At 44.0% G+C, this 144,179-nt stretch overlaps 1 protein-coding gene and 3 long non-coding RNA genes across 6 annotated transcripts; 3 read left to right on the top strand and 1 right to left on the bottom strand.

Annotated features, from left to right (window-relative positions):
* The first annotated feature begins 27,783 nt into the window (after window positions 1-27,783).
* On the top strand, window positions 27,784-53,214 carry LOC136384261 (uncharacterized). 2 transcript variants are annotated; one of them, XR_010747559.1, is made up of 4 exons: window positions 27,784-27,895; window positions 27,990-28,196; window positions 46,056-46,099; window positions 52,991-53,214. It is a non-coding gene; the product is annotated as an uncharacterized lncRNA (long non-coding RNA). The 2 variants fall into 2 exon arrangements; XR_010747558.1 differs by having other exon boundaries at window positions 27,793-28,196.
* Window positions 48,063-52,715, bottom strand: LOC136384260 (uncharacterized). The gene is made up of 3 exons (XR_010747557.1): window positions 51,504-52,715; window positions 49,592-49,638; window positions 48,063-48,477 (listed from the first exon to the last, which is right to left on the bottom strand). It is a non-coding gene; the product is annotated as an uncharacterized lncRNA (long non-coding RNA).
* A 3,372-nt stretch (window positions 53,215-56,586) lies between the features above and the next one.
* Window positions 56,587-133,276, top strand: ZNRF2 (zinc and ring finger 2). Of its 2 annotated transcripts, none has more exons than XM_066354252.1 (5): window positions 56,587-57,780; window positions 99,913-100,008; window positions 123,696-123,801; window positions 127,449-127,524; window positions 133,139-133,276. In XM_066354252.1, exons 1-4 carry the CDS (start codon window positions 57,318-57,320, stop codon window positions 127,504-127,506), a joined length of 723 nt encoding a protein of 240 aa, XP_066210349.1. In that variant the 5' UTR covers window positions 56,587-57,317; the 3' UTR covers window positions 127,507-127,524; window positions 133,139-133,276. The 2 variants fall into 2 exon arrangements, with proteins under 2 accessions (XP_066210349.1, XP_066210348.1); XM_066354251.1 differs by having other exon boundaries at window positions 56,588-57,780; window positions 127,449-127,528.
* A 76-nt stretch (window positions 133,277-133,352) lies between these two features.
* LOC136384148 (uncharacterized) lies at window positions 133,353-137,037 on the top strand. Its single transcript, XR_010747535.1, has 2 exons — window positions 133,353-135,195; window positions 135,258-137,037. It is a non-coding gene; the product is annotated as an uncharacterized lncRNA (long non-coding RNA).
* The last annotated feature ends 7,142 nt before the right edge of the window (window positions 137,038-144,179 follow it).

Genomic DNA, 144,179 nt, shown 5'->3' with positions numbered 1-144,179 from the left:
CTTTTCTGGGAATTGGCAAGCACTCCAAAACCACACTAAGGCTGCTCCTTCCCAACAGGCTCATGCTGAAGACAGACTGCTCAAGGGCAGGACGGGACTCAGAGCCCCGTGACTTACTCATAGGAGCACATTCCTCAAGGTCAAAACAAATAGCACACGCCACGGTCAGCAGTCCTGCCACACACGAGTCCTGCTCTACCGTCCGTGGCCACTTTTGCTCTGTGCAACACCAGAGAAGGAGTCTTCTCTCTAGGGGCTGGTCCTGCCTAGAACCAAGTGGGGGGACTGTCTTGGTCTGCTTGGAGAGACATAAAATACCCTAGCCTGGGTGGCTTCACCGCCAGGAGGTGTATTTCCCACAGTTCTAAGGGCTACAAAGCACAAAATCAAGGGGGCAGTTGGTTTGGTTTTGGTGAGGGTTCTCTTCCCGGTTTGCAAATGGCCGCCTTCTTGCTGCGTCTTCACACTGTGGAGGGAGGGAGCTCTCTGGAGTCTCTTGTAAGGACACTAATCACCTTGGATCAGGGCCAAACCTTCTCACCGCCAAGCTGCAGGCTGCCACTAACGTCGGAGATCCCTGCCCTCTTCTGTTCACTTTCAGCTGCCTTGCACCTCCTAATTCACTGTGTCCTCTGTCTCCAAGTGTTAGTGAACTCCAGGTGGACCGAGCTGTCGGAACCAGGGCATGGCCAGCAGAGCAGGGAGAGAAGCAGGGTCCAGCCCAGGAGTCCGAGCTGGCTGCCAGGAGAAAGGAACCACAACGTGGCCAGCAAACACACAGCCTCCGATACACATTCAGTGCAAATCTGGGCTGGGGACTGTGATAGACAACATCTAAAGACCAGGCCATAAGTATCTGATAGTGAAGTCCTGTCCTTACTCGGCCAATTCAAAACAAAGCTTTTCTCTTTCTTTTAAGGAAAAAAAAAAAGAAATCTAAATAACACTCCTCCAGGCTTCAACGCAGCTGCAGAAGTAACCCAGGCACGCAGTGTGAGGTTTTAAGGCCGTGTTTCACTTTGCAGCAGGCTCTGTTTCACTTTGCAGCCCGGTGTGAGAACTTGTGTGTCCTCCAGCTCGCTTCTGTGCGTCAGGCAGACAACTTTGTCATCACACACACACACTCCTCCCTGCCGATGCTCTCCCGCCTTTCCTAGCGCTCTGTTCCACTGACATTGATCTCAAACAAAGACGTGTCTGGTCTTTAACACCCACTTAGCCTGCTGCCATCTGTCTGTTGCAACATTTCTGTCTGTCCTTCGATCTTTGGAAGAAGCTGACGCTGCATCTTATCAGACCTTATGTCTGCCGCCTCACCTGTTATCTTTGTACCCTGACACAGACGGACGTGCTGTGTTCAACTCGCCAACCCAGCCTTCACAGCTGCGGGCACTTTCCCCTCCTTCTCTCCCCAGCATTCTGGTATTTGCATTGCATTAATATGCAAATAAGATGAAATGAAACACTTCCTTATTCAGTTGAGAATTCACAGTTCTCGGGCTGAAGATGGGCTGGTCTATTCTTTAATAGATTTTTTTTTTTTTTTTTAACACCAAGTTTGGCTGCTGGATTGGAAAGCAGGAACATTCCCAGATGTTTGCCTACCTTTTTTTCTCTTTTTCCTCCTTCCATCCTCTTTCTCTCTCTTGCCCTTGATGGGGATTAGGACGTACTAAACCCAACATATGGCACCTTAGTGAACTGGGTATTTTAAGCTGAAAAAGTTTGAGGAAAAACCACCCAAGCCAGAAGGTCACTCTGACACCCTCCTCAACCCTGAGACAGGTTGTTACAGCCTCGTGTGAGAGGGGCCCCCTGTATTCCCGGAGGAAAAGAGCATCCTTATTAGAAAAACCAGAAAGCAATAGGCTTTGCTCAGCTGCCCCCCGCTGACCACACTTACCGCATCTTCGTGACCCACAAATTCCCCCCGCGATGTCCCCAAACGCCGTGTAAACATACTCAAGTCTCACTGTTTCTTTGGATATTCAGTGCCTTGTGAAGGCTACCAGGTCATGTAAAACTCACATTAAATACATGTGTGTGCTTCTCTCCTCTTCATCCGTCTTTGTCAGTTTAATTTTCAGACCCAGCCAGGGACTCTGAGAGGGTGAAGGGAGACGCTTTCCTCCCCTGCACCCTCTTGGTTAACTATGGACTTTGGTGGACAGTGATGAGTCAGTGTTGGTCCGTCATCGTTACGAATCCACTGTCAGGCGTGGGGGAAGCTGTGGGTGTATTTCTTAAGGGGGCACATGAGGAATCTCTAGTTTCTGCTCAACTTTGCTGTGAACCTAAAACTGCTCTTTTAAAAAAAAAAGTCTATCTAATAAAAAAATGTTTTACATAATTCAATATTCATCCACTTTACGACCTTGTCATTCTATTCCTAGGTATGTGCACAGAGAAATGAAAACGTGTGTCCGCCCAGAGACTAGCGCACAGGTGTTCAGAGCAGCTTCATTCACACGGACTGAAAACCAGAAACAATCCCGATGCCCGTCCAAGGGTGAGTGAGTGGACAAACGAAACGGCCTGTTTCCGGGATAAGCATGCACGATGCGTAGTGAAGGGGACAATGATTTCCCAGAGCTTCTCAGCCACGGTAAGAGGGAGGAATCTTGGCATGACCACTCTGCGAATGCTGTTGCTTAAACAGCGTAAATCGGGGTGCTCTGACACTGTTTTGGGCTGTGTTCCCACTCCCAAAGTAACACCATTGGGACAGACCCAAAGGAAGTCACTTCTTTCCGGGGCCCCAAACCATGCCACAGGTCCTCCCTTCCATTTGTTCTTGCGTCCTCTGCCCGAGAGGCTGGTGGAAGGATGGCCTGCGACCCTCGAGGAGGTGGTCACTAGGTCATACCTGGAGAGCGACGTGTTCGTGGGACAGAACTCCGGCCTCACCTGTCTCGTACCATTTCATGGGAGTCTCAACGAACGGGAGCCCATGTTAACAATAACTGCTTATGTCCTCAGCCTGTTTTACTTACTGAGGATTGTGTCATAAACCACTCCAGACCTTAGTGGCTTCAACTACAATGCTTCATTGTTCCTCAGGGTTCTGTGGGATGACTGGGCTAACATGATTCATCCAGTCGGGGACCAAGCTGTGGGATGACTGGGCTAACATGATTCATCCAGTTGGGGACCAAGCACTGAGAGGCCGGGAAGACCCGAATGACTTGTTATCGGCAGACCGGAGGTCCCGTCTACATACATGGCCGCCCGGGCTTCCTCGCAACGGCATGGCGGCCAGGTTCTAAGAAGAAACATTTCAAGAATGCAAAAGCAGAAGTTGCTAGGGCTTTCTAAGGCTTAGTCCTGAAAATAGCTTAGCCCTGCAATCCCATTCTATGTCTTAAAACAGATCTCAGGGCAACCCAAATTCAGAAGGAGAGGACTGTATAAGCTCGTGAATACAAGGAGGCCTTGGGGACGACCCCACTTATGGTCTAGCCCAGAAAATGACCCTGAGCAGAGGGTGAGAATACAAAGGGCAGGAGGAAATTTGGGCGAGGGGGTGATGGGTATGTTTTTATCTTGATTGTGGGGATGGTTTTACAGGTGACACATTTATCAAATTGTACATTTTAAATTTGTGCAATTTATTGTATACCCATCACTCCTCAATAAAGCTATTTTTGAAAAGAAAGCAATCTGCTTACAGAATAGAGAGATATTTTGGTAAATTATAGTATATCCATTAAGCGGAATCCTTTGTAGCCATTACCAGTGATAAGAGTATAAAGTAACACCAGAAAATTCTGATGATGTAAGACAGGGATCCCCAAACTATGGCCTGTAGGCCGCATGTAGCCCCCTGAGGCCATTTATCCGGCCCCTGCCACACTTCCAGAAGGGGCACCTCTTTCATTGGTGGTCAGTGAGAGGACCATAGTTCCCATTGAAATACTGGTCAGTTTGTTAATTTAAATTTACTTGTTCTTTATTTTAAATATTGTATTTGTTCCCGTTTTGTTTTTTTTTACTTTAAAATAAGATATGTGCAGTGTGCATAGGAATTTGTTCATAGTTTTTTTTTTATATAGTCTGGCCCTCCAACGATCTGAGGGACAGTGAACTGACCCCCTGTGTAAAAAGTTTGGGAACCCCTGACGTAGGACCAGCGAAACCAGCCGTATAAAATTCTGGGTGCACAGAAAAGTCTGTGAGTGTCTACAAGTGGACAAGGCTAGAAAAGCACATGCAAATGAAAGTACTCTCGTCAGGAAATACCGTGGGTTTCCCCCTGTGATTTTCTAACTGTTCTGCTACGTTGCTGTTTTTTCTTGGCCGCGCATCTCCGGATCCTTTCATCCCGCCCTCGTTCAGTTCTCGACAACGCCAGGCCTCTCCAGCTCCGGCTCCGCCAATCCTGCGTCTGTCTAAAGCGCTCTGTTCCTGACACGGGGCCACACGTGCGCCAGGCTGTGAGTGGGGGGCAGTCATTGCCACCGTGGAGTGACACGCTTCTGTCCTCGTCATTCCTAACGGCAGGCAGGCTCCCCCTTCCACCAGCAGCTGTCACAAACCTCAACAGGTTCTGTTTCACAATGACTTCCTCATTGGTCGTTCCCTCCCCACTTCCCTTTGCTGCACCTTCTGGTAAAGCGCACTGGCTTTAGCGAGCTCTGCGTCTGAATCCCCGCCAGCTTCCGGCTCCCTGACTCTCTGCCCCGGCTGCTCGCCCCCTCCACTCCCCACTTAGCAGAAGCGACCCAGGCTTCACGTGCCTCGACAGCATCCAGAGGCAGCAAGACAGCGACCGCGGGTGTCAGCTGCCAACTCCCCCTCCCGCCCGCCCCTCTCTCCCCCTCCTTCTTGACATTGTCTTTCCACAAAGAAGCTCCTGGGGGAAACGTGCTATTATTCTTTCTGAGGTGTCAGGCAACCACAAAGGCGATTTCCCAGAGAGATGGGCTCGGCAGGCCAGTGCCCAGAAATGGAAAGAGAAGGGAGGTAGGCCTTCTAACACACCTATTGGCTCCAAGTGCCCGTTCCGCCTGCGCAGGGGTGCTCACTGCTGGCTTCGGGATGTCGGGCGTAGACAGACGGGTGATGGCGGGCTGACACGGAGCCTCATGGGCCAGAATGAAGTGCGGGGAGCGGGCCCACGATGAAGGAGTTCAAGCCCGAGACAGAGTGGTGCCTGCCAAGTCCCTGTCACCTGCCTGCTCAGGGGGCGGCAGAGGGGGTGGGGCGGAGAGCGAGTGGGCCGAGGGGGCAGGGAGGCCACATCTGCATCTAGCATCTGCCATGTCTTCTTTCTGAGAGGCTTTTGGCTCCTGGTGTCTCTTCAACGGCTCCTCAAGAAGGCCAGGCTAAAACTCAGCTCGCTGCAACAGAATGGCCAGTGTTCTGTTAGGTTAAAGTGTTGTTAAAGTGGGATTTTTTTTTCTTAGCAGAAGGCTTTTCTCTTACAGTTCCTTGCTTGCTCTCTGCCTCTCTCACTGTCTTGTTGACTCTCCGCTTTCAGTTTGCACGAAACGTTTGGCAGAAACACATTTTGCATGCAGCACTTGCCACTTAGCAATTGCAGCGCTGGGGTACAGCGTGAGTGAGAGATGTGGGCGGCAGCGAGGGCTCTGCCCCTCTCCTCTTTTCCTCCCTCTCCCTGGTCCCTAGCCGGCAGGAAAATGCACGCAGGGGCGCAGGTGCACACCTACCTCCCCCCACCTGGTTTTGAAGGAAGTAGGATACCAAAAGGTCTTCCTTCTCAGTCTTCCTGATTTGCATAGTAACGCATGGTTCTTATCTCTGTCTGTTTCATGATTATGCTACATACAGTCAGTCCTCTTGGAGAGGTGATTAGTTCCAGGATGCCCAAGAATACCAAAGTCCAAGGATGCCCATGTCCTTATATAAAATGGTGTAGTATTTGCATAGAATCTACACACATCCTCCTGTGTACTTTAAATCATCTCCAGATGACTTATAATAACCCAATAAAATGTAAATACCATATAAATAATTGTCATACTGTATGGTTTAGGGAATACGGACAAGGAAAAAAAAAAACGTCAGATCAGGACAGACACAACCATCGCAGGCCTAGCCGCATGGTACCCGTCAGCATCAACGTAACTTTTTCTCTCAAATATGTTTGACCAGAAGTTGGCTGAATTCCCGGATGTGGAACCCGCTGGTAGGGAGAGCAGATGGTGCACAGTATTTCAAAGCGGCGGGAGGAAAGAAGTTAGCAAGTTGAACCCTCAGTGATGGTAAAGTCGCATTTAGGCCTCCTCCAGAAAGACTTCTTTGCAGGAAGAACCTGGGGGAATGAGGGAGCTGGATTTATGCAGCAAGATTACATTTTTAAGGTTAGGAAATGCTAGTCTATAATATAGAAAAGTAATGGTGCTTGAAATTCCTCAGACATCTTAAGTGTGGGTCATAAAGATTATAGATATTATTTTGCTTTCTATCGGACAGGTAGAACTCACCTCCTCGCCCCCCCCCCCCCGCCTTCCCGACCCTGGCCAGTCCCCACAAGGTGGCGAGGTCCCTGAGGACAGAGTCTGTCATTTTGAAACACCTTTGCAGCCCCATTAGGTCAAATACACAGTAGCAATTCAATAAACATCTGTTTGTTTATTAATAAATAACTGTTTCCTGGAAAGGACAACAATAGCAATATGTTTAAGGGCACTTTTATTAGGACAATTACTTGTTTAATAAATGTATGAATCTTCTGCGTCCCAGTACGACGCTCTATCCACTGCACCACCACCTGGTCAAATGTATGAATCTTATATTCCTCCCATATTTTGGTCACTTCTGGGAAATTCAGCTAGCAAACAGCAGCCAGGAATAGACAGCGGCAGCCAAGAATGGCTTGGTTTCTCAAAGGGATATTATTTTCACAAAATTTGAGAGTTGGTAAGACAATGGCTATTTGCCCAATTTTACAGAGATCTGACTGCCTATTGCTCAATCCGACTTCCTCCAAAGCCCTTAAAAATACAAGTCCAGGTGTGTTTATCCTGCTCTATGAAAGGGCGGAATGGGGTCACCGTGTTGGGTGTCAGTATCACCCAACAGGCTACATGTTAGTATGACGCGTGGAGCATTTTTTAAAATGTCTGTTGCCCAGGTCTCTCCCTGGGCCAATTAAATCAAGATCTCTGGAGTGGAGCCCAGGAATCGTATTTGTAAGGCTCTCCAGAGGGGTCTCAAATGGAGCCAGGGCTGCGCCCGCTAGGAAGCCACAGGGAAAGAGGAACGGAGAAGGAGAGCGAGAGGACGGAGCTCCTTCCTGCTTTCTCCGAGCTCTGAGTCTGCTGCCAGCCAGCAGTGCTGCTTCAGCTGTAATGGACAGTATTCACAAATCCCCTGGGGACCTCGCTGCAGTGCAGGTCCTGATACGGTAGGTCTGGCTGGGGCTTGAAAGCCTGCATTTCTAATGAACCCCAGGATGGTGCAGATACAGCCGGGGAGCAGGCCACTCTCGGAGTGGCAAGGATCTAGAGCTAGGTGTGGCTATCCGGCGCACGCAGCGCAGCAGGTCCAAGGTGTGCCTATCGGGCGCCCGCAGTGCGGCGGGTCCAAGGTGTGGCTATCCGGCGCACGCAGCACAGCCAGTCCAACGTGTGGCTATCCGGCGCACGCAGCACGGCCGGTCCAGGGTGTGGCTATCGGGCGCCGGCAACGCGGCCGGTCCAAGGTGTGCCTATCGGGGGCACGCAGCGCAGCAGGTCCAAGGTGTGGCTCTCCAGCACACGCAGCACAGCTGGTCCAACGTGTGGCTATCGGGCGCACGCAGTGTGGCTGGTCCAAGGTGTGGCTATCGGGCGCACTCAACGCGGCCGGTCCGAGGTTGTGGCTATCGAGCGCACAAAGCACAGCCGGTCCAATGTGTGGCTATCGGGCGCACGCAGTGCGGCTGGTCCAAGGTGTGGCTATTGGGCGCACTCAACACGGCTGGTCCGGGGCGCACACAGCACAGCCGGTCCAACGTGTGGCTATCAGGCGCACGCAGCGCGGCCGGTCCAAGGTGTGGCTATCGGGCGCATGCAGCGCAGCCGGTCCAAGTTGAGATATGCTGTAAGTTTAAAATCAACACTGGATTTCAAAGCTCAGTACAGAAAACAAGAATGTATAAGTATCTCAATAACAGCTTTTATGTTGATTACATGTTGAAATGATATCTGAGATATATTGAGGTAAACAAAGTACATCATACAATTTTTTTCTGTTTCTTGATACCATTTCAAAGGTAGCTACTAGGAAAATTACTGACTTGTACCCCTCTCCTGTGCTCTGTGGCAACTGAACAGTGGGCAGAGAGTTGAAATGGAGCTGGATGTCAATGCTGATGCTGGGGGTGGGGGTGGGGGTGGGGGGTTCTTGCCTGGAACTCAGAGTTGATAGGTATAAAATAAGAGTGGTCATGGCTACCACTTACCAACTGCATAAGAAGAACTATCTCTGTTCCAAGTGCTCTACATGAATTATCTCAGTCATGGGGCGTTTACTATAATTCCCATTGAACAGATGGGGAATTTGAGGCAGAGGTAGTTTAAGCAACTTGCCTATAACTAGCAAGTGTGGTGAGTCTGAGATGGCCCTTCACTGGACCCTCTCTGCCTCTGTGCTCCTCCCACGGGGCAAAGAGACCATGGGGCCAAAAAGATGTGCCTCTTGGATCCCATGTCCCCATCGCAATTCTAGAACATGCTCCAGTTACCCAGAATCTCGGAATTCCCTGCCCATGTGCTCAGAAGCTGATTTCCAAGGCTCACATGGGCCTCTTCCACGGACTCATCCTCCTCAGGATGGGCTGCCCTGGGTAGAGGCTGAAGGTAGCTTTGCTGAGTGTGTGAGGAGGAGGGGGTGTGAATGGAACTTGGGTGCAAAGGTTCCTTTAAGTGCAAGACGGACCAGGACCGCGTGCTGGGGGTTTCCAGTGTACTCTTGCTCTGGGCCCCGCTGGTGTTATGGGCAGGCTTAGTGCCAGGCTCTGATGCCAAGAGCCACATGCTGGAGGGCTGACAGAGCTGAAGGTGGGCTGAGTTCCAAGACTTTGCAGGTCACTCTGGGCTTGGCGACTCTCCCTCACACTCGGTGACCCCAGGGGAAGCATGGCTACTGCAGGAATTAAATGTCTGTGTGTGGGTGTGGTTGGGGGGGGTATTCTGATCTTCAGAAGTCCTCTCTGCCTTGGTGAAAGCCAACTTGGACTTTAAGGGTGACAACTTCCCATCCCTTCATCCCAACTGACCGCTTTAGATTCAAAGTCAAAATGATTCGCCATCCGGAAAGCAGCCCTTCGTCCTGGAAAGCGAAGAAGGAAAGCTTCCCTGTAGAGATCGCAGCGCGGCAGCCTGTTTCGGCGCTTAGCGCCGCGGAGAAGCTGCCGAGCTCTGATACACGGTCCGTTCTGTAGGTGCAGAAAGGTGCGGGAAAGCAAGAACCAGGGCGTACAGCCCCGCGCCACGCCACGACCTTTCTGTCAAGAATGGACCACATACACAATGGTGGTCCCGTAAAATTACAGTGGGGCTGAGGAAGTCCTATCGTCTACTGACGATGTAGCCATCGTGTCATAACCCAACACTACGCTGTTTTTCTCTCAGTTTAGTGTGGCCTAAGTGCACAGTGTGGTGGTCTCTGGTAGTGTACAGTAGTATCCTGGGCCTTCACACTCACTCACCACCTCCTACCCAGAGCAGCTTACAGTCCTGCCAGCTCTACTCATGCTGAGTGCCCTATCCAGGTGTATTTTTTAACCTTTAATTTTATATTTTTACTGTATCTTCTCTATGTTTAGATATGTTTAGATACACGAGTACTTACCATTGTGCTACAATTGCCTACGGCATTCAGGACAGTAGCAAGCTGTCCAGGTTTGTAGCCTGAAAGCAATAGGCTAGACCAGGGGTCCCCAAACTATGGCCCGTGGGCCGCATGCGGCCCACTGAGGCCATTTATCCGGCCCCCGCCGCACTTCCGGAAGGGGCACCTCTTTTATTGGTGGTCAGTGAGAGGAGCATAGTTCCCATTGAAATATTGGTCAGTTTGTTGATTTAAATTTACTTGTTCTTTATTTTAAATATTGTATTTGTTCCTGTTTTGTTTTTTTACTTTAAAATAAGATATGTGCAGTGTGCATAGAATTTGTTCATAGTTTTTTTTATAGTCCGGCCCTCCAACGGTCTGAGGGACAGTGAACTGGCCCCCTGTGTAAAAAGTTTGGGGACCCCTGGGCTAGACCATGTAGCCTAAGTGGGCAGTAGGCTATCCTAACCCAACACCTCACTTCTCAGAACATAGCTTCATCGTGAAGGGACGCATGACTGTATTTGAATTTCTTTTCCTGTAAAATACGGGTGGTAGTAACATATGCCCCCCGAGTCTTGTTTATCCGAATGCCTTCAGAGCATTCTCAAGTCTTACGAAAAGAAGATTCTAGAAAACAGCATTGCCTTACCCTGGCTGGGCCAATGGCAACTCCTCTGACTGTCAGAGCTCCAGCCTTATGAACTCTCTAACCGTCCCTGAGAAGTCTTCTTTCTCTTGTATCGACCCTCTCTCGGGACCCTTTCCTGGCTATCAGATGGCAGCTCCCTGACCCTCTGCAGAAGGCGCCCCTGTGATGGCCGTTCTCCCGGCCACACTGAAATAGCCACCGTATCTAACACCTCTCCTCGGCCTCCTGCAGAGTCTTGGGGGGGGGGGGGTTTGCAGGATTATCTTCTGAGCAGCGTAGGAGATAAGTTGTTGACATTTCTCTTAACTCTCTTAAGTTGTTTGACGACTGCATGTAAAATAAGGTCTTGCCTTTCCTCCACTGGGGAGAGAAAGAAGGAGACACAGCAGCTGAGGAGGAGTACAAACAGCCTTCAGAGGCAGGCCTGGGAGAAGGAGGGAGTCTCTCCCTCCTCCACGGTCAAAACAAGATGCGATGAACTCACTTAGCTGAGCAGGCAGTGGCGGGTGGGCACTGAGAGACCCCCAGAGAGTGAGGGTTTCTAACCGGGGGAATCGATTTCCGGGGTGGATTAGAATCTCCTTCCCTTGAGGTATTTAGAAGCTGGAGCAAGAGCCAAGCAGGACTTAAAGGGCCCACAGGCTTCCATGGAGACAGAAGAATTAGCCTGTGTCTGCTCAGGAGGACAAGAGGAGCAGCTAGCTGACCAGAACCAGCCTTTCCCTCCTTCTACACCTTCTCAAGCAACTCAGACGGACCAGGCCTGCAGTAATAAGTTCCTTGCGTTGTATATATATTTCCAAAATGCGTTACTTCCGTTGGTTCTTACAGTGGCAACATCCACGAGTTAGATGGGAAGCGCATGTGTTGCTACTGTCATGGGACGAGGCCACCGGAGTACCTACCCTCACGGCTGCTTGCGGGCATCAGGGCTGGGACTTGTCCGGTCTCCTGACGCATTGCTCGTTCCCACTGATGTCTGCAACCTCTGAATCGGGCGAAGTATGAGGGAGGGTGGGGGATTCCGCCACAGTGGAGATTACATTTCTGAAAATGTTCGATGTGTTTAAAAATAGAACTAATACGGACTTTCCACCTTCTTTCCTTGTTAAGATTTGGCTGGAGGGTGGGATGGTTTGACTTCTAACTACCCTTATTAGAACTGACACAAACAGCGGAGGCAACTACATTGGGAAAAAAGAAAAAGAAAAGAGAAAGAAGAGCAAGAGAGCTCTCCTTTGCCTCATTTCATGGTCTGTTTAACAGTGATGCTCGACTCCGAAAACCCCGGGGAACTATTGGTGGGCCGTGCCCAACCTCACGAGAGGCAGGTAGACCAGATGATCTGATTACGGCTTCATCGTCCAGTTGGAGTCCTGCATGATTCTTTGCCTTAAAACATTTAGAGTAAAACTGAATTTTTAAACATAATGGAAACCTCTTTATACCTCTAATATGGCGATGAAGTCAAAGAGAGCATCTGAGTTTCAGTGTTCAGGGTTTTTGCTTTTTTCCCAGGAGAGCGAAGGGGGGTGAGTAGACCTAGCATGGAAGTCAGCTGCCAGTTTCGTCTTCCAATCAATTGTAAATGCTCTGCTGGCCCCCAGCGCCCCTGTCTACAGCTCACCTGAGCTCATTCTCGGGCCCGGGCTGGCTTCAGAGAGCCCACACCAAGATGAGCCGTGTCTGTGACAACCAGGAAAATAAAGACTCGATATTCCGTAAGATTTCTAAATGTGGCAAAACAAAGGTGTGTTTAATATTTTTGTAGGGAATGCCAGTCTGGAACTTGAGAAGAAGGGTTATATTTTTCCGTTTTAAAACATATACATGTATATACACACACATGTATTTGTGTGTATGTGTGTGTAAATCCCTTCCCTGTAAAAATAATTAAACCTGTATATGCCTATGTATGAAAGTACCACACACACACACACACACACTGGCTTGAATGTATGAGGGTTCAGGAGAACTGAGTTTTACCAACTCTTGTTTTGTGTTCAACTGAATGATGACGCCTTTAATTTTAACCCTTTGTAACAGATATGGAGTCCCTGACTATAATACCAAACAGTTCCCATTGTTTTAATATGAGGAAAGAAGTATTAGAAAGAGACACAGACCCAAACAGGAGTCAGTTGGGCTAAGCCCATGTCACCAAATAGAGACTTAATACCTAACCTAATTACCGATTTCAGCATCTCCCAGGGATGTAATCGCAATCTCAACCAGTCAATGTGGAATTACTTGGTCAGCACTAGTGCGGTAATCCACCTGATCGGTCCCCTACCGTCCCCTACAGAAAGGTGACCTTGCCTGAAACAATCCACTTTTGGCCAGTGACTCCCTTGTCACACTTCTGCCTGTAAAACTCCTCCATTTGATCAGCTCCTCAGGGCTCGTTTCTGTTTGCGAGATGGGATGCTTCCCGATACATAAATCAGCCAAGAAGATCTTTAAAATGTATTCAGTTGAATTTTGTTTTTAACATACAGAGGAAGGAAGAGTTCGTGACAGTTAGTTGGGGGCTAAGGGTCCCTAGAAGGTGACTTGCCTCTCCCCGCTAACGCAAAGGGGGGGAGGAAGAACTAGAAACTGGAGGGGAGACGGCCCTGCTCCCGTTACCTGCGCTGTGAAGAACCTCCCTCTGGAAGCAGGTTGGTACAGACCCTTTCCAGAGTACATGTATGATATGTATCTTCTTTGACCCAATTTCTCCTCTAGCAATTTATTCTAAGGAGCCAACTGGACAGGTGGGCAGAGATGGAAGTGTTGGGATGCACATTAGTGACAAATTGGAGAATTGGAGACAACATATCTGTCAAGACAAGACATTATTTAATGTCTGTTAATAGGTCATACTACATCCCCACCATAGAATAACGAACTGTCATTCCTATGGTGACATAGGATCCCTACTCTTGCCTGGAAAGATAATGAGAGGTGATACTTAATGTGTTGACCATGTAGCAGGTGCTTTACATATACACTGTCTGCTTTAATGCTCATAACCACTCCTTAAGTTAGGTATTCTAAGACTCATCTTACAGATGAGGAAAATGGCCTGAGGTTACGTGGGCTCAGTTAGTAAGTAGTTGAGCAAGATTTAAACATCACAATCAGATCTCTAAACCTCTCTGTGAAAACGTCCACAGTGTCTTTTTGAATGAAACAAATAAGCAAAGGAAATAAAAGGACTCCATTTATACAAATAAATATATACAGCGAGAGGAAAGCCGCACGGTTGGAGAAGTCAGGCCACGGTTCAGATCGGCAGGCTTTGACATAAGAGGGTCAAGCTCGGATTTCAGCTCCCCGCTTACAAGTTTTACAACCTTGGGCGAGGAATTTGGCGTCTCTAACACTCCGGTTTCCGTGAGTATAAAAGAGAGATAATCTTGCGTATCTGGTGCGTTTGTTGTCAGGCTAAATAACAAATGAGAGCTGCATATGCAGAGACACATCTAGAAGGATGTTCCCCTCTGTCTTGACTGTGGTCATATCACTGGATAGCACTATCTGAGGGCGAGCTTTATCTTTTCTCCTTTTCTGTATTTCTTTCTGTTTGCGTCAAAGGGCTTATATCATCTTATGAATAGGAAATCCAGTAAAGCTCTTTTCACTTTGGAAAACAATAATCAGATGACCAAAAATGAGGTCAAGGAGGAAAAGGGGGAGAAGAGGAAGTCAGAGAAGGCGAGGTGCCACCATCTTTTCTAGAGCTAACTTGCAGCAGCAGGACCTGGAGCTTGAGTCAGAGCATTCTGCCTTGTGGGCAAGTGTAATGTACACCTTCATCAGCTGAAAGAATGTTCTGCAAAGGTCAGGCAGGTCTAATCTTGGAGCAAGACTTTTGCCAGGGCTTCTGTTACCAGTCCTGGCCCATTCCTTCTGTGCCTTTTCCTGCCTTCTCTGGGAGCTCTGCTTTTTCCTCCAGGGAGGAAAGTGACTCATGAGAAGGTATAAGTGATTCATCAAGTTATGGGATTCCTCTCAAAGCCTTTATGCTAAAATAAAAACATTCAGTGAAACTCTTGGCCTGCTAGAGGGAGACTGAATTTGGCTAAACCGCTTAAAGTTAATTTAGATTTGTAGCAAAACGCTTAGAATTAGACCTACGTTTGACCTAGCAATTCTGCTTTTAAGAATGTACTCCAAAGAAATAATCATAAGTATACAAAATGTTTAGCTATGTGAGTATTCATTATTGTAGCTCTTCATAATTGTGAAAATTAAGACCTGCTACACGTCTAACAGTAGGGGGTTGATTGCATAAATGACATCAGTTCCATTTAATGCAACACGTGACCCCTTCTAAAAACAGGTCCCAAAATAAAAGAATCCCAATGTAAAAAAAAAGCAAATGTATATTTATATTACGACTTTTGAAAAATAGGATAACTTAGTATCTGTTCCTGAACTGGATGCGACTATTTTCTTCTCTTTGTTTATTGACTATGTCACTTTTTTTTTTCTTTCTGAAGCTGGAAACGGGGAGAGACAGACAGACTCCCACATGCGCCCCACCGGGATCTACCCGGCACGCCCACCAGGGGCGACGCTCTGCCCACCAGGGGACGATGCTCTGCCCCTCCGGGGCGTCGCTCTGCCGCGACCAGAGCCACTCTAGCTCCTGGGGCAGAGGCCAAGGAGCCATCCCCAGCGCCTGGGCCATCTTTGCTCCAATGGAGCCTTGGCTGCGAGAGGGGAAGAGAGAGACAGAGAGGAAGGGGGGGGGGGTGGAGAAGCAAATGGGCGCTTCTCCTATGTGCCCTGGCCGGGAATCAAACCTGGGACTCCCGCATGCCAGGCCAACGCTCTACCACTGAGCCAACCGGCCAGGGCCTTGACCATGTCACTTTTGAAAGAAGAAACGAATACTGTTATTATAATTTTCATTTTTTTACAGGCTCCGGAACCCAATGTAGACCTGTCCTACATTGTATTGTCCTATACTGCTCACGTCCCCAGGCCACGTGCCAACTGTGGTATTGCACCATTGTGATTCCAGCATCTCATATGACATGTAAAGGTTCTCCACAGATATCTGTTAAACAAAGGAATGAATAAATAAATAAAAGAACAAATGGATGATCGGAGTGGTGGTAACAGCAGGCCCAGAATGGAAGAGAAATTTACAACAAACTTGGTACACAACTGCACGGCCCCCTCCGCAGTGCCTTGTACGCAGTGGGGGAGCTCCGCCAATGTGACATGAACTCATCGATGAGGGTTGGTCCTCTTCTTGCTTCTTTATAATGATGGTGGATGCATACCCTGGCGGCAGGTCACAGGTGAAAACTCTAAGAGTGGCCGCTGCAGTAGGAGACCGTATGAGTTAGGGTCTGGTTTGTCATAAAGAAAAAAAAAAAAAGCAAACAAAGTAAGAATGGCTTTTTAAAAATGACAAGCCCTGGCCGGTTGGCTCAGTGGTAGAGCGTCAGCCTGGCGTGCAGAAGTCCCGGGTTCGATTCCCAGCCAGGGCACACAGGAGAAGCGCCCATCTGCTTCTCCACCCCTCCCCCTCTCCTTCCTCTCTGTCTCTCTCTTCCCCTCCTGCAGCCAAGGCTCCATTGGAGCAAAGATGGCCCGGGCGCTGAGGATGGCTCCATGGCCTCTGCCTCAGGCGCTAGAGTGGCTCTGGTTGCAACAGAGTGACGCCCCAGAGGGGCAGAGCATCGCCCCCTGGTGGGCGTGCCGGGTGGATCCCAGTCGGCGCATGCGGGAGTCTGTCGGACTGCCTCCCCCTTTCCAACTTCAGAAAAATTCAAAAAAAAACCCAAAAAACAAACAAATAAAAATGACGAGTTGCTCTCCTTCTCATGTTTCTCAGAAATGTAAGGGCAGGCAGCCAGAGCTGGAAGGGAGCTCTGTGACGTCAGGGACCCAGGTTTCTTCTATCTTTTTGCTCGGCCACAAGTGGCTTCCATTCCCAAGGTCCCTTCATGGTCTAGAACGGTCCCTGGGGTTCCAGTCGTTGGGTCGGGTCCAGCGAGCAGAGAGGAGCAAGGTGAGAAGGAAGGCGTGGTCGCCCTCCAGAAGTTTCACGTGTGACCTCCACTTACGTCCCATCGGTCAGAACTTTGCTAAGGAAGGCTGACAGATAATGGTTTCTATTTTGGGGGTGCCTTGTTCTCAGCTAATGATTAGGGGTTCTGTTCCTGTGGAAGAAGGAAAGAAATGACACTGGTAAATAACTGGCCACTTCTGCCTCTCAGACGTCCTCAGCTGTCCCGTCACTGGCCAACCTCACCGAGTGGGCAGCGTCTGCTCCGATGATATAGGGAAAGTCACCCAGACAGCGGCTTCCAGTGAACCAGGGGCTTGGCCTGCTGCTGATAAACACGGCCCGGCCTGAGGGAGGGCACACTCTTTTAGTTGTTCCTTAACGGACATTCCCGTTTCCAGCCCAGTCTCTGCTGTGGTCCCAGGGGTGACCTGGGTCGCTAACTCTCTGCCCAGCAGAGCTGGGCCACAAACTGCCTGTCAGCATCTTTCCTGCTCTGCTGATTGTTTACATCCTGCAAGTCCTGGCTGACCGTGGCCTTCAAGTCATCAGAGAAATCAGGATGTGCCTGTGAGGATTCTAATTACATAGACGAGGAAAGAAATATGGGTTGGCTCAGCGGTAGAGCGTCGGCCTGGTGTGCGGGGCACCCGGGTTCGATTCCCGGCCAGGGCACATAGGAGAAGCGCCCATTTGCTTCTCCACCCCCCCCCCCTCCTTCCTCTCTGTCTCTCTCTTTCCCTCCCGCAGCCAAGGCTCCATTGGAGCAAAGATGGCCCTGGCGCTGGGGATGGCTCCTTGGCCTCTGCCCCAGGCGCTAGAGTGGCTCTGGTCGCGGCAGAGCATCGCCCCCTGGTGGGCAGAGCGTCGCCCCTGGTGGGCGTGCCGGGTGGATCCCGGTCAGGCGCATGCGGGAGTCTGTCTGACTGTCTCTCCCCGTTTCCAGCTTCAGAAAAAGAAAAAATAAAAAAGAAATAGAAGAGGGAAAAGGGGCCAGAGTGTGTGAGCCACCCTTGTGAGGCCATGGAGTGCTGTCCTTTCTGACGTCACCATGGGGCTGGCAGGCCGTTAGATGTCAGAGAAGAACGTGTTTGGACACTTTAGAGCCGAGGGAAAGGCATGGCTGTGTGTGTTGATAAGAAGTAAATAGTAATCCTCTGAGCAGCTACAACTTAGGTGCTATGCAATCCTTTGTGGTCAACACCATCCAAGATAGTCCTCAGTGATCCCTGCTTCCTGGTACTCATTCCCTCGTATTGTCCCCACCCGTATTGAATCGGGGCTGACCTGTATGACCGATAGAATACAGTGGAAGTGGTGACATGTGACTTCCGAGGCTAAGTCATAAAAGGCATGGCAACTCCTGCCTGGGGCTCCTGCATTGACTGCTCTGGGGGACGCCAGTCACCATGCGCTGAGGACACTCTAGCGGTCCTTAGGCCCACCTGGAGAGGAACAGAAGCTTCCTGCTCAGAACCAGCACCAACCTAATCAGCCATGTACTGAGCAACCTCAGAAGTGGATCTTCTGGCCCCAGTCTAGCCTTTGGGTAACTGTAGCTCTTGCTGACATCTGACTGAATTTATGAGAAGTCCAAAATCAGAACCACCCAGCTGAGCCACTTCTAAATCCCTGATCCTCAGCAGCCGAGACAGTGCCTGCTTCTTGTTGCTTTAAAACCACAGTGTTTTGGGAGAATTTGTTACATCATAGCAGGTGACTAATACAGCCTTTACATATAATTTGTTCATCACAACACCACTCTGAAATAATTATTATTATCCCCATTTTACTGATGAGGAGACTGAGGCTTAGAAAGGTTAGTTAATATTCCCAGGGCCAGAGCAGCTGGTAGAAGCCAAGCTGGGACTCCAGCTAAGCCCTGCATGCATAAAACCCGTACACTGAACACCTGCTCGCTCAGATGCATGCTGTGTGGGCCCACCTGCGATTTCCAGAATGCCTAAAAGCAGAGGAAAGCCAAATGTCCCTACATGAACTGAGTGGTCTAGGTACAATATGGTTTAGATGCTAGCATCCAGGATTTCACAGGCCCAAGAGCTAGCTGTCCATCTATGCTCTAAAGTCCATAGCCAGTTTAAAAAGAAAAATAAGATAAAATCCGCAGCCAATTTTAAACTGAACGGTATGATGTGTTGTGAAAATCAGTCAGTTTAGGCCAAGGACTGCCTGCCCAGGAAACCCCCGTTTAGTTTCTTCGGCTGCGGAAGAGGTCTCAAGCTCCCAGCAGAAGTTTGACTAGCCTCAGAACAATTGACTGATTTATTGGGGTCGACCACCGGACGTAGTTGGGAGGTTGCTGACTCTTAAAGTCGTCTGAATACAGAGAGCCGGGCTGTGGTCTGTGGCAAGGGTATGGAGTGGAATGATCGTTTGCCCTTCGCTTTTTTCCTGTGGTGGCTCAGTTTCCATTTACCAACTTGGCCGGCCGCCTGCCAGTGTGCTGACGAGGCCCAATCTGGTCAGTACCCACTCGTCAGCAAAAGAACGTGACCATTCCAACGTGGCAACAGCGAGCTTCTGAGCTCTTGTCTTGAACTAACTGACCTGCATCTGTCTGTTTTGGCCAGAGCCCTCACTGAGAGGTCAGCAGCCACGCGGTGCCTAGTGGAAGCTTCCGGTCCTGTTTTCTCGATGGCTAAGAACCCCAGGGACGCGGGTAAGGGCAAGGCCTGTCCTTGCTCCCCAGGCTTCCCCGCTGCACCCCAGATGTGGGTCTGTTCCGGCAACCACGCAGGCAGCCGCATGAATGTGAGGAAGGTAGGCGGGTCTCTTTCTGAAGAATGAAATGTCACAACTCAGACAGAACTCGTGACCTTTCCGCTCTCCCCACCTCTCCATTCCTTGGTTCCTGCTTTGGAATCGACATTGACCAATCTCCATCCAGCCTTCCAACTGAGCCAGTCCCCCGGGGCTTGTCACTGATGCCTCCAGGATATCCTTGGATTATTTCCTCTCCCTTTTATCGTGCCTTCAGAGCATCACCCAGATGGGTACCTGGGCCCAAATCTCTCTCCCCTGTGATAGCTCTAAACGGCGTACTGAAACGATTATCCATCTGTCCACCTGACTTTCAAGATTTGGCGTAATTTGCTCCCTAAGTATTCCCCACAGTGCCCCAGTGCTAAACACTCTACACACACACATGCACACACGTGCACACATGTGCATGCACCCAATGTGAGCACCTACACACACCTGCGTGTGTGTACGCCATACCCTGCACCATCACCCACCTTTCAGTTGGGCTGCCTCCTCCACACTTTTGGATGTTCTTTGTAACCCTTTCTTTGTCTGTTTTAACCCATCCTGCAAGGAAAACGTGTTTACCGCCTCAGATAACAGTCCTGGGCAATCTCTACGTTCCCTCTTTGCACGGGCTGTTATTTCCAGAGACAAGCCACACCTCTCTGCTCTAGCCCCCCTTTTCCAGGTCCCTCGGGCTTCTAGAATCCCTCTGGACTCAGAAGTCTTCAGAAAACAAAAGCAGAGCCCACTGAAGGCCGAGCCCTGCCCCTGAGGGCCCAGCTCGCCAACGCCCCTGCCAGACCCACCGTCTCAGGGACCACAGTCGTGCACGGACTCATGGTTTGCTGTGCAGAAGGAAAAGCTCCGCTAATTGGCTGTGACCACATAGGTCAACCACACGGACATGCGGTAAGACAGGCATGACACAAAGCCACAGGAGACCGGGAGAGAAAAAAAGCTGTGGTGGCCAGCGGCACTGGATGTGATTAGAAGTGGCGAGGGTAGTCAGGGGCAGCTGACACTGCGGTGGAGAAGCAAGCTGATGATGAAGCAACAGAGGACACCAGCTCTGCAGTCTGTGGGTGGCAACAGTCTCTCTCTCTCTCTCTCTCTCTCTCTCTCTCTCTCTCTCTCAGTGCAACTGTCCTTAGAAACAGGGATGACTCTGTGGAAACAGCAGCTTCCTGTCCTGCCTCGAGGGCGTGGGTCTGAACCTGCCAGGGCACCTTGGCCGTGTGGAAACAGGGCCAGCTTCTGTGACCCCCAACACTGCCTCAGTTTTCTGCCAGAGGCTGCGACTCAAGTGCCTACAGGGACCCAGCAGGCGGTGTAAATGAGCAAAGTGGGGCAGGTATCAGGCAGAGAGGGGTAGGGGCCATGACAGATCGAAGGGAACATATCCCGCCGAAAGGTATCCAGATGTATTTTTTCTTAGACTACTATGTGAGTTCAATGAGACATGTATTGTGGCCCAAATACAGCCCACAGGCACGCTGCCTACAATCTCTGGGCTCCTCCACAGGTGTGTGCACAACACATCGGGAGGACTGAGGACGGGAATGGTGACCTGAGTTGCCCACATGTTGGTTAAGCTCTTTCAGACAGACGGCCGGGACCGATGTGATCTGGTAGGGCAGCTGTGAGCGTGTCAGGGGAAGTAAGTTAGGTGAGATGGCTCCACCAGCCACAGAGCACGATCTGTGACCAGTCAGGAATCATAGCAGCTCCGCTGGCCCCATAGAGCTCTAGAAGGTCAAGGGGGGAGGAGCCTGGCCGTCTTATTGTTCCCTTAGCAGCAGCCTTGGTGGCTTCCTGCCTTCCAGGCTGTGCTGTAGTTATGACTCTCCTGTTGTTATCCTTTCACTGTTTGACGTTCCTTCTCTTTGCCTCTTGGTTTCTGCTTAGTCCTGACTTAACACTGACTCACAGCAACTGCTTAGTCATGACTTGTCTTGCCTTGTAGCTTTTGCCTTCTGGTATCACTCCGCTTCTGCCTCAGAGGTGAGTCAGAGGATGTCTACACCGTGCCTTTGCTGGGCAGAGCACTTGTGCCAATTCACCCTGTAGACTTCTCCTACAAGAAGTACAGAGGTGGTAGGTGCTTATTGGTATTGGTTCAGCAGTTCTGTGATATTAGGGCAGCCATCCGTGAGATGCCTTTGGCTTCTGCCTCGTGGTTACAAGATTGCTGCTGCAGACCCAACATTGCCATCGATGTTCAAGGAAGAAAAAATGGGAGACAGCTGAAAGTTTTCCCTTTTATCAGGAGAGAAAAAGCTTTGTAAAAACCCACCCACGTCTACCAGTAGACTTTCCCCTTAATATCTCATTAGCCTGGACAAAGCCACCCTAGCTGCAAGACAGGCTGGGAAGTGAAATCAAGTACCTAGCACACCAACTACATTGATAGCATCTTGCTTCTTATGCATAGGGATTGTCTCATATTGTGTGTGCACCTGTATATTTCTGGTTCAATGTACCATACAGCATTGGATGCCTTAGGCAAGAAGCATGAGGTAACAGAAGAAAAGTGTAGGTTTAAATACCAACTCCATCATTTACTGACTCTCTAATGTAAAAACAGTTAACCTTGCTGAATGTCATTCTCCTGCTAGGTGAAAAGGGCTTATTCAATACCTTCCTTGCAGGGCCTTTGGAAGGATTAAATATATTGTCTTTATCATTCCTGGCCCTGCAGAGATCCTCCCCAACGGTTGCTCTTTTATTGTGGTGTGCCGTCTTTCTTTGGATGAGCACACGGTAGGTAAATACATAGTAGGAGGCAATATAGCTCGAAGGTCAAAAGCATAGGCTTCCAAGTCAGCCTGTTGGGCCCTGACCCATCCTCCACCACTTATTAGCTGTGTGATCTTGGAAAAATTACTCAGCTCCTCTGAGCTTCTGTAAGTTGGAGATAATAATAGAGCATATCTCAGAGGGGTACATTTGGGAGAGGAGACGAGAGGGTACACAGAGCACTCAGCACGGGCCTGGCACAAAGAATGCGTGTGTTAAGTGCTGTTATTAATATCGATTGCTTTGTTCTCCCTTGGCCCCTGAACTAAGACCTATTGAACCAGAAGAGCAAGTGCCTTACTGTTGAAACTCTTTAAAAACCAACTAGCCAACTCCCTAAAATTCACAACCGTTATAACTGGAAGCAACCCCACGCAAGAGGGAAATGTTGGGGTGAGGTGGTCTGCCCTGAGTTTAAGCAACAATGGGCAACGTTGTAGCATATTTTTAAAAATGTTTTTTAAGCCCTGGCCGGTTGGCTCAGCGGTAGAGCGTCGGCCTAGCGTGCAGAGGACCCGGGTTCGATTCCTGGCCAGGGCACATAGGAGAAGCACCCATCTGCTTCTCCACCCCTCCGCCGCGCTTTCCTCTCTGTCTCTCTCTTCCCCTCCCGCAGCCAAGGCTCCATTGGAGCAAAGATGGCCCGGGCGCTGGGCATGGCTCTGTGGCCTCTGCCTCAGGCGCTAGAGTGGCTCTGGTCGCAATATGGCGACGCCCAGGATGGGCAAAGCATCGCCCCCTGGTGGGCAGAGCGTCGCCCCCTGGTGGGCGTGCTGGGTGGATCCCGGTCGGGCGCATGCGGGAGTCTGTCTGACTGTCTCTCCCTGTTTCCAGCTTCAGAAAAATGAAAAAAAAAAAAAAAAAATGTTTTTTAGACCAAGTGAAATAAAAAATGTATCTGCTTTCTATGATCACCGTGGGCTAACATTTCTAAACAATGTAACTGATAACAGAGCCTCCCAGTCCCATCTCCCTTGCTAAATTTTAGAAAATCCCATACGTGAGCTTCCAGCTTGCACCGTTTTATTACTTATCCTATTATAAATGTTGCACTGTGCATTTATCGTGGTGTACTGTAGTGGAGAACTCCCAGCTTCCAGTCAGCTTCTGACAACCGCAGAAGCAGGTCTGAACAGCTGGGGGCTTCCTGTGGCTTGTCCCCAACCCCTCCCTGCAGCCGTCTCACTTCCGCTTCTACACAAGAGACCCAGAACCAGCAAAGAGAGCTCAGGTTCTGTGAAGACAGAGAAACAGACTTGAGTTACTTCCCTTACATGGGACTTCTGGGACTTCTCAGTTGGATTCAGAGTTTAAAACAGTTAACAGAGTGCCAGCGGGGAGATGGGATATTTTTGTTTGGAAGACAGGAATTTTAGTTCATACGTGGTGTATTTTATTTACCACAGTTGCGATCTCTTAAAATTAAATCATGCTTTTAAAATGATTTGTTTGTAACATTAACAAATCAAGGTGATTGCACTAATTTCTACTCACTGAACGATGATCGCTAAAAATAATAATTTCATTATATAGAGGAGGATGTTAAAAATGATTTGCTCGGATGAGATGAAGTTTTGCTGCCCTTGTGCAGTTATTAGCAAAGCTGGGAGAAAGCAGAGGCATGTGAGCGTATGTCCCTATTCCATCGGTCCTAACACATGTGTTTTTATTCACATTTGAACCTGTCTGAAATGACTGTGATAATACGCCATGACTCCTGCCCCTGGCCGGGTGCTAGTCATGGTGTGTCACCACATCCGGAGCCTTGAGGACGATAATGGAGCATCTCTTTAAGAAACGCGGCAAGAGCTGCAGCTCTGCACCCAGGGACGGTGGCAGGGAAGGACACCGTGGAATGGGGCGTGACTCGGGAATGTCAAACTCTGAATGGGAGATTTTAGGAATCCTTGGACCAGTTTATTTTGTTCATTTATTTTTTGATGTGTGAATGTAAAAGTGATAGGAGAAAAATGGCTAAGTAAAAGGGTACTCTTTCAATAAATTCAAACTTTGCCCTGGCTGGGTAGCTCAGTTGGTTGGAGCATCATCTCGAAACACAGAAGTTGCCGGTTGGATCCCTGGTCAGGGCACAGACAGGAACAGATGGATGTTTCTGTCTGTCTCTCTCTCTCTCTTGCTCCCTTCCTTTCTCATTAAAATCAATCAATTAATCATCAACAATTAAGATTATCTCTAAAAATAAATACAAAATTTTTAAAATCTAAAAATAAAAGAAAAAGACTTGCTTTATAGCAAACACGCTTGCTATGCGATTGCATAGCAGGGAGCTCAGAGTGTAGCACAGTCCCTCTTTACAACTGTCCAAGGGAAGTCGTCCAAGGTCACCTGACACCTTTTCCCTCTGTGCCAAGCTCCAGGCTTTCTGTGGGGGACACTCCTGGCCAGCTCTGCCGGCAGATGTGGGGGGGGGCGTTTAGCTGGTGTGGGGTTTCAGTGCACAGACCCCTTCAACCCTCCCCCGGGGGGGGCGTTTAGCTGGTTTGGGGTTTCAGTGCACAGACCCCTTCAACCCTCCCCCGGGGGGGGGGTTAGCTGGTTTGAGGTTTCATTCAACCCTCCCCCGGGGGGGGTTAGCTGGTTTGAGGTTTCAGTGCACAGACCCCTTCAACCCTCCCCCGGGGGGGGCGTTTAGCTGGTGTGGGGTTTCAGTGCACAGACCCCTTCAACCCTCCCCCGGGGGGGGCGTTTAGCTAGTTTGGGGCTTCAGTGCACAGACCCCTTCAACCCTCCCCCGGGGGGGGGGCGTTTAGCTGGTTTGGGGTTTCAGTGCACAGACCCCTTCAACCCTCCCCCGGGGCCACATTCTCTCATCCTCCTTTATCAGTAATAAACGATGATTCATGTTGGGCACCATCAGCCACATAGCCTTGACTTATTTCTCGGGGACCCCAGGAGTCTGACCTTACGTAAAACTAGCCACACGGCAAGGCCCTCACCGCGGCACCCAGGGCCATGCGGACAGTGCCGCATCTCTTCCCAGGATACACGGGATGGTTGCTCACTGACAGGGGTTAAATCAATGGACAGTTCTGTGGTGGGGGCAGGCCGGGGGGGGACATGGAGAGCCACAGAGAAGGGGAGTTTGATTTGGGCTTGGGAGGATGAGAAACCGTCAACAGAAAGGTAGAAATAAGCAGTGTAAGGCAAGTGCTGGGGTTCGGGCATGTTCTGTGATCATTAGTCCGGTCCCCATCTTCCCATGGCCCGGAATGCTCATCTACAGAACGAGGACAAGAAAACTGAACCCTCGCCTCGCTCACAGAGTCCCTGGCAATGTCACATGACATACCGGAGGCAGAAGTGTTTGAAACCTATAAAGCGAGGTACAAATCATTATTACCTAACTCAGCCCCCAGCACGGACATCCCCGTCAGCAGAGAAGTTCGGAACAAATTTCTTTCCAAGTTGATGAATTCTTTTAATCTTCTATAAACTGAACTCTTCCAGAGTGGTTTTTCATTAATGTCCAGGCCCACACTCGGAACAGCAAGCCTCTCTCTCTTCTCTTACAAAAATACTGATAAAAAAACAGTCTGGCTTGCCTTCCTGGATACGTTGAAAATTATATTTTCAGAGAGAGCAGTAGAAAAAAAAAAAAAGGTGTCAGTTTGACACTCCCGGGCTAGAGTATTTTCAGGCTGCTGATGTCTCTATGCAAACAATACATTTGGAAACCAAGTGGGTGCCTGATGAATTTCTTTCTTCCCCCCAATTTGTGTGGAGGAGATGCCAGTAGGAAATGTAGTGGCAATCACATTTCAACAGTGATGAAACAGTGAGGCGTGTTCTGACGGTGGATGGGTGTTTAAATAACCATGAAAGCAGCCGCTGCCTCCTGTCTCTCCTTCATGCAATTAGGAGCTGTTTTTCCTGTGAGGAATACTCAGAGGCACTCGCACCTGACTCCACGTTTCCAAAGTCTGTCTGAAAGACTGACTTCCCTTCCATTGCCATTTAAAAGAAACAGCACGTTTATTATTTCTCTGTCTCGGGGTGACATCACCTTGGAGGAAGGTGGCTGACTCGGAGCAGAAATCTTACTGCCTCCCCAGGGTGTAGGTGAGAGCCGTTTCTTCTCGGATTGGAGAGGATCGTGCAGGGGGGTGTGTGTCCCCAGTCCGGCCAGATGCTATCAGCAAACAAAGGCTTTCGGCGGGAAGGGCGGGAGAAAGTGTGTATGAGGGCAAATAGCTACAGAGTTTCCATATGTGAGCAGCTCTGAGAAGAGAAAAGCTCTATAAATAATCCCCTTGCAGACAGTTTAATGCTTTGAAAAATAGGAATGGCCCATGCGCAGAAACACCTGACCGGGCGGACTGCCGGGTTCACGTCTGGCCAAGGTTCCGGCAGCCTGGGCATCAAGAGGGGAGAGGAGGAGAAGGACTTGGAGCTGAGGCAGGGTTAGGAAGAAGCCAGGGAAATTCCTTGGCAAGTGGAATGGGGAAACTGAGGCAGGTGGCCGGTTCAAACTGGCCCCCTCCGGCACCCCGACTCACCTGCCTCCCTCTCCCTTGCTCAGTCACTCCCTCCAGCCTCAAGGCCTCGGGACAAAGTGGTTCTGACCACCTCCAATAATCTTAGGAACAAAGCTAGAGGTCATTTCTAGATCTCAGTTGTGTTTCAGCTCCAGGCTCGAAAAAGCAGCCAGACCAGACAAAGCAAGGCCATGGCTGACCTCAGGACCAGATGCAATGACTAACGACCCACCCTTACCTTGACACCAACCAATCAGGAGCGACCACGACCTGAAAGGACACACCTGGAAAGCTGATGAATAGTCTACTGAGAGCCTCCCCTGAAGCCTCCCCTAAAACTCCCAGCGTTAGAGAACAGATGACACCCTGGCGGGGCAGACAGACAACACACACGTGTGTCTAAGGAAATAATGCCGTCTACTAGAAAATGATAAGCTCCGTGGAAAAAAGAAAATCCAGGGCACGGTGAAAGGAACCAGAAGCGCTTGGAATGGGGGGTCAGAGGACAGAACACACATCTAGTGGAGAAGGTGACATTCAAGGACAAACACTGAAGGAAACGAGGGCCGTAAGGGTGGCTTTGCATAGGAAACAACAGTCAAGGCAGAGAGAACGAGCATCGCGTGGCGTGTTCACAGAACAGGAAGCAGGCAGCGTGGCCAGAAGAGTGGAGAGCAGTAGCGTCACATGTGGGATCCGGGTCATGGTGGGCCTCCGAGGTCGCCGTACAGACTTTGGCTTTCACTGTGAGTCAGATGGAGAGAGAGCCTTGCCAGGCCCTGAGTGGGGGAACAGCCTGTTCTGACTTCTGTGTGTTAAGAACAGTGCTGGCTGGTTTTGTTTTTGAGAATGAACCAGAGAGGGGGTGAGGGTGGAGGCAGGGAGGCCAGTCAGGAGGCCACAATGTGGCAATCCCAATAACGGAGACCGAGCCTGAGATGGTGAGAAGAAGTCAGATTCCTCAGAGTTACCAAATCATTCAATCAAGCAAAAACCCAGGTGAAAAGAAGGCTGTTTTTGAAAACAAGGAGAGTTTTTTGTAGGAACTTGTGAACGGTTATTTTTAAACTCTGAGAAACAATGCCAGCTTGGAGTGTACAATACTTATACTGACCCAACAGGAAGCATGGCAGTTGTAAAACTGGAACACATAATAAAGTCTTTGTTTTTATTCCTTACATCATTCAATTCAATGTACTCATGCAAATCAGCAAACCTTGCTAGCAAAGCCACATCACGTATGACTGTGTTCTCGTGACTGTGCTGTGTACATTCCACAACCGGTCTGACAGTATTTTAGGAACCATTGCTTCTTTGTTTTCCAAGCTGAACTTGGATTATTTTAATCCATTAGGAAATGCTAAGAAAAGGAGAAAAGGAAGCAAAAAGAACGTGTGTATTATTTGATCGTCCCTGATCCCTCTGGCGATGGACACCTTGTGATTACGAAAATTCAAGGAAAGGTGGTGTTCTTCTTTCCTTCCAGATTTTATCACCAGGATACGAAATTGGAAAGCAAAAGTGGCCAGGTGGGTCTGATGAACATCTCTAACTCACGAGAGGAGGATGAGCTGTATACCTGCTGAGGAAGGCAGACAGCCTCCATTTGGTGTTTTTATCCTCTCGGAATATCGGAGAGGAAGTGTTTGGGTGTTAGGATGGACTGGATCACAATCTTTTATGACAGGTGAGTGTGGCAGGGGGCTGAGTGTCAGTATTTACTGATTGACTCCTGTGTGCCAGCACTCTGCTCTCTTATTCACCCCTGTACCCAGTTTACAGCCTTTTAATTCAGCCTGCCTGACATTGTTTGTTATTGAGGGGCACACCGTCTGTAATGTTTTCAGTGGAAGGACGATCTTGTTTTCTGCTCAGCTACATGCTTAACGGTCTCTTATTAAGGGGACATTATTCTCAGCGGAGCCTGCTCTAAAAAGTGGACTCGGACGGTGAACTCAGTTCTGAGCCTGACAAGCGAGCCTGTAAGATCCATGTGCTCCAGCCCGCTGGGTGGCAAATTGTGCAGCCAGTATCAGACGGCGGGTAGAAAAAGCAAAATGCAAGTCTCCCTGGAGAACAATGCTGTGGATCAGTGCCATAGCTCATTCTCTCCAAAATATGTTTTGACCCTTAAGGCATTCTTATTCATTAGGATCACTGTTTTTTGGAAGTTCTAGCCTCTAAAAGACAAGGAAATGGAATACATAAACAATACTATTGTTATTTGTGGGAATTAATTAGAAATCACAAAGTTTAGTAAGGAGCCACTGCTGCAGGTCACCTGATAGTCTTTGAGAAGGAGCTCAGAGATCACCCCTGCGGGCAGGGCCTCAGACGGTAGCTTGCTTGCTAAGGCAAAAGGGACATTAACTCTCACACTGAACTTTGTCTGCACCCCGAGGTGACATCAGAAGAAAAGGAAATGTTTGTGAACCCCACATCCAAAAAAAAACAAACAACAAAAAAAAACATGGAGGGCTGCAAACTAAGGCTTCCTTATTTTTAACCATCTCAAAAAGAAATCAGACATTCCACACCGAGGATCACGGCTATAAGAACCTTAGATACACAGTCCAATTTCTCACGTTTTTTAAAATTTATTTTTATTTATTCATTTTAGAGTGGGAAGAGAGAGAAAGAGAGAGAGAGAGAGAGAGAGAGAGAGAGAGGAGCGTACGAGCAGGAAGCATCAACTCCCATATGTGCCTTGACCAGGCATGTGTGGGGCTTCAAACCGGCAACCTCAGTGTTCCAGGTCAATGCCTCATCCACTGCCACCATGGGTCAGGAGAATTTCTCACATTTTTTTGACCCTCTGATGATTCTTCGTATCCCTCCCTCTCTTACAATAAATACATGCATACACATACACACACCACACACACATACAAATTCATAACACAACCTTGATAAGAGCCTCTGAGTCTGTTTAGAGGAATGATGATGATAAGGTCCAGTCTACCCTACAGCCGGATTTGAGAAACCTCAAGGGAGAAGAAGATGGTAGCAGTGCCCGAGGTTGTCGGCGGGCTGGATCTAGGGACCCCGAACTCCATGACTTCAAAATGTATCTGAAACTCGTCTTGGAGGGCACAGACAGGTCCAGCACCTGAGAATGGCTGGCGAGGAGGAGGTGATAACCTGAACTTTTGGGGGGCCATCTCAAAGAGTATGAGAATAATTTGTCTTTTGGTTTTAAACTCCCTCCCTTGTAGGTTTCAGTACACGGGTCTTTGTAAGTGTGTCTGAATCTAAGAAGATGGCTTCATGGCAACGCACACGTTTTTCTCCTGTTGCCATGGAAACAGCACTGTGCTCATGTGTCAGGAGCTCTCTCTCTCTCTCACACACACACATACACACATACACACACACACACACACACACACACACATGCATATTGTATATTAACATATTCCCAGGGAAATGCCTTTTATGTCTTCTCCTTCTGGTGTTCTTTATACTTCTAAGAAAGACACTCAGAGCCCAAATTTTACCATCTAATTGTTATCTACCATCTCCTATGTTGACATTAAAAATTCTGATTTTTGGTTTTTCTTCAACATAATCTCTCCTGGCAGTGAAACAACCTATTATTTGCCGCTTCGCCTACCCCAGCTTTTCTCCCACTCCTGAGAGGAATGTACGGTACATCTCAATCCATTTAGTATATTAATTACAAAAGAAAAACCTTCTTCAGGTGCTACTGAGTTTCTTTAATGGGTATAGTGATACATTTTATATATTTCATCGTCTTAAATATTCCGTATCTGACATATTATTTTTAACTGGCAAGAGCCATTCTTTGGAAGAATGTTGATGAATCACAAGTTCACGTGAATAGGGGACTATAGTTATCTGGTTTAGTTCTCAATCTTTGTAAACTTGAAAAGATACTAAGGAAAATCTGAGGCAGAGAAGTCATTTATTTCAACAAGGATTTGGGGGCACCGACGGTCTGGCTATATGTGACCCAGTTCCCTCGAGGGCTGATTCTGGTTATGTGGAGGAGCTCATGACCTACCACAGGCTGGTGGATGCATGTGGTACATGCAAGTCAGGAAACGGGCCTCGGAGTTCACCACCAGCTGCGGGCTTTCACTTCAACTGAGTTAGGCTGTCGAATCGTAAGCTCTAAAATGAGCCGCTTGAACCAGACTATCGCCCATCTCCAAGATGACGCGGCTGTAGTTCCGTTTCACACCCAGGCCCAGTGAGAGGTGTGGTTGGTTAAGCAGTCTTAGTAAGACCCACAGTCCAGGCAATGACTCAGTCTGTACTGGGTGAGGTCTGACACCCCACTCCTACTCAATGCCTTGGCCCACAGGGGGGGGATGGAACTCCTACCTAAGTGTCCCCTCCAGACTGTACAGCTTCTTTCATTTGTGTCAAGTCTGATTGTCCTTGGTCATAGACGCCAAGTCATCCAGCGGCTGCATTTGTTACAGTCAAGGTCAACATCCCTGATGATCAATTCCGACTCCTAATTTTTCTGTAGTCATTGTACACAGGCTCCAAGTACTTGTAGCAATCAATCGCAGTGCCTGTCAGCCTCAGGTACAGTGCTCCCAACATGCGGACATCCTTGAAGGCTTCGTTTTTCATAAACTCAACACTGATATCCTTCGGTTGAATCTGAAGCATCTTCAAGGTCAGGCACAGAAAGGGAGTTGGTTTTATGTTGCCACCATAGATAACCAGCTACAAACAAACCTTAGCTCTGTGGCTTTATTGACTACAAGTTCAGCTTTAACTCCAAAGCACTCCCCTTTCCGGTAGTTGGACTCTTAGATTCGAGCCTGAATGACCTTCTCCACCAGGTCCTGAGAGTTGGGCGGTGGATGCGGTCTGCATCCTTCACCGTGAGGTTCGCCATCCTGGAATGTGTTCCCTTCGACTTCTGTGGGGTCCTTGTGAGTCATATCCAGGTTTTAAAAAAATACAAAACAGTGAGAAATGGAGACGGGTGGAGGAGGTGCTATTTAAATAGCGCAGATGAGCATCTTGACATCGGAAATGCCGTCTCTAAGGAACTTCCTTTTTACACAGGGAGTCGTGGATAGAATCAATGATGGCTGCTACACGTTGGTGATTTTTAAAAATTGATTTGAGGGAGAAACATTGATTTGTTGTTCCGTTCATGTATGCATCCATCGATTGAGTCTTGTATGTGCCCTGAACTGAGACTGAACCCCCAACCCTGGCAAACTGGAAGAACACTCTTGGGCTACCAGGCCAGAGCCCACTGGTCCCCTCTCAGGTAAGCAGGACCGGAGGAAGGGCTGGCTGGGGACACAACGTGAACACAGCCTGGGGTGGGGCCGTGGTGTTTGGCACGAAATCTTCTCTCCACTTTCTGTCCATGCCCAGTGAGGATGCCTGGCTCCAGCCTGGACCCTGTGGCCTCAGGAGGAGTCCAGCTGGTGCAGGTGAGAGTAACGGCAGCTCCATGGCTCCTGAGGCGGGGCCAGTGGGGAGTGGAGGGCTTGCCCCTCGCTTCGGGAAGCTTCGCCGCCAGTGAGCGGGCATCCCGCGGGCTGGAGGGCCACCTAAGCCAGAGACTGAGGAAGCTGTTCTTTGTAGACCCACTCAGTCATTGATGAATTCAGCAGATATTTACTGAGTGACTGTTCAGTGCCAGGCGTCGTTCTAAGCCCATTCTGAGCATTCCTTTCCTGCTTCCTGATGACTAAAATGCAGGCTGCTTCACCAGGGGCTGCGAGTTTGCCCCCAAATTTATAAAGAACTTACACAACTCAAAAAAAAAAAAATCCAATTCAAAAATGGGCAAAGGACCTGAATAGACACTTCTCCGAAGAGAATATACAGATTGATCAATAGATGGGAAAAGATGCTCAACAACACTAATCATCAGAGAAATGCAAATTAAAACCACCGTGAGATATCACCTCACACCTGCCAGAATGGCTGTCATCAGTAAATCAACACACAACAAGTGCTAGCCAGGATGTGGAGAAGAGGGAGCCCTCAGGCTCTGTTGGTGGCAATGCAGATTGGTGCAGCCACGGTGGAAAGCAGTATGGAGGTACCAAAAAAATTAAAAATGGAACTGCCTTATGACCCAGCAATTACCGTATACTTCTGGGAATATATCTGAAGAAATCTGAAACACTTAATTCAAAAGTATATGCACCCCTATCTTCACTGCCGTGTTATTTAGAACAGCCAAGGTCCGGAAGCAGCCCACGTGCCCATCAGTAGATGAGGGGATAAAAAAGCCGTGGCACGTCTACACAACGGAATACTACTCGGCTATAAAAAAGAAGGAAATATTGCCCTTTATAACAGCATGGATGGACCTGGAAAGTGTTATGCTAAGGGAAATAAGCCAGTCAGAGAAAGACAAATACATATGGTTTTACTCGTATGTGGAATCTAATGAACAAAATGAACGGACAGGCAAAATAGAGATGGACTCATAGAGAGCAGGCTGGCAGCTGTTTGGGGGATCGCTGGGTGGAAGGTGGAGGGATTGAGCAGAAAAGAAAAACTCATGGCCACGGATAGCAGTGTGGTAATTGCCAGGGGGAGGGCTTGGGGGGAGGTGGAGGAGGGTAATGGGGGATAGACGGTGATGGAAGGAGACTTGATTTGGGGTGGTGAGCACAGAACACAGTGTACAGATGATGTGTTATAGAGCTGTACACCTGAAGCCTACATGATTTTATTAACCAATGTCACCCCAATAAATTCAATAAAAATTTTTTTTTTACAGCGACAGAGAGAGAATCAGAGAGGGATAGATAGGGACAGACAGATGGAACAGAAAGAGATGAGAAGCATCAATCATCAATTTTTCGTTGCAACACCTTAGTTGTTCATTGATTGCTTTCTCATATGTGCCTTGACTGCGGGCCTTCAACAGACCGAGTAACCCCTTGCTCGAGCCAGCGACCTTGGGTCCAAGCTGGTGAGCTTTTTGCTCAAACCAGATGAGCCCACACTCAAGCTGGCGACCTCAGGGTCTTGAACCTGGGTCCTCTGCATCCCAGTCCGACGCTCTATCCATTGTGCCACTGCCTGGTCAGGCCAATACAAATTTTTAAAAGAATGCAGCTCTTCTGACATCAATGATGCCCAAACCCCTCACATGTTAATGAGAGAGAGAGAGAAAGAGTAGAGAAGTATGGCAGCTATTTAGCCATTTAATTAATGCACATACTGTATAACATTTTTTAGATTTTGTGACAGTGATTTTATCAATTTTTAAAATTTTGTTTGTATTTTCTAGATAAATACCCATGTTTATATCTTTAAAAATCAGAGGGAAACTTTTCTTTCAATAATTGGCTTATAGAGGGCACATTTTCTTGGAAATCAAAAAGGGTGTTCATGCTGTTGTTGTCCAGAGGGCTGCAGCAGGCAGACTTCCAGCTGCCTACTTGTTCTAGCTGTCTTCCCCACAGACTGGAGAGGGGGCTGGTGGACTGCCCTCAGACCTTAGAACAGGGGTCCCCAAACTACAGCCGCGGGCCACATGCGGCCCCCTGAGGCCATTTATCCGGCCCCCACCGCACTTCCGGAAGGGGCACCTTTTTCATTGGTGGTCAGTGAGAGGAGCATAGTTCCCATTGAAATACTGGTCAATTTGTTGATTTAAATTTACTTGTTCTTTATTTTAAATATTGTATTTGTTCCCGTTTTGTTTTTTTACTTAAAAATAAGATATGTGCAGTGTGCATAGGGATTTGTTCATAGTTTTTTTTTATACTCCAGCCCTCCAACGGTCTGAGGGACAGAGAACTGGCCCCCTATGTAAAAAGTTTGGGGACCCCTGCCTTAGAACATCAGTTCCAGCTTTAAAATAATGGCTTCTCAGTCTCTTTTCATACGCAACCCCTTTGTGGTCTTAGAGCAGTGGTCGGCAAACCGCGGCTCGTGAGCCACATGCAGCTCTTTGGCCCCTTGAGTGCGGCTCTTTGGCCAGCTTAGGAGTACCCTAATTAAGTTAATAACCATGTACCTACCTATATACTTTAAGTTTAAAAATGTGGCTCTCAAAAGAAATTTCAATCGTTGTACTGTTGATATTTGGCTCGGCTGACTAATGAGTTTGCCGACCACTGTCTTAGAGTGTTCGTAGGTGGAAAGGAAAGGATGCCCGTCTCTATCTCTGTCCTGAGGAATGCGGCGCAGGCTGTTGGAACGAGTGGCTGTGGCCAGGCCAATTCGACGGAGAGATCTGACCCCAGGGCAGTGCATAGATGCAGGCTGGCCAGGCACCTCTGTGGCTGGGATCTGCGGGAGGTCTTAGAGTAAGCCACTGAATCGTGGAGTTCTGTGGCCTGAGTGGACAGATCTGGTGTTACTTCCACAACAGTGGCTCCCCAAAGGGCCGAGTTCAGTCAGGCCTGATCTGTATAACCAATGATGGAAATAAAGCTAAACTATCACGTTGTGTGTCTGTGTGTGAGTGTGTGAATGTGCATGTTGTCACCAGCTGTTCTCTCCTCTGAGATAATGTCCTTCCTATTTTGGGGTGTTATGTTGGTGTTTTAATGTACATATAATGTTCTTCTCTATAAGTGTCCAAAGTCAGCTCGAAAACGCTGAGCTGAAGGACAACCCTGTTATTGTTTCCTAGGTCTTCTGTGACCTGGTTTTGTCAGTCAATGATTAACTTACGTCGGCTAGGAGAGATAATGCCCAGCTTTGGAAATTTACCCTGTTTCTTAACCGAAAGGACACTAACATTTCCTGAGCTTTAGACTTTGTGCCAGGACGTCCTCATATCCATTATTGTATTAAAGTCTTCTTAGTAGCTCTGCGAGGTTGGAGACATGACGTCCGTTTACGATAAGAGAAATCTAAAGCGTGGAGAAAACACGCCACTTGATCAAGCTCCTGAGCTGTGAAACAGCAAAGCCTGAATCTGAACCGAGTTTGAGCCCAAAGTCCACAGTCTTTTTTTTTTTTCCTGTATTTTTCTGAAGCCGGAAACGGGGAGAGACAGTCAGACAGACTCCTACATGCACCCGACCGGGATCCACCCGGCACGCCCACCAGGGGGCGACACTCTGCCCCTCCGGGGCGTTGCTTTGTTGCAACCAGAGCCACTCTAGCGCCTGAGGCAGAGGTGGAGGAGCCATCCCCAGTGCCCGGGCCATCTTTGCTCCAGTGGAGCCTCGGCTGCGGGAGGGGAAGAGAGAGACAGAGAGGAAGGAGAGGGGGAGGGGTGGAGAAGCAGATGGGCACTTCTCCTATGTGCCCTGGCCGGGAATCAAACCCGGGACTTCTGCACGCCAGGCCGACGCTCTACCACTGAGCCAACCGGCCAGGGCCAAGTCCACAGTCTTTTAATCTTACTTGCCTATTCCCAAACTAAAGCCACAAGACAACATATTTTCATCTGGGGTGTACTTTTGATGCCAGCGGAGGGCTGTTCGGAGACTGGCTTTCTAATCCCGAGAGCGGAAGAGAAATCATGAGGAGACTCGAGGCGTGCAGGGAGGGACTCACTGTTCACAGAGACAATCCTGGCTTGACCAGGCCTGGTTTTAACCGGGGCTTCCTCCTGTCTGCAGAGTGTGTGAGGGCATCTGAAGGGGCCCCAGTGAGACCAATTGCCCAAGTCACACTGTGGCCTTGAGTGTATTCCAGAGCTAGACATAAAAACATTCCGGACTACCTCTGCTTCAGTGTCATCTGTCCTGAGTTCTCCCTCTGTCAGTAGAACAGTTGATGTTGACTGGATTTCCTGACATGGAAACAAACCATTCATTTGCTCCCCAAAGCCAGGAGCAGGAATTGCCCTTGTATATAATATTTAGTGATATGGGAGCCCGTGTTTATGTCTATAGCCACTACCTTATTTGATCGGTGAGTTAACTGAGTAACTTTTACTATGAAGATGACAAAGAAAAGCTCATGTTGTGCATTTTCAAGATTTTCAGGTTAAGAAATCAGTTCAAGGGAAGGCCAGTCCTTTGGGCAGAATGACCAAAAAAGTCTCTAAGCCTTCGGTTGGCAAGCATTATTTACAAATGTAGCGTCCTGACCTTCCTTCCCACTCAGTAGGGCTGGGGTGGGCGCCTGGCATCAGTGTTTTAACAGAGAAGTCAGGGGACTCAGTAAAGGCACACGACCTCAGGAACACACACTGGGAAACAGTTCTAGGATCCATTTCATTCAAGGGGGATATAATTATTCACTTGCTAGAATGGAGCCTTCTCCTTTATTTTTTTTGTTTTCAACTGATAGAATAAAGGACAAGAGTTTTTTTTGTTTTTTGGGGGTTTTTTTTTGTATTTTTCTGAAGCTGGAAACAGGGAGAGACAGTCAGACAGACTCCCGCATGCGCCCGACCGGGATCCACCCGGCACACCCACCAGGGGGCGACGCTCTGCCCACCAGGGGGCGATGCTCTGCCACGACCAGAGCCATTCTAGCGCCTGGGGCAGCGGCCAAGGAGCCATCCCCAGCGCCCAGCGCCCGGGCCATCTTTGCTCCAATGGAGCCTTGGCTGCGGGAGGGGAAGAGAGAGACAGAGAGGAAGGGGGGGGGGTGGAGAAGCAGATGGGCGCTTCTCCTTATGTGCCCTGGTTGGGAACCCAACCCGGGTCCCCCGCACGCCAGGCCGACGCTCTACCGCTGAGCCAACCGGCCAGGGCCAAGAGTTTTTTTTTTAACCCTACTGCAGAAAGGGAATTGCATGGGCCCCCAGATAACAACTCTTTTTCTGCGTATGTTTCCATATAAAAAGGGTGGGGGGAGGCAAAGAGAAGAATCCTTAGCTGTGGAGAATTCCAGAAGGTTGGGGGGGGCAGTGACTAAGGAATGCTGAAGTTCCAAGAGAGGACGCCCTCACACACGGTCTTCGTAAGGACAAGGAATGTGCTGGGCCCGTCAGCACGAAGGCTACAAATCTGGGCTGAGCAGTCACCCTAATTCAAACGTCCTTTGGAATTTCCAGATGGTTTTCTGTTTTTATCACGCGGACAAGTCAGCCTATCTGGCAGACGCCGCAGGGAAACGCCACGCCCTGGCTGGCCGCCACGCTTCTCCAAGGCAACGCGTGCCGTGGGCAGGGCTGTCCTCACCAGTGCTCGGGCGCAGGGAGCCCACCTCCTTGGTCAGCACCCGGGCTGAACCCAGTTGTTAAATAGAGTGAATGGCGTCCCTAACTATACCAGCGCCCCTTGGGCAAGTTGTGACCATGGGAGTTCACGACAAGTGACGGGCATGATGGGTTCCCTGAGGAGGGCGCACAGGAACCCGAGACAAGGTGGCCGGAGGAAGAGCAGGGAGGGCATACGGCTAAAGATACTTAATATATTGTCCCTAACTAATTGGGCACACTAGGCCAGGGAGGACACAGTTTCTTTAGGAGCGTCAAGGCGGAAGGACAGGTAATGGCTCCCCGGAGCCCCGAGCTGAAACCTAGTCAGAGATCACAATCTCAGCAGCGGTCATCTGCCATGATTGATTACTGATGCCTGCCAAGGGCTCAACAAGGGGTGTGTGTGTGTGTGTGTGTGTGAGAGAGAGAGAGAGAGAGAGAGATCGGGAGAGAGAGATACTCATTAGCTCTGCTGCAGTTGACATTGAGCTACCTTTTAAACTCCTTGGCCTTTGCTGATCTTTCTTTTCAAAAAACACATAACAGCTTTTTCTTTCTCCTCATGAATATACATGGCCATCTACATGCTGCTTGAATAAGAGATTTATAGGAGTTTAGGCAGAATCTCTCAGAGGTATCTGGGCTAATGAGCAGTAAATGCCACTCAGCATATGTCTCTAAAAGCACGAACAGGGAAACCCCTACAAGTTGACTTTGCCTGTATAGTCACTTACTCTTTTTGCAGCAGATGTCCAATGCGGCGGGTCCGCCCATGCCCTGGGACCAACTGTCACCCTCGGATCCCCTGAAGTGGATCATGGCTGTGGTTGGATTTACAACATTTGTCCCTGGGCTTTACAAAGAACACATGGTAATTAATATGAGTTATGACTGAAATCTCCAGCACCTTCCATTGTGACTGAGCTCTCTAGAAACATCTGTACCACTTACTGGTGCTGATGTTCCCTTGCGTTCAGCTGAATAAATGGGAAATAGTACAGACTGGGCACTCACCTTGCCGGCTTACTGCTCCTCTGCCTGGCTGGCTTTTGGCCATTTTTAATAAAATCAAATTTCCTTCTATATTAAATCATCCTGTCTTCAGGGACACTCTCCTTTCTAGAAGGTGTGTTTTCATTGGAAAACACTACCAAATTTTCTAACACCGAAGAGTTTGCTTTGTAGTTTGACCTGAAAGTTTTGTGCTTTGTGCTCTTTTTGGGGGTTGGTGTACTTATGGCGCTAGGTTGTTCTAGTCAGGGTTCTCCAGATAAACAGAACAAATAGGATGTTGGGCAAATAAGTTTGTAAAATGTGATTTTTATGTTTGCTCACTCTGTTAAAAATGGCTCTGCCGCCCTGGCCGGTTGGCTCAGCGGTAGAGCGTTGGCCTGGCGTGCGGGGGACCCGGGTTCGATTCCCGGCCAGGGCACATAGGAGAAGCGCCCATTTGCTTCTCCACCCCCCCCCCCTCCTTCCTCTCTGTCTCTCTCTTCCCCTCCTGCAGCCAAGGCTCCATTGGAGCAAAGATGGCCCGGGCGCAGGGGATGGCTCCTTGGCCTCTGCCCCAGGCGCTAGAGTGGCTCTGGTTGCAGCAGAGCGACACCCCGGAGGGGCAGAGCATCGCCCCCTGGTGAGCAGAGCATCGCCTCTGGTGGGCGTGCCGGGTGGATCCCGGTCGGGCGCATGCGGGAGTCTGTCTGACTGTCTCTCCCCGTTTCCAGCTTCAGAAAAATACAAAAAAAAATGGCTCTGCCCACGTGAATGATGCTGCCCAGGTGAAACTGCTAATTATCTTCCTGTTTGGGAAGGGCCATTGTTATGCTAATGTTTGCTGGAGGAGGTGTCTTTGTGGGCCCAGGTCGTGTTTTAGAAGGAGGAAGAAGGGGAGGAAGAAGGAAGCCGCGGAGATGGCAGGGTATTGAAGGAGAAGCCAGTTTGTGCAGAAAGGAGAAGGGAGAAGTTGTGCAGATGGGGAACCAGAGGAGACTGGTGGGGCCTTTGATTCTGGGAAAACCCGAATGAGTCAGTGGCTTTGTGAGCTCTGAATGAGTGGGTTTTGGAGTCCTGTGTGTGTTTTTACTCGCCTGCTGGGTGCGAGGCTAGAATAAAGGCATGGCCCGCCAGTATTTGGCTCCACAGTTTCTTTACCATCTGCTCGAATCTAATGCATGTGCATTGCTGTGACGGCCACGGCTACTGGCCATACATAGGATATATATAGATATATCTTTTCTATCTCTATATCTATATCTATCTATCTATCTATCTATCTATCTATCTATCTATCTATCATCTATCTATTTATACGTGTCGAAAGCCGCACAATCTGCTGCCTGAAACTGGACAACCAGGAAAGCTAGTGGTGTCATTCAGTTTGAGTCTGAAGGCTAAAGCACTATGGGTGATGTCCGAGGGCAGGAGAAGATGATGTCCCAGCTCACGCATAGAAGGAGTCCTCCCTTCCTCCACCTCTTTGCTCTATTCAAGCCCTCAGTGGGCTGGGTGACACCCACCTGCATTGGTGGGCCATCTCCTTCACTCAGCCTATAGATTCAAATGCTAATCTTTTCCAGATACACACCCTCCACAGACACACCTAGAAATGTTTTACCAGCTGCCTGGGCATCCCTTAGCCCAGTCAAGTGGATACATAAAAATTAGCCATCGCATGAGTTGAGAACATAAAGCCTTAAAAATGGTTAAGATTTAGAGAAATCATGGTATTTTTTTTAGTTTTCAAAAGAGCAATGAGTAATTTGATTGGTAGTGCTAACTGTAGGAAAATGTCACTGGGAAATCCTGTGGGGAAACACAGAGGAAACAGCATCAGGATGGGGAGATGATAGTTTGGGGCCATGTGACCTGTTTTCTGATCAGTGAATGGTCAATTCTGCTTCTTGAGTTGTCAGTATAACTTAGAAGTTCAAGAGCCACATCTGACTTCAAACAAATCCTAACACACCACTTATTAGCAGTGTGACCTTGAGATAATGATTTAATTTCTCTAAGCTTCAGTTTTGTCAGTTGTGAAATGGAAGAAGAAATAGTTTTATGTTTTCAAAGCATCACCTTTTGTTTTCATTGATTTCGCTGTTGTGGCAAAAGCATTATACATACGCCGAAATGTTCTAACTGGGCTGTTACCAAGTTACGTCTGAATACAAACCAAGGCGTCAGGATTTGAGGCTGGAAAACACACTCTCAACGTAAGTGCTTAAAGCCGCCATCTTTCTGGACAAGGAAAAGCTCTCACGGTTGAAAGTGAGACTCGGGGGAGCTGGGGTAAATTCAGATGTTTTCCTGTAATTTTCTGATCACGTTCACACCAGACTTAAACACTACTAGGAGAATGAAGCAGGGAAACCGCCTCCCCAGCCAACTGCTATCACTCTGTCTCCGGCAGCCACTGCTAACCTCTGGGAGAGAGCCGTCTACAGTTGCCTTCAGGTACTCCGTCCTGTGCCGTCTCCCACATGCAGCGAGCCTCCCGGCTTCTGCCGCCACCACTCTAAAAAGAGCAACAATGATGGATGCTCTCCTGTCAGGGATGATGTCAGGGGTCATCGTTCTCTAACCGTGTGAGAGTGCTGAGTGAGTGAACTGATGATCTTCACACCCTGAGCCTTCTCCTCCTCTGGCATGTCCTCTCTCCTGGTTGCCCTCCTATCGCTCTGACTTCCTCCAACTTCCCTGGTTCCTCTTCTTCCTTTTAGCATTATTGCCTCTAATGACATCATCTACAGCTCCAATCTCCACCTGTGACTGTCCTGAGCTGTAATGGCTGGCTGGACACTTGACATCGACACTAGTATCTAGCAAATCTCTCCCGCTGGGCGTGCCTCAGGCTGTACAGACTGTTGCCCCGAACCTGCTCCTCTTGTTCTCCTTAGTCCCCCCCCCCACCCCCCAGCCTAGCTATGCTCCGTAGACCAGCAGCTGAGTCAGTCGGTATTCTCTCTCCCTGTCTCCATATTCAACCCATTACACTTCTGACAAAAGCATTCGGAGATATCTCTCCTCTTCCTGACTGTCTTCCTGATTGTAGGCAACCCTTTCTTTCCAATCCAGTTTGCTACTGGAGTTTTCTCTGTAACACACAGATCTGATCAGCGTCGGGCCTCAGAGGTCTCCCGAAGGGAGGTCCCTGTTAGCCCTCAACAATGCAGGGGTTTTTTTTGTTTGTTTTTTTTTTTGTATTTTTCTGAAGCTGGAAACGGGGAGAGACAGTCAGACAGACTTCCGCATGCTCCCGACTGGGATCTACCTGGCACGCCCACCAGGGGCGACGCTCTGCCCACCAGGGGACGATGCTCTGCCCCTCCGGGGCGTCGCTCTGCCGTGACCAGAGCCATTCTAGCGCCTGGGGCAGAGGCCAAGGAGCCATCCCCAGCGCCCGGGCCATCTTTGCTCCAATGAAGCCTTGGCTGCGGGAGGGGAAGAGAGAGACAGAGAGGAAGGAGGGGCAGGGTAGAGAAGCAGATGGGTGCTTCTCCTATGTGCCCTGGCCGGGAATCGAACCTGGGTCCCCCGCACACCAGGCCGACGCTCTACCGCTGAGCCAACCAGCCAGGGCCAACAATGCAGTTTTATGTTGGCTGTTCCGTTATTCCATCTGGTTAGCACATCCTTTTATTCTCAAAAGCCACCCATTTAGAGGATGGATTATGCAGTCATCCTACCACGGTTAACAAAATGAAATCCAAACCCTTTGATCTGGTTTACCTTCTTCTGGCCCCAGGCTAACTTTCTCTCTCCACCTTCTTCCCCCTGGCCACCTGCCATTCCCCAAACGTACCGAGCTGCTTCCCGTCTCCTCCTCCTTGTCTGTGCTGTTCTCTCTTCCCGAACACCTTTACCTCCACCCCCCACTTCCCACTTCTCACCTCCGCCTTCACCTTCACTGCCCAGCCCAGATAGCACCTGGGCAGTGGCACATCGGGTCCTGCCGCCTCCCCCCTCCCCACTCCACCCCCCCCCCCCCCCCAGAGCCCAGCTGTGATCCCATAGCAAATTGTTCACACCTCTGTTACAGGCCCTGCTTTGGATGTGGCACAACACCTGGCACATGGCAGGCCTTCAAAAGCATTTTGAAAGAGAGGTTTTAAAGAAGCATGAAACCGCGAGTATTTTCTCTGGCTCTGATCAGAATTAAGAGCTTTTATCCTCCATATGGGTCTTGCTTGAGAAAACCCAGCCTGTCAGAGCCAAGTGCATTTCTCCTTCCTCTGTAGAGTCATAAGGAGAATAATGACTGCTGCCCGACTCTCCGATGCGGCCTCGAGAGGGTGATAAAAAGAAGTCCTGCTGTCCAAGTAGAACATGTTGAAATGAAGAGTGAGAGGAGCCTGCCCATCTCCCGTCATCTGTCCCCATAGCCTGGGGCGTGCGGAGGATGGGGGCAGGGGAGTCTGAGATCTGGCAGGTGGTTAAATAGAGAGTGCACCTTCGGGAGGCCAGAATGAATGATCTCAATAGAAATGAAACTAATTACAAGATTAACCATTTTTTTTTTGAACAGGCACATGGGTCATATACTGCGCTAAAAATTTTACATACCACTTCTTTCTGAAAAGCCGATCTCGTAAGATGGACGGACGTTGTGATTTCCCATTTTACATTTGAGGAAACTGAAGCTCAGAGAGGTTGCGTAATTCACCAAGGGCACAAAGCTAGTAAGTGGACGGGGGTACATAATCAGAATACTAATTATGCATATGTATGCTCCAGGGTCTCTATGAAGTAGGCTGCTTGGCCCTTACAACCACCCTATGAGTTAAGATACTGTTACCTCTCTGTTATCAGACGGAGAAGCCTTTAAGTAACCAGTCCAAGGTCACATAGCTAGTAAGAAACTGTGCTAGTCAGCTAATTCCAGAAACCACATGGCTGGTCATTCCATTACCTTCTCTGTCTTCCAGGTCTGTTTGAGTTGGCTCTCTGAGCTCATTCTCCATAGCTAGCATCCATCAAGTATTCTTCCCTTACTCATCAAAGTGTAGTCTGTGGACCAACAGAGTCAGTATCACCTAGAAGTGTGTTAGGAAGACTCTTGAGCTCTACTGCAGCTCCAGGGAATCAGAATCAGAACAGACCAGGTCCTGGTCTGAACCAGGGGGTCTCAATCTTGTCTGCAGGTTGAACTTCCCTGGGGAGCTTTAAAGATTCCTGATGCCTGGGCCGCACTGACAGAATTCTACATTAACTGTCTGAGTGCGGTCTGGCTATTGGGCTTTTAAAGGCTTCCCAGGGGATTCTGGTGCGACACCGGTCCTGAAAACCACTGCTTGAAGCAAAGATAGCCGCTGGTTCCTTCCTTCCTTCACTCATTCCCTCCTTCTGTGCACCTGACCTCGCAGAAGTACAAGCACAGCTTGCTGGAGAGATGGACAAACAAACAATTCTAGTATCGTAGAATAAGCAGCGTGAAAATCATTATCCCAAGGACCAGGGAAGATCCAGAGGCAGGCCTGACGTCCGGGTCTGCAGGAAGAATTCAAGGCAGCGTGCTCACAGAAACTCCATTAACCCCAAGGATGAGTAGGAGCTCTCTTGGATTCGTGAGAGGGATGGTGAGCTGGTGCGGGTGAGTTCTGTGTGGACTATGAAAGTGAGATGCATACAATTCTAGGCTGTAACATATGATAGAGATCATTTAATGAATCCACTGGTTTCCTGACTTCTTTGTCTTGCTCACATTCAGAGAAACATTTTTTATGTCAGCCCAGAATAGATAGAAAATTTCATGAAATGCTTACCTTCGCTACATGTGATGCACTTGGACTTTTCTAGTCTCTCAGTACTCTTTCTTGAGAAAAAAAGAAATCCTGGTCATATTTAACTGACCCACTAACGGATCACAACCCCCAGTTTGAAAGACCTGACTTAATCCCTTTGATGTTCACAGAAGAAACAGTAACCCAGAATAACTAAACTTGGCCTGGAAGAGGAAAGAAAAAATGTGTTCAGATTCCCAGGTGCAGGATTGGGGTTAGAAACAAAGAAAGCCTTTCTGTGGTATTGGTTGTTGGATTGTTCAGAAGCATGTGCCCTTCCCGGAAGTCCCACCCACTTTCTAGGTGGCGGAGGCAGAGCTCTATAAAGAAGGCAATGTGGTGAGTTAACAACTGAGGTGTCCAGGTGCTTTCTAGACCCACTGAAATATCCTGGATGGATCAATAATATGGAGCAGGAATTTCCAGGTTAGCTAGGTTTGGGGAGGGCCTACCTGGGACGGAAACCTTTTATACTTTTGTCTAATATACCGGACTCCCAGCCATTCTGATAGGCACCCTCCCCACTTCAAGGTCAAAATTCCAGCTGACAGTAAGCCCTATTGTTCTGGTTATTGGGGGGCATATTCTATCACTTCAGACCGGAAAATCAAAGGTGAGAACCACTGATCTCGCTAGCAATGGTTCCCCACCTCTGAGGTTTCGGAGACCAAGGAAAATTCAAAGTGAGTTCAGGAATCAATAGCAGGGTGCCAACATTTCATTGTCCCAAATAACAAAAATTTAAAAACCCCAAATAAACAAAAAAGCAAATCTCCCCAAATCTACTGTCAAAAGAGTAGAAAGGACATAATCTTAAACTAAAGTCTTATAGATTGGATACATTTAGCTTTAAGAAAATTTTAATTCTAGTAAACATCTATAACATAAAATTTATCCTTTTAACCATTTTTAAAGTTTCAGTAGTTATCACTATAATCAAACATTATGCAACCAATCTCCAGAACTCTTTGCACCTTGCAAAACACACCATACTCATTAACGACAAGTCCCTAGTTCCCTCTTCCCCCAGCCCCTGGCAACCACATTCTACTTCCTGTCTCCATGAATTTCACTTCTCTGTGTCCCTCATACAAGTATGATACAATTGTACAGTGTTTGTCTTTTTGTGACTGGCTTATATCACGTAAACTAATGTCTTCAAGATTCATCCGTGTTGTAGGTAGCATGTCAGAATTGCCTTGCTTGTAAAGTCTGATGAATATTCCATTATGTGTCTAGATCACATTCTGTTTACCCCATTCATCTGTTCACGGACACAGGTTGCTTCCACGTTTTTTGTTTTTTGTTTTTTTGGTTTTTTTTAAATTATTGATTTTAATTTTTAAATTTTATCTATCTATTTATTTATTTATTTATTTATTTTTTACAGAGACAGAGAGTGAGTCGAGAGAGGGATAGACAGGGACAGACAGACAGGAATGGAGAGAGATGAGAAACATCAATCATTAATTTCTCATTGTGCATTGCGACACCTTAGTTGTTCATTGATTGCTTTCTCATATGTGCCTTGACCGTGGGCCTTCAGCAGACCAAGTAACCCCTTGCTTGAGCCAGAGACCTTGGGTCCAAGCTCAAACCAGATGAGTCTGCACTCAAGCTGGCGACCTCGGAGTCTCGAACCTGGGTCCTTCCGCATCCCAGTCCGACACTCTATTCACCGCCACCTCCTGGTCAGGCTGTTTCCACGTTTTGGCTGTTGTGAATAATGCTGCTATGAACGTGAGTGTACAAATATCTGTTTAAGTCCCTGCTTTTCACTCATTTTGGGTACATACCAGAGGTGGGATTGCTGGGTCATGTGGTAGTAACTGTATGCCTACTCTTTTGAGGAACCATCATACTGTTAATATTTAGCTTTCCATAGACATAAGAAAAGCATTGACTTCATTGTCCTAATTTTTCTTATTTCACTGTGAACACTTCATCACAGACTGGTGTTGGTCCATAGATCGGCGCCTGGAATTACTGTTCCAACAGGGTATACGCTTCTTCCTGAGGCTATTCACGCTTCACATGGATTCTTTAGATGTTGCCTAACAAGAAAGATAATTCTTTTAAATCACAAAATATCCATTAAGCAGTTTAGAAAGTTACACAAAAGCCATTAGCTTGATTGTCCTAAATATGAAAAACAAGACAGTTTCTGTTATTCAATTTATCAAGCCAGCGGCCATCCCAAGTTTGGCTATGGGTCACTGTCATTCTAGTATTGTGACTTGAAGGTAACAGACATGATTTCCCTTGCTTACAGAAACCCTAGGGGAGACGGCCTGGCTTCCCAGAATCTCATTTCTCTGAAGTTCCTGTGTATCAAGCTAAGTAAATTTTCTTTCTTTTAAGTTCTTTGTGAGCTCCAGAAGAAATTCTTTTGTTATTGAGATTCATGAGCTATTATCAAATAACTTTCATTCAGTAGAAAAAAAAATCCTGCTATATTAAAATGAAATTCTAATTGTAGCTGTCATACTCCTCATTAATACTGGTCTTGACAATATTTTTCATGCCTTTATCCAATTCTTGGTGGAGGTGAAGAGAGCAAACTTATTACTCGTACGCCATCTGTCAAAAGATGTACCGGAAAAACCATATAGACGTTCATCTGAACGTTTAATTGAAATGTTATGTTTTACTGAAGAAATTACAGATTTCTTCTGTTTCCTCCCTGGAATCGCCATGAATCACTATTTCAACAGATGATACATTCTAAAAAGTAACAAATATCATTACCAAACCTATGAATCTGCTGTTTGCACAGGCCACGTGTGAAGTTCCTTCCTATTTATCCTTTCCTTTTGTGCTCAACTCACAGACGCAACTGAATTCTGGAAATGTTTTTTTTTAATCTCTCTCATATTTCTGACATCAAAACCGAGGAAGACATGCCTTATGGAGTGTTTATTTTTTTTCTTACCCTTTCTTAGCTGAATCCGAGTACTTTTAGGGCAGCACATTTTATTTTCCCATCTGTATGATGTGCTTGAAGCTGGGTATTTATTTATGTGTCATAAAAGAAAATGTTGTAAATGCATGGAGAAAAACGCATGGCATTGCACAATCGGATTATTTTATGCTGTTTCGGTTCTGCTGGTCTCAGTGAGAAGGCTGTCAGAGAGGTTTGGGCATTAGTGTTCTAGAATTTAATATTTATATATCTGCTCTTCATTGGCACATTTTGCCCAGGGGATCGACATGAAAATGGATCTGCCTCCAATTATTGATACGACCTCTAGAATCTTCTTCCATTCCTACTGTTTCTGCTGCGGGTCAGCCTCTCATTTTTTTTTTTTTTTTATTTTATTTTATTTTCTGAAGCTGGAAATGGGGAGAGACAGTCAGACAGACTCCCGCATACGCCCGACAGGGATCTACCCAGCACGCCCACCAGGGGCGACGCTCTGCCCACCAGGGGGCGATGCTCTGCCCCTCCGGGGCGTTGCTCTGCCGCGACCAGAGCCTCTCTAGCGCCTGGGGCAGAGGCCACAGAGCCATCCCCAGTGCCCGGGCCATCTTTGCTCCCATGGAGCCTTGGCTGCAGGAGGGGAAGAGAGAGACAGAGAGGAAGAGGGGGGTGGAGAAGCAAATGGGCGCTTCTCCTTATGTGCCCTAGTCGGGAATCGAACCCGGGACTTCTGCACGCCAGGACGACGCTCTACCGCTGAGCCAACTGGCCAAGGCTTTTTTTAAATTTTTTATTGTGGTATAACATACATAACATAAAATTCACTATTTTAAGAACTGTTACGTGTACAGCTCAGTGGCTTTAAGTACATTCATATGGTTGCATGGTTGGGCAAACCCTTCAGCAAACAACAGCCTTCAAAGCCCAGCTTTGCTTCTAATTTTGCCCCCGTTCGGGAAGGAATTAGAAATCTTCTGTCTGTCGACTTATTTGCACCATGCACAAAGCAGAAAAAAGGAAAAATGGAAGGGGCGCTCTTTGCTGTTTCTTCTGTGCTTTGGGCGTCCTGGCTGGTGAGAATGGAAGGCAGGTGAGGTTCTAGGGGCACAGAAGGGTGAGGGCCTGCGGCACCTGTTCCGTCCCCGGAGCAGGTCAGTCCTTGCTCAGGACACCGCAGCTACAGTGACCGCTCTGTGAACTAGAAAACATACATGTTCTTAGACTCATTTGGCATTCAAGTGTCTGGCCACCGGGAGCACAGAAAGGGTTTTAGAAGTACGATCTCTCGCTTTAAAGTGCGCATTAATCATCATTTCAAAAAATTAAGAGGCAAGCGTTTTAGATGGTTGGACTTTGCACCAGAACACACAAGCATAAAGATGCCCGACCAGCCAGCCGTGGCTGCACCCGGAACAGCTGAGGTCACCTTGGCTGCAGTCCTGAGCCCCCTTGGGAGTGGTGGTTAGGGGCGTTTGGGGGAGGGGGAGGGGCATCACAGAGGAGGAGCCCACTGATGCAAACTGCTTCAGGTTCCCAGCCTTTGGCAGTGCGGTTTTGTATCACTAGATGTCAGTGTGGACTTTCCCAACTGCCACCTCGTGTCCTGTGCAGGGGATGTACCAGACATCACCCCGCGGCCCTTCTGCAGGTCCTAGCATAACACAGGGCTATTTCCGGAGACATCATTTCACCAAAAAGACAGTAGATATTTTGACTTTCTGGAGTTCTTTTAAAACACGGAAACCCTGAGCCAAAGACTGCTGGGTGGTTTTTTTTGTTGTTGTTTTGTTTTTGTATTTTTCTGAAGCTGGAAACGGGGAGAGACAGTCAGAGAGACTCCTGCATGCACCCGACCGGGATCCACCAGGCACGCCCACCAGGGGCGATGCTCTGCCCACCAGGGGGCGATGCTCTGCCCCTCCGGGGCATCGCTCTGTTGCGACCAGAGCCACTCTAGCGCCTGGGGCAGAGGCCAAGGAGCCATCCCCAGCGCCCGGGCCATCTTTGCTCCAATGGAGCCTCGGCTGCAGGAGGGGAAGAGAGAGACAGAGAGGAAGGAGAGGGGGAGGGGTGGAGAAGCAGATGGGCACTTCTCCTGTGTGCCCTGGCCGGGAATCGAACCCGGGACTTCTGCACGCCAGGCCAATGCTCTACCACTGAGCCAACCGGCCAGGGCCAAGACTGCTGTTTTTAATGTGGTGACATTCTAATCCACTCGGGAGGCAGCATACAGGCTGTTTGGGGCAGGTCACGGGAAGTCCCACCTGGCACTTTGGGTCTTTTAAAAGCAGTTTGTTACCTCGACTACCTACCTGTCATGCCCGCCTTCAGGAAACCATGGTGGCCTATGTGTCCATGCCTCCAGGGTGAGCCAAGAAGCCAAGAAAAAATATGTGCATGGTTAGCAACGTGAGGATTTCATGGCCATGATTACAGTTGCTTTATTTTGTTTTGTTTCTGAGGTAGCTTGTAATCAGGGGACTTCTGCAATCTTAAAGAACAGTCAGTAAATTCGTTTCCTATTGCTGCTCTAACTAATTACCACCAACTTAGTTCCTTAAAACAACATAAATTCATTCTCTTAACAGTTCTAGCAGTCAGAAATCTGGAATGGGTCTCCCTGGGCTAAAATGAAGATGTCAGCAGGGCTGTGTTCCTCTCGGAGGCTCTCAGAAATCATCTATTTCCCTGTCTTTCTAGCTTCTAGAAGCTACCGGCATTCCTTGGCTTCCTGGCTTCCTTCTATCTTCAAAGCCAAGAACAGCCAATCGACTCCTTCTCGTCCTCTGTCCTTCGCTGCTCTGCCTCTGTCTCTCCTCTTCCCTCTTTCCCTTGTAAAGGAATTTGTAATTACACTGGGCCCGCTCAGATAATCCAGGACAATCTCTGTATGTCAAGACCTTTGATTTACATCTTCAAAGCCCCTCTTGCCTTGTAAGGTAACTTATTCACTCACAGGTTCCAGGCCAGATTTGATGAGGGCATGGCCAGCCTCAGGTGGGCATTTTTCTGCCTAGCACAGTCATTACCGTATTTCCCCGTGTATAAGACAATCCCATGTATAAGATGCACCTTAATTTGGGGGCCTGAAATTTGAAAAGAGAAGTGTATTACATAAAGTTATTGAACTCAAGTTTTATTCATCATAAAATTCATACCACTCCTCATCCATGTGAAAAAGCGGGAAATGCAAGTGAGTAATCTACAACCACTGTATAAGACGCGCCCAGTTTTTAGACCCCAAATTTTTAAAAAAAAGGTGCATCTTATATGTGGAGAAATATGGTATATTTGAAAAATAATATATGATGCAATGTTTGAGGTACTGATCTTTTTAATAGGCTAATTCAGCATAGTAGAAAGCTGCTGTTTTTTGTTTGTTTGTTTGTTTTTATTCATTTTAGAAAGGAGAGAGAGAGAGAAGGGGGAGGAGCAGGAAGCATCAACTCCCATATGTTCCTTGACCAGGCAAGCCCAGGATTTCGAACCGGCGACCTCAGTATTTCCAGGTCGACGCTTTATCCACTGCGCCACCACGGGTCAGGCCGAAAGCTGCTGTTTGTACAGTAGACTGTGTTGGAAAATAGCAAGGCCTGAACTTCCTTTGCGCCTGGAATGTTCACAATGAAGAAAAAGAAATTGGCCACACCCGGCATGAGCATTTGGTTGCTCTCCAATGACTGTGCACAGCACTAACGCTGCTGCTCCCTGTGTCTCCCCATTTCAAGATGTCTGTCCTAGGAACAGCACCAGAGGACACACAAGGAGCAGGAGACATGGCCCCAGCGCTGAGAGGCATTGTGCAGAACGGCAGCCCCTGCTCTGAGAAACCTGGCGAGGGCGACCTGTTCATCCCTCCCTGCAACTCCAACATGGCACTGGATGCGCAGAGCCCATAGGACCGAACCCCACGCCTCACCACACCTAATAGCTGGTTTCGTTCTGTGTTGTAAAGCTGAATTCATCTCCCCGCTTGTGAATCTGCTGTACCTCAGCCCCCCAAGTCTTCTGCTTCACTGTGCTTGCCTCCCTCCTATCAGTAAATTCTCCCCTAATTCCTGCCTGGGATCCTTCTAGAGACTGTAAATATAGTCACGCGACTTCCTGTTTATGAAAGTGGTTCCCGTCTGCCTCCTGGATTAATTCCAACCCCGTAAGCCAGAGCACCAGGCCAGCTGGACCCCGCCACACCTGCTTTTCCAGCCTGTCTGCCCTCCTCCTCACCTCGGACCCTTCATTCCAGCTGTCATGAGCCGTGTGCAGCTCTCCAGATGCTCAGTGCTCTCTCCTGCTTCCTGCTCCCTCCGCCTGGAATGCTGGTGGCTGCTTTGGCCAACCCTCTCAAGGCTCAGCTCAGTGTCTCTTCTGGGAATGCGTCCTTGTCTGACACCCAACCCCCATCCTTGCCCTCAGCTCCAGCATGCATTTGCTACACTGCATTTGATCATCTTGTTATTTATATCTATGTCCCTGTATAGGCTCTAAGGTTTTTGAAGGCAGGGACCCTGTTTGGTTTAACTGTATCCCCAGAGCTAAGCACAGGGCCTGGCACATTACAACTTCTTAGTCACCTTTTGTTTAAGGAATGGAAACATCTCCAGTGTGGGTCCCAAGGTGTCCTGATGGTTCCACACATTGGGGTTGACCCCGTTCAGGGCTATGTGCCGAAACCCACTGGGTTTAAACCCGTATTCCTAGTGTGTAGCCAGAATCCAGCTCGTTTCTGGGAAACAGGATGTGGCAACTTGAACAGTAGCTCTGATGGCTCAATCCTCTCTTGTTGAGGGGGATAGTCCTACAACCAGGGGCTAAGCATTTCCAACCTATGCTTCACCTGAGGGCAGGTATCAATCAGCAGCAACTGGAAGGGAAGGGAACTGGTCCCCTAAGGGGGACCATCCCGGCTGCAAAGTGTAGAAGATAGCAAATTTAACACCGAGACAGACTGATTGTGATAATGACAGCCTGGAGGGTCCGTAGTGACTCAGGACAGGTGTTGTCACTGCTGCCCCTCGCAATCCACAGGAGTCACTTGCTGTGTCCGGTGTGCAGATTGTCTCGGGTCTTTAGAAGCAGACACGGTAAAGAGTTAAAAGTAAAACAGAAACAGACTTTGCGAGGCTTATGCAATCAAGGCCTAAAATAAGGGCCTGGCCGTCATTGGGGCTTTCCTCTACCTCTGGGGGAAGAGGTGGTCAGGGAAAATGTTTTATAGTACCTTCTAGCCATTCATGTAGAACCACAGTGATTTAAACAAGTGACAGGAGGCAGGGAAGGAGGTGCCTAGTGCTGGAGGGTTGGAGGAGGGACCGCGTGTGTTATACAGCGAGAGCTATTGTTTTCCTCCAAGCTGTTCACTTCTGTAGGCCGGGAACATCCCCATGACACCTTTCCACTAGATTTTATGTCTTTTCAACAGTCTGACCCTAATACAGATCCGGATTCCTTTATTCCACTGTGTGTGGGGTCTGAGAGATTTCTTCATAAAGAAGGAAAAGCATCGGGGTTGTGGTGGTTTTGTATTAGGGATTTAAAATGAGGGCTGTTAAAGAGATGTGTGTGTGTGTGTGTGCGTGTGTGCATGTGTGTGTTATTAAAAATTGTCTGTGAGCCAAAGTGGATAGTGAGAATAGAGCATAATATAAATATTTAAGTTCTTATTAATATTCCATACCGTTTTGATAAGCAAGGATTGTTATTTTTGTTAGCAGGTGCTGACACTGTGTCTCGAGTTGTTTTCAGAGAGGAAAATGATGACGGAATCGATGCTTGACAGAGCTCGGGGACCTGGTCACCGACGAACATAAGACGCTCTCACAACACATTAAATCCTATTCAGGGCCCCGAAGACTCCTTAGTGAAAGTGTAATTTAACTACCCTGTAGAATCGAGAGAAATTTTAAGAAGCTTTAATATTAGAGATTTCAAATCGCTAGTCCCTGGTCTCTTAATGACAATTACACGTCATATATATGCATATATACACATATACATGCATCTATCCCCTGGTAGAAACGGTAGAAAGATGTGGGTTTGTCATCATGACTTGTCATATTGTCATTAAGATTAGTGATGTACATACTTATTAACAAACTACTGCTAAACAGTTATTAACAGTAAATCCTTAATTGTGGATAATGCATTAAATTTACACAAAATGATAAAAATCAATGTCGGTGAGTACCAGTATATATTATATTAAGCGTCACAATTCACAAACTGCCAGAGGTTGTAATCATTATGCAAATGATTACAACCTGCTGGGGATAATAACATTGAAATGAAAATCCGTGTCTCTATTAACACATTTCAAAGTATTTTCAAACACATACTGGGTCTTTTGAGACTCAACTGCTCTGTGAGACTGGTCTTAAGGTAGTCTGCATTTTACAGAGAAAACAGGTATAGCCAGCCAGGTGAAGTGGCTTGCCCTAAACCCCTCAGCCAGTGCTGGACAGAGCCAGGCCCCACCCCTGGCCAGAGCTCCCCCACTCCATGGTGTGCGTTTCCAGTCCTGTCGTGATCGGCTCCCTCCTCTGGAAGATAGGCATGATTGATTCAAGAATCAATGAGAGTCAAGAAAAGAATTTGACTTACTCGTGACAGAAAAATAAGTGTTCCATACATTATTCAAATTATTGATGTTCTCTGAGAAGTGATCCAACACTGTGTTTTCCTGAGTATTCCTCCAAACTAACTTTAGTTTTAGAATTTAAGATACAAGTGTCTGATGACCATGCAAGTCCAAACCAGTGTGTTCTGTAGGATGTATTAAGATAAACTTTAATGTTTAGATGGTCTGTTTCTTTCTTTAAAAGGTGAACTGTAATAATAGAGAAAAGGTCTATTTGAAGATAGGTAATTATACATATAGTCCTATAGTTTAGAAAAGAGACCAGGTAGTGTATAGCACTTGACAATAAAATAAAATAAAAGGCAAAGCCATGGCCATCTTTTAGAGGAAAAGTGGGATGGCAAAGACTTTAGAGAAGAGGACAGGGCTGGGTGGGACGAGGACAGGGCTGGGACCGGCTGTCGGAGGGCTCTGGGTCCGACTGGATGGGAACCGGAGGTCTTCTGCCCTGCGCGCATCTGCTGTCCCACACATCCAAGGTCTGATCTAGAATAGCTTTTAAAAGAATGGCCAAGAGAGGAAAGAGAAGCACAAAAACAATTTTTATTGTAAACTGTTTAAGACAATACTTAGCTTACGCATTTGACAGACAACAGTTCAAGTGTGTGGCAAAGATATGCTTGTTATGTGCTTGCCAAAACTATTTCCTTTTCTTCCTGGGCACACTCATAAAACCTATTTCCTGTCCCCTTTGCAGTTAAGTTAGATCATATGACTGATTTCTCTCAACATGAATTTTGGGCAGGAGAGATGCAAACCCTTCCAGGCTTGGCCACATCTTCTTTCAATTATCTGCCTTATTTCTTTGGCAGTCAGGAGTGCATCTACTGTGGTAGATGCTGGGGTACAGATGGGAGACCTATCATGGACCCAATTGTTTAGTGACAAGATCAATAACAATAACATGGTCAGTGCGGTAAAGGAATACATCATTATTATTAACACCGCACTAAGTGGGAATACTGAAGCCAGTCTGTGATAATGGCTTGGGAGTATTTGTTCAAATCAGCGTTTGTAATTTTTTCTATTAGCAGTAGGTTCTTAGGGTATTGGTAACAGTTTCCTGCTGGGTAAAAGTTTTACATTGAAGGCCTCATTCAATAAAAGGTAAATCAAATCAAATCAAATCAAATCAAATCACTAAATCAAGTTCTTAAATGGGAACTCGTCATGCTGGTAACCACGCTGGCTTTTCAAACCTTTCTCTGCTGATTTCATGAAGTTCATACACAGGATGCAAGAATTTTAGATTTGCATTGATTACTTTGTTTCCATTCTCAGATTATATATCTGTCCCTAGAGTACCTCATATTTATATAATATTTACAGACATATAGCAAACCAGAGTTTTTCTTGTATTATTGTTATTTTCCATACAAACAACTGTAAACCTACTTTTGCCCACGCTTGTACAATATATCTATATCCGTATATTCTCGTTTAAAAAATTGATTCTCATATTTCAAAGTGATCATAATCATTACAAATATAAAAAAAAAGACAAAGTATTTATTTTGGTAGTTTATACAAAGAAAACACCAGTTGCTATTATTTGCATATACAGAACACTTGAGGCATTTTCAAAACGGGAGGGTGAGAGCAGCCTGGCCACTGGACATACAGATCATGCTCTGCTTCAAGACACTACATCACAGGACTGGCCCGAAAGTTTTTTGTTTTTTTTTTTTGTATTTTTTTTTTTGTATTTTTCTGAAGCTGGAAATGGGGAGAGACAGTCAGACAGACTCCCGCATACGCCCGACGGGGATCCACCCGGCACGCCCACCAGGGGCTTCGCTCTGCCCACCAGGGGGCGATGCTCTGCCCCTCCGGGGCGTCGCTCTGTCGCGACCAGAGCCACTCTAGCGCCTGGGGCAGAGGCCCGAAAGTTTTAATAAATTCCAGTTTAGAGAAATTGTTCGGTCTTAAGGCTGCAGGTGCCCTAGGGATTTACTACAAACGTCCCAGGAAGAAACTAAAGTCAAAAAAGGTAAATAATTTGACTACAGTAATTTAGTTTTGGTCCGAGACCTAGACCCCAGGTCTCCTCTGTAAATTGGGCGCAGCTTTCTCTGCATCGCAGTTCTTCTCCTGCAACTGAAGGTCAGACTGGATTATCCTGAGGTCTTCCAATTCTGCTCTTCCTCCTGGACAGAGGGATGTTTTGATGGAAAAGGGCTAATTCGGATCAAATTGGTTTCTGCGGCCTTCTTGGTTCTTTTGTTTTCAATATTCTGTCTTTTATCATCAGCACTGTTGAGGTTCTGTTTCAAATAAAAGATACACTCACTTAATAACATTAACAAGGAATTTAACACCCAAACAAACTGATTGGCTCGGGACACAGCCATTTCCAGCCGGGAAAAGGTGAAGGAGACACACCGCGTCCGGTGCCCACGTGCAGGAGGTGGAGCGGCCTTCTGGTTGGTGCCAGGAGGGGCTAGTTCCTCCAATCGGCGTGGGGCCCACGAAGGAGGGCGGGGCCAGCGACCTGTCGCTCACCGAGTCCGCGGGAGGCAGCACCTACCGTGCTGCGGTACGCCATCCTGGCAGCACCGGGGAGGGAAGGCCGAGGCTGAGGGAGGCGGGGCCAGGCCTGCGGGAGCCAATCTACCCGGCGGCACGAGGGCGGGGGCGGGGTCACGGCGCGCGACCCAAACACACAGGCCCCTGCTCCCCCTCACGCCGCGCTGCTCCCCGCCTTCCGGTGCAAAGGCCGGGCAACCTCCACCCCCACCTCCGAGGGCCCGGCCGCCCCCCGCTGCTCGTCCGCGGGCGCAGCGCGGCGGCGGTTGCGGGAAGCGCGCGCCGCTCTTCCCTCCCCTTGTCTGTGCGCCCGTCACGCGCCACCCGTTTTTCCTCTTTCTCCGTTAATAACAGCTGGGCGGCTGGGGGAGGAGGGAAGGTGGCCCCGGCGGAGTCTGGGCGGGCGCCTCCCACTCAGCCGCCGGCCGCCGTGGGAGCTGGAGGATGGCGGCGGTAGCAGCGGCCGCCCGGGAGGAGGCGTTGCCGAGGCCCGGGGCGCAGAGCGCGGCGGCGGCGGCGGCAGAGAGCGGCAGCAGCCCGACGCGGCGCAGCAGAACCGAAACCAGCGGCAGTCGCACGGCCACCTGAGCTGCCCCGCCCGCCGGAGCCCGCGAGCGGCGCCCGCCGGAGCCCGGACCCTCTTCCTCCCCGCCTCTCCGCTGCGTCTCCCGTGTCCGCCGCCGCCTCGGAGAGGAGCGCGCCGGGCGCTGAGCGCCCCTCGGGGCGCCGGGCGGCGACCCTGGACGTGCGGGCTGCCCCCGGGGCCGGCCGCGGCGCCTGGGCCCTGCCCTCCCGCTCCTGCTCCCGCTCCCGCGCTCGCTCCCGCCCTCCCGGCGCTCTGGGCGCTGCGCGCGGGCCCGGCCCGGGGCAGGGCGGACATGGGCGCCAAGCAGAGCGGCCCGGCCGCCGCTAACGGCCGCGCCCGCGCCTACTCGGGCTCGGATTTACCTTCCAGCAGCAGCAGCGGCGGGGCCAACGGGACCGCGGGCGGCGGCGGCGGCGGCGGGGCGCGGGCCGCGGCCGCCGGGAGGTTCCCGGCTCAGGTGTCCGGCGCGCACCAGCCCAGCGCCTCGGGCGGCGCCGCGGCGGCCTCGGCGGCTCCGCGCAGCCGCTCCCTCGGCGGGGCGGTGGGGGCCGCGGCGTCGGCGGCCCGCGGCGCGCAGTCCTCCTTCAGCATCCCCAGCAGCGGCGGCGGCCAGTACGGCTCGCAGGACTCGGTGCACAGCAGCCCGGAGGACGGCGGCGGCGGCGGCAGGGACCGGCCGGCGGGCGGGGGCCCGGGCGGGCCGCGCCTGGTCATCGGCTCCTTACCAGCGCACCTCTCGCCGCACTTGTTTGGAGGTACGGCCCCTCCCTCCCCGGCTCGCTCGCGGGCTCCCCGGCGGCCACGCGCGGCACGTGGGCCGCGGCCGCGTTTATTTTTACCTTTCTCCTTTTCTCCTTCAGCCTGAGCGCCCGGGTTTGGCCGCGCTGCCCGGCCCGGTCACCCTTCCTGCGAGGAAAGTCGCCACTTAGCCCCAGGGACGCTGCCACGGCCAGCCCGTCGTGTTTGTGTTTTAAGCGTGTGCACCCTTACCTCTAAGTGGCTCCCCCGGACAGAACGTCCTGCTTTCCCGGGGAGCAGCCAGGAGCAAATACTGTTTTAAAACAAACCGACGCAGCAGCCCTGGTGCTTGTGGCTTTTAGTATCAGGAAGTCAGAAGACCCGTTGCTAAATGTAGTTTTATCTTGGGACTCGAGTGGTGAGCAGTTTTTAAAGGCCGAGAGTCCGAGGGTCTCAAGGAAACATGAGTATTTGAAAATGGAGGAAGTTATCACCTTTGGACTGATTGTTAATATAATACAAAACTGGAGTTCTTAAGCCTGTGCAGATGGTCCCACCTACTATGCACCCTTTAACTGGATGAATGTGTTAATGGAAAGTATGTTTTTAACCCCAGTAAACTGCTACTTTAGGTAATGGCTTATGTGAGTCCTGCTTAATTTGGACAACGTTTAAAAAATTGAACACAGTTTAAGGAGAGGAACCAGTAATTACGACAACTTTGCCTGCAAGGTGCAGTTGAAAGCCCAGGTGCTTTTGAAAAGCACTGTTGACTTGAGTTCAGGAAAAGTCACTTGTGAGGAATGGAAATTTTTAGTAGCAAAAGGATCTGTAGAAAGAGGAGGAAGGGCGCACTTGATTTGAGGAAAAGAAATTCGACCTCTTCAACTATGTTTAGTGGTGAGCTCTTTCACCTCAAAACAGTTATAGGAAATGAATGAAGACACTTCTCTTTTCCCAGTTCATGGAGGGGAGGAATAGAAGTTAAATCTGGTTGGAGATACTGACTGTAGAAGATAAACTACCTTACGTATTCTGATAACATTCATAATTGAGCCCAAACTGTGCACGTGCCATCCTCTCCATTTTTGTGCCTCTGTTACTCGTGTGTTTATAAATACGAGAAATGTGAGTAGGGAGTCAGTCAAGTGGGATGTTCAATAATGTAATTTATCTGTGCTGATATTCTGTACTGTCAGCCTTCACATTAGCATAAATTAAAAATGGGAATGTCATGTTTATTTTTTCCATTTTTAAAATACTGCTTTGCATCTTCAATATAGAACAACTCTTTAACTGCCTTATTTTAATTACTTGTTATAAAGTCATTTTAGTGTGTAAATAAGTGTATTAACGTTTCCTAAAATTGAGCCACTTAAAACATTTTTTTGTTTTTGAGAAAAAGAACTAGAGTTTTCCTTCCTGTGATTTGATTATAATGAACACAGTTGAAGGTAGTGTAGTCTCCACATTGAGGAATAACAAAAGACAGATTTTGAGAATGGGAAATTAGTGCAATAATAAAAGGTAAGCTTTTTTAATAAGCTTTTTTATATATTTATCTTTTTAAAATGCAAATTTGCATTTAGCAGTTATGATCATCAGAAGATGTAATGTTTAAAAGCTTGCTAAAGAAGGGGTAATAGGAAATGGCTTGTCAAATTAATAGTTGTTTCCTTAGTATACTGATTGCTGTCTTTTTTATTTTTACTTATTTAAGGGCTGATTCCCTCTAACAAAGAGTCGGTGCATTCCAGTGAGAGCAGGGGACAAATAGTTGACAGCCATTACTTCACAGTAAATTAGCAAATGAAAAAGACCTCACTGCTGAAAGTTAGAGGTAAAGCACTTATCTGTTTTCTTATCTAAGTTCCTGGGTTTGTGCACTTAGTTCTTTTAATACTTGTGCGGTTAGGGTAATTGAGGCCTAGTAGCAGACAGTGCCACTGAGGAGCTCGTGGCAGTCTTCAGTAACCTTGTTTCTGTAGGGAATTGAGCCCTGGTGGCCAAGGCACCTCTTTTATACAATGAACTTTTTCTCCTATGCGTTTAGGAGGATTCTAGTTATACATCATTCTTGGAAAAATTGATTAGTCTGCCAATGAGGAACCCCAGTTGAGAAAGGCTGGAGGGGGATGAGAGGCAGTGCTTGTTCCTATTCTATGTTGGGAATAATCGTAGTGCTGGTACCTTAAATCCTAGCTGAGACGGGAATGTAGAGTTCATGTGAAAATGCATCTTGCTAGTGACATTGCTTTAATGCGACTTTCACCTCAGAATCAGTGGGCGGTTTATCAGGGAAACTTAGTAGAATAGAAGCATGCTTCTCATCATCACAAGATTAGGGAGCCAAGTAAAGATTCTTACTATTTTAGAAATTATACTTGAGTATATTTCATATTGATTTAACGTTTTAGTATGTATTATATTGTTTATTCAGTTACAAATTGTACAGATGTTATGGCATATATCAAGTAACTACATCTGAATAATAAGGAATACTGTATTTCTGGAATGAGTGGAAATTTTTTACTGTAGTTTTGTAAAACTTATTTTAATTGATGTTTGTATTAATAACATCTAATAAGGAAATATGGTACTAATAAGATTCAAAATTATTCTTTTTTTTTTTTCATTTTTCCGAAGCTGGAAATGGGGAGGCAGTCAGACAGACTCCCGCATGCGCCCGACCAGAATCCACCCGGCATGCCCACCAGGGGGCGATGTTCTGCCCCTCTGGGGCGTCACTCTGTTGCATCCAGAGCCATTCTAGCGCCTGAGGCAGAGGCCACAGAGCCATCCCCAGCGCCCGGGCCATCTTTGCTCCAATGGAGCCTCGGTTGCGGGAGGGGAAGAGAGAGACAGAGAGGAAAGAGGGGGGAGGGGTGGAGAAGCAGATGGGCGCTTCTCCTGTGTGCCCTGGCCGGGAATCGAACCCGGGACTCCTGCACGCCAGGCCGACGCTCTACCGCTGAGCCAACCGGCCAGGGCCTTCAAAATTATTCTCTTATGGACTGTCATGTAATTTATAGAAAAGGAAAACCTAAACCAATACCACTTTTTTTTTTAATTTAGGCATCTAGCAAGGTGAATTGTTACTTGTTCCATCAGAATTTACAACCAAATTGAATGAGGTTTTCTATGTTGGTTTGTTTTGCTCTCTCTCGCATATGATTTTGGCTGTGTATACTCATTTAATTCTCTCTAGAGAGGTGCTTAATCCAGGTGTTGTAGTTTACAGAAACTTCCTAGAACTGAGTTGATTATGAGAATATAATTATAATACATACAGGAGTTTCAAGGTGAGGCAGGATTTTTTGTTTTGTCTATTTTCAGACTACTGAGTTTAATACTATTAAAGTGAACAACAGTGTTCTCTTGTCTGTCATCTTTGTTTTAAAACAGGTCTTAAGGATATAGTCTAATATTTAAAAGTTTAGTGGTATCTCACAGAGGATTTTTTCTTTTTGGCTTTATGTCTACATTTTTCCACTGTCAAGTGGCTAATGTTCATGAAAGTAATTATTATAGGTGGTAATGATCCAGTCTAATGATCTAGCAAGGATGGGGGAGGTAAGTAAATTGGACTATAAAAATATACCAGTGTTTGGAGATTATTTCTAGAGAAATTATATTGCCTTCTCAAAACATCCTTGAGTCAGGGAGTGAAAATGTAAACTGAATTAATCTAGACAGTTAACTAGGGGTACTCCCCTGATTGGCTTGTGTGTGTTTGGGTGTGGTGCTTTCCGAGTAGGTCAGTAGGATGATAGTAATTCAGGTGCCTCCTTATATGGAAAGAGTGGGGGTTATCCCTTAAAACTGACTATTTCTAGGCAGATTTATTTCTCTTAATCTTCAAGGCAGATGTGGGCTTTCAAGGTGTTAGATTTCCATTAAATAACTGTTAGTGAATTGTTCTCATTCATTACTTCCTACCAGAATCTAGTGCCAAAGCACTTGCGTTTTGGATATTGTGATTAATCTACTATTCCCAAATGTTCTTTTCCTCAATTGAAGATTTTTATGAGGTTTAAGGAAGAAAATGACACTTCTAACCACTATCCCCGTCACCCCCAAAAAACAAAAAGTCGGGTGTTTGAGTTTCTCACTTGTAATCCCACATACTTGAAACACTGTAGGCGATACCTTGTGTTTTATGCTTTTTGTGCTAGAATGTGGGGTCTGCAGTGGAAGCTGCTGCCTTGGGGCTATTTTGAAAGTTCTCTTTTGACTGTAAGGTGGAAGGCGGGCTGGAAGGAGGAGTGGTTAGTGTTGCACGGGGCCCCATCGGGTGTGAGAGCGGCCTGACCTGAGTACTTTTGATGCTTCCCTGGCTGCAAAGCCAGCAAGAGCTCTGCTTTTTTACCAACAGGTAGTGTCTCCAGCAAAGTCCCCTCCAATTTGATTGTTTTGCCTGGTAACCAGTAAGTAGATTCTTACTTTCTGGTTACCAATACCATCAATTAGACACCAGCCTTTTCATACTTACTATTGCTCTTGTGACTACAGAGGAGTTGCCTTCATGTTACACTTATTTCACATCCTGGGTATATGTATAATTGCGTCTGTCAGCATATGGGTTAAAAGGAAAGCACAGGAACTGCTTTATGTAACAGTACTTCCTCAAGGTTTTGATTTTGCATGTACTTGACTGGTATTCACTAATGAATTAAGTTTGTTTTATGTTTATTTAACTGTTTAGAAATTGGAGGAAACACGCCCTTTGTGTGAACAGAGGTTTCAGAAATACCTTAGATTCTGATTTTGTTAGTTTTCATGCTGCTTATTAACAAATCACTGTAAATTTAGCTGCCTAGACCTGGTGGTACCTGACTGAATGTATTATCTATCTCACAGTTTCTATGGGTTGGGAGTCTGGGTGCAGCTTAACTTGAGTTCTCTGCAAGAATATGATCCAGGTGTTGGCCAGAACTGGGTCGGTACCGGAAGACTCTGAGGGGATAGGGTCTGCTTCTGAGCTCCCTCCCTCCCTCCGGTTGTTGGTCGAGTTCATGTCCTCATGGTTGTTAAGCTCAGGCAGCTAGCTTCTTCAAAGCCAGCAAAGGAGAGAGCCGACCAGGATAGGCTGGTGCTGCACTTCTGTGTAAATATGTGCATGTGATCACATACAGCCTGTTGTCTTGGCAGCATTCCATTGGTTAGAACAAGTCACGAGTCCTGCTCACACTCAAGACACAGGGGTCACTGGGCAGTCTAAAGTTTGTCTGCCCCATTGATTATAGACAAGTTGACCAGCTCTTCTAACTTTAAACTCAGTTTTATTTACTTTGAAAAACTAATATATGTGGTAACTGTTGATTTAGTGAACAGGAATTGCTCCTCTTCTGGGCCTGGGCATGGTGTTTTTTAGGGTACAGACATAAGGCTTCCTGTTCTTGTTCAGCTCTCAGTTGAGACTGTTACATACTGCTAACAAATGCTGTAGTAGGACTGTTAACAATGCTTTGTAGGACACTGTCTAGGGCAAAGAATACTTCACAGAAGAAGGTAACATTTGAACTGTTTTTGAAGTATTTAGAAGTTTTATGCAGGGATAACACTATAGACTCAAAGAAGCACCTGCAAATGCCTAAGATTTTGATGGTGTATACTAAAAAATTAAATGTATCTGGATTGTAGGGTTCAAGGAGGAATAATGAACATGAAGCTAGAGAGCCAGACCAGGCAGTGGCGCTGTGGATAGAGTGTTGACCTGGGCCGCTGAGGACCCAGGTTTGAAACCCTGAAGTTGCTGGCTTGAGCCACAGGCTCACCAGCTTGAGTGTGAGGTCGCCAGCTTGAGTGTGGAATCATAGACATGACCCCACGGTTGCTGGCTTGAAGCCCAAGGTCACTGGCTTGGCTGCCCCCCCAAGGCACATGTGAGAAAGCAATCAATGAACAACTAAGATGACACAATAAAGAATTGATGCCTCTCATCTCTCTTCCTGTCTGTCCCTCTCTCTTTCTCTCTACCACTCCCCCTTTCCTCTCTCGCTAGAAAAAAGCAGAACAACAAAAACATGAAGCTAGAAAAGTAGGTTTGGACCAGTTGTTGGAGGATTTTATAGTGTTCTAAGTTGGTTTAACCTAACCAAGTTTTAAAGCAGGTAAGTATCATGATGGGGCCGGAGGGCCATTATAATCATGGCTTAAGTGGATAGCATATCCCTTATTGTTTCTTTCTCATTTTGTTTGTTTTTTCTCCTAGCTGCTTAGTTCATTTATTCTTTTAAGTGTGGCTTTAACATTTTAAGGTGGTAAATTTACTTTTCTTTTTTGTTACATCTAGTGTTAACTAGAATTAATACATTGTGGTCAGAGAATCTTAAGATGTTTTCAGTTGCAAATGATAGAAACACAGCTCAGATAGCATTAAGGGGACAATGTATTGTCTCAAATTATTAGAAAGGATGCAAAGACAGCTCAGGGAATTGAAGGAGCACGTGAAGGAACCCGGATCCCTGGAGCTGAAATGAGCAATTGTGTGTGTGCCCCACCCACGGCCTGGTCTCCTTCTGCGGCTTACCTAGCATGGGCCTTCCTTAAGCTGGTGGCCCGCAGGCTCCCTGCTACGTCCCTTCACCTGTGAGTCTGAGAGGCCTGAAGGGAGGATTTTGTTCTACCTCCAACCTCCAGCAGAAGGGCTCTGATTTGCCCAACCGAAGCCATGTGCCTCTGCGTAGATCAGTGAGGAAGCCAAGGAGGTGGAGTGCTGTGTGTGTGTGCAGGCTGCATTCTGATCATGTGAGGGAGAGCTTGGGTCTTTAAGCTGGGCTTCGTGACTTGAGTCCATTCACACTGTGTGACCTTAAGCAAGTTATTTAACCTCTCTATGGAACCTTTTTGGCTGGGAGAGCCATGAACGCCACATATTTTAAAATGTAATTCTGTGAGAGCCTTACAACGACTCGTGTATGTGTACGTTTCTCATTATCCAATAAAAATTTGGTGTTGGTCTGGAGGACAGCTGTGATTGGCTCCAGCCACCCGCAACCATGAACCGTGAGCGGTAGGAAATGAATGGATTGTAATAAATCAGAATGTTTTATATTTTTAACGTTATTATTTTTTTTATTAAAGATTTGTCTGCGAGCCAGATGCAGCCATCAAAAGAGCCACATCTGGCTCGTGAGCCATAGGTTCCCAACCCCTGCCTTATACCTTAGTTTTCTCATTTCTAAAATCAGGATAAAATGAATACTTGCTTTGTAGTATTAAGAAGATTAAGGTAATTTACATAAGGTACAGTATACCTGTGTATTTTTAATGAATGTTTGAACCTCTCTATCAAAAATGAAAGCATTCAAGACTCCCCCCCCACACACACACCACATCCTACCTCTAGGAACATTGTGTACTTTCCTCTGCTCAGCTTTGCAGACTTTGCAAAAAGTATCCAAAATTTTAGTTTTAGTTTTTATTATTGTTTGTATATGTGTCTTCTATGCCTAAGAATCTGCCCCGAATATTTGAATTAAATTTTATAGCACATTTACTGTGCTAGTCACGTGGCAAAAAAACTTTGTAAATATTCATTGTTCAAAATATATATATATATATATATATATATATTTTTTTTTTTTTTTTTTTTTTTTTTTTTCATTTTTCTGAAGCTGGAAACAGGAAGAGACAGTCAGACAGACTCCCGCATGCGCCCGACCGGGATCCACCCGGCACGCCCACCAGGGGCGGTGCTCTGCCCCCCCAGGGGGCGATGCTCTGCCCATCCTGGGCGTCGCCATATTGCGACCAGAGCCACTCTAGCGCCTGAGGCAGAGGCCACAGAGCCATGCCCAGCGCCCGGGCCATCTTTGCTCCAATGGAGCCTTGGCTGCGGGAGGGGAAGAGAGAGACAGAGAGGAAAGCGCGGCGGAGGGGTGGAGAAGCAAATGGGCGCTTCTCCTATGTGCCCTGGCCGGGAATCGAACCCGGGTCCTCCGCACGCTAGGCCGACGCTCTACCACTGAGCCAACCGGCCAGGGCCAAAATATATTTGATAACAAGGTTATTTGTCACCAAATTATTGTGTATTTAAGTCCTATATAAAAACTTACTGCTTCAGAAAGAAGTAATGTTTTATTTGCATAAAGAAAATACATATAAACTGAATTTTGAACCAAAGGAAATAGGTGTAATGTGGATTGTACAAATGGTGACTATTATAAAATTGTCTTAGAAATAAAATTATGTTATGCTTAATAGCTCTTATAACCCTTTGTGCTACAAGATATTTTTAATCAATCAGAATGTGTTTTGTGGGTGGTTGGAGATGGTTGGGATGGTTGGTGAGAAATTAAGGCAGGTCAGTCTTTGTTAGGTGTGTGCTACTTCTCCAGGGCAGAATCTGCAAAATTTAGCATTTTTATAGTTACTGAATGATTTACTGCATCGCAGGCAACCTGGATGACATGGCATTTGATAAAGCAGTTCACTGCTTCTGCTGGCGCTTTGGCACGCTCCAGTCTGAGAGCTGTGCAGTCTGGATTTGGAGTTCTCCAGATTTCTTAGCCATCGTAGCACTTCTTCAGAAACAGTGCATTTGTCTCCTTGAAATCTTAGTTCCTTACAAACTCCTTCTGTTTACTTCTTCCACCATCTTGCCCTATACAGAGTCATTCAGAGAAATGTCATTAATTTCTTTAAAAAAGAACTAAAAAGAAGAATATTTACAGACCACTTTTTGTGTCCATAAATATTAAACTAATACCAGCACTCATATAGTAATTTATGGATTAAGAAAGTGTTTTAATATACATTACTTTAAGTCTCATAAGTGTGTAAGGCTTTTATTTGGAGCTGAGAATCACAAGTTAAATGTAATATATGCTGTTGTATTTTAAGTATTATTTGTTCTATATCTTAGTTTTGAAGTGTATGGAACCTAACTAACTTTATTCTATTAATTTAGCATCCTGTAGAATTTTGTGAGTTTTTAAAAATTGGTTTAGTGTTATGTGTAGTCCCCAGACCCACTCAAAGATGTATAAATCTCTCATTTTGTTCATAAACTAAATATTCTGTGAATTTCATCTTCTTGTTAAGTCTCTTCTGGGACCTTCTGACCAGCTCCTTTCTGAATTAGTTATCACTTGAGATCTCTGTTCATTATCATCTGGGGGTCCCACTTGTGTCTTATTCTTCGGGATCATGTCTTTTCTTTCTTGATGTATTTAATCATTTTTAGTGAAACAGCATTTTTTATATCTTATGAGAATGTGTTTGAAGTAAAAGACATGAACACTTCAGTGTCTGCAAGAAAATATTTTGTTTCTTCCTCATGTTTTTTCTTCCTTGATATATTTCATTATTTTTAATAGAACACCATTTCCTATATCAGGGTTTGGTAACCTTTTTGGCTGAGAGAGCCATGAACACCACATATATTAAAATGTAGTTCCATGAGAGCCATACAATGACCCGTGTACCTTACATATTGTCCAGTAAAAATTTGGTGTTATCCCAGAGGACACCTGTGATTGGCTCTAGCCACCCGCAACCATGAACATGAGCAGTAGGAAATGAATGGATTGTAATACATGAGAATGTTTTATATTTTTAACGTTATTATTATTTTTATTAAAGATTTGTCTGCGAACCAGATGCAGCCATCAAAAGATCCACATCTGGCTTGTGAGCCATAGGTTCCCGACCCCTGTCCTCTATCTTACTGACAAAGAATGTGAAGTAAAAGACATTAAGACTTCAGTGTCTGAAAGAATATATTTTGTTTCTTCCCTCTCTCTTTTTTTTTTTTCATTTTTCCGAAGCTGGAAACGGGGAGGCAGTCAGACAGACTCCCGCATGCGCCTGACCGGGATCCACCTGGCACGTCCACCAGGGGGCGATGTTCTGCCCCTCTGGGGCGTAGCTCTGTTGCATCCAGAGCCACTCTAGTGCCTGAGGCAGAGGCCACAGAGCCATCCCCAGCGCCCTGGCCATCTTTGCTCCAATGGAGCCTCGGCTGCGGGAGGGGAAGAGAGAGACAGAGAGGAAGGAGAGGGGGAGGGGTGGAGAAGCAGATGGGCGCTTCTCCTGTGTGCCCTGGCCGGAAATCGAACCCGGGACTCCTGCACGCCAGGCCGACGCCCTACTGCTGAGCCAACCGGCCAGGGCCTCTTCCCTCTCTTGATTGATAGTTTGGCTTGGTACAGAATTCTAGGTTGGAACTTATTTTCCATCATCATTTTAAATATGTTGTCTTGCTTTCTGGCTTCTGGTGTTGCTGTTGAGCACACTGATGTCATTCTAGTTACTGATCCTTTGTATGAAATGTCTCTTCTTCCCACCCCCCAACCCAAGCTTTTAGGATTTTCTTTACGCTAGGGTTATACAATATCATTATATGTCTTGGGTTGTGTTCATCCATTGCACTGCATATTTGAGTTTTTTATTTCTTTGACCAGTTTCTTGTCTCATTATTTAAGTGTTGGACACCCGGAGAGAGCCTTTGCTTTATTATTTTCTTTTTTTAATGTCTTTGTTTTTGTTGTGCTAGGGGGATTTTCCCCTCAACTTTTTTATAGCCCTTTAGTTTTTTTTTTTTTTGTTTCTATAATAATGATTTTTTTAATCTTCTAAAGCTTTAAAAATAATTTTTGTCATACACTCTTGTTTTTGTTTTGTGGGTTATTTTCTAGGAATATTAATGATACATATATATGTGTAGAATTTGTTTTTCTCCCTTATTACTCAGTTTCTTTCCAGTTGCTTTTTCTCATTGTTTGGTTTCATTGGATAGGTTTTTTTCTTCAAATGTTTGTAGATCATTGGCTGAGTTACACGTACCTTAAATAAAGTAAGGCACTAAAACTGATTAGAAGCTTTTCATGAATGTGGGGTCATCTCTGTGGGACTTTCTTTGGAGTTTTAAATTACTGTCTTTCCTCTTGGTTTTGGTTATATCATATATTCCAGAGTGTCTTTTCTTTCTTTCTCTCTCTCTCTCGTTTATTTATTTTGCCTGGTGGACATACATTTTTATACCAGGGTTCTAGGAGCAGGGTGAGAAGAAAATTGAGTCTTAACACTCAGTGTGGCCCTTTAATCGTCCTATTCAGGAGGTACCTATGCCTTTCACTATTTCTGTTGTCCCCAATTGCAGACACTTGACCCTCTCCACAGACTGGAGTCTGATGCCGAGTTGGGGAGGAACAGTTGCCTGTTTGCTTGAAGTCAGGGAGGACAACTGGGCAGCCCTAACTGCTTCTTACACACATGCAGTAAAGACTTGTTTTTAGGTCTCTTTGTTCCTGACAGTATTGTGCTTGGTGTTAAATGATTGCTTCTTTGCTTTCCTAGTTCCGCAAGTAAAGTTACCATTTATTTTTTTTAATAGTTTAGAGGTATTGCTTTTATTTTTGTTTTCTCTATCCTCTTTTAGGCTTATTCCCTTAAAAAATAGTTTTTTTTAATGGTTTTAGGATGTTCTGAGCAGAGAATGATAAATTTGATCAGTCAGTCAGTCATCTTTAACTGCAAGTCCTTTTTAATTGCAGAAGAAATAGGAATCCATTTCCATGAAATTTAGACAATTTGGGTACAGTGAAAGTCACTTTCATTTCTCCTCTGGTGATTCCATTTTCTCCCCAGATGTCACAATTATCATTTTTATATAAATACACCCAAACATTTTAATAAATTCAGGTACATACTTTTAAGTATGGAGAAAAAGTTTCATTTTGTATGTGATTTTGTGATGGAGGCTGTTACTGTCAAGAATGTGGTCATATTGGCCCTGGCCGGTTGGCTCAGCGGTAGAGCGTCGGCCTGGTGTGCGGGGGACTCGGGTTCGATTCTCGGCCAGGGCACACAGGAGAAGCGCCCATTTGCTTCTCCACCCCCCCCTTCTTCCTCTGTCTCTCTCTTCCCCTCCCGCAGCCAAGGCTCCATTGGAGCAAAGATGGCCCGGGTGCTGGGGATGGCTCCTTGGCTTCTGCCCCAGGCGCTAGAGTGGCTCTGGTTGTGGCAGAGCAACGCCCCAGAGGGGCAGAGCATCGCCCCTGGTGGGCGTGCCGGGTGGATCCCGGTCGGGCGCATGCGGGAGTCTGTCTGACTGTCTCTCCCCGTTTCCAGCTTCAGAAAAATACAAAAAAAAATATGAATGTGGTCATACTTATTCTTCTGTAGGAGGATATATAAATGTAACAACTAACTGCTTAGTGCTCATTGTATATAAAATGCACATACTGTGGTTTATTGAACACTTGTCTTGGTAAGCATATAGGATGTTTATACTTCCTGTAGGGCAAGTAAGTTTGTAAAATTTGTGTTTGATTTTGCTCACTAATATATTGTTAAAAATGGCTGCTGCCCAGATATGTGATCTGTGAAACTGCTAATTACCTTCCTGCTTGGGAAGGGGCTTTGTTATGCTAATGTGAGCTGGAGGAGGGGTTTTGTGCCAAAAAGTTTTAAGAGAAGAAGGAGGAAGAAGGAGGCCATGTTTTTACAGAGTTTGTGCAGAGAGTAGAAGGGAGAAGGTGTGCAGATGGGGAACGGAGGTGAGGGCTCTTGTGAGCTCCACTGAGACTGGTGGGGCCTTTGATTCTAGGAAAAACCAGAAAAGATTCTCCTGGTTGTGGAACCGGAGACTGTGTCAGTGGGTTTTGGTGCCCTCTGTTTGTTTTTACTCGCCGGCCTGTTGCGAGGCTAGAATAAAGGCATGGCCCACCAGTTTTTGGCTCTGCTGTTTCTTTACCCTCTGTCTGAACTCTAATGAGAACCTGCATGTGAATGGCCACAATGGCAGCGGCCCCTGGCTTTACACTTTCCAACTTTTCCAGTGTTATAATTACATGAATATGTACAGATATGGAGATCAGAGGAACACAGTAGGTCTCACTGGATTAAAATCAAGGTTTTGGTAGTCTGCTTCTGGAGGTTGTGAGGGAGGACTGTTTGGGCTCATAATGGCTCCTCCATCTTCAAAGTGAGCATATTGGCCAGGTCATTCTCAGACTGCCATAGCTCTGGTTTTGACTCTTCTGCCTCCCTCTTCAACGTGTTTTAGGAATACTTGTGATTAAGTTGGGCCTACCCAGATAATCTGGGATAATCTCCCTATTTTAGGATCAGTGATTAGCAGCAGCCTTAGTTCTGTTTTGCCATGTAACCCTCGGGGTTCCAGGGATTAGGTTGTGGACATCTTTGGAGGACCATTATCCTGCCCACCACACCAGGATAACTCTTGAATAGTCTTATTGTTTAATGTAAATGCATATTTTTGGTGATATAATGGGTTATCAATAGGATAGACAAAAATGATTGAGATCAAATTATAAAATATTTTGAATAAACTTTAATTATCTATTAGCTCTTATACCTTAAAAAGTTATGAAGAATTCTTTATATAGAAGATGGTTAAGTGAGTATTTTTGAAATCTTGTATGGAACAATAAAAATCAGTGGAGTGGTAGAATGAAAAATATCTGATACACAAAATATTGCAACAGTCATCTTGTGTACTGTCAAATGAGTCAAAGCAGAGTTGTCTGTTATTTTTAGTCATATTAAATTAAATATGAAAATTACATCTAGTGATGGAAGTTCTTCGCATGCAGTTACTAGGTCTCTGAGGAGTTGATGGATAAACCTCAGGTGGGAGAGAAGTTCTCCTTCGAAGTCGATACAACTAGCTTTATGCCCTTTGCCTTCATCTTCTCGGGCTTCAGTTTCCAAGATAAGCCAAAGAAGAACGAGGCTTGCTTTTTTTTTTAAGCTGTGTCCATATTTTGTATTTATATACTAGTTTAAACAAATCCCATTCCTAACAAGCTCCAAAAGGTAATTAAATTGACTGTAAGAACAAACAATTAGGTCACAGTCTAGAGACGTGTCCTCTGTGGGCTGGCGAGCCGGAGGGAAACGGGGTGACACTTGTGGAAGGCGTGCCAGAGGGAAACGGGGTGACACTTGTGGAGGGTGTGCCGGAGGGAAACGGGGTGACACTTGTGGAGGGCGCATGCTGCTGGTTCAGCGGAGGATGTGGGTGTACTGTTGGGGGCGGGGTGTTATGTTCTACCAATACAAATATTGATCAACTTACGACCTGTGCAACTTACGACCATTCGACTTTACGACCACAGTCGCTAGCCACAACTCCGCGTCTGGCAGCGCAAGCGTCGCCCAGCTGGGCCTACGACAGTGCGGACCAGCTTTTGGCAGCACTACCATCTCATCTCCGCGTGCACCATTTCAACTGTTATCCCAGACTCGGTACAGCAATTTGTGTTTTGTGTCTTGGATATTTTTCATCAGACCCCTCCCAAGATGTCTACCAAAAGGAAATTGTCTTTGCAAATATAAGGTCTACCGGAAAGTTCTGTCCGTTTCTATCACAAGTTTCGACAGGTAAGCACATGTTTATTTGGCCCATGTGTGCCTCTCTATTTTTATCACTTAATGTATACATACTGATTGTAAGGTATGAAGGAAGGAAGAGGGCTTGGAACTGCATAGTGTGGAATAATAAACGGCTTTATTGAGTACAGAGCGCACACCCTGCCCGGCAAGGTTCCCTGGCCCCGAGGAAAGTAAGATGGAGGTCAGGGAAGTTGCACGGATTAAACCGCGTGGGAGATATTTAAAGGGTCCCTCTAGGGAAGTGGAGCTACTATGACGTGGTGAAATTTCACTGGCTGGCAGACGATAGCTTCTTTCCAAATGGGAAGCTTCCTTTGGCGGGCTTGATTGTGGGCGGTCCTAGCCAAAGTGGGCGGGTCTGAGTTCCCCACATGACTATGCCCCATTATCCACCAACCTTACACTGATGAAGCAAATTAACTAAAACAAAGTTGATTCACGTTAGTCTTATGTGTGAAGCGATAGTGCACCCATGGCTACTGATAAAGTTCATTTACGCCACTGTAATTTTTACGAATTTCAACTAGGAAGAAATGCTACAGAAGCATGTCTGTTGCATCCACCATATTCCTCGGACTTAGCACCCTCCGACTATCACTTGTTTTTGTCCTTACAAAATTTTTTGAAGGGCAAAAAATTCAAAAATGAAGAAGATATCAAACAAGCACTGGTTCAATTTTTCACATCAAAAGATAAAATATTTTTCAAAAATGGGATATACAAATTGCCCTCACGCTGGCAAGTAATCAATAATAATGGCAATTATAATATTTAATAAAATTTATTAATGGTAAGACAAATTTGTATTTTGTTTTCCAAAATGGACAGAACTTTCTGGTAGACCTTATATTAAACCACTTGTACTGGTAATGCAGTGTTTTACTTAAACCTGAAGAATGTAAAAATAAATAAAATGGTGTAGAGATGATACAAACGGCATAACAAAGAAAATTATGATAGATAACAATAATGAAAGAAAATTATAAAATATGACTTAAAGATTTTTATAACGTCATTTCACAGTACTGTACATATAGCCTACTCAACTTACGACCAAATCGTGTTACGACCGGTCTGTCGGAACCAATCATGGTCGTAACTCGAGCCCTAGCTGTAGTTTGTCACATTATTTTTTGGTGTTCTGAACGCAGTCTTTCACTGAGAGGCGCTACAGAGGAATTCAAGAAGTTTGCCAAACTTCTCAAAAAGTTGAGGGTCGGATCATCCACCACCCTGTTGACATGATTATTGTTTATGCTGTGTATTCGCATACTTAGTATCTTGAGACTTTTTCCCCAGAGGAGTGTTCCATGTAACAGGACTGGGAGGAATGTTCCTTGTACAGGAAAAGGTGATAGGGATGTTTACCAGCAGAGGCAGCACAGGGAGTAGCTACCCTTTTTCTTTTCTTGCTGGCTTAAAATTGAGCGTGGAGGGAAGTTTGAATTGTTCTCATCATTCAGCCTATAGGTCTGATTGTTGTTTGTTGCTTTTCTTATTTACTCAGTCAAAAAACATTTCAATTTCTGCTGCAGTATTTGCAATATAGGTCAGGTAGGCTTTCTGGAACTGGGGGTGCAATGGTGAAAACACTTGGTCCCCAGGATGTCTAGTGGATAGATAGCTTAGAAACAAATGATTTAATATCAGTGTGGTATGGGCTTTGTTTTTGTAATTTTCTTACCGAACTAGTGTGCATGTGTGTACATAAAGAAAAAAGGTACTGTTCATCTACTCAATATTGGTTATTTCTGGCTAGTAGGAATACGTTTATTTTCTTCTTGTGTATTGCCACCCCTCTTTTGTAATGATACTTGTCTCACTTTATAAACAGAATAATTGGTAGTGCTGTCATTATTGTCGCTCCTCTCCTGTTACTACTCCTGTATATGCGATCATTATTTGTACTTCCAGAGCTCAAATTTACGATCAGGTCTGTCTGAGTCCAGGTGCGTGTGCCCTTAGCCCTCAGGCCCTGAGGAGCAAAATCTACACTGGATGGTGCCCTTTAGAATTTCATCTGGTCCCATAAGGGTCTCCTGAAAGGAAGTACTCTGTAACCAAGCAAGTGTGTAATCTATTACGTTTGTACGGTAGTCTGGTTAATTAATTTATTATTTTATTTTACTTTTATCAATTTTTAGAGAGCAGAGAGAAAGAGAGAGAGAAAGAAGGGGGAGGGAGGAGTAGGAAGCATCAACTCCCATATGTGCCTTGACCAGAGTTTTGAACCAGCGACCTCAGCATTCCAGGTCGACGCTTTATCCACTGTGCCACCACAGGCCAGGCTGGTTAATTCATTTTAATTCAGCATTTTCCAAATTAACTTGACATAACTTGACTCTTTTTTCATTAATCCATTGTTACTGTTCTGTGGCTCTCAAACTGTAGTGGGCACAAGAGTCACCCACCCCCATTGCCACAGTTTTTGTTTCAGTAAGGTTGGGATGAGGCCTGATAATTTGCATTTCTGACATGTTAGCAGGTGTTGCTGATGTTGCTGGTCCAAGAACTACACCTTATTATGTGATTGGCAATCCCGTTTCACCTTGAGATATAAACTCATAGAACTCTGATGATAAATTACGATGTTAGTGTTTTTCCGCTAAAAAGGTTATCTTAGAAGTAGGATGTAATTGTGTTTAGCAATGGAAAGACTCCAAAGCGACCTTCATTAACTAAATGACCCAAAGGACATTATTTCCCTTCAGTCATCAGTATTTTTCTGCTAGCCTGGGAGCTTCAGTTTAGTCATCTTTAGGTGGAAACGATGAAACCATCCACCATCCTCGCGAGGTTGTAGTAGGATGAACTGATACGATGTTTACAAAGCGCGTAGTGTAGGGGCTGGCGCTTTCCAGGAGACTGCAGTGCGTGCTGATGGGAGAACTTCAGCGGAGGGTCCTCGGACCCGCTAGGACAGGGGTCCCCAAACTTTTTACACAGGGGGCCAGTTCACTGTCCCTCAGACGGTTGGAGGGCCGGACTATAAAAAAAAAAGCTGACAAATCCCTATGCACACTGCACGTATCTTATTTTAAAGTAAAAAACAAAACAGGAACAAATACAATATTTAAAATAAAGAACAAGTAAATTTAAATCAACAAACTGACCAGTATTTCTTTTCTTTTTCTTTTTTTTTTTTTTTTTTTTTTTTTTTTTTTACAGAGGCAGAGATAGACAGGGACAGACAGACAGGAACGGAGAGAGATGAGAAGCATCAATCATCAGTTTCTCGTTGCATGTTGCGACTTCTTAGTTGTTCATTGATGTGCCTTGACCGTGGGCCTTCAGCAGACCTAGTAACCCCCTGCTGGAGCCAGCGACCTTGGGTCTAAGCTGGTGAGCTCTTTGCTCAAGCCAGATGAGCCTGCGCTCAAGCTGGCAACCTCGGGGTTGAACCTGAGTCCTTCCGCATCCCAGTCCGACGCTCTATCCACTGCGCCACCACCTGGTCAGGCAACAAACTGACCAGTATTTCAATGGGAACTATGCTCCTCTCACTGACCGCCAATGAAAGAGGTGTCCCTTCCGGAAGTGCTGCGAGGGCCGGATAAATGGCCTCAGGGGGCCGCATGTGGCCTGCAGGCCCGTAGTTTGGGGACCCCTGCGCTAGGAGTTAGGAATTCGGATGCAAAAGCAGCACATTCATATTCTCTGGGGGTTTCCCCACCCTCGCCCCTCCCAGTCTCAGGGTTTAGTGCATTTTCTTTGAAGTTGCCTGGCGGGTGGCGGGACAGAGAAGAGTTTTTTCTAATTTATCGTGATAGTGAAATTATAGCCGTTGGAGGGCATCCTCGCTCAAGGCAAAAGTCTGCTCTGTTCACTCTGTGCTTTGGGTTTCCAGCCTTCTTCCATTTTCTGGCCTAAGAATGTAGCTTTCTTGCCAGCTCATTTTTTTTTTAAGATTTCTTTTTTTAATCCTGGATTTTGAGTTATTTTTATTAGGAGGGCTGGTCTGAGTACCTGTTCGTTCCGCTGTGCTCCTGGGACAGCAGTTCTCCATTACTGACCTGGGTCGGTGTTGCCAGATTGCCTTGTGGGGAAGTGCCAGCCGAGCTGCAATGCGATAGCGCTTTATGCGTGTCAGGCGGGCGGGAAGTAAGGTAATAACAGACCACTGCCGCTGATAGGGCTTGTAAGTGATACTGTGTAAATGTAAATTGTTCCGCTCTTTTTAGGAAACTTAAAAACTGCGTGTCAGGCAGAAACTGTCATGTCAAGAGGAACAGGTTTGGGGAAGTATGTTTGCAGCCAGTGCAGGAGGCCGTTGCTTTCATTTTTCTATGGTGAGAACCGGAGAAAACTGAATGAATGTTACCAGTCTCATGTTTAGGGGCATTGGGGGGGGGGGGGTTGGCCTTGCTTAACTGAAGTGCAAGAATAGGAGGACTTAAGGGACGTTCACATAGGCTCAGATGAAATAATTGAGAGAGCTGACGGATGAAAATATTCCAGCGTTCTTCCTTGCTGAGCCAGCAGAAGGTGGAGGGAGAAACGGAGGGCAGTCAAGGACGGGGTGCAGAGAGCCGGCGCAGCGCCGTGCCCAAGGACGGGGTGCAGAGAGCCGGCGCAGCGCCGTGCCCAAGGACGGGGGCGCAGCGCTGTTCCGGACCCAGCTCTTCTCGGGCAGCGGGTGGTTCAAGGCAGGGTTTCGGCAACCATTGTTAAAATTCAGCTATGTAAACTTACAATTAAGTAAATTACATATATTTAGAACAAAGGTAATACTCAAATCTACCACTTTATAGTTATTTTATCACATCTTCCTGTTATCTGTGTTCTCGTGGTTATTGCCGTCTCCTGTGTCTGTGTGGTGGGAACGCCATGTAATGATGTGTGGCCGCTCACGCCTTCCCTACTCTGTTCAGGGAGCTTCAGGTGGGACACAGGCGGTTAATAGCATGGAAATCACCAAATATTGCAAAGTCAGGGTTTCCCCTCTGGAGAGCAGTTCTTCAGTATCTACCAGGGCACCCTGGGTATAACGTTTTGCTGTGTGAGGTGCTGATTGCCTTTCATCTGCTCAGTGTACTTATTTTCTGGAGTTTGGGGCCTCTAATCTTATGTACAAAGCTTTCATTGTTCTTAAGGAAATGGGGAGGTACTAGTTTTACCCAGATGTTTTTGAAACTGTCTGAAGCTTAAAAGAAGATATGCCTTTTATTTAGCTTTCCTTCATATGTAGTCTGTATTTTTGCAGATTTGTTTTCTTAGTTCTTTAAAACATTGTTCTTTAAAAGTATCCTTGAAAAATCTTTGTAACAAATAACCAGACAGAATTTGTCTTTTTGTAAGCCATTGTAAGAAGGAATATAGAAATACACTTTTCTGGGTTTTTTTAATGTGGACCTGTGTGTTTGTGTGTGTGTTTGTGATTGATTCTTACAACAGTGGTATAGATGAGGTAGACCATTTAACACTAAGAAACATTACTTTGTAAGTATTTTTTCTTCTGATTAGAATTTGATTTTTTGTAAGATTAAAGTGTTGTTTTATATTTGGTGTCTTTGTTTTACTACTTTAGAAAACCAGAGAATTGGGAAATTTTCCTGAAGCCTTGTGACTTTTGTTACATTTATCTATCATGTATGTATTCAACACTTAAAAGAATAAGAAAACAAGATTGAAACATTATAAAATACTATTCTAAGATGCTTATTTATTACTATCTGTATAATATCATGGTTTAAATTTTGGAATCTATGCTTGGGTCTTTGTGACTTAAGCCAGATCATTTAAACTCTGCACCTCTATTGTCTCAAAGTTAAAGTGGTGGTGATAGTGGTACCTGCCTCATAGAGTGGCTTTGAAGATTTTATGAGATAATGTAGCATGCAGCAAATTGCTTGGCTTATAGTAAAGTATTCTGCAAATGTGAGCTTGCATCCTTATTATCAAAATAAGAAGTTCTCCTAACCATACATTGTCTTAAATGGTGGGTATGAAAGCTTGTAGTAAGTAAAAGATTACATGTAATACTTCTAATAATAAAAGCCATTGAAACAAAGTCATGAAGAATAAACTCCAGTCTCTGATAATATGTATATATTTAGGTACATGTGAGCTGGTGATTCTAAGTGTTGTCACCTTATATTTGTTCAGGATAATAGTTCGATACCAACCATATCAGCAAATAATAAAACCATCTGTTGTATTCATTGAAATGTTAAATGGCTGCTAAGTTGTATAAATATATTTTAGATAAAAATGGATGATTTTCCTGAGATAGAGGATTGGCCAGTGGCTAAAGAATAGAATGTAAGAAAAGGATTCTTGGTTCCCTTCATAATTTGAGGTGCATATTGATTGTTGTCTATTATAAACATTACAGACTTTCTTTCCTGCCCTCCCAAGTCTGCTTTTTGTTAAGAAGCTCTAGGTCCAAATAATAAACAAAACAGGAATAAGAGGCAGAAGGGAAGAGGTGTTGATAGCACACCTCTCTAGACTGTTAGAAAGTTGGCTGCCTAACCTCATATTTTGAATTATTTGCTATTTTATTCTGGTGCCTAGAGTTGATATTGTGTTGCCACTTTTTATTCGTAGTATTGATTGGGTTTTCCCTCTTTTTTCTACTCTGCTACCCCTATTCCTTCTGGACCCAGTAGTTTAATGGTAAGTATTTAAATAAAATTTACAAAGTTTTTGGCCCAGTGAGGTATTTTTCGACCCTCACCTCCCCCGGTGAAAACTTTGTAGACGTCAGCTGGCCTTGTGGTTTCTCAGGCTCTCCTCATTGCCTTGTGTGTGTAGAGGAGGAACGCTAGTTCTGGGCTCCTGTCCTGCATGCTGTGTCACGTGACATCCATCGTCTGTGTGTTTCATGGTGATGTTCTTCTTGGAGCTTGCACTCTCCTTTCCCCCTCTTTCTGCTGGTGTTCTTTTGGGAGGGGGTCTTATTGGGGTGGGAAGGAGAAAAATCTTTCTCACACCTGCATTTTTATTTTTTCTGCTGTATTTGTGATCTTTCCAAATTTAGCCAGTTAGTATGAGGTGTTCTATAATGTTAAAAACAATTACTATTCTCTTTGGGCAGAATTATAGATTGGATTCACATTCATTAATGACACTTTTCATCCATTCACTTGTAACTGCTATATTTTCTGTCAAATTCTGTGTTTCATTTCTCATTTCAAATTTCAAGATAACTTGAACCTTTTAAGTGTTTTTAAAAGGTAGATAATATGTTTTTTAGGCTTTATCATAGTAATATCTGTTTGTTATAACCGTTCCCTCAAAATTTTGTACTTCATTTTAATGAAATCTGCATTTACCACCACACCTAATATTTAATTTTTTGAACTTAAATTGTGAAATAAAATTTAATTGATTTAAAGGATGAGGCTATACTTAAAGTGCTAAGATTCAACTAGTAAACTTTGATGATAGAATTTTATGAAAATTACTTCCCAAAGAAAATATACATAAGAAAAATGCATCAAACAGAATGTACTTTTTGTTTTCTTGTATATTTCTGAAGTGAGAAGTGGGGAGGCAGAGAGACAGACTTCCGCATGAGTCCAATGGGAGCCACCCGGCATGCACACCAGGGGGTGATGCTCTGCCCATCTGGGCCGTTGCTCCTTTGCAACCGGAGCCATTCTAGTGCCTGAGGCGGAGGCCACGGAGCCATCCTCAGTGCCTGGGCCAATTCTGCCCCAGTGGAGCTTTGGCTGTGGGAGGTGAAGAGAGACAGAGAGAAAGGTGAGCGGAAAGGGTAGAGAAGTAGATGGGCACTTCTATGTGCCCTGGCTGGGAATCGAATCCGGGACTTCCACATACTGGGCCGATGCTCTACCGCTAAGCCAACTGGCCAGGGCCAACTTTTCTTTTACAAAATCAATACCATTGCCACCGTTACCTGTGTCTAGAAGTAGATAGAACATTGCCACTGCCTTGGAAACCCTTCCCTATGTCTTCCTGATTATAAAACCTTTTTTGTTGTAGAATGTTCTGAATATTTTATAATCATTTCCTTGTTTTTCTTTGTTTGACCGTTTGCATTTATCATTTATAGACTCCTGTAATAAAGGACAGATTAACAAGAGAGAAACAAATAGTTTATTAAAGTTGCATACTGCTATATACATGGGAGATAACCAGTAAAAAATGAATTACTCTCCAAGGTGGCCCAGAGTTCAGGCTTAAGTACCATCTTAATAGGAAAAGGGGAGAGGGGAAGTAGGTCTCTTAAGGGAGAGGAAATGGTTTTTAGGAAAGATGCATGGGCCCTTGCAGGAACAGATGGAAGGGAAGTATGATAGTTTGTGACCAAGTTTGTCCCCGTGTGGTGTCAACTCTCTAGTCTCCTCTCCAGTGATTCAGTCTTCCTGGCTAATGAAACCCCAGGGAGCAATCACATTTATGATAATTGAGTTCCTTTTGAAGAATATGTTTTTAGGAAGATCAGGGGATTTTAGAGAAAGCTTCTCAGAGCATTTGTTTTGTAAGTGCCTTACAGCTCAGAATAATGTCCCAAAGTGGCCCATTTTGGTGTGGCATATTCTGCCCGTCTGTAGCTGCAGGTAGTTTTTATCATTCCATTAACACACCGTGATTTATTTAAACATGCCACTGTTAGATACCTGTTTTCATTTCACTATTAAGAACATTGCTGATGTGAATATTTTGTTAACATTTATTCTGATGCACATGAACTCACTGTGGTCCTCTGACCAGCAGCATCAGTGGTGTCACCTAGGAGCCACAGTTAGAAATGCTCAGTCACGGGTCCCTCCCTCACCTACTGAGTCAGAGCCTGGGCTCCCGGGAACTGAAGCAAGCTCTCCAGGCGAAGCTTACGCGCCTGGCAGCTGGAGAGCACGGCCTGGGATCTGGACCTGGAAGTGGGGCTGCCGACCTCTAGGTTCTACATGCCTTGGGCGTTCTTTGCAAGGTGGTCCAGCGGGGCCGGCTCCACTCTCAGCTGATGGCTCCGCTCTCGGCTGGTGGCCTTGGGAGGCCATTGTTGCTCAGCCTCTTCTCTAACAGTGCTGTGAAAGTTTGCTTTTTTAAGTTAGAATTGCAGTATTTTCCGAATTCACTTTTCATTGTAGTTGGATTTTGCTTTTTCAGACTTAATGGGGAAAAATTGACTTCTTAGTTACTGAAGCCTTTTAAAAATATTATTAGGGAAGTTTTTAAATATACTCAGAAGTAGAGAGGAATAGTAGAGTGACTAAAGAACTTCATGTGCTCTTCACCCACATTTACCACTTAATTATACTTTGCCAGACTAGCTTCAGCTGTCTGCTCTCGGAAGTAGTTTAAGCCATTTACCTGTCATTTCACCCGTGTACTAAAATGAACGTATGTGAAATACATATTATTTTCTCTACATGGCGATGTCTTGTTACAAAATGCTTTTGTATTTTAAAAAGAGCAACATATTAAAAATGTAAAAATTTTAAAACAACAAGGCACACTTTATAAACAATTATTACCATTTGGGATATTGTGAGTGAGATTTTGAATGAACTTACAGCGTTTTAGCATTCTCTGCTCTCTTCCAGTGTATTCAGTGAGATAATCATACTGAATGGCTTGTATTTCACAGGGTAAAAGATTTAAGTTTCATAAACAGATTGATTAACCTGTGTTTTACATTTAGTGATAAAATATTTTGAGTGTTCAGAGATTTACTCTCTGAATAAAGTCAATTTGTGTAATGATGTCCCAGTTGATCATTGGAATAGATCATTAAAAGGGACTTTATTCTGACTCTTTATTTCTAGAAGCAACCCTCTCAAAGTCCAGGCACACAGTCTTTCACATCTGCCACTGGTTTGCTGTTGAGTTTGCTGAGTTCAGTACCCGAATCATCACGTCCCACTGTAAATAAACTCTCAGCAGAATTAAGAACTCAGTCTACTCTGAAAGTTATTTATACTTTCACAGGTATCCAACAGTGACCAGTACAACGGATGCTCAAAATTACTCACTGCTTGATTCATTATAAAACCTTAACTGAGATGAGAAGGCAAAAATTAAATATTCCAACATTGCATGTAGTTACACAGCACAAAAGGTGCCCAGTAATTTCTGCATTATAGTAATGCAGTTAAATACTAACCCATGGTAATCAGGAAGCTGTAGATATGTAGCATGGCCTATATATATATAAATATATATATATATTTTAATGTCAATTGGTGGTTGGAAGAGAGGAGGCTACATGGAGATGAGAGAGAACAGATAATGCAAGGTTTTAGATAATGAATAAAAAGTATGTGTGTGTGTGAGTGTGTATTAAGCAAAGAGTGACATAATCAGAGTTGTGTTTTGAAGGCCTATAAAAACAGTTTTGGGAGTGGTAGGCTACATACAACACGTGTATAGAGGTAACTAACTGCAGGTCCAAGAAGAAAATACGGTAGCTAGATACAGAGTGGTGAGGGCTGTCTAGAAGTGGGGGTGTGAGAGGAATTTGATAGGTACCTGGGAGGTGCAATGTCTCCGGTTGGGAATGCATTCAGAATGACCAGGGTGGCTGCAGGGAAGCAGTGCTCATATTAATACTGGCCTCTCTGGAACTTCATCCTGATTCCTCAGCTCTTTCATAGACTCCATTTTTAAATTAAGTTCGTTGGCTGCTTACAGTGTTTTTGTCATAACCAAATTTTTTCAAAGGAGTTTTCCTGTTTTCCCCTTTTGAAACAAATGTTCAGACATTTTGAACAATTTTTAATGACTCCAGGGATCAGCAAACTTCCAGTAAAGGGCCTGATAGTAAATATTTTAGGCTTTGCAGGCCATTTGATCTGTTGCCTCTTTTGCAGTGTGCAGCCAGCTATAGAAAACATGTAAATGCATGCATGTGGCTGTGTTCCAATAAAACTTTGTTAGTGGACAGTGAAAGTTGAGTTTCATCTAATTTTCATGTGTTATAAAATATTGTTTGAGTTTCTTTTTTTTCTACCTCTATTTAAAAATGTAAAACTGTACTTGACTCAGGGCTATACAGAAGCAGGTGGTGGTCTGCATTTAGCCCACAGGCCATACTTTGCCAGAGTTACCTTAAGTACAGTTTATTTACAAGAAACTTTCAAGGTAAATAGCAAATTGGCTTTTATTTCTGAGGAATAATAAATCATTAAGTCTATAATGCTGTTATTTGATCCTTGCATTTGTGAGTTTGGGGAGACCCAAGAGACAGGAATACACATAAAAACAAGGAACTATCAGCATGCTCAATATAGCTAGGGAAATATTTAATGTAGAGTGAATTCCCGGAAGAACTGTATCTTTAGGAAGGTAATTAACACCATACCAATGAGAAGTAGTTTCCTGAGGTCAGCCCCTATGGAGAAGGAAGTTAATAACTTTTATCATACTGAATACATGTCTGTTAAAAAAGTAGAGTTGGGTTATAGTGTAGCAGTTGGTAACTTGCTTTGTACGTGATAGTCGGCATCTCTTTTAGTTCTTGTAATATATATTAGTGATTGTACATCTTCTACTAAACTTAAAAACTCTGACAGAACCAGGCCTTTAATTCAACATTAAATTTGACATGGTGAGTCATAAGTCATTAAATTACGTATGTGTGGTATTGGGAATTACTGGCAACATTGGGTCTGATTATTTGAGTACAGACATGATGAGCAGATTTTTATCTGTTTAAAAGCAATACTTATTATAGTCAGATGCACAATGCCTACAATGAACATTATTTTGATTATGATACTAAGCTGTTAATATATGTTGTCTTCATAATTACCTCTTCATTTGTCATGGTGGATGTAAAAAAAATTAAATTATTAACAGTAACAGAAAACACTACTAGCTAAATATATTTAAGATTTTAAAGCCCCAGTTGCTAAAAGAGCATTTTAAAAATCCTATCAAATTTTGTTATGTACATTTTGCATTTGATTAGATCTCTGAAAACAGTTATTTGGTAAAAGATGAAGTATTTATGAAAAATATGTTAAATACACACACTTGTGAATGAATGTAAGGAATCTTTGCAAAATCAAAGCCCTATTACTTTTAATGGAAAACAAATATTTAAGGGATACTGTTTAACCTGGTATTGTTTTTAAACTAATTTTTTATTTTTCAATTGCCATTTACATGTAATATATTAGTTTCTCAAGTGTATAGCATAATGATCAAACAGTTGTATAACTTACGAAATGATCACCCTAAGTCCTAGTACTCATCTGATGTTTATTCATAATTATAATATTGATTATATTTACTATACTGTACTTTACATCCCTGTAACTGATTTTATAACTGGCAATTTGCACATCTTAATCCCTTCCCCCTTTTCACCTGTTCCCCTAGTCCCCCTCCCACTTGGCAACCATCTAAATGTTCTCTGTATCTATGAGCTTGTTTCTATTTTGTTTTGATTTTAGATTTCACATACAAGTGAGATCATATGGTATTTGTCTTTCTGTCTTATTTCACTTAGCATGATACCCTCTGAGTCCATCCATGTTGTTGCAAATGGCAAGATTTCATTCTTTTATTGTGGCTAAGTATTTTCCATTGTATGTGTATCATTTTTTTTAATCTATCTGTTGATGGACACTTAGATGAATCAGAGAATTGAATTAGCAATTTGGAAAACAAGATAGCAGAAAACACCCAATCAGGACAGCGAAAAGAAAAAAGAATAAAAAAAAAATGAGAATAGTTTAAGGGGCCCTTGGGATAATAACATCAAGCATACCAATATTCCTATCATAGGATTACCAGAATGAGAAGAGAGAAAGCAAGGAATTGAAAACCTATTTGAAGAAATAATAATGGAAAACTTTCTTAACCTGGAAAAGGAAGTAGATATACAAGTCCAGCAAGCACGGAGAGCCCCAAACAAGATGAACCCTAAGAGGCCCACACCAAAACATAATTATATAATGCCAAAGGTCAGGGACAAAGAAGGGATCTTAAAAGCAGCAAAGAAAAGCAGTCACTTAGAAGGGAGCTCCCATAACACTGTCAACTGACTTCTCAACATAAACTTTGCAGATCAGGAGAGATTGGCACAAAATATTCAAAGTGATGAAAAGCAAAGACCTAAAATCAAGACGAATCTACCCAGCAAAGCTATCATTTAGAACTGAAGAACAGAAAAGAGCTTCCCAGATATGAAAAAGCGAAAGGAGTTTATACCACGCCAGTATAACAAGAAATGTTAAATGAACTTCTTTAAGAACAAAGATATCTTCTATATAAATAAAAATGTAAATGTTCGTTTGTTCAAAATCTTAAATCTCTGAAAGTTCTTCACCAATTGCTTTGAAATTTTGACACAACGTTGCATTTGAATACACACATTTTTATGATTTTATATAGCTACTATTATGTAGATGTCACACCTGTGACAGGTAAAAACATGCTTTTTTTTGAAAAACAGCACCATCTGTTGGACGTAAAAGCAACACACACTATACTAAATATTTTACGATTCCATTTCAATGTTATGGGAGAAATATAGATCGCCCATGGCTGAAGATATTTTCCATCGAACATGCAAGGAAAATTCAAATATGAACATGGATTTCACAGCAGAAACCTACAACGAAGCAAACAAAGTTCTCAATCAATTGGGAATGCCATCACTAAATCGATCTGCTGCTGCTTCGTTCGATGTAGAATTGCGTCGTGAACAAAATTACAACATGGGTGATCTTTTGTCATATGTGCAATCAAATATTCCCAAGCTAACACTTGAGCAAAAAGGCATTTATGATCAAATAATACAAACTCAGCGGGGTTGGAGAAATCTTCTTAGATGTGCCAAGAGGAGCTGGTAAAATGTTGCTAATTAGATTGATTCTGGCAGCAATTCGATCCCAAAATGACATAACCTTAGCTCTTGTGTCGTCTGGAATAGTGACATTGCTACCAGGTGGAAGAACTGCTCATTCTGCTTTGAAATTGCCATTGAACATGCAATTCATTGAAACTCCCATGTGCAACATTTCCAAAGCATCTGGCATGGGAAAAGTATTGCAGAAATGCAAACTTATTGTTTGGGATGAATGCACAATGGCGCACAAAAAATTGCTCGAGGCTCTTGATTGATCATTGCAAGATTTGCGTGGAAAAATCAGACCATTTGGGAACGCATTAATATTGCTTGCAGGAGATTTCAGGCAAACATTACCTGTAATTCCTCGATCAACACCAGCAGATGAAATAAATGCTTGCCTGAAATACTCTACTTTGTGGTGACACGTCAAGACATTAAAATTAACTACAAATATGCATGTCCAGCTGCAAAACGATCGATCAGCTGAGATATTCTCACATCAATTGCTGGAAATTGTGAACGGAAAGGTGCTGGTTGATCTGACCTCAGGACGAATTTCGTTGCCTCATAACTTCTGCAATTTAGTGACATCAAAAGAAAAATTGGTTGAAAAAGTATTTCCCAATATTCAAACCAATTATAAGAATCACTATTGGCTGAGCGAACGAGCTATTCTTGTGGCCAAGAACAAAGACGTCTATGAACTTAACAATATTATTCAGTCTAACATTCAAAGCGAGGCAGTCACAAGTCCGTTGACACTGTTGTGGAAGCAGATGAAGCGGTTAATTAGCCAACAGAATTTTTGAGTTCACTCGATCTGCCAGGGATGCCATGGCATGTACTGCAATTGAAAATCGGTGTGCCAGTTATCATGTTGCGAAATAGCAACCAGCCAAAGCTTTGCAGCGGCACGCGGTTTGCAGTAAAAAAATTAATAACCAACGTCGTAGAAGCAACAATCTCAACAGGACCTTTCAAAGGTGAAGATGTCCTCATTCCTCGCATTCCTATGATTCCAATGGATATGCCATTTCAATTTAAGAGATGGCAGTTCCCAATTTGATTGGTGTTTGCAATCACCATCAACAAAGCTCAAGGCCAATCTTTAGAATTGTGCGGTTTAGATCTGGACACGGATTGCTTCTCACGTGGACAAATTATATGTTGCGTGTTCTAGAGTTGGCAAACCAGATAATCTCTATATCTGCACAGACAATAGAACAGCAAAAAATATTATATACCCACAAGCATTGTAAAATTAAACATATCAGAAACGTGCGCTTTCTCTTTTCTTTCTTTTCCATTTAACCAGACTGAGCCACAGCAACGCGTGGCCGGGTACAGCTAGTGAATAATAAAATGGCAGTAACTACATAGCTATCAACAATTACTTCAAATGCAAATGGATTAAATGCCCCAATCAAAAGACAGATACTGCCTACAAGAGGCCCACTTCAGAGTGAAAGACTTACAAAAACAAAGTAAAGGATGGGGAAAAAATATTTCATGCAAATGGAAATGAAAAAACGCTAGAGATAACAATACTTACATAAAATAAAATGGACTTTAAAACAGAGGCTGTAACAAGAGACAAAGAAGGACCCAGCAATCCCACTTCTGGGTATTTAGCTAAAGATACCCAAAACACTAATTCAACGAAATAGATGCATCCTTACATTCATTGCAACATTATTTACAGGAGCCAAGCTAAGGAAGCAACCTAATTGTTACTTTAAAAATATCTGGCTATTATTTAAAGTGTGTATTTTTTTTGTTTTAATTATTTTTGTCTCCTCACATTTCCCATTAGTACATGGGCAAAGGTAGGTTAACTCATATAAATGTAAGATACAAGTAGCATGGCACAAAATACATTTATATTTTAAATCTAATTCTAAAGCTACATTTAGATGTTTTGCCTACCTTGTCCCTGTACATTATCTGTGGCCCAGTATTCTTTCAACATTTCTTATGTCTCCAAATAAAATACGTTTTCATTTTGGATAGTACAGAGTACAATGAGAAGGAAATACAACTGTAGAAAAGAGGATATACTATTTTTACTCTTTGCTTTGTCCTGTTTTCCCACCCATCCTCCTATAGCTCTGCTTTAGCCTGACTTCAGGTCCTTGTGTGTACTTTCTCTTGCTCTTCCAGCTCTGCCAGTTAGATACTAACTTCCCTTCTTTCACTTCTTTGTTCTAAGTGCCTATTCTTGGGGAGATTCTATTTAGTCTTTAATTCCATGTGAGTGGATGAGCTCTATAAAGATTTTAAGATTTAGTTGATCAGGATGAGTAATAAAAGATTATCTCCTTTAGAAACAAAGCACCCATAAAAAATTTTAGGATTTTATTAAAAAGTAAGCCCTCTAAGAATGTGATATATATTTTTTCCTGTTCTTCAAAAGCCATATTTTTAGGGTCTGTTAGGGAGTGTATGGCCAGTAGTCGTGGCTGTTGTGGCCATGCACATGCTGCTTCTCTAAATTCGGACAGCTGGTAAAGAAACAGTGGAGCCAAAAAACGGTCTTGCACCGGGCCTGACCAAGTGGTGGCGCAAAGGATAGAGCATTGGACTGGGATGCGGAGGACCCAGGTTTGAGACTCCAAGGTCACCAGCTTGAGTGCGGGCTCATCTGGTTTGAGCAAAGCTCACCAGCTTGGACTCAAGGTGGCTGGCTCGAGCAAGGGGTTACTCGGTCTGCTGAAGGCCCCCAGTCAAGGCACATGTGAGAAGGCAATCAATGAACAACTAAGGTGTTGCAAGGAAAAACTGGTGATTGATACTTCTCATCTTTCTCCGTTCCTGTCTGTCCCTATCTATCCCTCTCTCGGTCTCTGGAAAAAAAAAGTCTCACACTGGCTAACAAGCAAACACACAGGGAAAACACTTCTATTTCACTCAGGGCTCCCAAAGCCCTGACACATTATCCAGTTCCTCCTAGCATCAAAGGCCACACCAGTCTCAGTGGCGCTCGCAAAGGCCCTCAACTCTGGTTCCCCATCTGCACACCTTCTCTTTCCCTGCCAACATGGCTTCTCCTTCAGCACTCTGCATTCTCTGCAAATGTGGCTTCTTTCTCTGCCTCTTCTTTTCAGAATGTTCTGGTGCAAAAACCTCTCCAGCAAACAGCGAAACAGCGGTCCTTCCTAAGCAGGAAGGTAATTTGCAATTTCACAGACCTCATATACCTGGCGCTGCCCAACTCTCAATGCAAACTATAAGCGAGCAAACATGAAAATCATATTTTACAAACTTATTTGACCAACAGGGAAAATTTATACTACGATTGTCAGAAGAAGATGTGCCTAATTATGTTGGCTTCTCTTTCATACTTCTGTGGCTGAATGGAACATTAAATCAACTAAAGATAAGTTTTACCTGAAACAGGAACAGAAATAACTAGTCCAGATTTACATGAAGAAAGTTAAAATGTTGAAATTTCTGCCTTTTCAACCCTGTGGTCTGTACCCCATCATCTACTTGCTAGAGAATGATTTTATATATTTTGTTGTCTTTGATTTAGATTTCATTCTGTTAACAGCCTAGTAAAATCTCCCTGCGACACGTGAGTGTTCATGTACACGTGCATGGGGGTGGGGGGAAGAAACACAATGAGCTGTGCTGGGAAACTCATTTCTCCAGCTGTTCTGAGCTGCCCTTGTGAGTCTGAGCACTAGGGAGAGAATTGTGGAGAGAACTCCACACTTCATCTTCGGATTTGGGCGAGAGACACAATATGTTAGAGGGAAGATGGAGTTGGTCATTCAGTGAATATTCTTTGTTAATCACTCTGCTTTCACGTGGTACTGCGAAATTGGTAAATATCTTGATATGAAACATGGAGAAGATATGTTTTAAAATCATTCCTTATGTTTTTGAGTTCAGTGGAATATATTTTTCAGTGGAATATTTTTATTTGAAAGTTCTAAAGACATTTGACACTCTCAATAAGACTAACTGCTTGTACTTGAATAAATTTTAAGTTTAATGAAATCTGGTAACGAATTAAAAGCAGTAATTTTGTTTTTATTTACATTAAAAAGAGACAGTTTTAGTAAAATTCACTGAACTTTTAGTAAATAGTTCTTAGAATAGCTAAAACATGGTAAGACAACAAGTAAAAAATATGTTAGGAGCAATATGTATATCTTACAGAAACAAGTGACAAACAATTATAAGCATATAGACTCTACCCAGGTTTATACTGTGTCTAAAACTAGTTATCAAACTTTGGTCATAAGTTTTCTGCATCTGAAGGGAATTGGAAACATAAATAAGCGAACTCTTTGGGGCCATCAAGCTTATTGAGAATTTTAGTTATGGCCTGTACAGGTTTTTCTGTTTTGCTTTAAGCCAAGGAGTGTAAACAGTTAACTAACTATAGTGGTTAGAGTTTATTGTAGTAATTATTTTGAAATTTATAGTATGAATCTTTTTGCTCTTCATCTGACTTCTGTGTTAATCTAGGGCCCTGGAGGCTAGTGGGCCTTGTACAGCTGTGCACCATGAAGAATGCTGCTGTGAACATGGGGACGCTTTGTCTTTGCATACAAGTGTTTTTGACTGTTCGGGATGGCTACCTAGTAGAGGCATTGCTAGGTCGTATGGTAACTCTGTTCTTAGTTTTTTGAGGAACCGCCACACTGAATTCCATAAAGGCTGTTCCAGTTTACATTCCCACCAGCAGTGAATGAGGATTCCTTTTTCTCCACAGCCTCTCTGACATTTGTTACCTGTCTTGTTCATAACAGCCAACCTAGCAGGTGTGAAGTGCTATGTCACTGTAGTTTGGATTTGCGTATCTCTAATAGCTAGCGAAGGTGAGCAACTTTTCATCTATGTATTTGTTGTTTGCATATCTTCATGAGAAGTGTCTGTTCATGTCCTCTCCCCGTTTTTTAATTGGATTGTTTGTTGAGCTTTGTAAGTTATTTCTATATTCTGGATATTAACCCCTTGTCAGAGCTGCTGTATGTGAATACTGTATCATCTCCCATTTAGTTTGCTCTCTTGTTTTGTCAGTTTCTTTGGCTGTGCAGAAGCTTTTTAGTTTAATATAGTCCCATTCATTCATTCTCTTTACTTCTTATTATTGCCTTTACTTCTCTTGCCTTTGAGGTCAAATTCATAAAATACTCTCTATAGCCAAGGTCCATAAGTTTAGTACCCATGCTTGCTTATGTGTAATTTATTGTTTCAAATCTTACATTTAGATCTTTGATCTATTTTGAATTGATTTTTGTGCGTGGGGACAAACTAGTCAAGTTTCATTCTTCCACATATGGCTTTCCAATTTTCATAGCACCATTTATTGAAGAGGCTTTTTTCCCCCATTGTGTGTTTTTGGCTCCTTTGTCAAAAATTATTTGCTCATATACACATGTTTTTTTTTCTGGGCTTTCTGTTCTGTTCATTGGTATATGTTTTTCTGCCCAATACAATGCTGTTTTGATTATTGTGGCTCTGTAATATAATTTGAAGTCAGGTATTGTGATACCTCCAGCTTCATTTTTGGATTGCTTTGGCTACTCGGGTTGTTTTGTTGTTCCATGCCAATCTGATTATTTTTTGTTCTATTTCTTTAAGAAATTACATTAGGATTTTAATGGGATTACATTAAATCTGTATATTGCTTTGGGTAATACAGCCAATCAACTACACTGATTCTTCCAATTTACGAACATGGAATATTTTTTCATTTTATTGTATCTTTTCCAATTTCTTTTAATAATACTTTGTGGTTTTCAGTATATATAGGCCTGTCACATTCTTTCTTAATTTATTCCTAGGTATTTTATGTTTTATGTTGCAATTGTAAAAGGAATTTTTTTTTTAAATTCAATTTCTGATGTTTTATTGTTGGCATGTAGAAAAGCAGTAGAGTTTTGTATATTGATTTTGTATCCTGTGACTTTACTGTATTTGTTTATTGTTTCTAATAGTTTTTTGGTGGAGTGTGGTGAACTTTTCTATCTACAGAATCACATCATCTACAAAAAGGGATACCTTTATTTCTTTCCCAAAATGGATGCCTTTCAGTTCTTTATCTTGCCAGATTGCTTTGGCTAGGGATTCCAGAACTATGTTCAATAAGAGTGGAGAGAGTGGGCATCCCTGTCTTATTCCTGATATTAGAGGGAAAGTCTTCTGATTTTTACAACTGAGTATGATATTGGCTGAGGCTTTGTCATATATGGCCTTTATTATGTTGAGGTACTTTCCTTCTGTACCCATTTTATTGAATGTTTTAATCATAAATGGATGTTATAGCTTATCAAATGCGTTTTCTACATCTATTGATAGGATCATATCTTTGTCCTTTGTTTTTGTTAATGTGATATATTATCTATTGATTTACATATGTTGGACCATCCTTATGCTCCTGGAATAAATCCACTTGATTGTTATTTATTATTTTTTTAATGTATTGAGTGTCTTTTTAAATGCTGATTTGTTTAAACTGATACTCGATGTTTATGAATTCTGAATTATTTTTCTTTTGATGTGTTTGTCTCATAGTTAGTAATTGCCTAGTCCTTTATGCTTACTTAATGGTCTATTTTCCTATCAGTTCTTTTCAAACTTGCCAACGTATTATAAAACTGTCTGAATACAATAGTGTTTTACCCATTATTAAATATAGTGATATCTTGAGATACAAATTTAATTAGTTTTGTAACCGAGCTCATAAGTCAGTCAACTCGTACATCAAACTGCCGATACTGGACCTGTGTGCCAATGCCCCAACTATCAGCAGCTTCCCAAATCATGACTCGTATCTCGGAATTTTGCTCAGATCTTGAACAAAAATACAGACCGCAGCTCGTATCTTAAAAATTCGTAAGTTGATCTGTTCGTATCTCAAGGTACCACTGTATATTAAGAAACTTGATCAGTTCACTTCGTTTTCTTTCTACCTCTCCCCTCCCCTCCCTCCTCTTCCAAGTCCTCCCCTCCCCTCCTCTGCCTCCCAGTCCAAACTCATACCTTCTTAGACCGCTGCCCAGTTATCCAAGGACTTCCCGTTAGCACTCTGTCTCCTATATGAGATCTTGTTTCCTTGAACTTGGTGTCTTTCTCCTTGTTTTTCTCCTTTCTGTTTGCTCCCTTGTTTTAGTGGAGTACACGTTCCAGAAGTTTCTCAGGGTGTGTCCAAGAAGGAAGTTCTTGATGCCTTACCTATTGGGGAAAATGTATTAATCATTAAGTGTGAATATGTAATAGTCTACATGAAATAATTTTCTTTCATAATTTTGAAATTACTGCTTCACTTGTCTTCTTTCAGATGTTACTGATCAGAAGACTAATGCTACTCTGATTCTGAAAAATAATTGGACTCCAAAAATATTAATATCATGAAAGACAAAATATTTAAAAAGTCTGAGAAACTGTTCTAGATATTTTATATCGATCATTTTTCTTTAAACACTAGACTTGGCTCTTTGTCTCTGAAGCTTTGTTACTTCATAGTAGTGTGCCTTGGTGTGGCTATTTTCATTTGTTGTTTTGGTACATTCTCTTAGCCTGTGTACTGTTGATGTGAGACATGTCCTGTAGAGAATTTTTATGTTTATTTGAGCCAAACGACAATGTCAGGAAACATGATTTCAAATGCTGTGGAGAATAACAGTTTTGCAGTTTCTTTTATACATTTGAATTGCGGAAAAGTAAGGAAGGTTACATGAAGTGGGAGAAAGCATAGTGGGGGTTGGATTACAGATACGTAAGATTATGTGCTCTCTTGAGGGTGGTTATGCTTCAGGGGTCTGAAAAAGAGGATTACTTGGGCATCTCAAAGGTGTGTTAACCTAGATGTGCACAGTGAACAAGGCTTGCTCAAGGCAAAGATAAACCTTTTACTAAAGAAGTTACAGACCTGAGGTGTGACTGCCCAGTTAGGAATTTATGATCAGGTCAATTACTTAACTGGATTTGTCATTTTATTATAGAACTCCTTTTGTGTCCACAATACTCATTAACTCTAGTTTGGGAAGTTATATCTTTGATAGTTTCTTCCTCTTAAGTCTCTTTGTAGTTGGTTGGATGTTAAACCACCTGGATTGAGGCCCGGGCTGATTTGCTCAGTGGTAGAGCGTCAGTCCTGTGTTTGGATGTCTGGGGCTTGATTCTTGGTCAGGACACACAAGAGAAGTGACCAACTGCTTTTCTACCGCCCCCCTCCCCTTTCCCTTTCCCTTTCCCTTTCCCTTTCCCTTTCCCTTTCCCTTTCCCTCTCTCTTCCTCTTCCACAGCCATGGCTCAATTGGTTTGAGCACATCAGCCCCGGGTGCTGAGGATGGCTCTGTGGAGCTTCCTTCTCAGGTGCTAAAAATAGCTCACTGGGGAGCATGGCCCAAGATGGGCAGAGCATCAGTCCCAGACGGGAGTTGCTGGGTGGGTCCCGGTCAGGGAGCCTGTGGGAGTCTGTCTCTCTCTGTCCCCTCCTCTTACTTGGGGGAAAAAATGAAAATTAAACCACCTGGATTGATCTTGTGATTTCATTATTTACTCTCTTATTTGGCTGTTGGTTCTACTTCCTGGGAGGTTAAAAAAGATGTGTATAGGACTTTGGCTCTGGGGCTGGAAGGTCTGTTTGAATTCTGGCATTGCCAATCTCTAGCTATGTGACTGTATAGATAGATTACTTACCCTTTCTGTTTTTCATCTAAAATAGGGTTCTTGTTAGTACACAACTCAAAGGATGTGGGGATAAATGAGTAAATTCAGCCAATTGCTTAGATAATTTCCTGTTACACAGTAAATGTTAATTATTATTTTCATTTGGTATCATTATTACCTCAAGTTAATATTCTGTCTATTTGAATTTTTAATGTCTATCAGAAGTTTAATTATCGAGAGCTTTGGTTGCTTCTCTGGCCTACCGTTCTTTTTCTATGGGGGCAGTATCATTTTGAATTGTTGGGACAATTGAGGAAATTTGGAAAAAACTTTCAACATATGAGATAAACACCAAAACAAATAGAAACAAACCAAAAAAAAAAAAAAAAGAAAAATATACATGATTATGTATATATTGATTATGTATATAAGATATATTGAAAAATATCTTATAATTAATCATAAGATTTTGGGAGGTTGGCAATGCTGAAGTTTTCTTGTTAACTGCATTGACTGTTTTATCATGTACCTTTTTCTATTAATTTGTTTTGGTACATAAATTATATGTTGGAGGCTGTTAAAAAATTCCCTCCTAATTAGGCTCAAAATATATTTTACAGAAATATATATAAGTATCATGTCATCAGTGAATCACATAGGGGAGACAGATGTTATCTTGCCCTTTTGTTGGTGATACTAAGTTTGAAATTTGTTTAAGGTGTTATCAGCCAATTTCTCCATTTTAAAAGTACCTTTCTTATCTTTGTTAATTAAGTGATATTGGCTTGATTCTTTGAGAATGTGTAATTATTATTATGTACTTTTGCTTTCTTCTTAAATTTAAAATACTGTAGTCCAGGAGTTGGGAACCTATGGCTCGTGAGCCAGATGTGGCTCTTTTGATGGCTGCATCTGGCTCGCAGACAAATCTTTAATAAAAATAATAATAACGTTAAAAATATAAAACATTCTCATGTATCACAATCCATTCATTTCCTACTGCTCATGTTCATGGTTGCGGGTGGCTGGAGCCAATCACAGCTGTCCTCTGGGACAACACCAGATTTTTATTGGATAATACGTCATGTACATGGGTCGTTGTATGGCTCTCACAGAATTACATTTTAAAATATGTGGCGTTCATGGCTCTCTCAGCCAAAAAGGTTCCTGACCCCTGCTGTAGTCTATCATGTTATTATCCTTTTGATTCTCAGATTATCCCAATTTGACAAGAAGCCCCTTTCAAGCTGGCTCTTGTGCCTTTTTATGTGTTCACATCAGTGCTTGAGCATGTCCTTAGTCTGGCACACCACGACATTCTAGGCCCATCTAGTATTTCCCCTGCCCCAGACCTGGAGCCAGGCCGTTCTCCAGGGAGCCCTGGCTTCTTTTCATAGCAGAATAATATTTAGAAACCCAAGATCTGGGGGCTGGGTCTGTTTTTGCTATTGAGGTGTTGTTACTTTTAGTCTCTTTTACTGGACTGAGCTGTGTCTGTGTCTATTTTTCTTTTTTTTCTTTAAAGATTTTACTTGTTAACTTTATAGAGAGGGTGGGAGGAGTGAGAACTGTCAACTCATAGTGGCTTCACTTTAGTTCAGTGCTTGCTTGTCGTAGGTGCCTTGACAGAGCAAGCCCAGGGTTTTGAACCAGCAACCTGAGCATTCCATCCAGGTTGACGCTCTATCCACAGCAGTGCCACCACGGGCCAGGTGTGTGTGTGTGTGTCTTTGTTTCTATTTGGTATATAGTTTGGTTCATTTGTTTCCATTTAATTTTAATAGGGATTTTCTCCTAATCCTTCTCTATTTCTTATTTTTGAATTCTTATATCAACAACATTATTCAAAAGTCAAAAACTGTATTATACTCCTTCCCTGTTTTTCACCACATTCTCAACACCTGTGGGTAACATGTATGTAAATCTTAGTTTTGAAGTTTACCTTTCCTTGTTTTTCTTTTTGCAGATATACACATATACATGTGTTCTCATTTACTGTTCTTTTTTTCACAATAGGTAGCATAATGTACATTCTTTTTCATATTGCTTTTTTCACTTAATAAAGCCTGAATACCTCTCTCTTATCAGTTTATAGAGACCTTCCTAATTTATAACTGCATAGTACTCCATTGTGTAGATGAATAATGGTCTATTCACTAGATCTGTGATGTGTTTCTGATCTTGGGCTATTTTGCAGTGCCCCAGTAAACTACTGTGTGTGACTTAATTAAACAATCAATGTTCTAGGAGTAGATGGGGATCAATTGGTAGGGTCTGGGGTTCTCACTTGGAGACTCTTAAGCAGTTGTAGATGAAAGTTGGGACTGAAGTCTCTTCAGCCAGGGTGGGAGGAGTTTCAAACAGTGGAAGGTGGTCCAGCAGCCGCGACTGCCCTTCTCTTTGTGCCTCCGGGGTCAGAAGCAGCCGCCAGCTGTCAGGGTGCAGGTTCCCTGTATTTGAAGGACACAGCCTTCCTGCGCACCGTGGCTTCTGTAAATGGTGTGCACGCCGCTCCAGGAACAAGCACCTCGCTGCCCGTCACGTGGCTGGGGTGCAGAGGGAAGCTGCTCCTGTGCTGAGAGCTAAAATTAACCACAATACCATATTTTTTGCTCCATAAGATGCACTTTTTTCCCCAAAAAGTGGAGGGGAAAGTGCCCGTGTATCTTATGGAGCGAAAAATATGGTATTTTATTAAATATTTTAACACACCATTTGGTTTAGTTTTTTATTTTCCTCCTTAAAATCCTAGATGTATCATATGGTCAGGTGCGTCTTCTGGAGCGAAAAATACGGTATACTGTTCGTCTTCCCCTGAGCATTCCTAGCCTTCCATAGACTCTCAAGTTCCAAAATAGCAACATCAGCTAGATGCTGCCAGCACAGTGGTCATCTGGGTGTGGAGACAGAGTCCTCCAGTGCTCCCTGCTCCGCCCGCCATCTTCCCACAGTCCTCTCTGTGCACGTGTCATTTAGGATTGTTGGAAACATACCTTCAGGATGAGATCCTAGTAATGGTGTTGCTAAGATAAATACATATGTAATGTATTTAGAAATTGCCACATTACTTTCTGTGGAGTTGTACAATTTTGTATTCTCACTGGCAGTGGATAGAAAGTGTATGTTTCCGCATAGCTTCACCAACAATGCATTGTCAAACTTTTGAGTTTTTGCCAGTCTGGGCTGAATAATGATATATATTTTTTAGAGGAATGGAGAGAAAGACATCAATTTATTCCATTTATTTATGGATTTACTGGTTGATTCTTGTATGTGCCCTGATCAGGGATTGAACCCACAACCTTGGCATATAAGGACGATGCTCTAATTGAGCTGTCCATCCAGGGCCATAATAATAATATCTTTTTTTTTTTTGGTATTTTTCCGAAGCTGGAAACGGGGAGAGACAGTCAGACAGACTCCCGCATGCGCCCGACCAGGATCCACCCGGCACGCCCACCAGGGGCAACGCTCTGCCCACCAGGGGGCGATGCTCTGCCCCTCTGGGGCGTCGCTCTGTCGCGACCAGAGCCACTCTAGCGCCTGGGGCAGAGGCCAAGGAGCCATCCCCAGCGCCCGGGCCATCTTTGCTCCAATGGAGCCTTGGCTGCGGGAGGGGAAGAGAGAGACAGAGAGGAAGGAGGGGGGTGGGGTGGAGAAGCAAATGGTGCTTCTCCTATGTGCCCTGGCCAGGAATCGAACCCGGGTCCCCCGCACGCCAGGCCGACGCTCTACCACTGAGCCAACCGGCCAGGGCCAATAATAATATCTTAATGTAGAGCTAAAGTAAAGCCTAAGGAGAGAAAAGAAAATACACAAAGAACCACCTGAATTTTTAGTTTCTTTAAATGCTTTGAATATACTGTGGAAAACTGTTCAAAACCACCTATTTCTTCAGGATGTTGAGTTCCTGGATGAAGTGCCCATGATGCTGAAACCTCTCCCTGCTTGTATCAGGCTCGGCCTGCGGTGTGCGCGCCTGGGGAGGGGCCCGAGTGTGTGCAGCGAGGGGGGGGGGGGGGCTGGCTCCTGACCGGTGCTCCCCCTGCGGTGTGTTCGCGCCTGGGGAGGGGCCAGCTCCTGACCGGTGCTCTGCGCGGCCCCTCCGCACATCTGCCCCACCGTCTCCAGTCACCGTTTTCCTCTGTTTGCCGCTAGTTTCTGTGCTCCTGTCAGTTGAGCCAGGACGGGCACTTCAGTCTCTATAAACCTGCATGTGACCGCCTCGCTTCAGCCTTAACAGCTGACCAGTGTCCTCTTCTACTGTTTTTCAGTCACATTTCTAAGGAAAACATTGACCCAGACCAGCTCTTTGTGTCACTTCTGGTTGTTCTTCAAGTGAACTGGGAAGAGGCTTTCTTGGGTCAGGTGTTAAGTGCGGTAGGGGGTCCGTGGAGGGAGCTGGAGAGCAGCAGGGAAACGGCGAGGACCGCAGGGAAGGGCCAGTCCCCGCAGGGGGCGGGGCAGGGCAGGCCTAGCTGAATGGATATGCCAGCTGATGTTTAATAGAGCGCCGCTGGAGTATTGTAGGAAACGAGCTAGTATGTAGGTGTCAAGATTGGCTGAGCGATCTGCCCTGTTGGTGCTGTGTTTCCTGTTTGCATTGTGACTTAAGTAGCATGTTGTGGCAAAAGGCCACTGTCCTAGAAGTCAGCAGCCTTAGCTTCTAGACCTGATTTTGCTGTTCTGAAAGGGTTCACTTTCTTCATATACAGTTTTTAAAGATCAGTGCAGTGGAGGTTTCTAAGGTACTGTTGATAGCTACAAAACGTGTGACTCAGATTGTACTACACCAGCCCAGGGAGGGGGATTTGCACAGAACGGTCAGAATACAATGCTATAACAAAATCATAAGTCCAGATCAATGTAAAAATATCAGAAATGAGAATGATTGGACCTATGCATTAGAAAAAGATAGGGGAGTTTTGTAGTGAACCAGATTCTCCTCATTTGAACTTATTTTATTAGAAATGGGATGACTTTCATTAACTTATTTAAATAAAGTCAAATATCACAGTCACAAACTTTTTTCCAAACTTTAAGTTGCATGTAGGTAGTATATTATTATTATAAGTATAATATTGAAGTTTGAAGTGTTCTTTATTTTCCAGTTTTTAAAAAAATCATAGTCGGCCCTGGCTGGGTAGTTGAGTTGGTTAGCATCGTCGCGATAAACCAAGATTGCAAGTCCGGCCCTTGGTCAGGGCCACATACGAGACTCAACCAGTGAATGCATAAATAAGGGAAACAACAGACTGATGTTTTTCTCTCCTCCCTCCCTTCTTTCCCCTTCTCTCACATCAACAAATAAAAATAAAAAATAAAAAACTTATAGTTGGATATTCAGAATAGTTAAGTAACATGGTTTTCTTTTACTCTTTAGGTTTTAAGTGCCCTGTATGCTCAAAATTTGTACCCTCAGATGAAATGGATTTACATCTTGTGATGTGTTTAACAAAGCCAAGAATAACCTATAATGGTAAGTCCTGTGCTTTAAAATAATATTTTAAAGTAGAATTACCGTAGATCTTTATGAATTTCATGCTTCGGGGGAACTGTGAAAGGCCAAGAAGGACCGTCTCTGACCCTGGAGGCCCCTGGTCTTTCAGTTACGGCTGGCGCTCTGCCGCCGTTGTTTCCTGACCACGAGCCCTAGATGGTCAAACCTCTAGGAGGGTTTCCAGTGTAGTTTTGGTACATTTTGAAATATACTTGGGGGAAAAAATCAAATAGTTTACTTCGAGCTTTAAATCAGTGCACTAAAGTAAAGGAAAAAAGAGAGCTCTTTTCAAAGTTTCATGAATAGAAGTCACAAACGACAAAAGCATATGAGAAATTTCATATTTCTCAAATGTAAATTTTGGTTTGAAATAGAATATATAGGAAGAGTACCAGTAAACGGTGAAGCCCATTGAAAGATGGACTTCATTCAACAGCTGTCTCTTGAGTACCTCTCAGTATGAAGAACTAGGGTGAAGAACTTGTGAAACAGTGACGCAGACAGAGATGCCCTCTGCAGCCTGGGACCTTCCCGGGTCAGCCAGGGCAGTGGCACTTTTCCTGTCAGCCTGAGGCTTCTCTTCAGACTCAGAGCACTGTTGGGAGAGGTGGGATTTAACGTGGAGACGAGCATGTTACTTTGGCCTTTATAGAAACTGACTTATGACTCTTTCTTCCTCTGATGAGGCAGTACTTTGGCCACACTTTTATGGTGGTGACAGGAGATTACTTTTTCCCATTCATTTTCCAGTGAGTGAGTACAAGTAGCTTTGAGTAAATGTACCTGTTGATTATATCCAAACCCTTTTGTGTTATGAAATTGACTTGGCTACTTTGCATAATCTAGTTGAAATTCAGTTACTTAAGAAATAAAAAGCATTTGTATTTTCTCTCAAATTTGAGGTAAAAGTAATTGGGCTGGTTTCTTATACTTACCTCATTATCTTATCATTGCCCTCTATAATAATTTTGTTTATTACAGGGGTCTTTAAAATAAATATTCTTAGATATTAATAATCTGGACTTGACCTGTAGAAGCACAAGTGTTATTTTCTTTGACCATGTAATGTAGTTGCATACCATCTTAGTTGTCTGTGCCTGTACTTTTTGTGTGATGTATCTAGACTAGAAAATAGACTGTGTGTGTGTCGATGTTGGGCACTTTCTAATATCCTGATTTAACTGTGCTAAAGTCATCGAAGTTTTCTCCTACACCACTTATTTGGTGGTATACTTACTTTAAGGTAGGTAGTCTGAAAATTTTAATTTGTTAAATGTAAACTCTAAACATTCAAAAGAAACAAAAACAGCTTCACAAACATCTTATGTGGTTCTGGAAGTTGTAAAACTCGGACAGTGGCTAACTGGGGGTGAGAGGAGGAGCGCTGGCTCAGGGCAGAGGGGTGGCTGCTGGTCCCGTGCTTCCCGTGACAGGGACATGCCGGCGGGAATTCCCACCCACCCTGCGTTCAAGGGAGAGCGTTGTAGGGAAGAGAAAAGTAATTCCTATACCCTTTTCTGTCTTGGCTGAGACCCCTGTAATAAAAGTTGGGATTAATGAGAAAAACAAACAAAATTGTATTAACACGTATATCCACTCTGTATATGTGAGGCAACCGGGGGAAAGTGAGCAGATATCCGAGGGAGTTTAGAATGTGGGCTTCAGTATCATCTTCAACTAAAGACAAGAAGAAAATGAGGGTAGGGAGGCCAGTTATGGGAGGTTACCATAGAAATTGTAGTAAGCAGGGGTGTGTGTTGATTTTAGTTACCTGCTCTTTTGAGTAAGGTTCTACATTCTGTTGTGAGTTACCCTTCTCTTCTGGAGCAGAGAGGGAGATGCCCTTACAAACGATTTCCTTTATACATTTCCCTTAGAGAAGGTTAATTCCTGTTTTCGGAGCCTCTCTTGTGTCTGCACTTTCTGAATCATCTTAAAATAATCCCTCATTGCCCGAGATATGTGTTTTGGGGTAGCACATTCTGCTTTCCTTGAGCCCCCAAATGCCATCTCTTACCATGAGTGAGTCTGTGTGAGAATTGCTCTCTGTAATGTCTAGTCGAGGCATCTAGGATTATTACGAAGTTCAGAACCAGGTGAGTCAGAGTTTTTGAAATACTCTTTTTAGTCACCTGGTCTCCTCAAACTTCATATTTGAATTCCTAGAAGTTGATTACATCGAGAGATATGCATTTTACTTGTTTTATTTTATTTATTCATTTTAGAAAGGAGAGAGAGAGAGAGAGAGAAAAGAGAGAGAGACAGAGAGAGAGAAGGGGGGAGGAGCAGGAAGCATCAACTCCCATATGTGCCTTGACCAGGCAAGCCCAGGGTTTTGAACCGGCAACCTCAGCATTCCAGGTCGACGCTTTATCCACTGCGCCACCACAGGTCAGGCCTACATTTTACTTGTTAAACAAAATGCAGCTGAATAACTTTGAAGATCTGATTGATTTTATCAGTGATTCAGGAATTAGGCGGCAGCATCCCATCTAGCAGAGGCAAAGGCTATATAAGATGAAAGGCCTTCATAGTAAAAGGGGGCTGGACAGGGAGTTACCAAAGAGCAAACGGGGTCAGGCAAGGTCGTCTTCCTTTTAGGGGAAGGCAGGGGTCTGTCTGGCGGATTACCTCACTAGTGTTGATCAGCTAATTTCACATTGACTGGTTATAGGTTATATTCCTGGGAGAGGCTGAAATTGTAATTAGGCTAAGTATTAAGCCTTGGTTCGCTGACTTGAGGCTTAACAAGGGTGACTATTTTTTATCTTTTTAATGACTTAATAAGAGAATTTTATCCAGCATAGTGATTATTAATTTATACCTTTTGCAGGTATATCTCAGTAGCTACATCTGAAATTTTGAATTTTATTTATTAAATGTATATTTTAACACTGTCAATTAGCAAGGAGAAGTAGATTTGTTTTTTGGGCTGGAAGTATTTATAGTCAAATTTCAGAAGAGGATGAATTGCAGAAATTTGGATATAAGTTGGTAATTTGGAGTTTCATATGCAGACTCACAGAGATGACATTTTAAATGTTGGCTTGGTTTCCAGACTAACCCACCCAACTTTCTTGTTTTAAAAATCTTTATTATCAATATATCCAAACACCCAAGTTGTAGTAACTGATGAAGACAATTGACTGACCAGGTGGAGCTCTCAGCAGAGTTCAGGTAGGAGGCCAAAAGTGATCAGTGGTCAGTGGCAGGCAGTGGTCAGTGTCCTGAGTGCTTGGCCGCTGCAGGTATAATTTTGCAGGATGGGAAAAAATTTCAGAATGCCACAATGAATGTTCATCTATTTAGATTACCCTTAAGTCAGGGCCTGCCTACTTCATATACTTTTTCCTCTTTCATGTACTTCATCGTTTAATTTGTGGACCTAGTAATTTGTTGTGTAGTCTAGGAACATGATAAAACTTTATGAGCATAATTTTCCTTCATTTCCTTCATTCTTGTCTCCTAATATGTTTCAGCACGAACCAACAAATGAGATAAATATTGTTAGCAAATTTTTAGTCTTGATTTTGTTGGTTTTTAAACTTTACTGGTTCATAGCATATTTTGCATTACATAGGGTTCAGTTTTCTTTTCAATGTCAGTGATTGCGAACAGTAAGATCTGCATTTAAGGTATCTTTATTTAGAGTTGGTACTGTTTTGTGTGTGTGTACAGGTACTGGGGAGGAGGTGTCATTTGAAGTCAGTTTATCTTCTGAGAATTCGTTGTAAACTCAGATAGGGGATCAAAGCAGAAGCTTTTCAAAGTCATCAGAAAGAAGTAGACTCTGGGCAGAGTGAGCTCGGACTCTGCTCATGAACATATCTGAAGAAATACAAGGCTGGGCAGAAATAGGGTTACAGCTGTGAGGGTGCGAAACAGTGCTTATTCTTGTATTCTTATTTACTAATTACTATATATTGAGCAAATAAGTTTGTAAACTGACTATGCTCACTTTGTTAAAAATGGCTGCTGCCCACGTGAATGGTGCTGCCAGGTGAAACTGCTAATTAATTACCTTCCTGCTTGGGAAGGGGCTTTGTTATGCTAATGTGCATTGGAGGAAGGGTTTTCCTGCCAAAAAGTTTTAAAAGAAGAGGGAGGCCATTTTGTAGAGAAAGGAGCCAAGATGGCGGGTGCTGAAGGGGAAGCCAGTTTATGCAGAGTTTGTGCAGAGAGAAGGAAATGGGAACCAGAGGTGACTGAGCAGGTGGGGGCCTTTGATTCTAGGAAAACCTGGAAGAGATTCCCCTGGTTGTGGAGCCGGAGAACGTGCATGGGTTTTGGTGCCCATGTGTGTGTTTTTACTCAACAGCCGGTTGCGAGGCTAGAATAAAGGCATGGCCCACCGGTTTTTGGCCCTGCAGTTTCTTTACTATCTGTCTGAATCTGATGGGAACCTGAACCTGCACGTGCATGGCTGTGATGGCGGCAACTACTGCCCATACATTTGGCATAGTTTGCAGCAGGATTCGGATCAGATTGGTGTGAGCCACCCCTACCCTTGAGGGGTGGGGTAGAGGCCTGGCTGTTGTTATGGTTCCCCATGGCTGTCTTTCTGGGGACCGTGGGCTGGCTGACTTTTACATCCCTGCAAAAGGAAACCGAGAGCGCTGTGAAGAGGCTGCTCGAGGCCTGCAAACTGAGCAGCAGAAGGAGTCGGAATGGCCGTGGGAGAAAGAGATGCAGATCCTGGAACTGGAGCAAGCACTGGAAGAAGGAGGCCATGTTTTTGCAGAGTTTGTGCAGAGAGGAGAAGGGAGGAGGTGTGCCGATGGGGAACAGAGGTGAGGGCTCTTGTGAGCTCTGCTGAGACTGGTGGGGCTTTTGATTCTAGGAAAAACCAGAAAAGATTCTCCTGGTTGTGGAACCGGAGAATGTGTCAGTGGGTTTTGGAGTCCTGTGTGTGTTTTTACTCGCCGGCCTGTTGCGAGGCTAGAATAAAGGCATGGCCCACCAGTTTTTGGCTCTGCTGTTTCTTTACTGTCTCTGAATCTGATGGGAACCTGCACATGCATGGCTGTGACGGTGGTGACTACTGGCCATACGTTGTAGTATTTTCCTTACAAACAATTGTAACCCTACTTTTGCCCACCTCTGTATTAAGTCAGTTGAAAGGGAGTTAAAAGGATCCCAGGTTGTGTGCTGCCCCGGGGAGTGTGTGTTACACGCTCACTGGAACCATGGCAGACCGCGGCCAGCATCAGCGCTCTCTCCCGGAGTGCTGCCCGGGGAGTGTGTGTTACACGCTCACTGGAACGATGGCAGACCGTGGCCAGCATCAGCGCTCTCTCCCGGAGTGCTGCCCCGGGGAGTGTGTGTTACACGCTCACTGGAACGATGGCAGACCGCGGCCAGCATCAGCGCTCTCTCCCAGAGTGCTGCCCTGGGGAGTGTGTGTTACACGCTCACTGGAACGATGGCAGACCGCGGCCAGCATCAGCGCTCTCTCCCGGAGTGCTGCCCGGGGGAGTGTGTGTTACACGCTCACTGGAACGATGGCAGACCGTGGCCAGCATCAGCGCTCTCTCCCGGAGTGCTGCCCCGGGGAGTGTGTGTAACACGCTCACTGGAATGATGGCAGACCGCTCACTGGAACGATGGCAGACCGTGGCCAGCATCAGCGCTCTCTCCCGGAGTGCTGCCCCGGGGAGTGTGTGTTACACGCTTACTGGAATTATGGCAGACCGCAGCCAGCATCAGCACTCTCTCCCGGAGTGCTGCCCCGGGGGAGTGTGTGTTACACGCTCACTGGAACGATGGCAGACCGCAGCCAGCATCAGCGCTCTCTCCCGGAGTGCTGCCCCGGGGAGTGTGTGTTACACGCTCACTGGAATGATGGCAGACCGCAGCCAGCATCAGCACTCTCTCCCGGAGTGCTGCCCCGGGGAGTGTGTGTTACACGCTCACTGGAATGATGGCAGACCGCAGCCAGCATCAGCACTCTCTCCCGGAGTGCTGCCCCGGGGGAGTGTGTGTTACACGCTCACTGGAACGATGGCAGACCGCGGCCAGCATCAGCGCTCTCTCCCGGAGTGCTGCCCCGGGGAGTGTGTGTTACACGCTCACTGGAATGATGGCAGACCGCAGCCAGCATCAGCACTCTCTCCCGGAGTGCTGCCCCGGGGAGTGTGTGTTACACGCTCACTGGAATGATGGCAGACCTTGGCCAGCATCAGCGCTCTCTCCTGGAGTGCGCATGCAGCCTCTAGGGACCCGCCCTCCCGGGCTCACTGCAGGGAGGAGCCTGCTTTCTCCCTCTGTAGAGACTGCCTGGCTTTTCAGCCGGTTGTGGTTTTCATTTTAAGTTATAAACTTGCTTTCTCCCTTACATACTACATTTTCTTGGTTTTAAGATCTACCCCAACACACACATTTTAATGGCACCTCTTATAATTGAGGTAAAAAAAACAAAACAAAAACAAGTTGCTCACGGCCACTAAGCAGAATTTTAAATAAGGAAGTAATTATCATATCCTGAGTTTCTGTGAACTTGCCCTTCTCTGGAGGACTTTCCTTATCTGACTTGGTGTCTTTGTTTATTTATTTGCATTGGTGATTTCTGGGTTGAGTTTTAATTTAAATGTGATTCCTGATTGTAGTTTTAAATGACCTCATAAAGGTGACAGCCGTTATGGAGCAGCACTGAAGTGAAGTTAGGTTTCAGTGCTTTAAATTGGTTGTCAAGCCATGCAGTGAAAAATTAGTGCAGCAGAAAGTGTCAAACCCCTTATACTATCCTATGGAAATTTCCAAAGAGATGATGTCCCAGAAGAGGTTGGCAAAACAAAAGAAGAACTATTCTACAACCCACATGGGATTTCTATAGAAAAATAGTTACCTTTTATTAAAAGGGAACTTGTGATGAAAAATTAAAAATAGGTGTGATAGTCAGCAGATGTGATTAGAATTAGCACCCTAAGAACTTTAAAACTATAAATATGTTTATTTTCTCTTTTTCTCCCAAGTGAGAGGAAGGGAGATAGACAGACTCCCACATGCGCCCAGACTGGGATCCTCCTGGCAACTCCTGTCTGGAGCTGATGCTCTACCCATCTGGGTCCATGCTCCCAACTGAGCTGGTTTTAGTGCCTGAGGCAGAGGCTCCGTGGAGCCTCCCTCAGTGCCCAGGCTGATATGCTGGAACGAATCGAGCCATGGCTGTGGGAGCAGAAGAGAGAGATAGGAGGAGGAGGATTGGAGAAGCAGATGGGCGCTTCTCCTGTGTGCCCTGACCAGGAATTGAACCTGGGATTTCTACACGCTGGGCTGATACCACTAGGCAAAGCTGCCAGGGCCTGTTTATTTTCAAATTACTAAAATCATAAAAAGATGAATAAGAAAAAAACCCCTGTTTTTTATAGAGGTAATCAGAAATGGACATAACAAGAAACTTTACTATTGTTAGTCTTATCCATTAATCTTATCTACAGTTACCAGAATTACATACTTATGACACTAAAATCAATTTTGCTGCTTCTGTTAATATAGCTACTCAAAGACACCAATCTGCATTTAAAGTGTTATAAAGAACAACAATACTTTGTACAAAATATGAACTTGGAATTTAGCTTGCTGGGTTCAAATGTCTATTCTGTCACTTAATGGCTATGTAATCTTGGTCTTGGTTTTCTCTCCTATAAACTTAGGGCTAGAAATAATGCCTGTCTTCTAGGGGAGTTATTGTGAGAATCAAATGAGAAATTATGCATAGGTAGTGAGTGCTGAGTAACAAACTCTGTTGTAACTATTAAGAAATGTTACCTTTGACTTCGAGAGGTAAACATATAGTAGGTACCATGTTTAATATGCTAACAAATCTAAAAAAAATTATTTTTTTTTTTGAGGAGGAGAGATAGACTCCCACATGCAACCCAAATGGGATCCACCCAGCAACCCTGTATGGGGCCAATGCTCAAATCAACCAAGTTATTTTTAGCACTTGAGGCTTACACTGGGACCAGCCGAGCTATATTTAGCACCCAGGGCCAATACTTGAACCCATTGAGCCACTGGCTACAGGAGGGGAGAAGGAGGGGGAGAAGCAGATGGTCATATCCATGTGTGCCTGACTAGGACTTGAACCTGGGATGTCCATATGCTAGGCTGATGTTCTGTCCACTGGGCCAAATGGCCAGGGCCCTTAAAAAGTTTTTTGATATTTTATTTTGAAAACCCATAGTTTAATTCCAAATTAGATGTCCAAAAGTCTTACACAGCAGTAATAGTTCTGTAAAATATGGGAAGATGGGAGATGGGAGGATAATATGACAATTTCAGGCTGCAGTTTAATTAAAAAAATGTCCTACTTTTTATAAGCAACACAGTGACTTACCTACACAGCTGAAATCTGAAGTCTAAATATGATGATAGACAGATTGCTTAATCTTTATAGAAGCATAGATCCTTTCATATTCTGTACAGAAATAGAAATACTGTAAAAAGCTAACTATACATAGATAAATGTTTATCTTGAGATACAGTTTTTCCTGTGGCTTATTATAAAAGAAGATACATAGAATAGAAATTGAAATTTAGAGGGAAGTTCCGATCGATCTCTAAAACATTAAGTAGGTTTCAGATTTCATTAATAAAATTTAAGGAGAAAGATGACTTCTTTTTTCTTTTAGATTTTAATTATTGATTTTAGAAGAAGGGAGAGAGAGAGAAAGAAACATCTGTTTTTTATTTCACTTATTTATGCATTCATTGGTTGATTCTTGTATGTGCCCTGACCAGGGATTGAACCTGCAGCCTTGGCGTATGACAATGATGCTCGAACCAACTAAGCTACCTGGCCAGGGCTGACATCTTTTTTTCTTTATTTACTGATTCTTAAGTTGTCTCATCATTTCATAGTTTTTACTTTTTTTGTGTTCTCCTTAAGAAATAATAAGAAATAATACAGAGACCTTAAAGAGGCTTTTGGAGTGCAAGAAATTAAGTGAACTATTTTTGCTATCCTCAAAGGGAAAAGGATTCCCCCCCTTACAGTTCTTAGTTTGGTTAGGAGATGGTATGGACTAACTCATTTTAAAGAAATTCTACTACAGATATTAATAAAATGCATTTTTAAATGTATCTCATTTGTATGGTTTCTCTATGTAAGAAAGCTGGGACAGCCCACATCTGTCAACAGTTTTGCCCGTTCACAAAGTCTATAGTAAAAAATAAATTAGTTTTTTCAGACATTTAGTCTAGACCTTGAAAGGATTAATAACATTGGGAGAGAAATGGAGGGTGTGTTTAGAAATAACAATGAGGCAAGTATAATTTGGGTAAGGGAGAATGATAAAAGAATTGAAGGTGAAAAGGTAAATTAGGTATAGAGAAGGTTTTTAATAAATTATTTGGGACTTGGATTCATCTTGCACTTGCATGCAGAAATGTTTGTAAGGGAAAGGATTTCTTTGCAGGCCAGCTAGGAGACCAGTATGGTATTTGAAGTGGGAAGTGGTTCCGTGATGTGCTGGGAGGAGAAAGACACATCACACAGAGGCTTAGGAAGAACTGGTTAGTGACTGCTGGAATCGGGGAGAGTGACCTGAGGGTTGGCAGTAGGGTGGCTCACTTTATGGTAAAGGGAGTGTATGAGAGCACCTACCTGCTCTATACAGTATGCCGGCGATGTTGATCTTTGCAGATAGGAAAATATGCAATGTGATTTTTTAAGGGTTTTTTCCCAAAGAGATTTTGCAGAGAAGCACTGAATATTGTGTTGAGTTCAATAAAGATTTAGAGAGGAATTAAAAAAAAATGCTTGTGAATGTTTTTTCAGTGACCATTTATTACCTGTAAAACTTTTGTTTAAATGCCTTTTCCACCCCTCTGGAAGTCGCTTCAGCTGTGATCATTCAGAGCTGTCCTGGATTTGCCTCAGAGAATGCCTTCGGAAGTGTGTTCCCAGCCACTGAGGCGTGTGGTTTTGGGGTGGGCTCTGCCTCTTGGGGACTTGTATTTAACTCTTAACATTTAACAGGGGTTCTCTGTGTTCTTCTCATGTCACTCTTGTTCACTCTCCTCTCGCCACTCCCTCTGCCTCTGTCTGCAGCTCTCGGATATTCCAAAGTCTATTGGACCTAACATTTTATGTTATAAAGATTGCATGGGCATTATATTGCTTCTCTTTCAAAATCCGTAGTTTTCTTACAGTCTCAACACAGTATTATCTATTTAGCTTTAAATTTCACTTATACATGTACTGCTCACTGCTATTTTTTATCTCTTTCTGTATGTTGAGATTTTTCTTTTAGTTTCCTTTTATTGGATGTTATACTTAATGAGCTATTGGATACTCAAAGGCTTTTGTTTGTTTTCATGAATAAATATTATCTTGGCTGAACATAGAGGACATTTGTATTTCAGTTACTTTTTTCCCCTATAAGTCTGTAAAACTGTTCTACTCTCTAACTCCCATTGTTATAGATGAGAAGTCTTGACCGGATCTCATTCATTCAATCATTCATTTAAAGTTACCTGTTTTTTCCATTTGGAAGCTTATAGGTTGATTCCTTTTTTGAAGATTAGAAATTCTATTTTTTCTCAGCATATCTATTTACATGTTTATCCACCCTATTCCCATCTCTTATTAGTCTTGCTTGAGACTTCATGAATCCTTTCAGCGTAAAACTCGAAATCTTTAGTTGGTTCAGGGATTATTTTCTTCTAATATTTTTTCCCCTTTTTGTGAGCGAGAGTCAGAGGGTGAGAGATGAGAAACATCAGCTTGTAGGTGTGTCACTTTACTTGTTCATTGGTTGCCTCTCATACGTGCCTTGACCAGGGGGCTCAAGCCAACCCAGTGACCTCTTGCTCAAGCCAGTGACCATGGGGTCAAACAGTTGACCATGTCTATGATCCTTCGCTCAAGCCAGTGACCTTGGGATTTTGAACCTAGGACATCAGCATCCCAGGTCGACACTTGAGCCACTGCGCCACACTGGTCAGGTTCTTCTAGTATTTCTTTAATTATTATTTCTCTGTTCCTTTTTCTCTTTTTGCACCTCCTGTAGTTTTAATGTTGGAGCTCCTGGATTTGTACTTTGTGTCTTATGGTGTCTTACAGTTTGGGTTTTTTTTAATTACTTATATGACATTTATTCTAGATTACTAATTTAGATCTCTGCAATGGCCTTTCATTTTACCTTTCTCTGAAAAATTGAAAATGATACATTTTGATTCTAGGAACTTTTACTTACAGTCATTGCTTCCTCCCTCCCATTTATTGTAACATCATAGTAGATGTCTGTTTTAATTTTTCAGCTTGGTTTACTTTCCTTCAGACTGCTGTGTGTACTTAGCTTATGACCTTTCTCTGTTACATGTTCGCAGTTGTTGAATCTCTCAACATACATGCAGATCATACTGTGATTTTTTTCTCAAATAGAAGATGGAATGCAAGATTATTTCTTATGAGCCCCAGCGGTCATTAGCTTGGCACAAACTCAGGATTTTGGGGACACAGGGGGCGGTATGAGGAAGAAAGTCTCCCTGTTCTGGGGCGCAGGGAGGGTTCTGTCCTCAGCCCTAGTCGGAAGCTTCTGTCCTGGACTTTCCGTGTTGGAGCAGCCTCTTCCTGGGGGTTCCCTCCGGTCCTCCCGAGTTCCAGGGTATGGAGACTTTGAGCAAGCCCGTTTGAAAGAAAGAAACCTCTTTCCAAATTACTCTGTTTTTCTTCTCCTTCAGTTATAGTAAAAAAAAGACCCATTTCCCACTTGCACTTTCTTGATTTTCATGTGGTTTTGTTAGATGGGATTTCAGATGAATCTGAATTCAGAGTCTCCAGGATACAGCTGTTAGTGATGGTAGTTTTAGTAATTTAGTAGCAGGATCAGAGTATGAAGAAAGATGTCGTGGTTGTTAATGTTACTGTGGGGTGGTGGGCAATGAGGGACAGTCACGTGGGGAGCCCAGACCCGGGAATTTTGGCTAGGGCCACCCACAACCAAGTGCGCCAAAAGAAACTTCCCAGAGGTCCTTGGGAAAAGAGCGACTGTCGGTCAGCCAGTGAGATTTCACCTGTCATATTAGCTCACCCACCCTAGAGGACCCCTTTAAATATCCCTCATGTGGTTTAATCCGTGCAACTCCTCTGGCCTCTGTCCCCCGGGACCAGAGGACCTCGTCGGGTGGGATGCGCTGCACTAAATAAAGCGCTTGCTATTCCACACTTCGTGGCTACAGCCCCTTCCTTCTTGGCGGGGAAAAATACCTTACAGTTACATGACTTAATGTCGGAGCTACTGTCTCAGGTTCTTGATTGTTTCCAGATAAACCTGAGTTTCACACTTTGCTTTATTATCTCAGCAGTGGCCATTGTAAATATCTTTCCTGTGCATATATACTTTCAATATTTTATCCACACATACTAACCAGCCTATAATAATTTGTTGGAAACTTGGCAGGTATTCAGAGCTCTCTGGTTGGTTGGCTGATGGGAAGCTGCTGGATGAAGACTTAATACACTAATACCCTAGCTGAGTCAGCGGACTGCAAACAAAAGGCCAAATCACTGAAGCAGCGACCCACTGGCTTTTGGGCGATTTCTGTGTCCTTTGGCTCTTCATTTGTTGTTTCGTGTTTTCTCTAGTCTCCTGAGACCTTTTGTTGTAAAGTAGCATACCTTAATTCCACAGGTTATGTAGAAACATTAAGGCAGGATACAGAAGTATTTTAAGAGGAGATTTATTAATAAGCCAGCTGCATATGACTTACATGGGGTATAGCTGACCGAAATCATGTGTGTCCAAAATAGCCCTGAAGCTAGTTATATAGACTTGATCACATACAGGTTGGGGGAAAAGGAGGGGAACATGACACGATAATCAGTCATTAACAAGCTTATAACCTTTGTCTGTTGGATCTATAAAAAACATTCCTACATATTAAAACTTACAAGGTAACACAATAGTGGTGTCATTTTACATATCAAAGACATTCACAAATCTTTTAGTGTCTACCTCCCATTCTTTTGTCTAGAGGTATATGTTACTCTCAGGATTCCAGGAAGGGAGGAAGAGTTAAATTCAGTGTAGGATATGTAAATATTGTCCCTTACCGAAAGGGAAAGGAAGTTCTTCAGATAACCTTTATTCTTTTAATGCCTGACTTTTCCTCTTTAAAATTGCGTTGCCACTACTAAGTTTTATAGTTCTTTGGTACTTTACCACACTTTTGCTTCATTAGCTGTTCAAAAACTATTTATTGAGCATTACCTGTGTGTAAAACACTGTGCTACTGTCTGGAATAAGAAAAACCTACTAGCTTCCCTGATCTCTTAGAATCTACTGTTGTTTGTTGCAAAATATTGGCAACATTTGGCTCACAGACACATTTTTGTTTGACTTACACAGTATCAAAAATGTTTTAGAGTAGGCCCTGGCGGGTTGGCTCAGCGGTAGAGCGTCAGCCTGGCGTGCGGGGGACCCGGGTTCGATTCCCGGCCAGGGCACATAGGAGAAGCGCCCATTTGCTTCTCCACCCCCACGCCCCTCCTTCCTCTCTGTCTCTCTCTTCCCCTCCTGCAGCCAAGGCTCCATTGGAGCAAGGATGGCCCGGGCGCTGGGGATGGCTCCTTGGCCTCTGCCCCAGGCACTAGAGTGGCTCTGGTCGGGGCAGAGCGACGCCCCGAAGGGGCAGAGCATCGCCCCCTGGTGGGCAGAGCGTAGCCCCTGGTGGGCGTGCTGGGTGGATCCCAGTCGAGTGCATGTGGGAGTCTGTCTGACTGTCTCTTCCTTTTTCCAGCTTCAGAAAAATACAAAAAAAAAAAAAGTTTTAGAGTCAATGTTTTGGAAGTGAGAAATTTCACCTAAAAACCTAACTTTGCAGCTAGCTCCTTTAAATATTTAATCCCCTTTTAATAAGACTGTGTGTACAGCCTGACCAGGCGGTGGCGCAGTGGATAGAGCATCGGACTGGGATGTGGAGGACCCAGGTTTGAGACCCCAAGGTCGCTGGCTTGAGCAAGGGGTTACTCGGTCTGCTGTAGCCCCACGGTCAAGGCACATATGAGAAAGCAATCAATGAACAACTAAGGTGTCTGTCTGTCCCTATCTATTTCTCTCTCTGTCTCTCTCTCTGTTTCTGTAAAAAAAAAAAAAAAAAGACTGCATGTACCAATTTGCCACGGTTGCCTATTAATCCCTATAACTAAGACCAGACTTGGTTGACATGTAAGGCCACTGCTGTGCTGTTGTCAGTGAAACAGTTTTTCAGGGATGAGCTACTTCTTGAATGTTTTCTGGCAGTCCCTTTGTTCAGGCAGTTGAGTTTGTGCCCCATGAACAATATTTGTCCTTAAGCCTGTCAGCTTCCTTATGGACCAGGTGGAAGCAGAGGGGAAGACCTTGCACTTGAGCCTCATTCAACAAAAGCAATAGACATACACATTGCAGTGCTCCTCAGATTTATTCTACTAAATGATAGAATCCTGGTTCACAAATCTGATGATAGTTCTGATATAACATGGTGTGCATTGTGGCAATTTTCAGTTCACTTCAGTAATGCAATAGGTAAGTTTTTTTATATTCACCTAACAGAACCTTTTAAGTATTCTCACATTCATTGGCTCTTTTATTTTAATCACCAATATTATAGACCAAGTCATGTGGAAAATGAGGCTCCAAGAGGTTTGTGCAAAATTCAAGCCTGTTAAGACTGCCTTTCATTTGCATTATCTTATTGCATGTTCACAGCCATCTTGCAGGGCAGGTGGAGCCTGCAGGTTTTGTCATTTGTTTAGATTGGAGAAAGCAAACTCAGAAGGCGAGTTCTTTCTTGCCAGTGATCACATAATTAGTCTTCATAATAAACCTGCTCCTTGCTGGGTACAGTGCCCAACATGGAACAGCGGTCCTTCATTCTGCCCACTGCCGTACGAGGTGGTTCTTGTTATCCCCATTATATTCCTAAAGAAGGTGGAAAGTTGGAATTTCAATCTGGAACGATTTAGAAGGAACCTGTTTTCTTTCTTTTCCTTTCCTTTCCACTTCCGTTGTCCAGATTGCTTGGTTCCTTTTATATTGCCATTAAGAGCCTATGTTCAGTTTTTTTGTTTTTAACTGCTGTTTTTCTCTGCAGGGATCCAAAAAAATTGACCTGAAACTTTAGTTTAAAGTATATTTTATTTTTGTGTCTATTCAGCAGTTTCAAAATATTTTTTTTTCCTTTTTAATGTGGACAACTCATTAAGAAAATACTTGTAGGGTTTGGCTCATCAGGGTATGCAGTGGTTTTAAATTTTGGTTTATTAGTGATTTGTGACAAAGATGGCATGTGGGAAAGTTCATTTGATTTGATGATTAGGGAGTTATTTGGTAATGTCATCATTTCTTAGGTGATTTGTATGACATTTTGCAGCTTGTTAGGTACCTAATTTTGTAAGATAATCTGGAGCTAGCTCCTTAGGTAAGTTAGGAAAGCTAAATATATAAGTATAGGGGGTCCTCAGGTTATGACACAGTTTCTTTCCTGCAACAGGGATATAACCCAAATGTTGGTGTAAGTTGAAACACTCCCTAGCCCAGTGGTTCTCAAACTTTTTGAAGTTGGGGCACATTTAAAATCCTACAAATAATTGAAGGTGCACTATATACAAATTTCTGAGAAATATGTTATAATAAGTCAAATATTAAAGAAGAGAATATAAAGTCCAAGCGTGCTTTTATGGTAATTAAAAAAATAAATATGACAAAATTAAATTTATTCTGACATTAAAAACATTTTTATGTTACATTTTTTGAGTTATACTTTTTAGAATTTGTAAAATGGGTTAAAAAAATAAAAATTAATAAAAAAGTTATTTTTATATATATATGTAGATACATTCTTAGTAAAATTTAGCAAATTCGGCAGGTCCTGGCACAAATGTGTTAAGTTTTTTCATTCTTGTGTTTATGAGAACCATGAGTGCAGAAAACCCCCACCATACATATCATCTTAACTTTATACCAGGGATCCCCAAACTTTTTACACAGGGGGCCAGTTCACTGTCCCTCAGACCATTGGAGGGCCAGACTATAAAAAAACTATGAACAAATTCCTATGCACACTGCACATATCTTATTTTAAAGTAAAAAAAAAAAAGGGAAAAAACGGGAACAAATACAATATTTAAAATAAAGAACAAGTAAATTTGAATCAACAAACTGACCAATATTTCAATGGGAACTATATGCTCCTCTCACTGACCACCAATGAAAGAGGTGCCCTTCCAGAAGGGCGGCGGGGGCCGGATAAATGGCCTCAGGGGGACGCATGTGGCCCGCGGGCCGTAGTTTGGGGACCCCTGCTTTATACCAAAGGATAGAAGAAACTTGCCTACAGTCTTTTGGGGAATATGGGGGTAGTGTGACAGTCCAGCACCACAGCTTAACAGCCTTTTGCAACCTAATCAGGCAAGTGAGGTGGGGGGTTGGGCAGATTGTCAGTTTACAGCCAATTCCCCACACCTTTGTCCCCCAAAAATCTAAACTCCAAAAACCCTGTTGGTTTTTTGGTCCCCAACAGGGACATATTTCTCTGGAATACCATAGGGCGCACCTGGAAATCTTCTAGGGCACACCAGTGTTCCCTGGCGCACACTTTGAGAACCACTGCCCTAGCCTAACAAACGAAACACTTGAATTTTTAACAGTCCAAAATGGTGAAGGTGAGCATCCTGGGGGAACCGACTCCCTCTCTCAGGGCCCGCGTTACTGCATGTTCGTCCACCGCATGCAACCAAACTAGTTCACCCACGTAGTCCATAAGTACAGTGCTAATGGCGTAAGCCGAAACTCGCATGTCTCAATTTTTTTTAAGTTTTTATGGTAGTGAGTGTTGTAAACTTGAAACATCATTATGCTGAGACTGTCATAACCCAAGGACCCCCTGTATGAAGTGTTCCTTTTGTATATTTAACCTTTCGTTTGGATTTCATTTTATTTTACTTACATTTTTCTTGAAGAAGGTACCAACTGTCAATTTTCAAAATATTCCCAAGAGTACACATATTTTCTTAAAAGTAGTCAGAAGAGTCACAAGTTCTAGCGCGTTTTGAGGACTTAGTCTTGCAGTTTCTAACAGTGCAGGTGAGAGTGGCGGTTTGGTCCGTTCTCGGTCCCATGGGAACAGAGGCGCGGAGGCACCGGTCCCCGCGGCACCCAGGCAGGGGAGGCTGGCACGCTCCTGGAACCAGAACAAGTTTCTTAAAGAGTTATAAAAGCTGACGCTGACTAGGAGCTCTGAGTTTTAGACAGTTTAATAAAAGCTGTTCCCATGTTCTTACTGATACATTTGTCTTGCAGTAAAAATGGCAACTTCCCTTTGTTAAAATATTTCTCATTCTTCTGAGTGTATTTGAGTACAGAAGCAGCTCATGGGTCTATAATCTAGGATAATAATAATGTTAACTTTTTAAAGTCCATTAGAGAAAGTATTCAGTAATAACCCTTGTGAGTCCCGATTTTTCATACTTTTAGTAATTGCTTCTTACTAATGTTGTGAATTTTTTTAATTCTTGATTTTTCTAGGGATTATTTCACATTTCAGCTGCTTTTGTTTTCTACTGCTATCATTGAGGGTTCAAGAACAAAAAATAAGTCTTCAGGTAAAATGCCTGACCCATAACAGTGCTTGGCATTGTATTTTTCTGAAAAGATCATATACTTGTTTGGATGCTTGATCTGAAAATAGAGTTATGATGATTATGACATTTGCGCATGGAGTTTTCTTGGCTGCCTCTAACAAATTTATTTTTTTGTTTTGTTTTTCTTTTTTTCCCAAAAGGATTTTGGCTGTCTGCTTTTTTTTCCATGTGTCTTGATCTGCAGTAACTATATGAATATGTGCTTGTACTTGCTAAATATTTTAATTTTGCATATTTGGCTGCTTGACTTTTAAGTAATTTTTTGGGGCAATGCAAATTAAGAGCTTTGAGGCTACAAGTGAAATTGAGGCTATCAATTTACAGAAGTTTTTAATTAGTTTATAAATGTATGTTCCTTATCTACTATATATTTTAAGGTTTTGTAATTTACTAAAATTAAGTTGAATTTAAAATGTAGTTCCTCAGTTGCACTGGCCACATTTCAGGTGCTCCTTTGGGGCCGTGTGTGGCTTGTAGCTGCTATTCTGGGCAGCATAGATGAAAGACTGTTTCTGTCATCGTGCAGAGTTCTGTTGAGCAGGGCTGTTTTCCTGTCCAGTGGAAGTTAGCAGAAGCATGGAAGCTTGTCTCTGATACCTGTTTTTGTAACAGTTTCTAAGAGCTCCTGAACAGGAAGCAGAGAACCCAGTCTTGAGCTGCTTCCTCTAGCTAGGATAGCCGTCCCCATCTTGAGTATTTCAAACTCAAAGTTGCTTCAATATTTATGCAGTTTCAGAGTGAAATTATTTCTTAAAGCAAAATTCAAGAAGTAGTAAAAAGGCCAGCCAACCACTTAGCCTAAATTTGAATTCTGACCCCAGTACTTAACTAGTTTCATAACTTCTGGTAAGTTACTTTTAATTCTTTGAGCCTCAATTTGCTTATCTGTAATATGGCAGTGACATTAGTTACCTCATAACATTTAAAAAATTTAAACGACTTAAAGACCTAAAAGCATGCAACAGTGTGGACATTTATAATATACTTTTAAATACAGAATGAAACCAAAACATTTAAATTAATTAGGCAGTGTCATTTGATTGTAGCTGTTCCCAGCTGATGATTATAATAGGTCTCTAGAAATGGCTAGGTCAGGAATATTCTGTAGAAGTTTCTGCTGTCTAAGGGATTATTTAGGATATTAAGTAAAGTTGAAACAACTAGAATACCAGAATGAGAAGAAATAGAAAAATGGTCAACTTTGTTTTTGGAGAAGTCAATTAAGTACTTTCTGATAATAAAAAATAATATTATGTATAGTGTTTTTGTAACAAAGTTTTTCACATAATTCTTTAAAATTTTATCTTCATAATATTTGAGTGCCTTTATTATACTTATTTTTAGAGAAGAGTAAAAGGAAACTCAAGGTTGACCAACATTTTGGGGTTGCCTAGCTAATCAACAGTGAGAATGGAAATTTATATTCGTTTCAATTTTAAGTTTTATGCTCTTTCTACTCTTATATGCTGTTCCCTTGGCAGTTGTATTTCTCAGACAGGTGTCTCTTTGAGAGTGTCTAGGGAGACGCCCTGCCATGTGTAATTTGTTTTCCCTATGTTGAGACAGTGCATACCCAAATGATTCTGGTGCCCACCTCTGGCTAAAAATTATTCTCTCTTCCAGGTTAACTTTTTCTTTTCCTGTTTCAGTACATCTAAATTAATACATAGACCATGTGAATGAGACAAAGATTGAGGTTGATAAGTGATACACTGATTCAACTTTTCTTGTTCCAGAAATTTAGGCAGATCATCAACACTTGAAAAAAGCAGTGCAGCGTAGTGTCCGTTCCCAGCCTTGAGTGTGTCTCCGTTTGATCAGTGCCGGTGGGGAGGGAGACCCGGACTAGCCACTCTGGTAGTTACCTCTGGTAGTGTGCCCCTTTCCGCTTTCCCGGTACCAGTTGTGGCTGGTTAGTAGTCTCTCAATTGTATCCAGGTCCTGAAGCGTTGACTCCTTATTGCCTCTAGGTAATGTCTTCATGAATGTTTTCAGTAGATTGCCTGAAGATTTCTAATAATCTCTCCTCAGCTGTGTTGAGGATGCGTCAGTGTCTGGGTTTAGTGTTATTTCCAGACCATGTTCAACTCTGAATGTATCACAGTACTAAGCTCAAAACTGAGTGACAAGACAGTGTCATGGTGGGGTTGGAGAGGGGCAGACTCCAGTAAGCCCTCAGGCAGGTAGCAATCACACTGCATAGTGAAATTTCAAAAATGAAAAATATTTTCAAAAATACAGACATTCTGTTGGAAAGAAGACTATTTTTCCCTTAAGTGAGAAGTGAGGAGGCAGAGAGACAGACTCCTGCATGCACCCCACCCGCAGGGTATTCACCCTCCCTACAGGGCAATGCTCTGCCCATCTGGGCGTTGCTCCATTGCTTGGCAACCAAGCTGTTTTAGCACCTGAAGTGAGGCATGGAGCTATCCATCCTCAGTGCCCAAGCCCAGCTTGCTCCAATGGAGCCATAGCTGCAAGAAGGGAAGAGAGAGTTAGAGAGAGAGAAGGGACAGGAGGAAGGGTGGAGAAGCAGATGGGCGCTTCTCCTGTGTGCCCTGACCCGGAATCAAACCTGGGACACCCACATGCCAGGCCAACGCTCTACCACTAAGCCACCAGTCAGAAGACTTTCAGTTTTGAAAAATTAAGCCTTTTCTCTTTGAGGCAGTAACTGAGGTTTTGCAGTGAACGTGAACTATCATTTAACTCATAGTTACTTATCAAAGTGCAGTGGAGTGGGGACAATATACTGTTAACATTGGCTTTTTATTTTCTGAGCAGATATATTTCACTGGAAACTATTTACAGTGGATATTGGGCTACTTCTGTGTTGAAACTAATGTGTTTGGTAGGTTCTTGTATATATTTGTACCTTAACATAGAAAATACAGTTCTGATTATTTTTCATTACTAAGATTTAGGAAGCTTATGATTAGTATGACTGACTTTAATATGGCATTCTAGATTAAACTAAAAAGATTTTTTAAATTTAGTACTTAGGAAGTAAAACATCACATTCTTTTATTTTCAGAATTTACTGTTAAAGTCGATATCATTGTTAATTATATGCAGATTGGATTTATCTTTGTTGTACTGTAAATAAATTTTCCTAATAAACAAAACCAAACCTTTTAAGCTATTAAAGTTTTCCCAACTTAAAAATTTTTAAAAGCTTATTGCAATAAAGGAATGAGACTTGATAGTCATAAGTCAACGTAAAACTAGCGCAAGACAGTTATTTTTCTGTGAACAGTGAGTTCAGAAGCTTGTGCTTAGATTTTTGCTTATATTCATTTGCTGTTGAGAAGCTATTACATAGACTTATATGGCAAAAGCTGATCCATCTCGTTTTAAAATTTATGATATTTGAGATTTTATCTTTCATTTGAGACTTAAATCTAGATGTTAATGTGTATCCAAATGTAGAAAACGTGATACCCTATTCTGTTAATTCTAAGACATGCTTTCTCATACTTTGAAAAATGAGATGCATTTTATAATTGATTTTGCATCATAGTTTAATGGAGGTTTTTTTTCTTAACTTGGTGATGTATAAAACTAATGGATAATAATCACTGATGTTTTAGGCTTATAAATAGTGATTTTTTAAAAAGTTTATAATGTATATCTTTGTGGGGAAAAATATCTTAAGTGCTGAGAATACGCCATATTTTTTGGAATTACAGACATTTAGCATTTCCTTCAGATTCTTTTCTTTTTGTTCTCCCTACTATCATCCTAGTGTCAAATCGAAACTAGTTAGTAATGAGTTTGATGTTCTTTATTCACCGGAAACAAGTCCAGGGATTAGGGGTGTACGTAGCCTAACTAGCACTTCCTGAAGGATTTTGGGCAAAGTGACTTTTATAAAGTATTAGAAGAGACAGTAAGAAATGGCATGATTAGCTAGGAAGTCAGCTAGCTGGTCTTGTTTTCTAGAATAAGGTAAACTTCTAAAACTGAGTTGAAGGACTGTGATTGATGTTAGGTTTCCTTGACAGCGAGGTGTTCCCCATCTGTGCAGGGTGATTTAGTTTTAGATTTGTGACATGGGCAGGTCCCCTAGGGTGGCCTCCATTTTGTGGATCCCATCTACCAATCAACTTAACCACTAGTCAGGTACTTTATATTCCCACTCTCTGTGGAAAGCTGTCAAGAATTAAAGAAAGAGAAATGGAGATCAAGAGGAGGAGGCAAGACTTGGGATTGAGGGTGGGGCCTCCAGGGTTAGAGGAGAGACAAGTGGGGGAAGACACTTGAGGGGGACATTAATAAGCAGTATATTTTCTTTACCCAGCTATACTTACCTAGAAATCTTTTCCTGCTTAAGTCTGTGGTTGTGGCAGATTAGCTTGTGAGCTACTCAGTAAACTAAAATCACCGCAGCCCTATTCTAGCTTTCCAAAAGCACAAACCCTTCTTGCCAAGGGCTCTTGTTCTCTTTGGAAGTGGCTGTCACCCTCCAGCCTGCCAAGTAAGTCATCCGCTGGTGCCTCCGTGTTTCCTCTTCATGTGCTGTCTCGAAGTGAGGAACTTGAAGGGGAACTACTTATAGGGTGTGTTTTTTTACAAGGAATTATTATAGTTATGCCCAATTAAGTTTGTTGGGTTTTTGTAGTACAAATACTTACTTTCCGGAAACTTTCTTACCTTACTCTGTCTTCAGCATTTAGGTAGAGATTAGTGTAGTCTTTGCCCTTCAGCTTATTTGATTTTTATTCCCCAAACAGTAATTTATTTATTTATGGTGTAGAATCATATTGCATGTTCCCGCCTTAGCCTTCTGTAAGCTTACTGAGAGTGTGCGCTCAGCTTCTGTCTCTGTAGTCGTGGCGTGGCTAACTCCTCCTGGGGGAAGTCCACAGAGCCTGCCTGGCTGCCCTGCTCGATTTTAGATAAGAGCCCTTTACAAACTAAACATTACCATTAATAAACATTAAACTAAAATTTTAGTATAAAACAAATCGAAAGAATCTTTCCCTTTTCTTTCTTTCTTTCTTTTTTAAAGGAATTGTTGCCTTATAAATGAGTTTTACCCATTAGGGTATTTTGTTAGGGCCCTCTAGAAGCCATTGTCGTTGCTGCCTGGAGTGGATGTAGCATTGTCATGGAAGACAAGTAAGAAGAGTTGTTGTACCCAGTGTCAGAAATCCTCCTATTTAAAAAAAAAAACTTATTTATTTACTTTCTGTGACAGAGAAAGGGACAGATAGGGACAGACAGGCAGGGAGAGAGATGAGAAGCATCAATTCTTCGTTGCAGCACCTTAGTTTTTCATTGATTGCTTTCTTATATGTGCCTTGATGGGGGGGGGGGGGCTCCAGCAGAGCGAGTGACCTCTTGCTCAAGCCAGTGACATTAGGCTCAAGCCAGCAACCCTGTACTCAAGTGGTGAGCCCATGCTCAAGCTGGTGACCTCGGGGTTTCGAACCTGGGTCCTCTGTGTCCCAGACCAACGCTCTATCCACTGCGCCACTGCCCGGTCTGGCCGAAATCCTCATGTTTTTGAAGTCCTTTAGAGAATCTACACAAAAGCTTTGATCTAGCTATCTGCATTTTTGGGGTTAAGCAGGGTTTTTTTTTAAAGCCCTATATTCGGGATGATTTCTCTATAATTTATCTAATTTTGTTATTTTAGAGTTTTAAACATTGTAAGAGTATTTTCATGCCTTTTCGGCCACATTGCACTCTAAACCTCTTAACTGTCTTGAGCACCAAATTAATATTGATTAATAGGAGAAGAAAAATGAATTCCAAATGACACATAACTGACTTATGCTCAAGTTGTATAGTAAAAAGTCCTTTGCAAGTTGGAGGACCCTGCACAACTCCTGCTTAGTGTTCACCTCAAAGAGATGGAAACAGACAGTGTCTGTAAGGAAAGGTTAATGTATTCACTGATTGATGATCAGTATTTCAAATACGGGTGCTGCGTTTTACATATTCTGACAAAATAACACCAGTCCCCGCTCTTTAAAGTAGCGTTCACGTAATCCTTTTCGTTCTGTCCTGAACTCGTTTTGCTTCCCCCCAGAGGATGTCCTGAGTAAAGATGCCGGGGAGTGTGCAATATGCCTGGAGGACCTGCAGCAGGGGGACACGATCGCACGCCTGCCTTGCCTGTGCATCTACCACAAAGGGTGAGTCTGTCCCGCTGACCCAGGGGGTTGGAGTGAAGGTCTTCCTCAGAGTGTCAGTGTAATTAAAACTCCGAAAAACTGAAAAGTTGATCAATTTGACTATATTAAAATTTAAAACTTTCTATTGATTGATTGATTGCATTCACATAGATTCTAGTGTCTCCCTGAATAAATTTAAAACTTCCTTGCGTTATAATATTGTGCAAAAGTAAAGAACTAGACTTCAGACTAAGAATTTTTTTCAATACACACACAGCAGAGGTTTGGTACCTGAAACAATGCTCTTTTTCAGTGACTTTCTATGCAGCTAGCTGATTGCAGTTGGTAGATGGGAGGATGGTGACAGTGTCACGAATGACGTGGTCTTCCTGGCTCGTCCACAGTATTTCTGAGCACATGAGTGTTTTGCCCCATCAGATGGAAGCATGTGTGGAAGAACTCTGAAGACCCCATTCTCTGAGCGGTCTTAGCTCTGCTCAGGGACCCCCTGGGCCGTGTTCTGGAACTGCTTGCTTGCTTCACAGTTCTCACGTTCTGTGCCGTGGCTCGTGTCCACATCAGCCAGCAGTATCGGTCCTTCCTCAGTTCTCTTCCTGTCAGGTTAACTGCACCCTTTTTACAGATTCCATATGTACGTGGTATTTTATTTGTTTGGAACACACATCTTTGTTCTAGTTACAAGGTTGCATTGTTTCGGTTGTCCGCTTTTATCCTGTGTTTTTCCTGTAAATCTTGTTTTATTACATGATTTTGTAGAAAGCAAGTGCCATCAGAAATGTGTGTATCATATTAGAGTTGAAATATCTGGATAACTTCCTACAGATTTTTTTTTTTAAAAGACAAATCAAAATAAAAAATTTGGCAAAACTTCTTAACAGGTCAGAGAAAGGGAACCCCAAATGGCCAGGAAACATACAACTATAAGTTGGTAGCCTTGGCAGATTGCTCTCTAATAGCTGGATTCTGTACATATCCTGTCCTACACCTCAGTGATTCCAGTCTAAGGGTCTGCCCTGGGGGACTCCTGCTTCAGTGCTCTAGGACCCTGGTACTCCTCAGTGTGTGCAGGTCCAGGGGGAGGGCGGAGCTTCTGCCAGAACATAAATCAGTATAATGCTGTCTTCACTGAGGAAGTCATCCGATGATTTTTTTTTTTTAATTTTTAATTAAAACTGGGTGTTTAGTGGCAAAATAAGCCTCTTGTCTCCCTGAGGACTAGCAACAAACAGCTTGTAGATTAGCACTGTGTCTGTGGACAACACTGCACTGAGACATGTCATCTTGGAAAGTGTCTGTCAGTAAAAGAAGGGATACATAAATTGCAGTGTGCTTATATAGTGGAGTACTGTCTGCAATGAAGATGTAAAAACCAGAGCCCTACTTATTAACAGTTGCAAATCTCAAATTGATTTTACAAAGCAGAAGAAATGTACTTTATGGTAGCATTTATATAAAATTTAAGACCTGGAAACAGTACTATATGTTGTTTTGAAATATGCACATACATAATTACAGAATAAGAAAACTACCTAAGAATGAAAAGCACCAAATTCAGGACAGTGATTTTTTTGGCTGGTGTTAGGAGAAGCGAATATAATGTTTAAAGAATGTGGGTTGATAGCAGTTTATGTGAGAAGAAGCTGTAGTTTTTAGTGATTACTTTCTCAAGATGAGGCAAAATTACATGGTTGTAAAATAAGAAGTTCCCACTTTCTAAATCGTAGAAGTACGGAGAACTGTTAACACATCTGGAGGTTTTGTTCAGTTCTCAGTACTTTGTTTTCAGAGATGCTCTGGTAGACCAGGGACCGCGAGAACCAAGTGCGGAGGGCAGAGAGCAGCCTGAACAATGTCATAGCTGTTAGATCAGGCATGTTTGTTTAGACAACAGAAGTGTCCTCTAAGTATTTGAAAGATCACCATGTGGCTGAGATACTTGACCTTTGTTCCTTTCAATTTCATCCAGCGTTTTAGCTGCTCTATCAGCCTGTTAGGACACGAGAATGATAAATACTAATTTTGCCCTTCAGCATATTAGCCAAGCTGTCTTGCTCTGTGGCTCCTGCAAACCTGACGTGTGTCAACAAGGAAAATGTTAAACAGTTTGAATCCTGCTTGGGTAACATCCTAACTGTTGGGCAAGGCCTGGAGTTTCTCATCAGCCACGGAGAAGTAGAGCTTTCTGCAGTCATGGGCGTGTTCTGTATCTCTCCTGTCCAGGAGAGGAGCCACTAGCCGTGGGGCTGCTGAGCACTGAAATGTGGCTAGTGTGACTGAGGAGCTGCAGTTTTCGTTCATTAAACCTTAATGAAGTTAAGTTTAAACAGCCACATGTGGCATGTGCCTGCTATGTGGAACAGTGCAGGTCTACATGAGCGTAATTATGTACACCCTAATAGTTACCTTCTAATAAAATCATGAAACATTTCATAAATGCGAGTGGGTGGTAATACACTCATTTGTGTATGCATGTGTATTGCAGGGTGGAGAGGAATTAAAATCAGTATTTAATACATATAAATATGGTCTTTTAAAATGTGCTGTGGTATTGGATATGAACAGGTTGATATCTGCATAAATGCATAACTATTTTGAAGAGAGGTAGCTTTCCAGATTTGTCATTTGATTCGAATACGTCTTGGTAAATTGGCTGTTCTTTAGGTAATCTTTCTATAATGGTTGTCATTTAAACTTGAAAGCACTTTATAAGATATTTTGCAAAGATTATTTTGTTAACTTGCTTAGAATAATCAAAATGTAATAAACACATCATTATCTTTTACTTATATATATACCAAATGCAATAATTTAAAATACTTAATTTTTCGCCTAACCGGGCGGTGGCACAATGGATGGAGTGTCAGACTGGGATGCGGAGGGCCCAGGTTCGAGACCCCGAGGTCGCCAGCTTGAGTGCGGGCTCATCTGGTTTGAGCAAAGCTCAACCAACAGCTTGGACCCAAGGTCGCTGGCTCGAGCAAGGGGTTACTCCAGGGGTAGTTAACCTTTTTATACCTACCGCCCACTTTTGTATCTCTGTTAGTAGTAAAATTTTCTAACCGCCCACCAGTTCCACAGTAATGGTGATTTATAAAGTAGGGAAGTAACTTTACTTTATAAAATTTATAAGGCAGAGTTACAGCAAGTTAAAGCATATAATAATAATTACTTACCAAGTACTTTATGTCGGATTTTCACTAAGTTTGGCAGAATAAATCTTTATAAAACAACTTACTATAGTTAAATCTATCTTTTTATTTATACTTTGGTTGCTCCGCTACCGCCCACCATGAAAGCTGGAATGCCCACTAGTGGGCGGTAGGGACCAGGTTGACTACCACTGGTTGGTCTGCTGAAGGCCTGCGGTCAAGGCACATATGAGAAAGCAATCAATGAACAACTAAGGTGTCACAGCGAAAAATTGATGACTGATGCTTCTCATCTCTCTTCATTCCTGTCTGTCTGTCCCTATCTATCCCTCTCTCTGACTCTCTCTCTGTCTCTGTAAAAATAAATAAATAAATAAAATACTTAATTTTTCTTTTGCAAAAATATATTCAAGTTAAGAAGTAAGCATTTTATTGTGGCTGTATGATGTAAATAATTAGACATAAGTGTCTCACTTGTCTGGTTTTATTCTTTTCTAGCTGCATAGATGAATGGTTTGAAGTAAATAGATCTTGCCCTGAGCACCCTTCAGATTAAGCATCAGCTTCCTGTTTTGTAGGTAATTCTTTCTCTTTCTGTTTTATTTCTTTTAAACGTGTTATCTAAATTATACATTCTTAGCTACCATTTTCATTCAGTCATTCATTCATAGAGAGAGAGAGAGAGAGAGAGAGAGAGAGTGTGAGTGTGTGTGTGTGTGTGTGTGTGTGTGTGTGTGTGTTCGTTCCAAACATTGTGTTAGACTACTCTGTGGGAAACTAATGTTAAAAGGTACATAAAAAGTAACTTTATTGAGTAATTTCTACATTCTTGCTACTTTTAATACACATTAGCATATTTTTTTTATTTAATACTTTATAAAAGAAAACATGGAGTGCATATCATGACTCCATTTTACCAGTGAGAAACCTGAGGGTGAAAGGTCCCAGGTTTCTTCTTTAAGAAGCAGGTTGCACCAGCAGTCCAAGGTCATGCAGTAAACAGGCAGCTTTTACACTGTCATTCATGGCTTCCCAGGTATGTTCTTAAGTAATGTAATATTACCATTCTAATCATTATAGTTAGTATTTATATTGCATTCTTATGCAGGCCTTGTTGAAGCATTTTACATCTATTAATAACCGTATCTGGTTGTTATAACAACACTTTGAGCTCAATACTCCTAATTATTCTCATTATGCAGAGGAGGAAATTAAAAAACTTAACTTTAAGAAATTAAGAAACTACACAGAAGTTAAGAAACTTAACTTTTCAGGGTCACATAGCCAGTTCCTGGTAGAGCTCGAATTTGAATCCAGGCATTCTGGTTCCAAAGATTGGGGTCTTAGCTGTTTTGCTGTTAGTAGGTAGGAGCATTTTCTTCAAAAAGTTGCATCATAGATTTATTAGTTTAATTTTATCTTCCACCTTTGCATCCTCAGCTTATAATATAGTACCCACCTATATAGTAGGCAAAAAAAAAATTTTTTTTTTTTAAGAATTGCATTTAAACCAAGTACAAGTTTGTTTTGCTCTGCTGATTTAGTGGATTTATGACTCTGCATTATCTGAAAATATTTCGGGAATTAAATAACCTCACCTAACTATTGCCTTCTTTCATACTCCATGAAGTGAATTCATTGGCATCATTTCACTTTGAAAAAATAGTTAATTGCTATCTTATATATAGGAAAAGCTTTTTTGACAAGACTTACAGAAATGAAATAAAGTACTGGTTAGCCAGCCTGGAATTGTTTCAGAAGTTGTTAAAATCTCTGTGTTCCGAGACTGAAGACGTTAGTGACAGCAGTCTTTTCTGAGTGTCTAGGCCTGAGGGCCGGGAGCTAGAGGAGACAGGATCCTGAGGTCTGATTCTGTGTCCCTCCCATTTCCTTTTGTTTCAGTAATTCCTGGTATTGAATTTGAGGTTTTGAATTAATAAATATATGCAAGGAATTCTGTTGCTCTCATGAGGGTAATGTAACAGCAGCAGATTAGAGTGTTGACCAGGGAGGCCTGAGGGTAGGCGTGCTCTGGGGACATGGTAGGCTTTGTTTCAGACCCTGCAGTCAAGCGAGTGTCACAGTAAAGGGAGTCACACACATTTTTTGGTTTCTCAGTGCATATGTTAAGTTTACATCGCATTGTAGTCTATTAAGTGTGCAGTAACTTATATTCTTAAAAAAACCAAACACACATCCTTAACTTAATAATACTTTATTGCCAAAAATTGCTAGCCATCACCTGAGCTTCTAGCGAGGGCTTTTGCTGGTGGAGTGTCTTGCATCTATGATAAGGGAGCTAACTCATTGGGGTAGCAGCTGCAGTTCCTTAAAAATAAGGCAGCCAGTGAAGTTTGCTGCGTCCACTGACTGTTCGTGATCAGTCCCTCAGCAGTCTGCAACACTGTTCGATAGCATTTCACTCACAATAGAACTTCTTTCAAAATTGGAATCAGTCCTCTCACACCCTGCCCATGTTATCAACTAAATTTATGTAATCTTTGAAGTCCTTTCCTGCCGTTTCAACAGCCCTCACATGTCTTCCCAGGAGTAGTTTTCATCTCAGGAAACTGCTTTCTTTGCTCATCCATCGGAAGTAATTCCTCACCTGTTAAAGATTTATCGTGAAATTACAACTCCGTCTCATCCTCAAGCTTTGCTTCTAGTTCTGGTTCTCTCGCTGTTTCCCCTGCAGCCACTTCCTCCCCTCAAGTCCTGAACCCTCAGAACCCTCCCTGACAGTGGAATCAGCTTCTTCCAAACTCCTGTCGGTGTTGCTATTTTGCCTTCCCATGAAGCAGTGATGTTCTTAACGGCATCTATAGTGGTGAATAAGGATTCACCAGAAGGGTTTCAATTCACTTTGCCCAAATCCGTCAGAGGAAGGACTGGCAGATGGAGCCTTATGATATGTATTTCTTGAGTAAGACTTGAAAGTCAAAATTAGTCTTGATCCCTGAGCTGCAGAATGGATGCTGTGTTAATACCATGACAAACAACATTGATCTTATTGTCCATCTCCATTAGCTGTCTTGGGTGACCAGGGGCACTGTCAGTGAGTAGTACTGTTTTGAAAGGAATCTTTATTTCTGAGTAGTAAGTCTCAACGGTGGGCTTAAAATATGCTGTAAACAGATGTGCTGTCATCCAGACCTAGTTGTTCCATTGATGGAGCAGGGGCAGAATAGATTTAGCATAATTCTTAAGGGTCCTAGGATTTTCAGGATGGTCAGTGAGCATTAGCCCCTCACAAGAGAGTCAGCTTGTCCTTTGAAGCTTTGAAGCCAGGCATTAACTTTCTTCTCTAGCTATGAAACTCCTAGATGGCATCTATAAGGCTGTTTGTTCACTGCAGCTCTGTTGTGGAGGGAGCCACCTTCTCTAATCATCTCGCGGGAGCCTCTGAGAACCTGCTGGGGCTTCTCCATCAGCACCTGCTGCTGTGCCTTGCACTTGGCTGTCATGGAGACGGCGTCTTCCCTTCAACCTCAGGAGCCTCTGATGGCTTCCACTTGGGCAGCTTCCTCCCCTCTCTCAGCCCTCAGAGAATTGAAGAGAGTCAGGGCCTTGCTCTGACTAGGGCTTGGCTCGGGAGTGTGGCTGGCTTGATATTCTCTCCAGACCAGATTGGCCATTTTGTCCAGATTGGCAGGAAGGCAGTTCCGTGCTCTTATCATCTGCGTTCTCTGGAGGGAGCAGCGCTTGGTTTCCTTCGGGAGCTTTTCCTCTGCGCTCCCGGCTGGGCTGACTGGTGCGGGGCTTCCTCGCGGCCTGTCTCAGCCTTCCCCTGTCTCAGCCTTCCCCTGTCTCAGCCTTCCCCTGTCTCAGCCTTCCCCTGTCTCAGCCTTCCCCTGTCTCAGCCTTCCCCTGTCTCAGCCTTCCCCTGTCTCAGCCTCCCCCGTGCCTTCCTCACTGACCCTTTCTGGCTTCTGCGTTAGTGAGAGCTGTGACTCCCCCTTTCACCTGAGCGCCCTGAGGCACTGTAGGGTTATTAATTGGCTAAATTGCAATATTGTTGTGTCTTGGAGAATAGGGAGGTCTGAGGTCAGGGAGAGAGACTGGGGAAGAGGCAGTGGCTGGAGCAGTCAGACACACACAACATCTGTCAGGTTCATTGTCTTACATGGGTGTGGTTTGTGGCGTCCCAAAACAGTTACCATAGTCACATCAAAGATCACTGGTCCCAGATCATCATAACAAATACAGTAATAAAGAGAAAGTTTGAAATACTGCGAGAATTACCAAAATGCAACACAGAGACATGAAGTGAACAGATGCTGCTGGAAAAATGGTTCCAGCAGACTTCTTTTTTTTTTTTTTTTTTTTTTTTTTAATTTTATTTATTCATTTTTAGAGAGGAGAGAGAGACAGAGAGGGAGAGAGAGGATAGAGAGACAGAGAGAGAGAAGGGGGGAGGAGCTGGAAGCATTAACTCCCATATGTGCCTTGACCAGGCAAGCCCAGGGTTTCAAACCAGCGACCTCAGCATTTCCAGGTCGACGCTTTATCCACTGCGCCACCACAGGTCAGGCTCCAGCAGACTTCTTGACACGGGTTGCTGTGGACCTTCAATCTTTAAAAGCAGTTTCTAAAGCACAGTCAAGTGCAGTGTGCTTGTAACTGAATAGCAGCTGCAGCAAGTGAAATGAGAAATGCAACATTACATGAGACCTCTGATGCTTGGCCAGATAGCTCAGTGGATTGGAGCATTGTCCCAATATGCAGAGGTTGGGGGTTTGATCCTGGGTCAGGGCACGTACAGGAACAGATCGATGTTTCTGTCTCACCTCCTTTCCTCTCTCGCTAAAATCAATGTTTTAAAAGATAAACGGGACCTCTGTTTTAATAACAGTAAGGCTCTGATGTGAAGTGTGAAGGCCTCGGTAGACGGTGGGTACTAGACGACTGTCAGCTTTGAGCCTTTTCCTGTGAGCTGGTTCGGCTCCTGCCGTGCACGTTGCAGTCTGGGGTGGGGTCAGTGTGCGATGTGGGACAAGTGTCTGAGAGCGGTGCTTTGAGTAGATGTGTACACAGTTTTTTATTTCACTGTGACAGGGTTTTTTGAAGGAGAGAATGTTTTGGAATATCTTCAGTGTCACCTTACGTCTGGGCCAATAAATTAAAGCTGTGGCTAAAATTATATAAGCATTTTAAGAGAAGTACTATAAACCAATGCTAATAAAATGAAGTTTTTATCTTAGGATTTTACATGCCAGGGTAATATGTCAAAGTCCTTCACCTGTAGATGAAATTTTGTCCTTTAGAGTCAATAAACTTTTATATAAGATGGAAATCATGGTATAAAATTTTTAATTTCATGGTCTGATCAATTAAATTCTTCCTTTCACATCACAGTGAGCTGAGTGGGGTGTGGGACGTGCACTCCTCGCGGGCAGTGCCCGCCTGCTGGTCTCAGACAGCATTCCGTGGCCCCTACCGTAATACATGTCAGAGGCCTCTTTTTCTTTCTCTGCTTTGTACACAGACCTGAGAGTGTGGCAGCTGCTCTCAGAAGTGTGAATCGATGTAGTCAGTCTGTAAGGTTCTCCAAGTGCCATTTTCAGAACCTATAGGCATAAAAATCTTGACGATTTCACGTGTTTGCTTCTGCTCTGCCGTTATGTGTCATACGATAAACTCCTCTTTGTCTCTGTTGCTGTTCCAGATTAATAGTGTATGGGTTTAAAGAGGAGTCAGTGTTGTTAAAACATTTTTTTAAAGGCAACATTTAAAAATAAATAAATAATAATAATAGATAAAAAAGGCAACATGTAGCAACAAATGCAGCATTTCTGGTAGTCTTCAGGGTAAGAATGTCATAATCCAAAATAGAGATACATGAATATCTAAGGGGTTGATTAGTTATGAAATTGTTTACTATTTTTAATTTGAGATGTTTAGTTATTTGGGAAGAAGTTAGTAAGTTGGAGGGGTGTATTTTCTGTATTCTGGTATAACTTATATAGTAATGATTTTTTTTTTTATGTTTTAAGCTTTGATTTGTCTTTCTGTGTCCTTGGTCTTTTCTTTTGCAGAACACTAATTTTATGAGTTTTTAGACTAGTAAGCACGTGTATGAAAATTGACGGTAACTAAAGCAATGTTCATGGGGAAATGAATGTTGTGTTCTGATTTTTATTAACTAGATGGACCACTGCTTAAACCAAAATGTATCTGCTTTTACACAGGTTTTCTTCCCTTCTCAAGATGCTTGAAAAACCAACAGGTTATGAGGATCTGTCTCTGGAAAAACAGAAAACGCAGGCATACTCAGCCAGAAATCTCAGTTCTGTGCAACCCAGTCAAGCAGAGACGGACAATCATAGGGGAAGCCCGCTGCGGAGAGGACATTTGCCACAGAACTCAGTGTACCAAACAGGACAGAGGGACTCACAGGGATTTTGAAAATGCTGCACATCCCTTAATAGTCATCCACATAGGTAATACTGAGAAACGTTTTGTATTCAGACGCCAAAGTTAACTGATTTAAAAGTTGATTTACTTTTTATTAAGTTCTTTAGAGCTGCACAGCCAGCGTTTTGATTTGTTGTGTTTTTTAGTTTGGGGGTCTGTTTATTTTCCCCAACACGATGTTTCTGCATTCATCTGTTCTTCAATTGAAGACCGCGTAATTTACTTCCTATAAATTTAAATCTTAAATGTGAAACCAAGAAATGTAATCAAGCAGTAAACATTTTGAGTGTAGACCACAATCTCAAGTTCTTCTGTTATTTTCCCCCAAGGGTGGAAAGTATACTTCTACATAGGAAAGCTAAAATATGTTAACATTTTAAATTAAAAGCTTAACATTACCAGAATGCAGTCCAAAGAGTAAATCAGGTTACATAATTACATTTTAATTAATTAAATCTCAGATTGTCTACTGAATTACAGTTTATTAAGTGTGTTATTTCCTCTTGAATAAAACTGCTCGACAGCTAATCAGCAATGAACCATCTTGCAGCTATGCAACTTTAAGAAAAATACAGATTACCAGTTTTAAGTGCTACCAGCTATAATAACTTTGTTTTAACGGGTATTTTTGTTTGTTCTTTTCATGTAATTATTTTATTGTGCTTTGTATCTCCAGGCAGTTTTCCCACATTTGGGTAAAATGTTTTAGCAGGTTGTAAGCTTAATAACTTATGAAAAGGGTAAAATAAAAATCTTCTGGAGTGGAATTTGGAATGATTTGAGGAACTTTTATATACTTTTAAAAATCAGAATTCAATTAGGATGCCAGATTTATAGCAATTTGCATCTTTAATTTTCCAGATAATCTGGAGTTTAGTGTTTGATAAATGATTTTTTAAAGCAAATATGAAGATTTTGTTAATTTATAATTTATTATTGTGTTATTACTGTAATTGAAAATGTTATAGAACTTTTAAATTTAGTCATGTTTAGGAAGGAGTGTATTAAGCAAAATCATGTGAATAAATATTCCCACAAAATACATCTGAATGGTTAAAAAATACTGGAAAAGAGCTATTAGGGCTACAATACTGAATGTTCTTTTTTTTTTTAATGTCAAAAATACCGATAAGCAGGTTCCTGTTGCAACGTGGGAAAGTGTTGTCAGTGAGCATTAAGCAGCGCGCGTCCTCGCTGCACCGGGAAGGCGCACCTGCTGTTCTTGTTCTAAGCCTTCTCTAGTGCGTCTCAGTATTTGGTTCTCTATTTCATGCTGCTACTCCTAATTCTCTCAAATTTTTCTCTATTGCTTCTGTTTCATTTTTTTTTAAGGGCATGTACAGGAGCAACTGTTGCTACCCAGAAAGATTTGTGTATTACAAACAATTAGAAGGGTTTTTAATTGCTTCCTGTGTGATTCTAGACGAGATAACATTTTCCGTGAAGTGATGCTGTGAAATCCCTTTTGTTATGCTGCATTTGATAAAAGGATCCCAAACCTCCATTTTGACAGCTGATGGCACAATTTCATAGGTGCTTTTTTAACCAGTTTTCCCTCAAGAAAAATACTCTTTCTTTAAATTTTTTTCTGTTATGAAATATACTGCTCACAAAAATTAGAGGATATTCAAAATGAATATGAAGCTATAAAATATCCCCCAATTTTTGTGAGCAGTATATTAATATGAATCTTTAAGTTCACTTTCCATCGGTCTTGTCGCGCACTCAACCCTGTTCCGCTGGCCAGGGTTCCCAGCTCCCGCGGCTGCTGCTACGGCACGGCACTGGCGGGCTCAGTGTTTGTCACCAGCACTCGGAGCCGCGGGTTAAGGCGGGCTCAGTGTTTGTCAGGGCTCAGTGTTTGTCACCAGCACTCGGAGCCCCCGGGTTAAGGCGGGCTCAGTGTTTGTCACCGGCACTCGGAGCCCCCGGGTTAAGGCGGGCTCAGTGTTTGTCACCAAGAGCCCACATGGCACTTGGAGCCCCCGGGTTAAGGCGGGCTCAGTGTCACCGGCACTCGGAGCCCGCGGGTTAAGGCAGGCTCAGTGTTTGTCGCTGGCACTCGGAGCCCCCGGGTTAAGGCGGGCTCAGTGTTTGTCGGTGTCCAGTGCAAATGGATTATTCTACTTGTCTAGAACAGTATTTACTTAAATCTGTTTATAGCAATCCCTTTCTTATTAAAACTTACAGAAGTTAGCATTTTTTACTTTAAATTCAGTCTCCATTAATGACTTCCTAAAAAGAACTGAGAAATTGAAATGTTTTTTAAAAGCCCAGATGCTCCAGTTTTTATTCAAAGTCACTATTTAGGAAAATGTTATAAGTTATAAGTTATAATATTTGTAAATCTGTATGTGGACACTGGATAGTTTAAGTAGGACATAAAGTCATACTAGATATTTAAATATGTAGCTGAAACTACTGACAGCTGAATATTATGGACACAAAGATTGAAAGCCTAGGTCATCAAATTGGTCATAGCTTTCTAGAATCTGTGTAAATACTTGTTTTCAAATAAGATCACACTTGTGAATATAGAAAGCAATATGTTCTAAAATTTAACTGTAGAGCTCCTCTTCATAACAGATTTATTGCCAGTTTTGACTCCTCCTCTTTCTTTGATCTGCCCCTCCCACTGAATGTATGAGATAGCAAAATTAATGTTTTACTTTTGGCTTTTTGCCAGATAAATAGACTAAGTAAGAAAATTAATGTGTTTCAGATCTGGTTATAAATCAGATATAGATTGTGTTTTAAGAGCATGGTTTATGATTGAAATATAAATAATGGTTTTCATAACTGGTTTTTTTGTGATAGCTGAAACAACATTTTAAAACACTTGGTCTTAACTATTACATACTAATAGGTGTTAATTTCTTTTAAATGTTACACAATTACTTCACCCACTAAATATTATTGCGACATAGCCCCAAAATGCCTGAGGGGCACCCTCACCCTATTTGCAGTATGTGTTTCAAAAAGATTTCAATTCAATGAATTATTGAAAATGACAGATTCTTTTTCAAAGCTTATTTTACTTTCTAGAGTTGAGTACAGTGACGTGTAAGAGCAATCATTTAAATAAACGTAATTATAGCAAGACATAGGGGTATTTATTTAAATGAAAACAATTGTAAATTCAGTGTAAATATTGCCCAATTATTTTTATTAATGTGGAGAGTGGAAGAAGGGAAATTTCCAAACTATAAACTACATTCAAACAAAGCATGAAACTCTTTTAAAACTCAAGAGTAATTGACTTTACCATCTGATTGACATCCACATTATGCATTGATAATAGTATCAAAATCATCTTACTTATACGCAAAGGAGGTTGCCATATAAATTTGATAATGGGAACTTTGTAAAACGACACAAAGGTAAATGTTGCTTATTAAATATGAGTATTATTTGTTACTTGCAGGAAGTCTTCTAGTTCATTTGGCTCTTTTCTTGCAATTGGATTTCTCCTGTGGTGAACTTGGTACATATTAACAATGGGTGGTTAAATGTGAAGTGTCCCTTGTTCTTGTACAGATAATTTCTAAGTAAAGAAAGTTTTGGCATGCCAGTATTTTGTCTTTGGCCCATTCTACTTTTTTTCTGATAATTCTTAATGTTTTCTTTGCTGTATTGGGAATAACAGTAGTTAAATTAAATGTTTTACTATCTACTTTTTATCTCAAATGAGATCATTCATTCTGAAACTAAATTGTCACTTGGTTTTCTTCAGAGGAAGTTGCTAGTTGGTATACTCTGGGTAGTGGTTTTTATTCAGGAAGAGCTAGTGAATTTTTTTTTTTGTAATGAGCTACCCAGATAATACTTTGAGTTCCTACCATGTCCTGTGAATTCAACGCTTAAGGTAGGGAACTGTGTGTTCTTTTTAAATCACAGAATTGCTGTGTTGAATGGGAAATACCTGGTATTTCAAGTCAGGTGATTCTCTGTGGAAAGTAAAAGGCATTAAAGAAAACCAGATATGTTAGTATTTATGAAAATTCAGTATTACTATACTTAGAGGAGTTGGCATATTTTCAGATGTTTAAGCTATCATTAGTTTTAGACCAATGGCTAAGATAGATTCCTGGCTACTTGTTTATGAAGATGCAAAGAGCAGCATGGCATAAACTCACATCCCAGAATAAATGAAAAACAAAAACGAAAGTGGTCTTATACTCTCTGTTAACTGACATTGTACTTCTTTGCTCCGCCCTGAACTGCGGGGCACCTGTCAGGACCCCAGTCTCATAATAGAGGGACTGATGTCTTCAAGTGCTAGATTCTCACGCCTGCTTTTTTCATTGGACGTGTTGAAGTTGTTAGGTACTGATGATTTATGTTTTTAAACTTATATTTCTGCTCCTGCCTTATGTAGGCATCTTGAAAAGGTTTCATTATTAGTCAGTAGCATTTGAGCATCTGTATGTGAACGACACAGCCAGCAGGCATGTTAGAGGGATGCAAAAGAGATTTCGGAATTGTATTATGATATTGATCTTTATTACTGCAGAAGTTCATTACATTTTATTTCTTTGCAATGACTATATGAGTTTTATTACTTGAAAATCAAGGTAATAATATTTACCTCTATTGCTTTGTTCATGGTTTCCCGAACTCTTCTGTAATACCTTTTAATTTTCTCGATTAAAAAGGATTTTTCTGTTAAATAAGTTAACAAAAACATCAATCATAAGAAATACAGAAAATGTACTAGGAACAACTTGTATTGGTATGTTCTTAACTAAAATGGAGCAATTCATTATTGATATTTTTAATAAATGAAGCTTCTAAATGATCTTTCCAACTTCTCCTGTTATTTAGAAGTAGAATATGAGAGAAGAATGTTTTCAAGGATATTTGTCCTTTCTGCCCTTATGTCTAGAAGTTGACAGTATGTTACAGTAGAACTGAGAATTACCTAAATGCCGAAAGGTTACCATGAATTAACTAATGTCACAGTTTCTCTGTTTTTGTATACATGTTATCACAAAATTGAATACAAAGTGTTAGTTAAAATTTCCTAATAGCTTAAGAAACAACTTTGTGGTGGCAATGTATAAAAAGCTCTTTCTTCATTACCTTACCAGTATGTAAAGGTATACTTTGAAATTTCTGTTGTAAAACCTATTTGTACATTTTGTAACTGAAATGTGATTGGAGAACTATTAAGTTTTGTGGAGAGAAGGTCTATCAGTGTATCATCATGATTTTTAAAATTCAGATTATATTTAGTAACATTCCATTATGTTTCAAAAAGTAATCAATCTTTATGTTTATGAGGTAACAAATACTGAGTTTGCAGCTTGTGGTTAAGAATATGGATTCTGCCTGGAGCCAGACTGCCTGGTTTTGCCATTTCTGCGCCATTGGGGGTGAGATACTTAATTTCTCTGTGCCTCGCCTTTGCCTATAACAAGAGGTAATACTACTGCCTACCTCAAGTTTGTTGTGAGGATTAAATGGGAAAGTACACGTATGTATGCACCAGACACATAGTAAGCATCTAAAATGTTAGTGTTGTTACAAACAATAAAAATATTTGTGCCCATCTGTGAATAACTAATCTTTGTTATTCTCTCCAGTCAGGAGGTGTAGGACTGGACCTTGATTTCGGCTTCTCCAGCAGGTACTGCTGGTGTGACCAGCTTCCCCCCAGGGAGCAATACTCTGTCCTTAAGACCTAACCCTTCAAGGCCCTGGCCGGTTGGCTCAGTGGTAGAGCGTCGGCCTGGCGTGCAAAAGTGTCCTGGGTTTGATTCCTGGCCAGGGCACACAGGAGAAACGCCCATCTGCTTCTCCACCCCCCCCCCCTCCTCTCTGTCTCTCTCTTCCCCTCCTGCAGCCGAGGCTCCATTGGAGCAAAGATGGCCCGGGTGCTGGGGATGGCTCCTTGGCCACTGCCCCAGGTGCTAGAGTGGCTCTGGTCGCGACAGAGCAAGGCCCCGGAGGGGCAGAGCATCTCCCCCTGGCGGGCAGAGCGTCGCCCCCTGGTGGGCGTGCTGGGTGGATCCTGGTCGGGCGCATGCGGGAGTCTGTCTGACTGTCTCTCCCCGTTTCCAGCTTCAGAAAAATACAAAAAAAAAACAAAAAACCAAAACAACAAAAAAAGACCTAACCCTTCAAGATGTGACCCAAGTATCCCTGGGAGTTGTCCTGATATACCTGATATGTCTGAAATGAAGGTCTAGGGCCTAGAGCCTAGACCTTACCTGATGTGTTTAAGAAACCTACATATAATAGATGACATTGTGAGTTCTGATCTCCCCTCTTGCTAACATCTAGAGATTTACTATTCTGGCAGTTGTACATTAAGCACTACTTGATTCTGTGGACTGTTAGGGACTGAGAAGATTGAAGTCAAAGATAGCTGCCTTCTAGGAGCTGATCTTTAGTGGGTGAAGCACACGGGCCAGCCAGCCTGTAATAAAGAACAGTGCTGTGGCGGACATGTGCTCAGAGTGGTGGAGGCAGTGAGTCGGCCATTAAATCCAGACTGGGCAAGAGAATGATTAAACTAAGTCTCGAGGAACAAACAGATGGTAGCTCGGGGGGATGTGGACGAAAGGACTTGAGTAGGGAGTTTGGGAAGGGTATTCCCAAGACAGAAAGCATTCCGTGAACAAGCGTGGCTCTCGGAGAGCTGTGTCTGGAGAGGTAAACAGGTGGCAAAGCCTGAGGGATGTGGGTACCAAACTACACTGAAGGATTTTTAAGCAGGAAAAAGACAATGCGATTTGCCCTTAGGAGTAGAGAGGGACGAGGCCGGAGGCAGAGATGCTTGTTAGAAAGTTTATAGTAATTTAGGCAAGACGTGGGGCCATGCGAAAGCAGGGACACGGGGAGAGCAGGGTGGAAGGACCCGGAGGTCCAGAGCAGAATGAGCTCCTCTTTGGTGGTCTAGGTGTCAGGCAGTAGAGGCGTATCAGGACGACTCCCAGGGACACTTGGGTCACATCTTGAAGGGTTAGGTCCAGGGGTCCCCAAACTTTTTACACAGGGGGGGGCCAGTTCACTGTCCCTCAGACCATTGGAGGGCCGGACTATAAAAAAAACTATGAACAAATCCCTATGCACACTGCACATATCTTATTTTTAAAGTGAAAAAACAAAATGGGAACAAATACAATATTTAAAATAAAGAACAAGTAAATTTAAATCAACAAACTGACCAGTATTTCAATGGGAACTGTGCTCGTCTCACTCACTGACCACCAATGAAAGAGGTGCCCCTTCCGAAAGTGGGGGCCGGATAAATGGCCTCAGGGGGCCGCATGCGGCCCGCGGGCTGTAGTTTGGGGACCCCTGGTTAGGTCTTAAGGACAGAGTATTCCTCCCTGGGGGAAGCTGGTCACACTGGCAGTACCTGCTGGAGAAGCCGAAATGAAGAGTGCCAGTTCTGACGGGAAGGGATTGGGTCTTAAATGGGAGGCAGAGCCTTGAGAGAAGCCAGATGGGAATACTGGGCAAGCTGTGTGTGACAGAGAGAGAGGGGGAGAGGGGCTGTTGGGGTTTAGGGGGTATAGAGGCCCAGTTGTTGCCAGTAGAAGAGTTGGTGAGTGCGTGGTAAGTGCACTGAGCTCGCGTGTCCAGGTTGGCTGAGTTGGGACTTGCCCAGCACCCTCTCCTCCCCCTCAGCCTCAGGCCTGTGGGAGCCCGGCCATGCTCTCCCAGGTTTGCTTCGTGCAGTGGGGGACGCGCTCCGAAGCTTCCCCGGGTTTTCTCGCTGCTTCCTTCCTTCGTAGCTTTCCATCGTCCGAGCGGTTCTGGTTCGCAGCAGAAGACAGCTGCTGTTGGAAGCAGTCGCTGTACAAGGACAGAGACCGGATGAGCCCTGCTGTTGGGGTGGGTGGGTCCGGTCAGGCGAGGGAAGACCAAAAAAGGTTGATGAGTTCCTGGAAGAATATGGGTTCGTTATTTTGTGAGATTTTAAAAGTACGTGACCAAAAATATCTTCCCAATGAAGTCAGTTTGAGACTTCAGCACTTCCTGATTGGTTTGATATTTTAGTAGCTGAGTAACTGAAAACTGTACGGTGTTTGCAGTGTAAATTAATATTTCGGAAAATATCAAATATTGTAATTGTATGTCAGGAACCTTTCAGAGTAGCTATTAATAATTGAAATGTCATTAAATCTGTAAATGTTAAAGAGTATTCATTACACAAATACTCAGAGAATATCCATCAAAGACGTCAAACAGAATACAGTTCCATCCAATCCATTATTGGAACTCAGATATTGCCAAGACAATAGGCCTTCTTAAAGTATTTAAATATCCAGACTATTATTATTTTAGCATGTGATCAGTATAAAAATTATCAATGAAATAATTTACATTCTTTTTTTTTTTTCCAGTCTTGGAAGTTTGGTGTGTTTTCTGTTCACAGCACGTTTGTATTTGGAACTAGCATGTAGGTGCTGTTGGACTCGGGTCTGGGTGACTGTGGGAGGTTCGTTTTCCTCTCCTAGCTCTCTTTTTACTGGGATGTTTTTGAAGGTCTTATTCCAACTTTGTGAAGACCTGTGTCTCTCAAAGTTAGTTTAGCTGCTGCGCATAAGCAGATCTGGTCCTGTGTTACTAAACGGAGGCAGTTTCCTGATTTTTTCAATGAAAGGGGCTGGAAATACCTTGAAGAGGTTGATAGTCTAATGAGTCCTTTTCATGTGCTTTCACAGGTTCCACTGGCTTTTGCTCTGTTGGCAGTTTTTTGGTAAGCCCCCACACACAGGCTCTGAGTACCTGGTCAGGGAGGAGTTGGTGTGTCTGTGAGGTTTTAGCCTGGGACCAGTAGAAACTGTCAGCAGTGCTGATGAACAGCTCTGTTCTGAGCTGTCCGTGTGTTGAGCTCAGTGGGGGCAGTTTCATGAGTTTCAGGCCTTCCACTAGTAGTTGATTTTATAACCATATTCGTGCTTAAACTGCCAAACTTGTCCACCAGACCCTCATTCACAAAACTGAGAGTCTTCAAACCCAGCTGGAGAGTCGCCGGTCTCCAGGCCTGAGCTGTCAGAAGATGCTCTTGCTGTGTGGGAGTTCTCTGCTCAGGTGTCCCTTTGAAGGAGTCGGGGTGGGGATACCAGGGAGTGTGTCACAAGGACCGGCCATGCCATGGGAGGTCAGAGCTTACATTTCTGCTTGGGGGCCCTCGAAAGCCAGAGATTCTCAGCACTTGTATAAAATTAGACCAACTCAGCAGGTAGGAAGGGAAGGGAAGAGACAGCTTTTTTTAAGATTTCAGGGCCTTGCCTGGCCCACGGTGGCTCAGTGGATAAAGGGTCGACCTGGAATGCTGAGGTCACCAGTTTGAAACCCCAGGCTTGCCTGGTCCAGGCAAATATGAGAAGCAACTACATTGTGTCCGTAAAGTCATGGTGCACTTTTGACCAGTCACAGGAAAGCAACAAAATACGATAGAAATGTGAAATCTGCACCGAATAAAAGGAAAACCCTCCCAGTTTCTGTAGGATGATGTGGCAGCATGTGCGCATGCGCAGATGATGATGTAACACCATGTATACAGTGGAGCAGCCCACAGCCATGCCAGTCGAGATGTGGACAGTACAGAGGAAAGTTCAGTGTGTTCTGTGGCCTCGCTAAATTTGAAGCCGTGACCTAAGTGCAACGTGAATATTGGTGCGTTTATAATGAAGTGCCACCACATAGGAATAACATGACTCGGTGGGATAAGCAGTTGAAGGAAACCGGCAGTTTGGTGGAGAAACCCCGTTCTGGTAGGCCATCAGTCAGTGACAAGTCTATAGAGGCTATACGGGATAGCTACCTAAGGAGCCCTAAAAAATCTGTGCATGAGCCCACATCGAATTGCACTGAATAGGTATGAAACTGGGAGGGTTTTCCTTTTATTTGGTGCAGATTTCCTGTGACCGAACAAAAGTGCGCCATGACTTTACGGACACCCTGTACTACAAATTGATGCCTCCTGTTCCCCCCCCCCCCAACTTTATCCTCTCTTTAAAATCAGTAGATAAAATCTTTTTTTAAAAAGATTGTCCCCACCCCAGAGATTCTGAAGTCATTGTTCTGGTGAGATCTGACCTGTAAGCAGGTGTTCAGCCTTTCTGGAGTCCCCGCACACCCCGTGGACAGGGTGTTAGCTCCCGAGGGGTGCCCAGCAGCCTCAGGCCTGCGGACTGAGCTCTGGCTGTGTCTCGCTGCCTCTTCAGTCGAACTCCTGGCTCCTTGGGAATGAGAAAACTGTACCATGCGTTCTTCCGGCTATGGAATGAACTGCCGGATTCAGCACAGCTAAGTTGATAGATTCCTAAAGAAAGCCTTTTCTGCCTCCAGAATGTGGCTGAGAAACCACAAACCCTTTGGTTTTCGGACTGTTGTGTCTTCTTTTGGTTTTAAAAAACTCAACTTTGACACTCAAAGATGAGCAATGGCTTTGTTTTTATCTTTATTGGCTCTCCCTGCTGAAGTGGCAGGTGCCCGTGTAGTCACTGAGCAAGTTGCCATTAGCAACCAGAATGCAGGGAATGGAAGATGTAGCAGTGTAGCCAGAACAGCGTCTGTCACACTTCACATCAGTCACTCGGCAGCCACTGTGGGCAGCGGTCTGCTCTTCGTTCTGAGCGTCACTTTGGTAATCTTCAGAAGGTTTCTCCCCGAAGAAGAAGGTGCGGGAGTTACTTGAACTAGAATGCGGGGTGAATTAAAGTGTGGGTTCATTCATTTAGCACGTTTATTGAACATTTGATAGGTGTACTATGTGAGATCCTGCGTGTTCACTTACTGAGACAAAAAGACTTCCTGCCCTTCGGAGCGTACGGGTTGGTATTCCAGCGCACA

The sequence above is a fragment of the Saccopteryx leptura genome, chromosome 12, assembly GCF_036850995.1.
Source record: "Saccopteryx leptura isolate mSacLep1 chromosome 12, mSacLep1_pri_phased_curated, whole genome shotgun sequence".
In the NCBI taxonomy this organism is placed as follows: Eukaryota; Metazoa; Chordata; class Mammalia; order Chiroptera; family Emballonuridae; genus Saccopteryx; species Saccopteryx leptura.
The sequence above is the reverse complement of the archived record's forward strand: the minus strand, read 5'-3'. Positions and strand labels throughout refer to the sequence as shown.

What these genes read in the sequence shown, in the direction of transcription:
- ZNRF2 (XM_066354252.1), top strand. Translation starts at nt 57,318, where the DNA reads ATGGGCGCCAAGCAGAGCGGCCCGGCCGCCGCTAACGGCCGCGCCCGC. An exon ending in CTCGCCGCACTTGTTTGGAG is followed by an intron (nt 57,781 to 99,912) that starts GTACGGCCCCTC and finishes TTTACTCTTTAG; the next exon opens with GTTTTAAGTGCCCTGTATGC. An exon ending in GCCAAGAATAACCTATAATG is followed by an intron (nt 100,009 to 123,695) that starts GTAAGTCCTGTG and finishes GCTTCCCCCCAG; the next exon opens with AGGATGTCCTGAGTAAAGAT.